This window comes from Mirounga angustirostris, unplaced genomic scaffold, assembly GCF_029215605.1.
Source record: "Mirounga angustirostris isolate CCGP_5_RB_7025 unplaced genomic scaffold, mMirAng1.0.hap1 SCAF_1, whole genome shotgun sequence".
Taxonomy (NCBI): domain Eukaryota; kingdom Metazoa; phylum Chordata; class Mammalia; order Carnivora; family Phocidae; genus Mirounga; species Mirounga angustirostris.
The window spans coordinates 21,914,966-22,059,144 of record NW_026991709.1 but is presented as its reverse complement, the minus strand read 5'-3'; the positions used below and the strand labels follow the sequence as shown (position 1 = coordinate 22,059,144).

The following is a 144,179-nucleotide window of genomic DNA, read 5'->3' as shown; positions in this document are numbered from 1 at the left end:
TCCCCTATGAAGTCAATGATTTGGTGGTACAGTTATAGAACAGAATGAATGCTGCTCTAAACGGTGACTTGGCTGAAAAAAACTAATCTTTGTAATTAAACTGAATTTTTTTCAAAGAGTTCTCTTCCTTAGACCAAGGCTTCCTACTGCTAAAAAGTAAATTACTTTGGAGACATTCTGGGGATCTGAAGCCTACTCTCAGACTCACTGGGACACATGGTTTTCCAGCACATGGCCCCAGGGACAGCTTCACTTCTGAACAGATGCTAATGTTTCATGCAATTTAGTGGTGGATATGGTAATGAAACAATCTTATTTAACTTCTGTCTAGAAGGGAGACACAACTTGCATGACTCTATAATGTTCAAATTGAAACTGCCTTGAGGCTATGGAAATTGACACCATCTAAAGTTGTTTAAAATTTACAAAGTACTTAAAATGTCTTTTTGTGAATAAAAATGTTCCTCACTTTTATCTGCATTTGCAGTGACGTTTTAATCATTCTAATCATATTGTAATTGGTGTGGCAAAGACTAGAAATACTGTTTCATTGACCTTCTGTCTGTCTAGATCAGATTTTTTTTTCATAGTAGTGATGTCTGCTAAAAAGAATGCATATTTTTAAATGATAAGATATCATAACTGAGGAACTACAAAGTATCACATGAAGTGACCATTTCTATACAATTCTTTCTAAACTGGTTAAAAAAAAAAAAAACTATCTTGATGCATTTCTTGTTTTAAATGACTGATGTTCATATTTCCTGGACCACGATATGCTTAATAAAACACTCATATTTATAACCAGGCATATCATTATGTTCTGCTAAATATTCAAATCTCTATTGTGTTTCTTAGTCATGGTGATGTCTAAATTTTTCACTGTTATATGAATAATAAGAGGATTTTGAGAGGACCTGGATGTTAGGATTTGATTATATTATAATGTAGACAACTGGGAACACACTGCCATTTTAATATAGTAACTGACCCCACCTCCCCCAAGCACTCTAACAGGCAATCTTGGAAAGTTTAAAGAAGTGATTATCTACCTGAGTGGTCAGGGTTAGAGCAAACTATGAGAGATGTTATTACCTATAGGAAAGAAGGGTCCAAGCGTTTTAAAATATGATTTAATGCAGAGAAAGAACTGGAGCCAGGACATTAGAAAGGGCAACAGGTAAGTGTTTAGACTTCTGTAGAGAAATGAAGCCCCTGGTCACCCTCACCTTATACCTGCCCTCCTATCTCCACCAGTGTTTCCCATCAGCCCCACACACTGAGTCCAGTGCTCTAGAAATCTTGTTGATTGAGTCCATAAATTAAGCCTCCTGGAATTTTCATCAGGATGGAGAAAAATATAGAATGGATCTGGTGGGGGAAATAAAAATTATTCCCCACAAGAGGAACGATATTTTACCACTATCACTGTTTCCTTCAACCTTCCTTTTTATCTATTCTGTCCCTTGTATGGTGGAAAGAAATATGTGATTTGGAAATTTGGAATGAATAACAGGGTTTTTTTTTGTTTTTTTTTTTTTCTCCCCTATGGATTGAACTTGCCCATGGAGAGTGTGTGTTTTCTGTTTTCTCTGCTGGTTTCTAAGCCTCACTGATCTGTACCAGTACTAACTTTCACAACCTGGTTATCTCCCTAGTTCTGCATTAGAGGGCCCATTTTGTTTTTATGCTAATCTGTGTCCTCCTACCTGGTTCTATCTATTATAAACACAATATTTTGACCTTGATATTTACTCCTTATTGCATATCTCAACTTGTTCAGGACTTGGGGAGAAAACAGATATGTTCTGTATTGGGGCACCCTTAGGAATCCTCAGCACTCAGCAGTTAGTCCATGTGGTACTTCACTGTCAGGAACAGAAAATAATATGGGACAACTCCTAACATATTTTTTAAAAAGTAAGAGAACGTATTCAGAAACATCTGGAAAATGCTATGGAGCCAGGTGATTTTTACTAATAAAGCAAGTGAAGGCTTATATATTCCTAATTTGCCTCATACAATGATTTCTCTATTGGGTTGAGATCACTATATCCTCAAGCCCAGTCCTCACCTTGCCCATCATAAAATCATCACTTTTAAAAATCACAATTATTTGTCTTAGTTAATCTTCAATATTGGGGATAGTCCTACTCTTGTCATTTATTGAGGTTTTTGTACAATACAGTGCACCCATTTTAAGGGTATATGTCAATGAATTTTGTCAAACGTATATAATACCACTACGATTAGAACACAGCATTTTCCATGACCCCAAATATGTCCTCACTCTTATTTCTAGTCAATACTCCCTACTCTGGGGCTTAGCAACCAGTGAGCACCTTTCCATCACTATAGATTGGTTTTGCCTGTTTTATAATTTCATATAAATAAAATTGTATGATTTTTTTGTCATCATCAGCAAAATACTTTTGATACTCATTCATATTGATGTATCAGTAGTTTGCATCACGTTATTGCTAAGAAGTATTTCCTTTAAAGAAACTCATTACAATTTATCTATTCTCTTACTGATGGACACTTGTGTTATTTCCAGTTTTTGATCATTATGGATAACATTTTTACGAACTTTCATGTACAAATCATTTTGTAGACATATATTTTCCTTTCATTGTGGTAAATGCCTATAAGTGGAATTGCATTATCATACAATAAGGGTAGATTTAAGTTTATAGAAACTGACAGGCAGTTTGCCAATGTGATTGCATCGTTTCACTATCCCGCCAGCAGTGTGTGAGTTCTGGTGGATTCACAAACTCTCTGACACTTGATATTGGCAATGGTTATAATTACGGTCCTCTTAATTGGTGATTACTGGTATCTCATTGACTCCCATTTATTTTAGTAACATTTAAGAAACTGTTCTAACATATTTATGCAAAACACTTTCTAAATTAATTTTTATTTGCTACCAATGAGTTCATGGTATCTTGATGATTTATGCAAATGTATTACTGTGTGTGAATTAATATTTCATTTTAATTATGGTAATTTTCAAAATTAAGCCCACCTTCTCATATTTCTTGATGTTAAACAATTGCTATCCCTGCTAAATTAGACTTACCACTTATTTAGCACTTACTATATCTCAGACACTCTTCTAAATGAACACATATTAACTAATTATGAAAACACACTGAGTCATGAAGAAGTTAAGAAAATTGGCTAAAATTTTTCAGCCGGAAGTGTTAGAGCTGAGATTCTCAGTCAGTCTGGTTTAAAAACCCATTCCTACACACATATGGTCTTCTTATTTTTAGGGTTCTTTTCTTTTTTCTTTTTTTTAAGTCCTCTTTATGCGTATGCCAAACTTTAAGTTGCATAAGTGAGGACAAGGAGAGGAAGGGTAAAAATGGAAGGAAGAGGCAAGGAGGAATACATACAAATGATGAAAAATAAAATTTAAGTGAGAAGCAGCTGATTTCCTTTTTACCATGTATACATTTATAATATCTGAAGGAATAAATCTTACATCAATTCATGCGTAGTTTGAATTACAATGGACTTTCTTATTGGGGAAATACAAATGGCTCAATGGACTATTTTAAACCACCAGAGACATAGAAATAACAAATCTGTAATATAAAAAAATAAGCAAATAAAAATTTATAGATAAGATCAAATTTATAATATTTTCCCAGTGTACTCTCAAATTAAAAAAAATAATATTTAAACACAAAGTATAGTGAAGGACACAAGTTGTGTCTTTAAATATTCAATATTTCTGCTTATCAATAAACTTTTTAAAAAAGATTTTATCTATTTATTTAACGGAGAGAGAGAGCAAGTGAGCACAAGCAGGGTGAACTGCAAAGGGAGAGGGAAAAGCAGGCTCCCCACTGAGCAGGAAGTCTGATGTGGGGCTCAAACGCAGTGCCCTGTGATCATGACCTGAACCTAAGACAGATGCTTAACCAACTGAGTCACCTAGGTACCCCTAAACTTTTTTTTTTTAACTAGGCAATTTATAAAGAAACAGATTTGATGAGCATTCTTGACAATTCAGAAAAATTATATGAGAGTAAAGAGCTATCTAAAGAAATTTTCTCCATATGGAAACATGAACTGTGATGAATATGTTCCCTTAACATTTATGATTTTATAATAATTACAAATTTGTGTATACCTTGTTATTATTGTCTCATAGTCAGAAGGGCCATCTAGAGTTTAAGCAAAATAGAAAATGTATTGGCACTTTAAATAAAAAGACAAAGGGGGAAGCTTCAGGTATCTATGGATAAAGACTTAAAGGTTTTTGGGATATAAGCCCAAGTTCCTCTCTGGAGAGTGAAAGAAATTTTGCTTTACTTAACCTTTTGCTTTGTGCTCCCTTAGCATCACAGCATCACCTGTGTTCAGCAGGAGCAGGTAGTTTAAGTGAATGTTGTCACTTCTTGGACACTAGAAACTCTTTAGAGACAACAGAGCACACAAGCTATTTAAATTTCCATTTCTACAATGGCTTCTGCTACTAAGCTTGGATAAAGGGACCTACTCTGACATGAAATTGTCCTTTACAAAATTTAGCTCTCTGGGTCTACCAAGAATGATCTGAACCGTAATTGACCAAACTTCTACAAAGTTATGAGAGCAGCTTTATGCGATCAGCATCAGTGTTCATGGTAGTATTTTCCCATTACTCCAATCCTGAGACAAATCCCTCCCACTAAGGTTTGTCTCCTCATTTCTCTCCTCTGACTTCAGACACACACATGACCAGGAAAAGAAGAAGGTAATCCTGTTAGCAGCAATGCCTTATCTGGAAACGGGAAATTAAAATGATTAAAAACATTTAGCCTACATTTGCTAACCACTTACTAAAAATCTCAGACATTCTGCAGAATACTTTATGCACCTTATTTGCTCTTCCCAATAACCACTTCCACGGAGAAGAAACTGATTCTAAGAAAGCAAGTTCATCTTTGACGATCACACAGATGACAAGTAGCAGAGGTAGAATCAGAATCCAAGTTTCCCTGACTTTAAAGCTTGTAATCTCCAAGTTCTGCTTTCAAGGTGTCAGAGGATCCTTACTTTATGCCTCAGTTGGGTTTATCTATAAGATGTAAATAAGGACACATTTGATCATACACTCTTTTTATCAAATGATCACAGTAAAGCAATGTGCATATAATATCTTAGAATTTGTGTAAAAACGCATATATATCACTGTTGCATATGTGTATATAAGATCTGTGATTTAATAACCCACCCTGACTTCTAGAGTGGAGTGTCTTATTAGTTCATGAGAACTTTTTTAATAAAACTAGGACATATCAAGTATATTCCATAGTTCTCTTGCATCAAATAATATAAGACCACTTATTAAAAATATAGTCCCTTATGCCCTATCCCCAATCCATAGAATAAGTATCTCTGAGTAAACATAAGGAATCCATTTATATGAGATCAGTGTCCCCAGTAGTAACTACATGTAGGCAACAACATAGGTAAATCTCAAGGCATTAACTATCTTAAGTGAAAAAAGCTCAACTCAAAAGGCCATGTCCTGTATAATTCCATTTACATGACATGTAGGAAAAGACAAAATTATACACAGAAAACAGATCAGTGTTTGCTAGGGACTGGGGTTTTAGGGGAGAGAGTGAATACAAGGGAGCATAAGGGAATGTTGGAGGAATAAGGGAGCTTAGGAACTATTCTGAATCTTGATTGAGCTGGTGGTTACATGACTATATGCATCTGTGAAAATTCACAGAACTATAAACACAAAAAGTCAATTTCACAGCATGTAAAATACATCTCAGTTTCAAAAATAAATTTAACTACTAGAATGTTTTTATTTTCTCCTATAACTTTTGAAATTAATGTTGCTTTTGTGTTCTATGACTCAGAGATAATATAAATTATTGTATTTTATTTAAGTTATTTCTGTTAACTTTACAAAGTGGCTTTCTTTTTTATGTTTAATGATTTGTCTTATTTCATGCTTTCACCTTACCTGATAACAAAATTATGATTCATATTTTAGTTCTGCTTAGACTTGCCTCCTATCACTGTGTCTATGACTTTATATACAACTTTACAGAATTACTTTTTTTTTTTATGCAAGTCTCTTGTATTTGACATTGAGTTGGGAATATTTACATACCCAACATGCAATTCTTATTCTTTTCACAGGTAAGCTTAATATCTTTCCCACACTGATTGTTACAAGATAAAACATATGGAATCATATTTCTTCTTTGTGGCATATTGAAGTGGGAAAATGATGGACATAGCACTTTAGGGCTTTCTCCACTACTAAAATAGCCTACAGTTTTTGTTTTTTTTTTTTTGGTTTTGTTTTTTTCTAGCAGTTAAAAATATAGACAAAACTCTTTATGTTGCAGAAATCGCCTGTGCCCATTTGACTGTCTTTCTAAATGCATTTGACAGTGTTGATGATCTGTGAGAGACGTAGCTGCAGCTGTAGCTTCAGAGATTTCTGAAAATAATACCCTGATAGTAAGGAAAGGCCCATATTTAGCTATGTAGTCCCCAAACATGCATTTCATTTTGTGCATGTGGAAGGAGCCATATGCTTCACTGAATGTAATGATGAATTATAAACCACCCATGAAAACAAGCACCAGTGAGGAGGCATGAGGAACAGGGAAGTTAATACAAATCAAAGTGCAAGGCAGAAATAAATTGAACCAACTGTGCTTTTGTTTAATTTTCCATGGGAGTCTATAGTTAAGGAACTCGTTGTTTTGTGTGTATGTGTTCTGTTTTTGACTTGGTTTTTAGAAGAGCATAGATGGTTTGTGCCCTTATTCTAAGTATTCTAATTAATCTTATATTGTGCTGTTCCTAGAATTTATATATTTCATACTACTTAAAAGCTACTGGTTTTTAAATGTGTGACAAATAATTATTTTCATTGCATTGTGAAATTTTTATCTGACGTGAAGTTACAAAGAAATTAAGGCTAGAAAGACTGACATTTTGGGTCTGCTATAATGAATTAGCTAATATTGTTCTCCTGAAGCTATGGTTAGGATATAGTAATTTTGCCAATTCACTGTATATACATGTTGTTTTACAAATAGTTAATAAGCAAAGTTTACATGACATTTGCATGGATTTCAGATCTATTTACTTAATAGTGGTAAAATTCCTAAAGTACAAGGACCAGAGCAAGAAGAAGTTAAGGAGCAGAGCACAGGAAATCTGTCACCAAAAAAAAAAAAAAAAAAAAAAAAAAAAGATGTATTGACCTATCCCATTTTATTTTACTATTTATGCCTTCTTTTTAGTACTCTGGGTACATTGTAGCTCATAATACCTCTTATAAATATTGTCTAGAATAAATTCAGTGATTAAATTGACAGTGGTAAAAATTCCATTTGAAAAAAACATGCTACTCTTATGAATATCCTGTAACCCACTATCAACTTTATAAATCATCACTGCATCTAACACTAATAAACTGTTCTAAACATTTCTAGTCCAAATATATCAAATATTTGCCATTATTGAATACAATCAGTTAAAAAAGAAAAGGGACATTAATGGCAAAATATGATATTTATAAAATATTAAGATCTGGGAAAACAAAAAACAGATTGGAAGGGGTTTAGTGGATCTGTATAGTAAAGGGAAACATCTAGAGGGCTGACTCTGCCTTGTGTAACCTCTTAGTAACTGCTCCTACATTGTATCTTACAAATGATAGTGCTAAAGTTAGTTTTTCTCACTGTTGGATGTTGACTGAAGCCTGTGTATATAGGTAAAGCAATATAACATTAAAATAGCATAAGCAGGGCACCTGGGTGTCTCAGTCAGTTAAGCAGCTGACTCTTGATTTCGGCTCAGGTCATGATCTCAGGGTTGTGGGATCGAGCCCCTGTCCAACTCTGCTCACAGCAGGGAGTCTGCTTGAGATTCTCTCCCTCTGCCCCTCCCCCTGTTCTCTTTCTCTAAAAATAAATAAATAAATCTTTAAAAAAAAAGACAGCATAAGCAAAATATCCAGTCATATAAAATATTGTTAGCAATAGCTGTAATGGAATAGGGCGAGCTACTCAGAAGGCAGAGAAGTTAATTTAGATTTTTTCTTCCTTTTTCTTTCTTTCTTTCTTTTTTTTTTTTTTTTAACATGGGTTGCTGTAGTGAGAAGATAATCTAAATTATTGGAGATGTTTTATGAAGAAATCTAATATTTATGATATGTATGAACACTTTCAGAGAAACTCCCTGCTCCTTAACTCCAGTTTGAGGTAGCATGTATCTTACTCCCATTAGGCCAGTAGACAATAGGAGTTTTTCACAAAAGTCTGAAGTTTTCGTGATTCAGAGTGATGAAAGCTCTGATTTCACTACTACTCCAAGACGCTGTGGCCTTTTGCCACCAATAAGAGAGTCCTGGAACGCAGTCCATGGCAGGCTCGGAGGCATATAAGCACACTTTTGCAGACTTATTCCTGTAAAAAGCAGAGCTGGCCAAGAGGCCTGGCTTATCCCTTGGAAATCACTGCAACGTCTGTGCGAAGGCCACAGCTCCCATACTGGAGTGCGGTGGAGATCCTTGAAGAATACCCACTCTGGGAGACTAAAGACTATGTTGTTAAATCAAATTTCTCTCAAGGATTTCCTAACTTTGAAGAATCTCTCCTAGAATAAAAGATATTCCACAACACATTTAAAAAATATTTATTTATTTGAGAGAAAGAGAGAGAGCATGAGTGGTAGTAGGCACTGTATATCAATCTTTAAGTAACTTGTCTTGGGTCTCACATTAGGAACTATCAGATTCTGTTAATTCACATTTCACAGCCTAAGGCTTGAACAGAGTCTTTGTGTGATGGTCTTGCCCCCTCTCTAAGAGCCTCATTTAACTTTTTTCTTTTTTAGATAATGCTCTTAAAACTCTTCATATCAAATGTACAGCCATTTTCCATCACTATTTGACTGGTCGTATCAACTTTCATTTAAATATATGTGGAAGTATAGATTGGTCCTTCAAATAAATTGTGTCCCTTCTTTGCTGAACTTGACCATGACATCAGCATGTTTATTAAGCAGCAAGCGCCGTTGTCATGCTTAAGTGAAAGCATGCATAAAGTGATTACAAAATAATGATCTATTTATCTTCCATTCTTGGAAACTCTTGAAATACACAGACAATATACTAATTCCTAAGATATCAATGTGTTTGTAAAGGTAAAAGTCATTTAGTGTTATACAATTCCCATTTTGAAAAAGTGTTAATATGACCTATAGCATTACTATAACTCAATAAGATAAAACTTACTTTTTTTTTTTTTTAAATGGTATGGGCAAACATGCCTTCACTTGGCTGTCAAAACACACTGTGAATATAACAGCTTGTCATTTTTTGAGTACTCTACTTTTTAATCAAATCATTTTCATTTTAATCTTGCTGTATATGGTGTTACTTAGACAGGAGACAGCAGCTGGGATCAGAAAGGTCCTTAATGACTACATGAATTCTTAGTCCACAGTTTAGTCTTTCCCAAACCCTATCATTTAATGTATTCGCTGGCCTATCTTAAAACCATGGACAGAAAAAAAAAACCAAAAAACAAAAAACTCTTTAAAGTGTGGATATCATGGACAGCCATAGAAGAACTGTTTATTCACAATATCGATCCTCAATTTTTAGACCTGTAGGTCACTCAACAAATGTTATACAACTAGACCACACATGGTATAAATAAAGCTTCCCAGGACTCTACAATGAATCTGCAAAGACGGATAAAATATAACAGGTAAAACCTAAACAGAACTCTGTGAGGCAGAAAATCCCCTTGCAGCTTTTGTTCAGTGGAAAGAGAGTTGGAAGAAAGATGTGTGGGAGTGTATGTGCATTGGGCAAAATTTCCAGAATAGAATTAATATGAGGCTTGTCACTGTGTGTGGTCTTTGACATGATGGGAAGTATGAACCCAACAAGCTCTGTGTGCCTTACTCCTGCCCATGAATCTTATGATTCATCAATGTTCTTATTGTGTAATCATTCAGACACAGGAGAACGTGCCATTTTATCTTTTTACCACATCTTAGAACCACTATATATAAATGGTTGCTTGGTTTTTATCTTCAAGCTATCCTCCCAGGTACAGATAGATAAATCATTTAAAAATAATAACATGGTGTGCCTGGGTGGTTCAGTCCATTAAGCATCTGACTCTTGGTTTTGGCTCAGGTCATGATCTCACTGGTCATGAGATTGAGCCCTAGTCTGGCTGTGTGCTCAGCGGGGAGTCTGCTTGAGGATTCTCTCCATCTGTCCTCAATTGGTGCATGTGTGTGCTCTCTCTCAAATAAATAAATAAATAAATCTTAAAAAAAGATAACATGAAGAAAAATACAAAATGAACAAAAAAGGAATTCTGCTAAGCTCTTTACAGACACCATCATATTCATTTCTTTATAACAAATTTATCAGGTAATTACATTAGCCCCATTTCACAGGCTCAGAACCTAAGACTGACGATACTTAGATAATTTCACTATAGATAGATATTAGTGAATGGTGAACCTAGAAATTATGGGATTCAAGAAAACATAACATAGGGAACATAGAATATTTATCATTCTTACTTTGATGTAAAATTAATGACATCAACAGACATGTTGTGATAACTTTAAGAAGCAGGTTTAGAATTGCAAAATCTTTCTTATGCAAGTTAGTCTAGATTTCCTCTTATCTCACATATTTCAAGACCTTCTCACTCTTTGGGCATAAATAATAATGCAATAATCATATTGATATATTCAAGATTCTCCTTATGTCTCCATTAGAAGCTCCTTTTATCACAAAGTCCACTATTTCTAGAAAATGCTACAGAAAATGCTTTTTGTTTTTGTATATGCTCTCTCTCATGTTATACCACCATATATTGCCTTTTTGCTTAAAATTCCTTAAAGTTTCAATGCCTAAGAAATCATATACTCAAAGCTAATAAGAGCCAACGTCCACACCAAAGGTATCAATCTCCCGAGAGTTTCATTCTTTAAATATCAACGCATTTCTCAATTCTATTTAGAATGTACTCTCTTCTCCTTAAAATGAAATTCAACCTGTATAGCATTTGCCCATGGTTTCATGACTCTTCCTTATTGTATGATAAGTTGCAAATACACACAATGATATCCCATTGGCAAGCTGAAATAATAATTTCTAATGTAGTATCATCAAAATCTGTGTGTATATATATGTATATATGTATATGTTTATATATCAATATGTATCTATTCCAAAAATGAATCATAATTTCAAGAGACGTGTCTCACATTTCAGCATGAAAAATTATCTTCAATCTCATGAAAGCAGTTTTTACTCCTACAGGCCTTAGCTTTATACAATAACTCCATTTCAGAAGAGAACATTTGCTTTATATTTGCATAGATAAAAAGCACATTTAGTGGCTTTACAAAGAGAAAAATTATCAAAGGTGATTTCAAGCCTTCACATCTTGAAAACAGAAAAAGGCTTACAGCCTTAACAGCAATGTTAAACATTTTCTCTGTCTCCTTTAGGTAAAGGAGTGAATTGTGCTAATGCTGATATTTATCAGAAAATAATGGGTCTCTACTTTTCTGAAGGATGAAAGTTAAGGAAACACAAATATGTATTAGAATCAAAGTGTCAAGTAGAATAGCAAGCACTTTGATCCTAAATATACATTTGTATTTCCCCCAGCGTAGATAAACTTGCAGTTGACAAAGTAAGTCTTCCAGTATTCTTAAAATGTTATTGATTTTTGTCTCATAGATTAGGAAAAAAACAAAAACAAAACTCTATTTTGATGCCTGTGGGAAAGCACTCTGTTTTGTCGTCTTCCTTGGATAAATAGAAATAAATGAGAGGTTATGTTGCTCTCTATGCAGCAGTATCTGGTTTTCCTTCCCTAATCTTCCAATTAAAATATTTCTAAAGAAGTGCACAAAATACTTAAGCAAACCTTTCTTGCATTTAGTTAAATTCAAAAATTAATGAATTGTGGGTGCCTGGGTGGCTCAGTTGGTTAAGCGACTGCCTTCGGCTCAGGTCATGATCCTGGAGTCACGGGATCGAGTCCCACGTCGGGCTCCCTGCTTGGCGGGGAGTCTGCCTTTCTCTCTGACCCTCCCCCCTCTCATGCTCTCTATCTCATTCTCTCTCTCAAATAGATAAATAAAATCTTAAAAAAATAATAATAATGAATTGTACTTAATGACATGCAAAACTAATGAATGAACTACAAGCCCACCATCCTGAACCAGTCATGGCAAGAGTAAGCAATCAGTCCCAACCTTGGAGCTTATTTCAATTCCTCAAAATGTGCTGTTGCATATATATCCTTATTTATATAAGGATAGATATTGGGGGAATCAATCATTAAATCTACTACATTGTTTTTATTGAATTTCAAGAAACTTGAAATTATGCATTAGATTATAAAATATTTGACTCTTAGGAAACAGATTGAGATGAAGGCGTCGTCTGAATATCAGAGGCATGTTTTGTAATTTAAAATGAGCTCTAAACAATCTTCTACCCTGTTTCTACATAACTATTGTGCATCTTAATTTTTGGGGTTGGTGTTTATGAATGTCCCAGATAATCCCTCCATATTCTAACTTCATGGAAGTCATCAGACACCATTAGTTTTTTACACTCTTTACCTTGTAATAAAAGTCTACTGGCCTTGTTTTAGGACAAGATTAGTTGCAGATAAATTGATGCAATCCTCTGCCAACTTCGTTTTAAGATGACACATAACCTTGATGGTCTCTAGCATTGTGCAATCTTTGCTGCTCACTAAATAGATGCAGCCTTCTTATCAAGGAAATTTAAATCCACTGAAATTCAATTACAAATCCCCTTCACACATTTCTTTTTTTTTTTTTTAATTTTAATTCCTTCATACATTTCTATCCATTATTTTAATATTTTAAATACTGGCTTGGAATTCATGCCTGCTTAGCTTTCCATACACCAAATAGACTTATTGGACATTTCATAAAAAAATTTGACATTATCTTATGTATTTATGGGTCCTATCATGTGACTAAAATAAATTACTAGGTGGGTTATACCATAATATGTCTCAATTTATCTGTGTAGTAAGACCTGATATCAGACTTGTAACTTATTCCATTCAGAAGAGATTGTCAAAAATCTGAAGATAAATACACTGGGGATAAATTTGGGGAAGGGAATAAAGATTTTGGGATGCTTTGAAAACAAGGAATCTCTTCACTTCGGCAGGAATCCCAAATAAAAATATCCAAAAGACTTAAGAACTCTAAAGTACACTAACATTTCCTAAGGAGATAACTATTATGAAGAAAAACCCCCATGGTATGTGTGAGACACGGAAGGAGAGGTAACAGAGAATATGGTAAATGCCCTACTTGAATGTTATGTCAAAAAAGCAACTCTCACTAAAATCCTGGCCCCTGGGCTACCCCAAACTGCATATTCTGAGGATTCAAAGAGGCCATGGAAAGCCATCAGAAAGTTCCAGAATATGAAAAAATAAAGTGGCAATATCTGGATATAAATTACCAAAGAATAATCTCTAACAATCTCAAGGTGGCCATATGATGGCACTAGAGGATCTCAGATTGAAATCTTTACCCACACATGAATTTATCCATCACAGCAAGGTTGAACTGACCAGTCAACTCTGGTGGGAAATTCTTAACAAAGTTGGTGAAGGTGTCTCTGGAGCATGCCTCATCTGTCATCAACACAATGCTGGTAAAACTATCAAGGCAATATCTGGACAAGAGCCCAAACAAGCCTCAAGGTTTTTTGAAGACTTTAAAGAGATTTTATACAAGTACAGCCCACAATGGTTTTAAATATGGCATGGTTAATACTTTTATCTCATTATGGGTTGAACTTCTTTCTTGCTAGAAGACTCTGGCATGGATAGTTTGAGAAATTTCTTGATTTTTATATGAGAAACTCTAACCTAACCATCCATCAACAGGAGCACACACTGTTGAGCTTCACTAGGACTTGAGATTCACTCAGAAACTTCTCCATCTTTATGTCCCCCAATCTGGGAAAGGCAACAAAAAACAAAACAAACAAAAAATAGAAACCTAAACTAAAATAAGTGAAATATCAGATAACTTCAAACCTCTTCTGGAATACAAAACATGTGAGAAAGACTGCCCTCAGATCTCACCGCAGGAGTCCTACCAGGTGGTATTAATAACCATCAAAACAGTGAATTCACAAGGTGCTGATTCTCAGCTCCATGTCTTTTAATTAAAGAGGTATAGGTCATCCTTAGGTCACAGGATACTCCCTCAGCCAGTAAATTCAAGCTCATATTCTTAGAAATCTCCGAGAATGTTATGTTGTGTGTATGTGTTTATGAAAGGGGACAGGCTTTCCTCAAGACCTTACGATCAAATATACAACTTTGTGAACTGTGGATCTGTCCAAGACCCAAAAAACAAGTTGCATGAGACTGAAACTATAGATGATCATGCTTTAATCTGCCTGTCCTTATTTTTCTGTATTCTTAGATATTTTATTTTCTGTGTGATTAAGATTCCAGATTGTTATTAAATCGCTACCTCTTTACTATCATACACATAATGTCCATATTCTAATTATTGATATTTACTTCTTTGGTCACACCAAATATATGGTTAAATTATCCATTTATCTGTTCAAAATGTATAGTTAAGCCGACTTTTAGGTTTGTTTGCTTTCCCTGGTGGTGTCACACTGCTCCCATTATTACCATTTGCTTGTAATGAAACAGTTTCATGGGTAAATGCTGTAAACTGCTTAGTTGTTTTTAAATGGAAAATATTGTGATAGATAACACAATCAAAAATCTAAAATTTCTCATCATATCACATGCAGAAATGGATGTTACTATGATCATAAATGCAACCAGTGTGAGCCTTTTACAGGAGTTAGCAAGTGTTATCATTTGGAAGCATTATCATTTTTACAAACCTCCCAGTGAAATCTCAGTGTGGATTTTTAGATTCAGAACTATTACTACAAGATGATCTCTCTACTCACAACTATCACTGCCTCACATCTAACTACACTTGCAAATTGGTGCCATACAATAAGACACAACAACTTCGGGGGCGCCTGGGTGGCTCAGTCATTAAGCGTCTGCCTTCGGCTCAGGTCATGGTCCCAGGGTCCTGGGATCGAGCCCCGCATCGGGCTCCCTGCTCCGCGGGTAGCCTGCTTCTCCCTCTCCCACTCCCCCTGCTTGTGTTCCCTCTCTCGCTGTGTCTCTCTCTGTCAAATAAATTAAAAAAAAAAAAAAAAAAAAAACAACACAACAACTTCGGAGCAGTATTTTGCCTAAAATTATTGGGTGGCCACCAAAGATTGTTTTTGGATTCGAGACACAAGTCCCTTTGGCAATATCTGGTTCTGAAAAGCTACCTCAAACTCAGAATATCTGGAGACTTACTGATGCATGGGACTGACATAAACTGCCATAGCAAAGCCATAAAGAAGTAAGCTGAGATTTGAACAACTTGTCATAAAAGCTAAGGCAAAATTTGCACTTTGAACTTAACTAGAAAGATCATCTGCTAAATTAAACAAAACAAAACAAAAAAACTCAATAATCCCCAGAGGATTATAACAAGATTTAGTGGTACATGAAATAACACTAATGTTTTTCTAGGATGAAATGCAAAATTATTCAACATCAAAAAACAGACAAACAGAAACTGTAACCAAGTTGCAAGAGAAAATACAATCAGGTGCCAACCCTGAGATGATGCAGATACTCAAATTATCAAAGACTTTAAAGATGTTCTTTACGATAACTCTGAGATAAAGTCAAATATACTTGAGATAAATATAAGGAGTTAAATTCAGAGAAATACAAACTATAAAAAGAAACACATGAGTATTTTGAAACTGAATACTATAATATCTGAAGTAAAATTTCACTGGATGAGCTCAGTAGTGGGATAGATGTGATAGAATAGTCAATGATATTAAAGACAGATCAATAAATATTGCCCAATATAAAGAATAGACAAGAAATTAAAAGGAAAAAGGACAAAGTTTCAAAGACATGTGAGAAAACATCAGAAAGTTTCACTGAACAGGTCATAGGAGTTTGGCAAAAAGAGGAGAAAGACTGAAGAAGAAAAAAATATTTAAAGCAATAATACGGCAATGATTTGTTGAAAGACATAAATTTATAGATTGAAGTTGCTCAATGACCACTAAATTGATAAATTCAAATGGTATTATACCTAGGGACATCATAGCCAAGCTAATGAAATCAAAAGTTAAGAAAATATCTTAGAGGGGCGCCTGGGTAGCTCAGTCGTTAGGCGTCTGCCTTCAGCTCAGGTCATGATCCCAGAGTTCTGGGAACCAGCCTCGCATCGGGCTCCCTGCTCAGCGGGAGGTCTGCTTCTCCCTCTCCCACTCCCCCTGCTTGTGTTCCCTCTCTTGCTCTGTCTCTCTCTGTCAAATAAATAAATAAAATCTTTAAAAAAAAAGAAAATATCTTAGAAGAAGCAAGTAAAAAGGCATGTTACATACAAGGGAACAACAATTTTAATTACCACAAATTCATTTTCAAAACCATGGAGGACAGAAAATAATGGAACAATATCTTAAAAGTGTAGACAGAAATGAACTGTATAAAAAATAAAAAAAAAAAGAAATGAACTATATGTCAAGAACTTTATATCCAGTGGCATATTATTTAGGAATTAAAGTGAAATAAAAAATATTCTCAAAGGAGGTATCTAAAGAGAAAAAATGATCAATAGAACTGCGCTACAAGAAATGTTAAAAGTGAATCTGCAGATTGAAAGGAGAGGACACAAGAAGGGAACTTGGATGATGAAGAATGGGAAAACATCAATAGAAATAGCAGAGATCTGTGTTACTGCAAAATGTATTACATTATTGTAGATCTTCTGGCTTTTATGTAAAGTGGTAAAATGTAAACTCAAAGTAGACTGTGAAAAGTTAGGATTGTATATTATAATCCCTAATGCAACTCCAAAAAAAAATAATAAATGGCATGGCTGAAAGTCAACTGGTAAACTCAGATTGGTATGTGTGGGTGTATGCACATATATGCACATATATGTATATATACAACATATGTTAATATATATTCAAATAATTTTTAAAAAGCAGGAAAGGGGAACAGAGGAACAAAAAACAACAGCAACAACAGCAACAAAACAGAGGTGAAAACAAAAACAAAATGATATACTCAAATCTAACCAATTAGTTTATATTGGTTAGTAAATCTAACCAAATAAGCCTATTAGGCTATTAAATGTAATAGCTTAGTTAGTCCAATTAAAATGCAGATGTCTACTGATGTGGGTTTTTTTTAAAGATTTATTTATTTATTTATTTGAGACTGAGAGAATGAGAGAGAGAGAGCACATGAGAGGGGGGAGGGTCAGAGGGAGAAGCAGGCTCCCCGCTGAGCAGGGAGCCCGATGCGGGACTCGATCCCGGGACTCCAGGATCATGACCTGAGCTGAAGGCAGTCGCTTAACCAACTGAGCCACCCAGGCGCCCTAGAAGGAACTTTTGATACATGAATTACCACGGATGGATGTCAAAATCATGCTGAGTCAAATAATTAATACATATGTATAACATATTATATTATAATGCATACATATATTATACACATGTGTATACGTATTGTATTCCATTTCTTATAAAGTTATAAAGAATGCAAACTACTTAGAAGAAAGCTGGTGAGTACCTGTGTTGCCTGGAGATTGGGCATAAATAGAGCCTCAGAGTAAAAGCCACATAAAGACAGTGCTAGTGGGACGCCTGGGTGGCTCAGTCGTTAAGCGTCTGCCTTCGGCTCAGGTCATGATCCCAGGGTCCTGGGATCGAGCCCTGCATCGGGCTCCCTGCTCCGCAAGAGGTCTGCTTCTCCAGCTCCCACTCCCCCTGCTTGTGTTCCTGCTCTCACTTCTCTCTCTCTGTCAAATAAATAAAATCTTAAAAAAAAAAAAAAGACAGTGCTACTGATTATCTTGATTATGGTGAAAATTTCAGGGATTTATATATACATATATAAATAAAAATATATATTTAAATACAGATATAAATATATAATTTATATATATATAAACTGATAAATTCTTCACTTTATGTGCAATTAATTGCAATTCAATTATTTCTCAATAGAGTTTAAAAAATCAAATTATTGTTTGATAGTTATATATATTATATACTGTTTGATAGGATATTTTCTCTTGCCAGAAAAATGAATGAGAATTTATTATCTTGCTAAAGTGATGCTTAAGTTCAATATAACCCCTCATAGCACACAGGGTTACATTTGGCCTATTAATTCTCCCTTTTGGAAGAAGTGATCACTTTAGATAAGTTAATTCAAATGAAGAATAAAACAAAATAGCTAGGTCTTGATTTTATTTTTTTTATTAAGATTTATTTATTTTTAGAGAGAGTGAAAGAAGGCGGGGAGAGGCAGAGGGAGAGAATCTCAAGCAGACTTCTCTACTGAGCATGGAGCACAATACTGGGCTTGATCTCACAATCCAGATTTAATAGGGAGCTCATGACCTGAGCCAAAACCAAGGGTCAGCCACTCAATCGACTGAGCCACCCAGGTGCCCCAGCTAGGCCTTGATATAAAGTACACCACCTTAATGATTGAAGGGGAATTCTGCACTAAATTTCCCTTTTTGTCCCCCCCCCCCCCCGCTCAAGCCTCTTTATTTCACAATGTACAAGAGACTCTGAAAGGTGGGAAAACCCTACAGGCTATGGTTCAGAGAAAAACAGGGGAGGTATCAATAGCCCCAAAGCCATAAATGCCCTTGATGATAAACTTCACTGGCATTGATAGGGTTAAAAATAGAGAAGCCCTGGATATTGTCCTCTCTAGATTGAATAAGCATCTGTGGGAAAATTCTCTCCCTTAATCATCATAGGCATTTTTGTGGTTTTTAATATTTCAAAAACCACCAAGAACACAAATAAGCAAATCATAAAAATTTGGCAATTTGGCAAATATCCCCATTTGGGGTGTTGTGTTCTTTTTGGATTAGGGATGGACCCTGTTCTCTTGGTTTAATTTGGGCACTCTGGACTAAAAATTCTGGTCACCATCATTCTCTAAGTATTAGTCTGTGTCAGGGTGTTCAAATGTACGATTTCCTGTCTTAAATGCTACTTTGTAATCTCTGTCTAAAAGGATCTTGCAACAAAAGAATGAGAAAACCAGACACAGAGAATGAATTACCACCAGCGGGGCATTGATATGCAGTCTCTACACCTCAGCTCACTACCCCAGATGGCAGTGTTTATTCTGCAAATTCTGATGATAAGGTACCCAAGAGGGGATGGATAAGAGGGACCACCTGAGTCAGCATAACTTAGCTATTTGCACCAGGATATTTTTGTCTAGCAAGTCACAACTGTGAAAGAATAAATATCTCATTTGCTTCAGAAAACTTATACAAACCGATTTTTCTGGGTAAATGATCTTCTCATTCGGGGATATGTTGTCTTCTAAGGACAATAGTTTACTTACCCAGACAAATAGCTAATCCATGAGGACAATTATTTGTTCCTGAAGCTTGGCTTCAGTAAGTGTTGAGTTTCTCTCTACTTTGTTAAATGCAATATTTATAAAAGAAAAACTGCATTGCTCCAATTATTTCATTTGGTAATCTATTTAAAGTCTCTTTGCCTCTTACCCCTTCAAAGCCACTGGATGAAAACTTGGGCAAGCTTTTTGATCAATTTTAGGTGATAGAATATACTTACAGTTAATTTAAGTTTCAAAATACACTCTCCAATAAATGAAAACGTCTCTCCAATGAGTTCATTATACGTTGGTTACTTTGATCAAAGGTGAGATTTCTCACTTATTCCACCTCCAGAAGCTTGAGGTTTCCAACTGCACTCAATATAGGGAATGGGGACCTTCTCTTTTTCTTGTCCATCTCTTCCTCTATTCACTAAAGTTGCTTCGTACCATGAGAGAGTTTAACGATGGTGGTGGTGGATGGGAAGAGAAAACATCTGGCCAAGTCTACATTTCACCTCTACTCTTTCTATTGGGCACTTCAGTGGCTCCTCACTCTGAAGTAGTGCCTCTCCTTCTCTGGCTTCTCCTGCTCCCCTCCCAGTGAGTCATTTTCTTACAGTCTACCTCACTCAGACCTGCTTTATGGTCCTGCCATCTTAGTCTAGCAGACAGTCTGAGGCAAGATCCCTTGTAAAATGATGCTGGTCCAACATAGTGAGATGAAGTTTCATAAACTAATCCTTAGGTTTCATGGTGCACTTACTAGTTACAGTTGTTAGAAGGAAGTGTGTCTAATTACCAAGTCATCAACACCCCCCAAAGCCTGCATTCTTTATTCTTCCTCATTTCTCTACCCAATATGCTGCCAAAGTCAGGCAACCACAGGTCGGTATCTTTAGATTCTCTGGGCAAGTGTCCAACATCATCATGGGTAAGCCCATTGATTGCAAGAGCACCCAGTTCCAATTTTCTCTGATCTCCTGGAAGGCCCTGTCATCCAGCTTGGGTCAGAAGTCACCTTCATCCTTTCTTCTTGGTGGGGTGGGGGACAATTGATTTGGAGCTTGGAGGGACTTTCGGAGTATGGCGATAATTTTCTCTCTCTGAGTCCATATCTTCAGAAACCCTCAGTTTTAAAATCCCTTCTTGATCCTTTTTTATAACTTTGATCTAAGTGAGAAAAACAAAATACTTAGCTGTTTCCTTGGAAATTTGCATTTTGGCCAGTCTCCCAACTCACTTTGGAATCTGATACCGATGCTATTTTAGACATTCACAGGAAATTTCCAAATTAACATCTTGTCACAAACGTCTCAATGGTATGTTCCAGAGAGAAGTGCAGGGAGAGGAGCTTAATGTCATTTTTTAGAAAATAATAATAATAATAAAAGGAAGTAGAAATTTTTTCCCCTGCACTCAAAGAAAAAAAGCATTTGATTTTTTTAATTGCTGCACTGTAGAAATATGGATTTTATAGTTTAGAAACCTATGTTTATTTTCTTACTCATAATCGGGAGGCAAAATGGATTTTTAAGAAAAGGAACTTAAAAGTAGAAAGCAGCATCCTGAATAAACAGTTTCAGGGCTTCTGCCTGTGTTTCTTCCACTTTCTGCTGGGTTATCACCTCAATTCTCACAAATCCCGCCAACCAGAGACTGGGGTGCATGCATGTATCATATGAGAAATTGCTACAATATTAAGTCTCTTTTGAAGTATGTTGACCCGAATCTAAAGTTAGAAATGCATATTTTGGTGTCACACTCTGCACTCTTTGGTCCTGTCACGAAAGTTTTAATGCCCTCAGAAGATAGCGATAGTTTTCTCTTTTTCTTCTTAACCTCATTTCACTTTCTGAAAGTCTAAATATGCCTAACTAACTACATTGGCTAAGGTTGGCATTTTAAAATGTCATCAAATCTTCACAGTGTAAAGGATCTTTCACAGTTTAAGAAAACCCACACACAGGATAGATTTGTTTATGACCAATTAGTAAGCTTAGATATCTTACAAAACACAGGATCCCTTCAAGGCAGCACACATCTAGTTAAGATTCATTCACAGTGACAGGGAAATGCCAGGCTGCTAATTTTATATATATATTATATATATAATATATATAATATATATATATATAAAATATATATATATATATAATATGGTACGCAAGCATCTTCAGAGATATTTATTTTAAAAATCAAATATTAGCATTATTTTAGTAATGTCCATGATTGACAATCACCTCGAGATATTTAATGACTAAACTTCTGCTGATTTCTCATCAGAAGGACTCCCATTGAGAAAGGGGTGGAAAATCAGTATAATTTACTTGATGCAACATTGAGCAAACAGTATGAGAACAGCTTGCAAACTTATGACATTGGCTTGAATTTAACTGATAAAAGAATGAAGAAAAACGCTATAGTTCTCCTATTTTATTATTTTTCCTCATAAATAAAATATTTTTTTATTGAACCTCTAAGTAGACTTCTGAACTCATTCCAAATGTCAGCTCCGTTGTTATATTTTGAAACACATGTCACTAATCCCAACAGTTGTTACATTTTCTCTTTCTGGGCGCCTGGGTGGCTCAGTCGGTTAAGTGGCTGCCTTCGGCTCAGGTCATGATCCCAGGGTCCTGGGATCGAGTCCCGCATCGGGCTCCCCACTCTGCGGGGAGCCTGCTTCTCCCTCTCCCTCTGCCTACTTGTGTTCTCTCTCTATCTCTCTGTCAAATAAATAAATAAAATCTTTTAAAAAAAAATTTCTCTTTCTTTTTATACATTTAAAAATATATATACAGGGGCCCCTGGGTGGCTCAGTCGTTAAGCGTCTGCCTTCAGCTCAGGTCATGATCCCAGAGTCCTGGGATCAAGCCCCACATCAGGCTCCCTGCTCGGCGGGAGGCCTGCTTCTCCTCTCCCACTCGCCCCTGCTTGTGTTCCCTCTCTCGCTGTGTCTCTCTCTGTCAAATAAATAAATAAAATCTTAAAAAAAAAAATATATATATATATATATATACAAACATTTACTTGTTATTTGTACATTGGTCTTATCCTTTTTACTAGACTATCTCATTGGTGATATTCAAATTTATATCACATTCAGATTTCCCATACTCCTTTGCATTCAATTATTCTTTTTCAAAAATTTTTTTTTTCATTTTGTTTTTTTTCATTGTCCATTTTGAAAATCAGAGTCTTAAAAGCAATATTTAAATTTGGTTAAAATTTTATCCTTAAGAATAATTGAATTTTGAATTTTGTGGGGTTTTTATTTTATTTTTTTTAAGATTTTATTTCTTTATCAGAGAGAGAGAGACAGAGGCAGGCAGAGGGAGAAGCAGGCTCCTTGCTCAGAAAGGAACCCGATGCGGGACTCGATCCCAGGACCCGGGGATCATGACCTGAGCTGAAGGCAGACGCTTAACCGACTGAGCCACCCAGGCATTCAAATTGTGGGGTTTTTATTTAAATTCCAGTTAGTTAACATACATTGAATATTAGTTTCAGGTGTATAATATAGTGATTCAACACTTCCATACACCACCCAGTGCTCATCACAACAGATACACTCCTTAATCCCTATCACCTCTTTAACCCCTCCTTCCATCCTCCTCCCCTCTGGTAACCATCAATTTGTTCTCTGTAAATAAGAGTCTGTTTCTTGGTTTGCCTCCCTCTCTCTTTTTTTTATACTCAGTCTTCATGAAGATAAATAAGTTATTTGTTGGGACGCCTGGGTGGCTCAGTTGGTTAAGTGACTGCCTTCGGCTCAGGTCATGATCCTGGAGTCCCGGGATCGAGTCCCGCATCAGGCTCCCTGCTCGGCAGGGAGTCTGCTTCTCCCTCTGACCCTCCTCCCTCTCATGCTCTCTGTCTCTCATTCTCTCTGTCTCAAATAAATAAATAAAATCTTTAAAAAAAAATAATAAGTTATTTGTTAATGTAAAAAAAAATCTATGTTGACTATTTATATTTGGAATAAGAATATGTGAATATGTAGTTATATAAACCTGGGGTTAGCAACTTTTTCCCTAAAAGGCTAGGCAGTAAAGATTTTAGGCTTTGTGGCCATACAGTCTTTGTTGTATCAATTTAATTCTGCCATTTTAACATGAACATCCAATGGGCATGGCTGTCTTCCAATAAAATATTAACAAAAGGCAAATAAGTTGTTTGGGCCCCTGGGTTATAGTTTCCTGACTATTAATCAAACACATTGCTTTAGAAAGAGACAAATTCTATTATTCAGTTTCTAATGTTAATTGTCCATTTCCTTTATATGATTAAATTGGTGAAAAGTCCTTAGCTGAAAGCAACAAGTCTTTTCTAGTCTGTTTTGAATTCTTCATTTGTTGTCTATTCCTATTTTTTTCATATTTAGTCTTATGAATGTATGGAATTCCTCATTGGGATGAGTTTGTCTTTATAATGTCATTTGAAAATCCTTGAATATTTTCTTGAGTTAAGTTTCTCAAGTATATCAATTGAATATCAGTGCTGTATCTAAAAGGAACCTTCCACACAATATTTTCTACAGAGTTCTTTTGACAGATTTGCTTCTCTGGAAAGTCTATATAATTCTGTGGTTATATGGCTTTTGTTATCTCTAAACTATAAATCTCTCTATGTTTGAATCGTTTTTCTATGTACTTGGCTCAGGTCATTGACAAAAAAATTAACAAGAAAGACAGAAGAGAGAGGGGGAAAAAAAGGAAGGACAAGGATAGGAAAAATGGGTGGGAACAAGGTAAGGAAGGATAAAAACATGCAATTTTGTTGTTTGGCAGAAAAAAAATGGCTTCCTAAATGAAAGTTGAGTTGGAAATATTCACTATGTATTGTTTTACTGAGAATTCACAGAAGACTGAAAGTATGTCCAGCAGTGGCACCTTCAATGGATGTCTGCTAGCTGATTATGTTATTGTTCCCAGTTATTGGCTGCCCTCCCTATAAGATAGTTACATCTCTCCACTAAATTTTATGTGGCCTGCATGGATCCTCTAGGGCATAAACTTGTCCCCTTGACATCAAGTCTGATCTTATACCTTGCTTTGGCCAAAGAAATGCAAGAGTAATGGATGTATGTTACTCTGAAGGGAACTTTAAAATTCTTTTTATGATTCTACCATAATTTTATCCACTCCATTACAGTAACAGTGTGGCATCATATGGGGCTTTTCTTTCGGGTCTAAATTAAAGGAGACAGATTGAGCAGAACTGAACAGGGCAAAGTTATTCTTCATGGAAGTGGAGCTTGGGTGAGCACTAAATAATCTGTGGTAAACCACTGAGATTTTAAGGTTATTCATTACTATAGCATCACCTAGTAAGAGTTTCAAAGTATGACAATCATATAAGGAGTAGAGTGCTGCAGTCACTAAAACCTAGAACAAGTGACACTGGTTTCAGGACTAGGCAGCAGATAGCAAGAAAGTTGGTACTGGAACTGGACAGAGTGAATCTGGACTTTGTATGCATAAGTACAAAGCATCCAGTAAAACTTTTGTGATAACTAGGGAGTCACATAGGGGCGACTAGGTGGCTCAATCTGTTAAGCATCTGCTTTTGGCTTGGGTCATGAACCCAAGGTCCTGAGATCGAGCCCCACTTCAGGCTCCGTGCTCAGCAGGGTGTCTGCTTCTCCCTCCCCTTCTCCCTCTGGGCTCTCATTCACTCAAATAAATAAATAAAATCTTAAAACAAAACAAAACAAAAAACTAGGGAGTCTTATAATTGAGCCTGTAGTTTATTAAAGAGGTTTAGGAACAGATTGTTTCAAGTATGCTTTAGTGTCCACAGGTTGGGTTTACTAAGAACCTAAAAGAAAAATGTTAGCTCAAATAAGATTTGGTTGCAGTGCAATAAAGGATAAAAGAGATATTCTCTAAATTATAGAATTTCCAGATTGAAAAGATTTGGCCATTTTTTTATCAGCTATCAAACGCAGATAAAATGAACAATACAAAACAAAAGCAAATATTACCACACCTTAAAAGTCATGCATGAAATATATGTTAAGGAAAAAAAAAGAAGAAGAAGAAGAAGAAGAAGGTAGCAGGAGGGGAAGAATGAAGGGGGGGACATCGGAGGGGTAGACGAACCATGAGAGTCGATGGACTCTGAAAAACAAACTGAGGGTTCTGGGAGGGGGGAGGATGGGTTAGCCTGGTGATGCGTATTGAGGAGGGCACATTCTGCATGGAGCACTGCATGGAGCACTTTGTTATGCACAAACAATGAATCATGGATTACTACATCTAAAACTAATGATGTAATGTATGGGGATTAACATAAGAATAAAAAAAATAAAAAAAAAAGTCATGCATGAGTTCAGGCATGCACATTACATCTTTTAGGTGGAAAAATAAAATGGTTCAAAGAAAATTTTAAGTGTTAGCTGATAGCTAAGTTTAAGTATGAGCAGCGAAGTCTAAATAAGGTCTTGTGTATTGAAAATAATTGTGAGTATACACATTAGTGAATGGAGTAAACTGAAATCAAATTTACTAAAAAGCTGATATATTTTTCAGAAAATTCACTGCCTAAAGGGTGACCACTTTGGATTTAAACAGCACTTTTAGCCAGCTTGCTTTGGTTGATAAAATGGGAACAGAAGTTACATATATTATGCCTGAGCAGCAGTTTAAAAGCAACTGTGCAGTTCTATTATTATTCTTTGCTTTTGCCAATGTGAATTATATACCTGAAAATAGGCTGTTTTTTAAACATGGATTCTCAAATGAAGAAGTTACTGGAATATTGTCACTCATTCCCCACAGCTAACGTAGGTAAAATGTAACCTAGGTGAGAGATACATACTTGTGGTCATAAATCCATTGACAATTTGCAAATGTGTGTTACTGCAGCATAACTTAGCAAATTTTAACTAAAATACCACAGAAGCTTTAAATTGAGTGAAAAATAGTCATTGTGTGTCAGGCGTTACAATTGACATATTGAGAACATCATTTCATGCAATTCTCATCAAATCTATAAAATAAATGCTTTCCTCATTAAGTAAAATTTAATAATGGGGAAATAAACAAAAATTTGGAAACAGATGACATTAAATTTCTTCATAGAAATGCAAAAAGTAAAGAGACAATAGAATAGTAAAGATAAAACATACAAATTCATAAGAATTAAGACTGGGAAATTTACCATGTACACAAAGGAATTTAGAACAGAATAAAAGATTTTTTGCTAAAATATTTACAAAATAATAGCAAATTCCAAATGAAAATTTTAAAGTATGTATCATTAGAATTAACTTCATAAGAGATAAGTCGGGTGGCTTAATAATCAGGCCCTACTGATGACGACCTCTGGGAGACAGTATAGAACCTGTCTCCAAGCTGTCCCTCTTGTAAACTGGAATGGCCATTTATTATATCCTCCTATTCTTGTCTGAAGGCCACTCTCAAGCATACATACTTTCTAGCACCTAGTCTGTGCCCAGCAAGGGGACAGAGTCTTCATCAGTCCAGGGAATGTCCTTTGGCAGAATGTGGCCAGTGCTTGTTGCAGAAGCCATTGGCCTTTAAGGGAATGATGAGTGCCAGGAGGGAATGGGCAAAGGCTCTGCCTCTAACAGTCTCTTCTATAGGCAGTAAAATAATATCAAAACATAAAGAAAAAAATAAAAAGTTACATGTACACAGACATAGCAAAACTCTCCCACCTACAGATAAATTTCATTTATGATGATCATTATAAAAGCCAGTAGTAAGTTAAGAAGAAAATATACCATATTTAATTGAGTTTTATGTCAGCAAGGGTGGCTAATATATTTCACTGTTTTATTGGCTAAAGTGAAAGAGAAGTGTATGATTATTTTAATACTTTCATAAAGTGATAAATTTCAGCATAATACATGCAGGAATGTCAAGGATATAATTATTATTGAGCCATAAGAAGTCTTCTTAAAGTTAGAAAGAAGAAAATAATATCTACAAACATAAGTAATTTACACTACTGTGAGCATGACAGGTCAATGATTAGAATAGCCCTGTTAATGCTTGAAATTATTAAATTCCCACACTTGGACAACCCCAGGAATGACCATGATTTTGAATTTTTTGAAAATCCAGTAGATTTGGATATATATATTTAAAAAATAAATATACTGATATTCATTGCATATTTGTCTTTGTCAATTAATACATTAAATTCTTAACAGACAAAATAACAGGAATTACAAGAGAAAATTACTTTTAAGCATAAAAGTGCTTAAAAGCAAACAATGTTGCAGGGTTACAGGGTTCTTGTTTCAGGGAGTTGAAGAATGAATCTCTCAGACAAAAAGGGTTAAGTGAAAGTTTATTAAATGAAGGCAAGAACAGAAAGGAAAGAAAAGGAGCCATCTAGAATGAGAGGGGTCCCAAATGGGTTGCCACTGAGGGCTTTTATGGTCAGTCTTTTATAGAAAACTGACAGGGGAACTTGGTAAATATCTTGTCTATAACATTTAAGACAAACAAGGTGGATTTGTAAATATTATGAAAATATCTCAACTATATTTAGAATAAACAAGGTGGATTTGTTACGTTTGCTTCTCTCTGGTTGATACCTTATCTATAACATTTCTCTACATCTGGGATTTCTGTGAGCCTGGTTGTGCAGCCCCCTCCATGAGCCTAGTCACATAACCGCTTACCTCTCTCTCCCTACCTAGCTTCACCTGTTCCTTACTTAATAATATGGCTTTGTTGAAAGTGAGTGGTTAAATTATGAGAGGGAAAAGATGATGAACCTTGAGGATCATGGGGAAGCAAGGGAGGATGGGATCATGTTCTACATTACAAACACAATAACTATTCTTAAAGCTAATCATTACTTCTTATAAGGGGTGTAGTAGGGCTCACTTCTTTCAAGTAAGATCTTCTACTTCTTTTCTGATCTTTTTTAAAGTATAAATAACCTTCACTGTAGTCTGCATGTCACAAGACATTTTGTGTCATCAAAGGATTTCAAGATTCTCCTTTCCTTCTAACCATAAAGCAGTTTTTGGAGGAAAATCTTAGATCAAAACAATATACAGAATTGCATTTCATATTTAATTTTGAATTGATAAGGAGCTATGGTCAGATAACTAAATGACTATGAAACATTTCATTTCCTTTCTGTCTGCAGATTCTCAGCAAAGAACAAAGCCTTATAAAGTGAAGAGATTGAAAAACACAATTGAAGAAAAAGGGACATTGACTCTCCCTTTACCAAAAGAGGAATTTTGAAGCTAACCTCACAGGTACAGTCATTTTTCACCCTAGCTTTAGCCTTCTCAGCATGGAAAGCATTATATTAGCAGTCTCAATGACATCCCAGGATCACAAACTTGGTCTTGAATCACCAACCCAAGGATATTTTGGGGGTTATTCTTAGTAAATCTTAATTTATATGGATATGTGAATCTGCCTTTGACTAAAAATATTTTTAAAAATCTAAACCTAAAAATAATTACAGATGAGGAGGGGAAGAGGGCAACAGAGTAGGAGGACTCTAAGCTCCTCTCATTTCACAAACACAACTAGATAACTATCCAAGCATCCTGTACACCCCAAAAATAGGCCTAAAGACTGACAGAACAATCTCCACAACTAAAGGCAAAAAAGAGGCCACATCCAAGAAGGTAAGTAGTGCAGGGACATGGTTTGGGGAGAAGTGGATCATGAGTGTGTGGAGGGGAAGGAGCTGCGGTCATGGGGGAGGGCAAGAGAGACAGGAACACACAGGGGAATGCACAGAATTTTTCCCAAAGCCATTGGCTTGGAAAATGAGGGGGGCTGAATTTTGTGAGTTCTTGCAAACAGTGGGGCTTAAAGCCTGAAGTTTTAAAGGTCAGCATACTTGGCTGGGATAGAGCTATGCCTGGAGAGAAGGCAGGCAAACAACCCAGGGGCAGAGGACTTGAAAACAGGATCTAAAAACTGCCTGGGTCACACTGGGGGAAGAGTATTAACTATCCTAGAAGAGCTTCTGTGAGAGGCAGTGTTCACTGCCCAGCCTCTCTTGGAACAAAGGAACTAACTGGCTGGTGCCATTTCCCTCTCCCACCCCTCAGCATAAACACAAAGCCACCTGTGGGAAACAGCTCCGTGGGAACACTGGCTGCCTAATTTGCTTATTCCAAGCCCCACCTGCCTGCACTCTGGTGGGACTGCCCTTCTCAGTCCTGCTTGCCTCAGTCCCAGTGTGGCAGGCCCCTCCCCTAGGAAACCAGCATGAATGTTCACCCACACCACCTCTCCCAGCCAGAGTTCTGCAGAGCCTCAGCTCTGGTGGAATTGGTGTCAGGCCTCATTTCACAAGCAGACCAGAGCACACCAAGTTAAAATTCACCACATTCAGGCTAAGACCAAACACTGTCTATAGCAAACCAGGAGAACCTCTGCAGATGACAGGCCTAAAGGCCTGAGCAGCTAAAACACAATAGCAGAGTGCACGCAGCACATATCAGAGACACTGCATGAAGTTCTAGGCCCTGGTCACTACATGACCTCTTCTTCATGAGGTCATTTTTTCAGAGCAGGAAACATACCTGGCTTTTCCAAGACAGAGAAGAAAGCAGAGACTCAGACAAAACGCCAACGTGGAGAAATTTATCCCAAATGAAAGAAAACAACAAAGCCATGGCTGCAGATCTAAGAGAAACAGATTTAAGTAACATACCTGATGAGGAATTTAAACAACAATCATAAAGATACTCCCTGAGCTTAAGAAAAAGAATAGAAGACATCAGGGAGACACTTACCACAGATAAAAGAGTTAAAAAAGAATCAATCAGAAATGAAGAATACAATAAATGAGATTGGAAACAGGTTTGATGCAAGATCAGCCAACTAGAAGAAGCAAAGGAGTGAATTAGTGACCTAGAAGACAAAGTGATAGAAAATAATGAAGCTAAACAAAAAAGAGAAAGAAGCATTATACAACACAAGAAGAGACTGAGAATTTAGTGACTCCTTCAAACATAATAATATTAGTATTATAGGAGTCCCAGAAGAAGAAAAGAGAGAAAAGGGGCAGAACATTTATTTCAAGAAATAAATCTGGGGAAGGAAAGAGACATCCAGATCAGCAGGCACAGAGAATTCCCATCAAAATCAACAAAAGAAGAGTGACACCAAGACATATTGTAAACAAATTAGCAAAATATAGTGGTAAAGGAAAAATCTTAAAAGCAGCAAGGCAAAAGAGGTCCTTAACTTACAAGGGAAAATCCATAAGGCTAGCTGGGGATTACTCAACAGAAACTTGGCAAGCCAGAAGGGAGTGTCATAATGTATTTAAAGTACTGAATGGAAAAAAATCTGCAGCCAAAAATACTCTATCCAACAGAGCTGTCATTTAGAATTGAAGGGGAGATAAAGAGTTTCCCAGACAAACACAAGATCAAGGAGTTTGTTATCACAAAACCAGCCCTGTAAGAAATATTAAAAGGGACTCTAAATGCAAAGGAGAGATAAAAGTGAAAAGACAAGAAAGGATCAGAGAAAATATCCAGAAACAATGACAAAACAAGTAATAAAATGGCAATACACACACACATAATAATTACTCTGAATGTAAATGGACTAAACACACCAATCCAAAGACATAGGGTGTCAGAATGGATAAAATGACAAGACCCATCTGTATGTTGCCTAAAGAGACTCATTTTAGAACTAAGGACACCTGCAGATTGAAAGTGAAGGTGGTGAAGAAACATTTATCATGTTAATGGATGTCAAAGTCTGAGTAGCAATATTTATATATGACAAACTAGACTTTTTTGTTCTTGTATTGTTTGTATCCTGTTTCAGAATTAGTGTACTGCCCTCATAGAATGGTTTTGAATGTGTTGCCTGTATTCCATTATTTGTAAGATTTTTTTATAAAGATTGACATTATTATTATTATTATTTTTAATGTTTGGTTGAATTCACCAGTGAGCCAAGTAGTCTTGGGTTTTACTGTGCTGAAAGATTTTTGATTCCTAATTCAACTTTCATTCTTGTTATTAAGCTAAGAAAATTTCCTATTTCTTGGATTCAAGATTCATGATTCAATCTTGCTAACTTGTGTGTTTTTAGGAATTACATTTTTTCCTTTTGAGTTATCAGATTTGTTATTATATAATTATTTACGGTAATGTTACACACTATGCATTTCTCTTGTTATCTGTTGTATTGTTTTCTCTTCCATTTCTCATTTTGGTTTAAGTCTTCTCACCTTTTATTCTCAATTAATATAATTAAAGCATTGCCAATTTTTTTTTGTTTTTGTTTCTGTTTTGAAAAACTAGTCATCACTTTCAGTGTTATGTTATTTCTTATTCTGGTCTTGATTTTATTTACTTATGATTTTTTTTTAATATTTCCTTCCTTGATAAAACTTTAGATAAGTTTCTTGTTTTTCTAGTTTCTTGTGGTGTCATGTTGCTTGCTTGAACTTTTTCTCTTAATACAAGCATTTATAACATAAATTTCACTCTAACATCTCCTTTTGCTGCATCCCATAGGTTTTGGAATATTGTATTTTTTTTTCTTTTTTTAAAGATATATTTTGATTTGCCATTTGATTTCTTATTTGGCTCATTGCTTGTGTAGTAGTGTGTTGTTTAATATTTATATATTAAATATTTAATATTTAAAAAAGGAATGTTGAGAATGAAACTAAAAGTAATACCTATGACCTATGCAAAGGAAAATTCAAAAGCTTTTAGATCAACACTTTTCAAAAATAAAAAAATATATATAAATACAGCTACATAAAATTTTAGAAATCGGTATTTACACCATAATGCATTATCTTCAAAGTTAGAGCCTATCCGTTTATCTTAATGCTCAAAGCAATGAAAAGATATCATGCTACTGTGTTTTGCCCAGCCCATCTCTTCATTCTACCATCTCAGTGTCTGGGGAAAGAAGAATATCACTGACAACTTATTATACTCAGTTACGGGGTCAGGATCTCATGTCTCCCTGACCACATTTCTTCCCTATACTTCCAAAACAAGGATGAGCAAAATGGATGTAATAGCATATTTTTTTCTTAAAGAAAAGTTCTTTTACATCACAATCAAAACCAAGGGTGAGAACTTTTGCTTTGCTGAGTTCCAAAGTCCCACTTGAAACCACTTACTATATGGAGCTAAACAACTGTCTTTCCATGATATCCTTCTATGGTGTCCCACAACGGTATTTTAAGTTAATATATTCTTATGCCTTTTTCTGGACCTGCCTCCTGTAGAAAATTTTTACCATGAAATGGGGAATAAGTCGAATGAATTGTAACTAATCTGTTTCCTATCATATAGTTCAACCATTAGTAATTCTGCAGTACATTTATTTAATTAACAATATTTAAAGCTAGCTTATTTGGGGCTACACATGGATGGAGGTTAGAAACTATCTTAATACCGCTCAGGGGGGAGGAGCAGGATGGCAGAGGAGTAGGAGACCTAAATTTCATCTGGTCCCAGGAATTCAGCTAGATAGGGATCAAACCATTCTGAACACCTACGAATTCAACAGGAGATTGAAGAAAAGAATAGCAGCAACACTCTGAACAGAAAAGCAACCACTTTCTGGAACATGGGACCTGTAGAGAAGTGAATCCGAGGCAATATTCGGGAAGATAGATGGCGGGGGAAGGGGCCTCTGTCAACTGCTACTGGCAAGTGATAAAGCAGCAGAGCACAAAATTGGAAATTTTAGAAGTCGGCTCTGCTGAGGGACGTTGCTCCAGTGGCTAAGTTGGTGGTGGAATGCTCACTGGGACAGTGTGGTCTCGGGACCCTCAGGGTCACAGAAAGACCAGGGGTCCTGGAGTGCAGCAGAGCTCCCAGGTATCAGAGCGGAGAAGCTGTGTGCAGAGATGGAGACAAGGAGCGGGCTCTCAGCTTGGGGTTGCCATAAACTGTGATCCGCAGCACAGTTGGGCCACTGCTCTTCCAGCAGGGACCCAATAAGCAGCAGATCCAGGGAGACTCCCCTTCCTCCCCCAAGGAGGAGCAGCATGGAAGTGCACCACAGGAATCTGCTGGGTTGGAGATTCCATATGAGGTCATGTGGAAGAGATAGAAATGCTCAGTGACAGGCTGGTGAGTGCAGAGTGCAGCAGGGGACCAGTGAGACGGGAGTGATTGATTGTTTTCTCTGGGGGCTCACGGAGGAGTGGGGCCCCGAGTTCTAGGCTCCTCCAGGGCAGAGATTGGGAGGCGCCATTGGCTCTCTCATCCTCCAAAGCTGTATGGAAAGCTTGCAGGGAACAAAAGCTCCTGAAAGCAAACCCGAGCAGATTACTTAGCCTGGCCCCAGCAAGGGCGGAGCAATTCTGCCCCCAGCAAAGACATTTGAGAACCATGGAAACAGACCCCTCCCCCAGAAGATCAGCAAGAACAGCCAGCCAAGACCAAGTTTACCAATCACTGAGAATGGCAGAACTCCAGCACTAGGGGAATACAGCACATAGAATTCATGGCTTATTTCCCATGATTCTTTAGTCTTTCAAAGTTATTTTTTTTAATTTTCTTTTTCCACCAACATCTTATCAATCTCTTTTTTAAAAACATTTTTTTATCTTTCATTTTTAGAGTCATATTCTATCCCTTCATAGTAGTTAACCTTATTTTTGGTATATATATATATATATATATATATATATATATATATATATATATATATATATATATATATATATATAAAAGTTGTTCTCTCTTTAAAATTTTGGGATACAGTTTCTTCTAACAGACCAAAATACACCCTAAATCTCTAGTGTATGGCTTTGTTCTAGTGTCCTGCCTGACCACATTCTCACGTTTTTTTTTTTTTTTAAATCCTCTTCTTTCTTTTATCAACCAACTTCTTATCAATTCATTTTATAAAATCTTCTATAATTTTCATCTTTACAGTCACATTTCATCCCTTCAGCATATTTACCCTAATTTTTGTAAATATATAAGCTTTACGTTCTTTAAAATTTTGGGAGGCACTTTCTTCTAACAGACCAAAATATGCCCAGAATCTAGTGTGTGGCACTGATCTATTCACCAGGCTGATCAGATTTGATCATATTCAGCTTTTTTGTTTGTTTGTTTTTTATTTTTTATTTTATTTTTTATTTTTTCATTCATTCCCTTTCTTTCCCCCCAGTTTCAGATCTCTTCTGATTTGTTTCGGGTATATTTTTCTGGGATTGTTGTTACCCTGTTAACATTTTGTTCTCTCATTCATATATTCTTCTCTGGACAAAATGACAAGACAGAAAAAATCACCTCAAAAAAAAAGAACAAGAGACAGAACCAACTGCCAGGGACCTAATCAATGTGGACATTAGTAAGATGTCAGAACTAGAGTTCAGAATGACAATTATAAAGATAGTAGCTGGACTTGAAAAAAGCATGGATGATATATTCAAGAAACCCTTTCTGGAAAAATAGAAGAACTAAAATCTAACCAACTCAAAATCAAAAAGGCTATTAATGAGGTGCAATAAAAAATGGAGGCTCTAACTGCTAGGATAAATGAGGTAGAAGAGAGAATTAGTGATATAGAAGACCAAATGATGGAAAATAAAGAAGCTAAGAAAAGGAGAAACAACTACTAGATCACATGGGCATAATTTGAGAGATAAGTGATACCATAAGATGAAACAACATTAGAATAATTAGGATCCCAGAAGAAGAAGAAAGAGAGAAAAGAAGAAAGAAAGAAGGTATATTGGAGCAAATTATAGCAGGGAACTTCCCTAATTTGGGGAAGGAAACAGGCATCAAAATCCAGAGGGCACAGAGAACTCCCCTCAAAATCAATAAAAATAGGTCAACACACCGACATCTTCTAGTAAAACTTACGAGTCTTAGAGACAAAGAGAAAATCCTGAAAGCAGCTCAGGATAAGAGATCTGTAAACTACAATGGTAGAAACATTAGATTGGCAACAGACCTATCCACAGAGACCTGGTAGACCAGAAAGGACTGGCATGATATATTCAGAGCACTAAATGAGAAAAAATATGTAGCCAAGAATACTATATCCAGCTAGGCTACCATTGAAAATAGAAGGAGAGATAAAAAACGCCCAGGACAAACAAAAACTAAAGGAATTTACAAACACTAAACCAGCCCTACAAGAAATCTTGAAAGGGGTCCTCTAAGCAAAGAGAGAGCCTAAAAGTAACATAGACCTGAAAGGAACAGAGACAATATAAGTAACAGTCACCTTACAGGCAATACAATGGCACTAAATTCATATCTTTCAATAGTTACTCTGAATGTAAATGGGCTAAATGCCCCAATCAAAAGACACAGGCTATCAGATTGGATTGAAAAACAAGACCCATCGATATGCTATCTGCAAGAGACTCATTTTAGACCCAAAGACACCCCCCAGATTGAAAGTGAGGGGTTGGACAACCATTTACCATGCTAATGGACACCAAAAGAAAGCTGGGATGGCAATCCTTATATCAGACAAATTAGATTTTAAACCAAAGACTGTAATAAGAGATGAGGAAGGACACTATATCCTACTTAAAGGGTCTATCCAACAAGATCTAACAACTGTATAAGTACCGCCGCTAACCGATTGCACCACTGGAGCTCCTAGATCTAACAACTGTAAATATCTATGCCCCTAATATGGGAGCAGCCAATTATATAAGCCAATTAATAACAAAAGAAAAGAAACACATTGACAACAATACAGTAATAGTGGGGGACTTTAACACCCCCCTCATTGAAATGGACAGATCATCTTAAGCAAAAGATCAACAAGGAAATAAAGGCTTTAAATGACACACTGGACCAAATGGACTTCACAGGTATATTCAGAACATTCCAGTCCAAAGCAACAGAATACACATTCTTCTCTAGTGCCCATGGAACATTCTCCAGAATCAATCACATCCTAGGTCATAAATAAGGTCTCAACTGGTACCAAAAGATTGGGATCATCCCCTGCATATTTTCAGACCACAATGCTTTGGAACTAGAACTCAATCACAAGAGGAAAGTTAGAAAGAACTCAAATACATGGAGGCTAAAGAGCATCCTACTGAAGAATGAATGGGTCAACCAGGAAATTAAAGAAGAATTAGAAAAAATTCATGGAAACCAATGAAAATGAAAACACATCTATTCAAAATCTTTGGGATGCAGCAAAGGCAGGCTTAAGAGGAAAGTTTATAGCAATATAAACCTTTCTCAAGAAATAAGAAAGGACTCAAATACACAACCTAACCCTACACCTAAAGGATCTGGAGAAAGAACAGCAATTAAAGCCTAAACCCAGAAGGAGAAGAGAAATAATAAAGATCAAAACAGAAATCAATGAAATAGAAGCCAAAAGAACAATAGAACAGATCAATGAAATTAGGAGCTGGTTCTTTGAAAAAATTAACAAGATTGATAAACCCCTGGCCAGACTTCTTAAAAAGAAAAATGACCCAAATAAATAAAATTATGAATGAAAGAGGAGACATCACAACCAACACCAAAGAAATACAAAAAGTATAAGAACATAGTATGAGTAAGTGTATGCCAGGAAATTAGATAATCTGGAAGAAATGGATGCATTCCTAGAGATGTATAAACTACCAAAACTGAAATAGAAAACCTGAACAGACCTATAACCACTAAGGAAATTGAAGCAATAATTAAAAATCTCCCAACAAACAAGAGTCCAGAGCCAGATGGCTTCTCAGGGGAATTCTACCAAACATTTCAAGAAGAATTAATACCTATTCTTCTGAAACTGTTGCAAAAAATAGAAATGGAAGGAAAACTTCCAAACTTGTTTTATGAGGCCACCATTACCTTGATCCCAAAACCAGACAAAGACCTCATCAAAAAGGAGAATTACAGACCAATATCCTTGATGAACACAGATGCAAAAATTCTCACCAAAATACTAGCCAAGAGGATCCAACAGTACTTTAAAAGGATTATTCACCACGACCAAGTGGGATTTATCCTTGGGCTGCAAGTTTGGTTCAACATCCGCAAATTAATCAATGTGATACAATACATTAATAAAAGAAAGAACAAGAACCATATGACCCTCTCAATAGATGCAGAAAAAACATTTGACAAAGTACAGCATCCTTTCTTGATCAAAATTCTTCAGAGTATAGAGAAAGAGGGCACATACCTCAATATCATAAAAGCCATCTATGAAAAACCCACAGCGAATATCATTCTCAATGGGGAAAAACTGAGAGCTTTCCCCCTAGTGTCAAGAACATGGCAGGGATGTCCACTATCACCACTGCTATTCAGCAGAGTATTAGACGTCCTAGCCACAGCAATCAGACAACAAACAGAAATAAAAGGCATCCGAATTGGCCAAGAAGCAGTCACAATCTCACTCCTTGCACATGACATGATACTTTATGTGGAAATCCCAAAAGACTCCATCCAAAAACTGTTAGAACTCATACAGGAATTCAATAAAGTGTCAGGATATAAAATCAATGCACAGAAATTAGTGGCATTCCTATATACCAACAACAAGACAGAAGAAAGAGAAATTAAGGAGTCAATCCCATATACAATTGCACCCAAAACCATAAGATAGCTAAGAATAAATCTAACCAAAGAAGCAAAGAATCTCTACTCAGAAAACTATAAAATACTCATGAAAGAAATTGAGGAAGACACAAAGAAATGGAAAAACGTTCCATGCTCATGGATTGGAATAACAAATATTGTGAAGATGTCAAGGCTACCTAGAGCAATCTACACATTCAATACAATCTCTATCAAAATACCATCAACTTTTTTCAAATAAATGGAACAAATAATCCTAAAATTTGTATGGAACAAGAAAATACCTCAAATAGCCAGAGGAATGTTGAAAAAGAACAGCAAAGCTGGCGCAGCACAATTCCAGACTTCAAGCTCTATTACAACACTGCCATCATCAAGACAGTATAGTACTGGCACAAAAACAGATACATAGATCAGTGGAACAGAATAGAGAGTCCAGAAATGGACCCTCAACTCTATGGTCAACTCATCTTCGACAAAGCAGAAAAGAATGTCCAATGGAACAAAGACAGTCTCTTCAACAAATGGTGTTGGGAAAATTGGACAGCCACATGCAGAAGAATGAAACTGGACTATTTCTTTACAGCACACACAAAAATAGACTCAAAATGGTTGAAAGACCTAAATGTGAGACAGGGGTCCATCAAAATCCTAAAGGATAACACAGGCAGCAACCTCTTCCACCTCAGCTGCAGCAACTTCTTCTTAGAAACATCGCCAAAGCAAGGGAAGCAAGGGCAAAAGTGAACTATTGGGACTTCATCAAGATAAAAAGCTTTTTCACAACAAAAGAAGCAGTCAACAAAACCAAAAGACAGCAGAGAGAATGGGAGAAGATATTTGCAAATGACATATCAGATAAAGGGCTAGTATCCAAAATCTATAAAGAACTTCTTAAACTCAACACCCAAAGAACAAATAATCCAATCAAGAAATGGGCAGAAGACATGAACAAACATTTTTGCGAAGAAGACATCCAAATGGCCAACAGACACATGAAAAAGTGCTCAACATCGCTCGGCATCAGGGAAATCCAAATCAAAACCTCAATGAGATACCACCTCACACCAGTCAGAATGGCTAAAATTAACAAGTCAGGAAATGACAGATGTTGGTGAGGATGCGGAGAAAGGGGAATCCTCCTACACTGTTGGTGGGAATGCAAGCTGGTGCAGCCACTCTGGAAAACAGTATGGAGGTTCTCAGAAAGTTGAAAATAGAGCTACCCTGTGACCCAGCAATTGCACTCCCTGGTATTTACCCCAAAGATACAAATGTAAGGATCCAAAGGGTTATGTATTCCCCTATTTTATAGCAGCAATGTCCACAATAGCCAAACTGTGGAAAGAGCCAAGATGTCCATCGACAGATGAATGGATAAAGAAGATGTGGTATATATATACAATGGAATATTATGCAGCCACCAAAGGAATGACATCTTGCCATTTGCAACGATGTGGATAGAACTGGAGGGTATTATGCTGAGCGAAATAAGTCAAGCAGAGAAAGACATGTATCATATGACCTCACTGATATGAGAAATTCTTAATCTCAGGAAACAAACTGAGGTTTGCTGGAGTACTGGCACATAGGAGGGATGGGGTGGCTGGGTGATAGACATTGGGGAGGGTATGCGTTATGGTGAGCGCTGTGAATTGTGGAAGACTGTTGAATCACAGACCTGTGCCTCTGAAACAAATAATACATTATGTGTTAAAAAAAAATAAAAGAAGATAGCAGGAAGGGAAAAATGAAAGAGGGGGAAATTGGAGGGGAAGACGAACCATGAAAGACCATGGTCTCTGAGAAACAAACTGAGGGTTCTAGAGGGGAAAGGGATCAAGTGATGGGTTAGTCTGGTGATGGGTATTAAAGAGGGCACGTACTGAATGGAGCACTGGGTGTTATACGCAAACAATGAATCATGGAACACTACATCAAAAACTAATGATGTAATATATGGTGATTAACATGACATAATAAGAAAAGAATTAAAAAAAAATACTGCTCGGGTACATCTTGAGTGTTAGAAAGTCGACCTTGGATGGCTTTACGACTCTAACACCAACTTCCATGTCCAAGTTAAGTTTGATTTGATATTTCTAACTATTGTTTTTTGCTATTCTTTGAGTGGTCAGTGTCATTCCCTTTCCCTCAGCTCTTTCTTTCCATTATTAAAACTTAAGCATAAGAATATTTTTCTTAATTTTTGAAGGATTTAGCTCCCCTAACCAGTTTTTCTTCAGAATCCAAAACCATAAACTAAATTGATTCTGATCATATCTAAAATTTAGGGGCTTTGTCTTTCAAATGGCATATCCCTAAAACCTTCATTTTGTTTGGGCTCACTATAGAACTGGAAACACCCTTACACATTTGAAAGGTCTAACACATAGTTTCCAAAATTGCCTGCCTTTCTACCTCAAAAATTGGCTAGTATTATAATAATTTTGACCAATTCATAATTCAAAATGTCCTCTCAAATTTCTTACAGTTCATTTATCCCCAAACAATCCCAGGTTCTCCTAGAATGTGGCATCCACTGAGATCTTTTTGGCAAAACTGCATTTTGACTTGCTCAATACTCATGGCAGTGGTTTCAAGGTTTACATTTAGGTAGGACCATCATTGCCACCCACTTACCCATATGAAATGTGGAGACTGAAGATATCAACATGAGGTTGTTGCTACATATGAGCCACCAATTGTGTGACAAGCATCATTATAAAATCATCTATTTTTCCTGAAGCAGCCGTGACAAAAGGTCTGGTGTCCATTTGATTCTGAGCCTGATCAATTCTGGACAACAAATAGTGGTAGTCCTGTTGTTCACCAGAACAGTCCACTGAGGCACACAATATTCTGTATGCAAACCAGCTTGAAAAGATTCTGTTAAGTACCTGTAAGAACAATCCCTAACATTTGTGTAAATTCTTATTCCACAATAGGAACAAAATAATCAACATTATTAATATTATCATTTTCTTAGACCAATTATTTAAATAACTTACTAGCCCAAACATTTCTTTCATGAATCTCCTATATCGTCAGTTCACTGAAGTTGCAGGAAACAAGATTATCAAGAATCTCCATTTCTTAAATTCAATGGAATTTTTTAAAAAATTTTAACCTTTACACATTTTCCTAGCTTCTGACATAATGGACCATTTTCTCCTCAATGAATATTACCCTTGTTTCAAGCAATATTTCATTCTCCTGTTTTTGTTTTTGTTTTTAATATCTCTGACCATCTTTTTTTTAACCTATTACATAAAGTCCTCACCTAATTTCAGTTGGTGGAGATCATTAGGATTTTGAACTTTGCCTTTCAATTCTCACTGCACTTTCTTTACCTAGTTGATTTGTATCAACTCCCATGGATTCAAATGCTACTTGGGTACCAATAATTTCCAAACTGTGTCTCTTCAAATTACGTATTTCTTCTGGGATCAAAATAGATATATCCACCTTCCAAATTAAAAACATTAAGTAATTGATCTAAATGTTTCTAAAATTGAACATGTACAGAGAGATGCACCAAAAGAATTCTGGATCTTCCACAGCTTTAAACTGTACCTCCTAAAATAATAACTGTCTCATAACTATCTGCCTACTGAGTCTACTTAGAAAGTTGGGAAGTTTAGCCCAACACTTCCTCTTCTTTTTCCAACACTTCCTCTTATATCCTTCATCCTCACCTCTCATTGCCACTCCACAGATGAATGATTAATTATACATTTTAATCAATCTCTAACTCACTCATTATCTCTGCTATCAAATTAGCTCAAGCCATCTCAACTGTTTTGATATTTTTGTCATAGGTACTTGTGTATTTGCTCTTGACATTTTCAAAGGCATTCTCAACTGGACAACTAGAATTATTTTAAGATTGCAAAGTTGATGATTAGATTACTGACTCTAAACAATTGATGGTTGCCTGTTAATTTTAGGATAAAGTTAAAACCCTGGCGGCTGGGCTGGAGCTCATCCCACTCTTGCCCTTATCAAAAACACTCCAAACACACTTCTCATGGTTCAATTCCTCATAGGCACCACATTCTATCTCTCCTAGTTTTTGCACATGTTTTCCCCTCTGCCACTTTTTAAAAAAATTTCTTCATTATTCTAGTCCTGGCTTTAGTATCCCTTCTTCAGGGTATCCATCACAATCCTTGAAGTCTAGATTGTACCTTGTCTCATAACAACTATCAAAATGTGTTTCTGCTTTTTATTTGCAAAATTTAATATTCTCAGCTGTTTCTCTCTTGACATAGAACTTAGCACATGGAAAGCAATGAATAATTATTGGTTAAATGAATGTTTGTATATAAAGATGGTTTTGGAATTTTGATGACTTTGTCACCTGAGCATTTGTATTTCTTTTATCAGATTAATCCTTTTTATTACTTTTATGACTGTTCCATAGCACCCTGTTTTAAATGTTGCTATTAAAATTATTCAGTACCTGAAGTAATTTGAAGAATGTGAATTCTTTGTTACTTTTATTTTTTAAAAAGATGACTTCTTAAGAGTGTCTATCTTCTTTCTCCTGAGCTCTTTTAATAGTTTTTAGAAAATATTAGAAAATCTAAAAGTGTGCAATTTATAGCAAAGCTTAACTTGAAATATAGAATAATTTCAAATTGAGAACTTATTAAGTATACCAACAACCAGGACTACTTTAACAGAAGAATATACCCATGGTTCAATTAAAGTTTTTATCCTCTGAATCATGTAATGAAAGACAACTGAAAAACTTGGCTAAAAATACCTTTTTCTAATGAAGATTGGGAAGGTGTATGTCAAAATGATGAAATTACCTCCACCAGTTTCTTTTCACTATGCTTCTTTCAGTACATGAAATTGAACAGATACTATGAATCATCTAAATTGCTATTTAAGTATTTTTATTGTATCATGACACATGATAAATTTATCAGCGATGTCAGAGTCCTATGCTTTGCTTTATGTGTTAACTTCAAATTAATTATTAGTCTGATCATATAAATAAAATCATTATGCCTACTTTGCTATCTCTTGAAATTTATACCTTTGGGATTCAAAAAACTAATGATTGATGAATAATGTATTGTAAACTTTTTGGAAAAGCTTTGTACCTTAGTGTTCCTTTCAGAGGTAAGTAGCTTTAATATAAACAATAATGATATAATAACAACACACTGGATTTTTTCTTAACCAGCCAAAATACTTCTAATAGGGCAGTAGTGGAAGTGTATGAAAATGTCATACACTTATTTTGGGTACTCTGTGATGAGGGGAGTGGGGTGCAGAAGTTTGAGAAGAAATTTAGAGCAAGGATTAAGGTAAATGAAAATGCATATGATGGTTATTTTATGTGTCAAATTAACTGGATCACAAGGTGCCCAGAAAAATGGCTAACCATTGTTTCTGGGTGTGTCTGGTGAAGTTGTTTCTGGATAAAAATAGGATCTGAATCAGTAGGCTGAGTAAAGGAGATGGCCCTCCCCAGGGTGTCCTCATTCAACCCATTGATAGGTTGAACAGAAGAAAAAGCCAGAAGAAGGAATAGTTTGTTCTCTCTCTCAATCAGATTGCATAAACTGAGACTTGATCTCTTGTCCTTCGACTGGGACACCATTGGTGCACTTAGTTCTCAGGCTTTCAAACTTAGACTGAAATTTACATTACCTATCTGGTTCTCATGTCTTTGGATTTGGGCTAGGATTTATACCACTGGTTCTCAGGCTTTTGTAGTAAGTTTGGAACTATACCACCAGTTTTGCTGGGTCTCCACTTGTAGACGGCAGATTGTAAGACTTTTCAGCCTTCATAATCAGGTGACCCAATCCCTTTTATATTGGTTCTGTTGCTCTAAAAGTCTTGACTAATAAAATGTATTTGAAGACAATTAAAGCTGTTCACTGAAGTCACATGTTCCCTGCTAAAATAGCATATGCTTCATTGAAAATTTATTTTTCCTTAATGGAAATATACTTAACCCAAATCTGTAATAAAATTCAATTAAGCACAACCTGCTTTCTTTCTTTCTTTCTTTCTTTCTTTTTTAAAGATTTTATTTATTCATTTGAGACACAGAGATACAGAGAGAGAGAGAGAAAGCATGAGCAGGGAGAGAGGCAGAGGGAGAGGGAGAAGCAGGCTCCTTCCTGGGCCAGGAGCCCGATGTGGGGCTCAATCCCAGGACGCTGGGATCATGACCTGAGCCGAATGCAGACGCTTAACCATCTGAGCCACCCAGTCGCCCAAGCACAACCTGTTTTCTTTCTTTCTTTCTTTCTTTCTTTCTTTCTTTCTTTCTTTCTTTCTTTCTTTCTTTCTTTCTTTCTTTCTTTCTTTCTTTCTTTCTCTTTCTTTCTTTCTTTCTTTCTTTCTTTCTTTCTTTCTTTCTTTCTTCTTTCTTTCTTTCTTTCTTTCTTTCTTTCTTTCTTTCTTTCTTTCAAGATTTTATTTATTTATTTGACAGAGAGAGACACAGCGAGAGAGGGAACACAAGCAGGGGGAGTGGGAGAGGGAGAAGCAAGCTTCCTGCGGAGCAGGGAGCCCAATGCGGGGCTCCATCCCAGGACCCTGGGATCATGACCTGAGCCAAAGGCAGACGCTTAACGACTGAGCCACCCAGGCGCCCCAGCACAACCTGTTTTCAATGCAGTATGTTAGGCAGGGTGAAAATTTAGATTTATGTAAGTAGGGTCCTTCTCCTCCAGGAACCTAGAAACAGAGGTAAGGAAAGGCAGTGAATAAATGACTATAAAAATGAAAAGGACTATATAGATGTACAAATATAATATTCAGGGAAGATTAATTATAGAGAGGAATTCAGTAAGAAGCAGATACTGTAAGGATCATACTGAATCCATGCAAATGAAGAAATCTGAGGTATGCAATTATAGCTAGGTTACTGAGGGGCTGAGAAGTATTTAAGAATACTCCAGGAAGTAAAGGACAAAGCCAAATTCAGACCCACAAGTGCAAGGTATAAATATAGAATAGGAAGCTATCAGGTTTGGCTACATATATTCTAAAAAATCAAATATAAGTATTTGATTTTCTGCTAATTATAATATATGCCAAAAATATATTATGTACCAAGCTCTATTCTTAACAATCACCATGGAAGATAAAGTCCCTGTTCTCGTGGAGTGCATTATGTAGAGGGAATGGGAAGTAGGGATCACAGAATATTAAATGAGAACTAATTTTTAAATGCAATAAATAAATAATAAGCCCTATTTTGAGAATTGAAGTAGTTTCTCTGGGTGGTTACTATTGATTGGTTGTGCAGGTGAGAGAAAATTGTCCCTATGTGAAGCATGTGATATTAGGTGTTAACTTTGCAATATACAGTGTCAGATACATTCTATTACAACCCTTGTCTCCTCTCTCACCTTCCCTCTAAAGTCATTATATATTATGTGTATACATGTCCACACACATACACAAATGCATTAATGACAAAAGCAGTATGGTGAGAATTACAGAAAGAAAACTGGAGACAGATCTTGGTGAATTCTTAAATTCTACCACTACCTATGAACCTATGAGCAAGATATTTACTTCTTGACCTATATTAATTGCATTGATGAGTGGAAAACAACAGACTCACAAGGAAGCTGCGAGAAAAAAATGAAATACATGTGGATAGAATTTGAAAATTAAACAGAGATGTAAAAACATAGGGATATATATGTCACCATCTTCATATCACCATGTGTACAAATATATAAAGCATGTAAAACTGAGGATAATATCAACATGAATTCCTAGTAATTTAAAATGATATTATCCGTAGCCATACTACCACAAAGATAGGGACTGATACACTGGCAGTGAAATATATGCATACAGGAAATTATGAATTAATGAGAAAATTCTTTCTGGCAGCATTTAACACAGAAGTTAAGTTTTCTCATGCAGTATAGATAATAATAATAATAATAATAATAATAATAATAATAATAATAATAAAGTGGTAGATAAAAACACTGAATATGTGTGTGTTTGTGTCCAACTAAATACAGATACATGTAACTAGATGATTGGTTTTAGCACACTGTGGGTATACGAGCAGAGTTATCAAATTGTTACTTACACTTACACTACCTTTGAAATGGCAGTTCTTGCTTCATTTTCACTGGATAATTCTGTAACTGAGAGACTAGCTCAGTCTCAGTAACTGAAATAGCCATCAAGGACAAGGTGAGAAGCTAGAAACATGACTACTTAGTACAAAAGCTATATTTCTCAGTCTCCTTTAGAGCTAGCAATGATCCTGTGATCAAGTGATGGGCCAATATAAGCAAAAGCATCTGGTGGAAGTTTGAGAAATTTTCTGTAAAGGAGTTTATGCTAACACTTTGATGCTTTTATTCATTATGCCTTCTTCCTGACAGCAACCTAGAATCCATATCGAGAGCTGGAGCTCTAGCTGCCGTTTTGGCTTACAGGATACACTGTGTGTAATAGGATGTAGAACAGCACTAACGTATCTATCAGTCCTGGGTTGTTTATTTCAGGGAATTTATAAGAGAGAAAAATACACTGATATCTTGTTTGGTTTGGGGTCTCTGTTTCTGAAAGCTGCATGTAAATACAATGGGACACATACATAAGAAACAACAAGAGACCTCTTAGGCAACTATTATGTAATTATGCACAACATTCATTTTGGGAAAATATATGTATTTTAAAAAACGGGGGAAATATTAAGAAATTTGTATATATTCAACCAATGATAACAAATAACTGGTAATTGTTCTGAAAAACAGTATAAAATAAGGAGAAGACTAATTTGGGACTGGTTCCTATTTTGATGGGAAGAAGTAAAGGACAAAAGTCAAGAAACTGCCAATTTAAACAAGAGCCATGTGTCATCTGACTACAACAGTTTTATAGGATTAAGTCTACCTTTGTTCTACTGTGCATTTGCCAAAAAAGTAACCGTGAAGATGCCTCAGAAATAAATCATCTGGAATCAATTAAGAAGAACAGTCCCAAAATATCCACATATCTGCACATAAATTTCCACACTTGTGGAGTAAGGCTAATCCTAATAAATAGCCCATCTTTTGGAAAATAGGATAGGAAAGAGGGAGGCTATGTCATGTTTTGAACAATGTCATATCACCCTGAGGAATAGGATTTGTGTTTGCTCATTTGCTCATTGTTTAATATACTGGGAATGAAGAATTCTTCATTTAACTGGTCCAGCCCAGACTAGTGAAGATGTTATTAATCAGCATACATCCTTGAAGCTAGTGAGTTTTCCTTATTACTTACCCTATTGAGGCCATCAGAACACAAATGAGAAGACAGAAAATATGTAGTTACTTAAACCAATTATTTCTAGAAAGTATAAACATGTCTATGAAAACAATACAAACTCAATTTAATCTCTCCAAATTACAAAAATGTTATATTTTATATGATCAGAATATATATTATATATTATACATACATATAGAGAGGCAATAATTGCAAAACATGAAAACATGTTTGACCTAATGCAGTTAATGTATACATGCCCTATTTCAATTTTTATGCAGACCCATCATTATGGACAGAATTAAATTTCCTCAACACAAAGAAATTTAGGTGCTGATGGATGGGTAATTTTGCGTACAGGAGAGCAAATTAATCCAATAATTTATCAAAACTCTCTCCAAAGGGAAGGGTTTACCTTTAAATTAGAAAAACACAATTTAGTGTTATATCTAGAAAAGGTAGCAGAGGAATTGGAATAGGAATCTGAAGAAAATGAAGACAATGTGGGTTCCTTGTGATTTGTTAAGTCAGAGAAAATAACTGATTTGTTGTTTTGAAGTTGAATTCCTGAATATTCAAGGCCATTTCCATATGCATCTCAGCTTCAAGGTTTTCATCAAGTCCTATTAACTTAAAAACCCTGTGTTTTCCTGTTCCACGTAGATCTCCAGTGAGAATTTACATTCAGCTAAAAGACCTAGCAGAAACTGTCCTATTTATGCAATTGAAAAAGAGAAAAAAAAAACAGATTAAAATTCTTTTTCCTAAGTATAATCAGATGAAAGAGGATCATCAAATTTATGGAGAGAGACAATAAAATCACATAAAATAATTAGAATATATAAGAGAAAAAGTAAAAGATATAGGCTAAAACCAAAAGATTCAACACAACACTAATAGGAGTTAAGAAATTCAGAACAGGGGCTCCTGGGTGGTTCAGTTTATTGATTGACCTCAGCTCAGGTCATGATCTCAGGGTCCTGGGATTGAGCCCCAGGTCGGACTCCCTGCTCAGTATGGAGCCTACTCAAGATTCCCTTCCTCTCCCCCTGTTCCTCCCCTCCCCTCCCCCACTTCTATTATCTTTCTCTCAAGTAAATCAATCAATCAGTCAATCAATCAATCAATCAATCAATCTTTAAAGAAATTCAGAACAGAAACCATGGTGCAAAAGATATAATCAATAGAATGATGCATTGATTGCAATTCCTGTCATCACACCCTAAAAATATGTTCATAAATTGGACTATTTTGAAGTAACTCTATTGCCACCAACATCTCTTGTCAGGATTATTGCATTAACCTTCCAGTTGTTCTTCGCTTATTGCAAACATTTCCTCTTTTCAGTCCGTTCTTCTTCAACAAGTAGCTATTTTCCGGTAAAACACAGAATAATCTAGATCTCCCGTTCCTCCTCTTCTCAAGATCACCCAGGAGCCTCTCTGCCCAATCAGAGTAAAATCAAACTCCTTTCAATATCCCACAAGGTCCTATCATCCATGCCCTTATTATCTGATACTTCCTTTTTTTCTCCCCCAGCTCTTTTTGCTCAGCCATATAGGCACTGGCATCAGGTTTTTGCGATGTTATTTCTTTTACAAAGATTTCCAAAAACTAAATGAATCACTTGTTTACCTTATTTAACTCTTAACTCTTCCAGAAGTTTTGCTGAGTCCTCATTTTTAAATTTGATGCAAATCTAATTGCACCCAGCCCTGACACTATACACCTTCTCTATTTTCTATCTGGCATTTACTGCCATCAAAAATCCTCTCAGTTGTTTTTCTTTGTTTATCATTATTTTTTTTTCTCTGCCAATAGGAGGTAAGATCCAACATGACAAGGTTTTTTTTTAATTGCTACATTCCCAACAGTGCCTGGCATACAGCAGATGCTAGATAATAAGTACATAAATACATATTTAATAAATTAACTCAAGAATAATGATTGAATGGGTAAATCAAGTTTAGAATTAAGAAGTCTCCCATTATTAGAAATGTTTTTGCAACATTTCAGAACACAGTTTTTCTTAAGACAATAAACATCATCAGACACTAAGAAAGGAGTGCTTATTAGCCAAAGAACAAAATTCAGACTGACTTCTAATCTTTCATCAGCAAAATGTGACGATAATGAACATCATGAAAAACTTTCAATGTTTGTAGGAAACATTATGAAAATTATACAGAGGGAAAATAACTAATATCGTTTAAGAGAAAAAAAAAGGCAAGAATTTAGAAAAAATAAAATTACCTATTAACCACTTCATTTTTTTTCATATTAACAACTTTAAAAGCCATGTATTTATTGGCATGCCAAGTACAGAAAAGATAAAGTATTGTTGAAACAATGGTCAGTATTTTTAACCTCTAAAACTTCTGTGACCCTTGCAGAGAAAGTTTTATGCTTTTGCCATTTTTGCTCAGGTTAGCTCTGGATGACCCTTAGTATTATAAAAACCCATATTTAACAATAAGTAGACTGGTCTGTCTTGCTGTTTTATCATTGGTGTCTTTTTTTTTTTTTTTAAGATTTCGTTTATTTGAGAGAGAGAGGGAGAGAGAACAGGAGCAAGGGAAGGAGTAGAAGGAGGGGCAGAGGGAGAGGGACCAGCAGACTCTGTGCTGAGTGAACAGAGCCCCATACAGGGCTCTATCCCAGGAACTGGAGATCTGACCTGAGCCCAAATCAAGAGTCTTTGCTTAAACAACTGACCCACGTAGGTGTCCCTGTCATTGGTGTCTTCTTAGAGGGAGAGTTAGTCATGTGACTCGAGTTATTATATGAGACCCTCACCTCCATTAACCCCACCTCTTATAGAGCTTTCCCTATTATATAGCCCTGCACACAGCCCTAGGCTCCTCTTCTGTATTCGTATCATTTCATCTCTTACTCAGTTCTCCAGAGGAAAGACCCCAACTTTCCTGCTGGTCTCAATCAAGAGAACAAGATACTAATCAACATTGCCTCCATTCCTTTATTTTATCTAAGGGAACAGACAAACTAATGTTGGATTTCATATTTTTACTGGTCAGTACATGGAGATGAGTGTAGTTACCTCTGATGTATGGCATTTTTTTAAGATTTTATTTTATTTATTTGAGAGACAGCAAGAGTGAGAGAGATCACAGAAGGAGAGGGAGGGAAAAACAGATTTACCTCTGAGCAGGGAGCCTGATGCGGGGCTTGATCCCAGGACCCCGAGCATGACTTGAGAGAAAGGCAGACACTTAGCCCACTGAGCCACCCATTTTTTAAAATATGACTTGTGTGTCACTTAACATGGCTAATACAAGTTTTCTTTAATTATAAAGGGAAAGCTTTCTCTAGAAAAACAAAATTGGGCTCCAACTTATTTTATCTTCTTTATAAAAATCCTCAGTTTAGATAATAATGATAAGACTTAGAGAAATTTCCTTTTCAGGTATTTTAGTCAGCATCAAACATATTATGAGCTTATTTCATTGCAAGCCATAGATCAATGCTAACATTGTAAAAGGAAGTATGTTTTAAGTGGTGAAGGTAAGCAATATCCTTTTATATGCAAACAGTATAAATCTGAATAATGTTGCACTATAAATATTTTTCTTATTTAGAGTCTTAACCTTTTCTCTCCAGTATTCAGAATAATTCAATTGCTATCATTATTCTTAATGTAGGAGACCTAACTTCCTACCTCCTCATCTTTTGAGATTTCACAGTATAAATAATATCCTTGAATAAATTCCTTTTGATTTGAATAAATGCACAAAATAAATTGCCATGTATAATTTTCTCTCTCTATATATGTCTATATAAACATTTTATAATAGTGCACATTCTTTCTACTGAATTTATGGAATTAAGAGATTTTTAAGGACCTTTGAGACATATTTTCATCAATTAAAAAATATGACATAGTAAAATCAGAAGAAAAAATGTAATTAAGTATTTGAGTACCAGGATAATATATGTTTCATTCCAGACACTTTGCCTATCAAAAATGAATGTATTTAAAAATAAAAATAACAAACTTATATCTGTGGTATTTATTATTCCTTACCCTAAATTATACATTTCTAAAATATGTAATGTCTTAATAATAAATCAATAAAATTGCATGTGTTCTTCAAAATAGAAAGTGTTGTGGTCGTTAAAATATGAACTCTGGGTCTCACTCAGATGTTAATACATACCAGCCAATAAAAACTAGGTTCTGCTAACCCAATATTTAACTCCCTTATCAATATAATGGGCAGGGTAAGGTACCTAATTCAAGGATTTTTATAATAACTGGGTGAGATACTACTTGGAAAACACTATTATGCTAACACATTCCATAGGTTAAGTTTACATTACCTAATTCTAACAATAATAAATTTTAGAAGTATTGTTTTTAAAAAAAATTCTGGTTCATAATCCTAGGTAAACACTTTTCATTGCATAATGTTTTATGTTTTTCTCTGTTACTACATTAAAAAAGAGTAAAATGAAATCACACTCAGAATAATCTGTTTAACACTAGCAGTTATTTATGTTAGAAGTTTATATTGTTTAAGTGAAAACAAGAATAACAAAAAAAAAAAAAAAACAGAAAAATAGGTGATACAAATAGAAAAAATCCTGCACAGTTAATTGGAAATGGAATTTTTTTCCAAATATTTTTTCCTGATATTTTTATCATTACCAATTAAAATACAAATGTATTTATTTTGAAGTCCACAATTCCAATTAAACTTCAGCACATAAACAATAATAGAATACTGCACATGCACTATTGAACTAAGACTGCCAATTTTAAATTCTACTTTACCAAACTACTGAAAAACAACATTTAAAATCTTTTTAGATCCAAATGTATTACACTAGTGTAAAATATATTAGAAAACCTACCCTAATGTGTAGATAATATGTAGTCCTATAAAGCTAATGCATTGATATAATTGTATGAAAATTAAAATTTTAGGCTACTTGGATATTTATAAAAATAAAATCACAGCAAATTCTATTATATGATTCAAGCTCTTCTTGAGAAAGAGTCCATAACCTCAATTCACAATGCTTATGAGCTAGAAAAAATCAACACTTTAAAAAGACATTTATTTCAAATAACTGAAGAAATAATTTAATAAAGAATAATACGTAATGAATTATGTAATAAGGAAAATACAGCATTGGTTCCCCTGAGTTTCCAGATGTCAGACTTGGTTCCTTGAACTAATGGAGCTTAATTGGGGAGATATATAGTAAATAGAAGAAGAATTACAGATTGATATCAGAGCTCTAAAGGAAAGTAATATGTTTTTCTATGAGAAGTTACATGTAATCGACTTAAACCAGGCACTATGGGTTCTGTATAGAAGTAATTTCTCAAGTGCACTGGATGATCTTTTCACTAGGTAGAGTAAAATAAGGCTCCAAAGATCACATGTCCATGGATTAACAGGTTTAAAAATATAGAATGTTGTATATTACATATATTTATGAGCCATTCAAGGACACTGGAATGAGCTGTACCTCTTTTGATTTTTTGAATTTTCACAATGAATTTCCCCTTTTGCACTTGCCTCTTTGTCATTCATAGACTTTTGAAAACTTGTTTTCATTTCAAAAAGTTATGTCAATAATCTGAATTTTTCTGACATATTGAAATTACACTTAATAATACATGTTTTTTTTTATTTAAAGATTTTATTTATTTATTTGACAGAGAGAGACAGCGAGAGAGGGAACACAAGCAGGGGGAGTGGGGGAGGGAGAAGCAGGCTTCCCACCGAGCAGGGAGCCCGATGCGGGGCTGGATCCCAGGACCCTGGGATCATGACCTGAGCCGAAGGCAGATGCTTAACGACTGAGCCACCCAGGCGCCCCAATAATACATATGTTTTAAGGTGACAGAAGTTGCATCAGATGCTTTTATTTTGAACTTACCAAGAAAAAATGATAATTAAATTACTTACTATCCAAGCATATCTTAGATATAACGAACCTTAGTTAGTCATTTACATCTGAAAATAATATTATAAGACATAAACCTAATATGATCAAACCAGTACAATGTTCATAAAGAATATTTTTCAAATATGTACTCTTGCAAATATATAACATTAATTTAAGCCAGTCACATATATTGCTATGACACACTAATAAGTAGAAATAGCCATATATATTTGAGGGAATTGTGTTCTTAACACTGGAAGAAAAAGCAACAGAAAAAATATACAGGAAGGAATATACAGAGTTCAAGAGAGGTGTGTGTGTGTGTTTGGGGGGGAGAGAATATAAGTATATGTGTAATTTTATATGTACTTTTATATATAGTTATATGTTTTATATAATCATGATTATTTGTATATTAAAATATTTCAGCATAGCCTTTGGGATGGAGAAGCTTTTTAAAGTTTTTCATAAAATAGCCCTTAATTGATAATAAAGGAAAGATGATGTACACTTTCTTGTAGCTATTGAGAGCAATTGCAAGATCAGAGTATGTAGTTTAAAACCTGAAATGTTTAATGGTAAGAGTAACTTGATATTTTCTTGTATAAAATATGTAGAGGATATAAATGTTAAAAAAAGACAAAGCTTTGAAACACCATTTAATAGATATAATCAAGTAAATAGGAAGTTCTTAATTTTTGGTATCATCCCAGACACTTATCAATCATCCAAAACACATGCACATAATTTAAAATTTTATAAAATTTTCCAGAAAAGTCTAAAATTAGATTGCCTAGTAGTCATTATGTGTCTCCCCAAATTTCTAATATTATGGTATCTGTTCCTCAAAAATATTTTTCCTACTTTTTCATCAAAAATTTCTTATTTTCCAATTTATGTTCAGTCTCTCATTGCTTTCCCTTAACTTCTCCCCTGCTTCATATCCCATTCCTTAAATCCCTATAACCAACCCATCATAGACTTGTATAATATTCTTCTGTAACGTACTCTTTGTCCTTTTAAAATAATCAGCTTAGTCATTTATTTCATTTAATTAAAAAAAATCCAACTCTATTTTTCCAATAAAGATGAGATATTTTGAGTATTCAAGCAAGAATGAAATAAAAGAGAGAAAAACATGGGGGGAATTACTTATACATGAGAATTCAGTGTTTCCCTTTTACTTTCTGGCTGCAAACAGAATGTACTAAGTGAAATTTATTTAGATGTACTCAAATGTAAATTTGAAAATTCATGATTGCACTTTTTAATTAAAGAAAAAATATAAACACATCAAAGAGGTTCTCAATTTCCAAATAAGATGAAATCAGTTGTCAACTGTTGGGAAACTGTATGGAATTACCTATTAACTTTGAGCAGCAGGGTAACTATTTCATGAAAAGAGGCAAACAAAACCAATTAACAGGAACATACAGCTCAGGACAAGGTGCCTAAAATTTTAAAATTAAATCAATCAGTAAGTCTGTCAGTCAATCTGTCTGTCTCTTTCTCTCTCTCAACCTTAACTTTATCAAAGTTTTAACAAGAAAATACTTGACAGTTAAGGACATCAAACCTCAGGGCCTCAGAAGCAATTTGCTCCAAATGCATTTGTGTTTAGATTTTAGGCTGAAGCTTGTTTTCTGCTGATGAATTGTCATCTCCTACATAGTAGACATTACTAGGATTTATTCCACAGAAAGTCTTATTCACATTTTCTGGCCTCCTGGAAGGAGACCAAAGTACAAGAGTAATAAGTGCTCTCATGTAGAACGGTTACTGGTACCTTAATGCATACACCAAAATTTGACCCATTGTGTATAGAGCTTTAGTAGGTGGTTTAATCTGAAACGCAGCATGGGCCTTCTGGAAACCAAGATTTTCTCACCAGAGGTGGCCTAGACTATTTGTGCTATTGAAGACATGGAAAATTTTGTATTTAGTGGGAACATCATGCTCATAGGAAAATTCGGTATATTTATATTGAAAATTGAACTCATATTCCCTCAGTCTGGAAAGACCTATAAAAGGTGCTGGTACATGTGAGAGGATACAAAATGACCTACTGTTTATAGTGGAAGAAACTACTCCTTCCGATTCTTCTTGGTGGAAATGCTTCTCATTCAGTGGTTGCATAAGGCATGTGTGACTATAGCTACATTCACACACCAGAAGAGACCCATGGGCAGAATGAGAGAATCGAGGGAGGGAGGATAAATACAGGATAATGGGAAAGTGGAGAGAAGCATATGTGACTTCATAGATTCTAACTGACTTGTTCAAATTTCCCCAGAACTTTTAGAAAGCAAACATTTAAAAGAAAGTATGAAGTAATAAAAGAATCACCAGATTGTTAAAAAAAATATGTATCTATGAATACATATATAAATATATAAATGTACATTTAGATAGATATATAGATATAACATGCATAATTCAATAGCCTAATCCTAAACACATTTAATTGAATTTCAGAAATCAACAAAACAAAACTCTATGAATAAACCAATTGTTGTTATTTAACACATGTAAGTTAAGGTGTTTCTATAGCTCTGAAATTTGGCACTAACTAACACATTTTAATTATCTTTGTATTTTATCTCATAATGACATTTAAAATGTTAGAATAATTACATTAAATAACTAACTATATGTAATGCTGCCAAATTAACAACTTGGGCTCTCGTCTTTTTTTTTTTTTAAGATTTTATTTATTTATTTGACAGAGAGAGAGATAGCGAGAGCAGGAACACAAGCAGGGGGAGTGGGAGAGTGAACACAAACAGGGAGCCCGATGTGGGACTCGATCCCGGGACTCCAGGATCATGACCTGAGCCGAAGGCAGACGCTTAACGACTGAGCCACTCAGGCGCCCCTCTCGTCTTGTTTTGACTAGACTTTGGCCATATATTTTCTTTTATTTACTTGGCTTTTACAATATATTTTAAATTAATCTTCCTGTCATTCACTTAGGCTACTATAACCTAGCCAACCTTTTCACCATGGATGGATCATTATTAAAGACAAATCAGATTATAGCATTTTCACGTAATATGGTCAGTGATGCCCTATTACCTTCAAGCTGAAATCGGAACTATTTAGCATGGCATATAAACCCCCTTGTCACCTGACTTCTGTCTCCACATCCTTATGTTTACATATGCTTTCAGTTCTACTAATCCTTCTTCTGTACTGAAAATTTCCTAAAAGTACAATGTAATGTATACTGTTCTATGATATGGATGGATTTTTTAGTTCTAGATTTTTGCCATATAGTCATCTTCCTTCTCAAGACTCAGTTCAATATGTGTAAAATGGCAACAGGATTGTCATTTGTGCGAGGTTCCATTCCCAACTACATTTTTGAAATAAAATCCTATTGATTTTTTTAAATCATAATATATTTTACAAAACTCAAAATGCACAAAACACTATGAAGTGAAAAGTTTCCCTTCCTGCCTTTTCATCTGACCACAGGTTCTCTCTTCTTGGCAACAGCTGTTTGATAAAATTATTTTTGTGTGCACTTCTAGAGTCAAGGCATGCAGATACCCATACCTTGAGCTTCACTCACAATTTTTGAAACACCATGTTAGATACTCAGTATATAAAGTGAACAAAAGAGTCTCAAAATAAAAACCTGTTCTTAAGAGAGCACATTTATAAAAGAAATTGAAATACAGTGTTCAACAAGAATGTGACAATTTAATAGCTTATGAACTTTGCATTTGACCAGTGGATGTGCTTCGTTTAGTCTACAGAGTGTTTAAAATATGAGCCATAATTATTTATCAACAGGTAAAAAAAAATAATTTGCAGCTTTTTCTTGAAAAATAGGAAATTTGGACACAAAAACATCCTTTATTTCTCTGTACGTGTGCGTATGTATGTGCTTATCATAAATTCACTCTTTCTTATATGCATGTGTGTGTAATTCTATGAGTTTTGATAGAAGTACTGAGTCATGTCACCATATACCCAATAAAAATAGAGAAAGTTCCATCAATCCCTCAAAAAATCTCTCTCGTACTCACCCTTTTTAATCAAACCTTTTCCCCACTTTGGACCACTGGCAACCAGTGATCTGTTTCTTCTCCCAGTAATTTTGTCTATTGTAGAATTAGATAAAAAAGTGGCATCATATAGTATGTACGCACAGAAGGCTTCCCTGAATTAGGACACATAAAATGCACCTTGTTGAATATTCAATGGTTTGTTCCTCTCATTATTAAGTAATATTCCACTGCAAGGATGCACGGCAGTTTATTTGTGCATTTACCAATGAAAGGGCATTTGGGTGGCCTTCTGGTTTTGTAATTGTGAACAAAGTTTCTAAAATCATTCATAGAGAGATGTTGTATGAACGTAAGTTTTCATTTCTTTGGGGAAATGCCCTAAAAATCACCTGTGCTTTGCCTATTCATCTATCCCTACTCCATAACTACTAGAAACCCCTGCTCTTTTTGCTGTTTCAGTGGTTTTGTCTCCAGAATGTCATATAGTTGGAATTATATCATATAGATCCTTTCCAGATTTGCTTCTTTATTTAGTAATATGCCCTTACGTCTCCTCCATGTCTTTTTACAGCTTGATAGATCATTTCTTTTGAGCACTAAATAATAGTCCACTGAAGTACCAAAGTTCTCTATCCATTAACCAACTGAAGGGCATCTTGGATGCTTCTAAGTTCTAGCAATTGTGAATAAAGCTGTTATAAATATTTGTGTTCAAGTTTTTGTCTTGACATAAATTTTAATTCATTAGGGTAAATGGCAAAGAGTGTGATTATTGGTGCTCGCTTTGGCAGCACATATACTAAAAAAAGAGTGTGATTATTGGATTGTATGGTAAAAGTATTTTTAGTTTTCTTAAGAAACCTACGAACTGTCTTCCAAAATGGCAATGTCATTTCATATTCCCATCAACAGTGAATGAGAGAGAGTTCCTGCTGTTTAACATCTTCATCAATGTCTGATGTTTGCCAGCGTTTTGGATTTTGGCCATCTTAGTGGGTGTGTAGTGGTATCTCATTGTTCTTTTAATCTGCATCTCTTTCTTGATATATGATGTTGAGCGTATTTTCAAATGTTATTTGTCATCTGCATATCTTCTTTATGTATTTTAATAAGCATTAAGCTCGAATGTGATGTGAATGTAAGCTCTCTTCTAAGAGATTGCAAAGACAAAAGAAATCTCACCCCTTTAAATAATCAAATAGATACAACCCATTGCATTCAAGTTCTCATGATAAACAATAATAGTCGTCTAAATAAGACAAATTGACAGTACCATTTGTTATATGCAGTTTATCCTAGATTCATCTGGTATGTTTGCTAATTTGCTTCTCCGTGGGAAAAATATTTTTTTTCATATCTTTATAACAGGTGGTGATTTTTATAGCTTGAAGCACCTTAGCACTTAGTTTCCCACAGAAACTGGAGATAGGAAGCCTATATTTTTTAATGATTTCAAAGAGATGGTATTCAGATCCTGAAGAGAGACTACAGTGTCTTAAACTCAAGAGGTTTATTTAAAAAAAAAAAAAAAAAGATTTAATGTATTTCAGAGACAAAGAAAGAATTCAACAATTTACTTAGATTAAAATTACTGAGAACTTATAGTTAATTAAATTAATGCTCTAAGAAAAAAGAAAGGCAGGGAAGTCTCTGCTTATTTTCAACAGGAAAAGTTTAGACTCTTGTTTTTAATTTATATTAGTCCTCACATCCGCTCTGGTCTTTTTACAACATGCAACTAAGATTTGCAACATCCTGCTAAGGTTTAAGTATAATTAAGTCATCCCTTTGTCCATAAGCCTTCCATCTCACCACAGAGTAAAAGCCACACCATTAACAATGGACTTCAATTGTCCCTTCTACTGGAATCACATTATTCACCTAGATCATTCCCTCAAATACTTTAGGTTTTTGCAGAAATCTCAATATCTCAGATTTTTCCTAACTGTGCTATTTAAATTTGCAAACACTCTCCAATCCTTGTGTCCTCTGACCCACATTCTCTGTTATTACTCCAAGGCATTTACCAATATGTAGGCCAAAAGCAGTGCAATAGTTGTTATCCAATAAATGTTTATTTCCTGGCATACAGTTTAAATTAAATATTTTTGAAGTAATTAACAGAAGGGAAAAATTACAAGAAAGGAGAAAGAAGATTCAATAGGAAGCTATTGTAAAAACATACTAAAGAGCTGGGATTTTATTGAAAGCAAAAGGGTGGTTAAATATGAATGGATCTAAGAGCTTGTTAAGATAATAGAATCAATCAGACTTAGCAGTTGGTTGGAGATGGGCCCAGAAAATAGAGAAAGAAGTCAAATGTAAAATCCATGATTTCAGAATGAGCAAAAGAACAATTAGTGATACCATTCACTAAAATATAAAATGCAGGAAGATCATTTTGGGCTAGGTAATATTGATTTCTATTTTAGTCATGAGATAGACACTTTTTCTGCCACTTCAGATTTGGAATTTTTTTTAAGACCTCCTAGTCCCTCAATTTCCTTATCAATAACAAGAACACCTATTTCAAAATACGTATAAAGTACTAAAAAGAGCATCTAGCATACAATAACAACTAAATGTATACTAAATGTATACTCAGGATTTTGAAGCTATAATTTGTTTTCATCATTAGTATCTCACCCAGCAGCAAATGGATTTATGGGTAGGAGTTTATATTTATGGATTTTCATGGTGTTATGTATACATCAGTCCATCAGTCCTTTGACCAATTTATTTATAAATTAGATAATATTCCTGTTCTTCTGTGAGCTACCAGGTTTATAAGAAATGCTAATATGTTAGCTTCATGAGGTAATAGTCTACAAAAATTATTACCTATATAAGTATAATTTGAAATTTAAAGATAATTTTGATATACAATGCATGTATCTTAATTATTAACAAGATTCAAGGGTCATAAACTTTACAATATTCTGTGTATATTTTCTGTATCTAATTATTTATGATCTTGAATTTTATAGGAAGGTCAAAATAAAGCAAATTTCAGTTTGTACAGTAATGCAACTTTTAAAATAAATGTTCTAGAAATATTGCTCAAATATTTTAGGTTGCAAATAAAAATACTAAAAATATGTGAATAAGACAATAATTTTTTGTAAGAAACTACATTTTCATCTTATTTTAGTTGTCCTATGTAATCGATTATTGGGATGTGTCCTTTCTATCCAAGTTAAAAAAAAAAAAAGTAGCAGTTATAATTAAACAAGATGGCCTTAATACCCCCCTCAACTTGACTAAAGTTTAGACTGGTTTCCTCCTCATGGGTAGGCATCCTACTCCCTTTCCTTGAAACATTTATTTTCAAAAACTTGCAATAGCAATTCTTTCTCAGCTCCTTTGAGATATAAATCTTCTTTCTGCCTCATGTCAGTTTTACAACCCAGAAGTGTCCCCCTGAAGGACCTGGGAGCCATCTTTGAAATCTAATCCTCAAAAAAAAGCCTTTATTTTCTTGTCTTTATGGAGGGTCTGAGCCTAACTTCAAAAAGTACCAATTATAAACAGTGATGGCCTAATCACATTGGCCAACTTCCCTGCTTACAGTCTAGTACTTTTCTACTAGCTCACCCCAGTGCTTAAAATCCTTTCACCTTTTGTTTTAGTAGAGCTGAGTTCAATCTCTCTCCCCTATTGCAACAGACTTGAATAAAGTCTACCTTGCCTGTTTAAGTTACCTACTGCATCTGTTCCATAATATAATATAAAAATAAATTTAAGAGTTTATTAGTGTTTGTTTTGCTTTGATTCTTTGTTTTTGTTTCTAGGAATATGTTCACTCAAGGTATATGAGAATAGCTGGCCATTTAACTATGACATATCAGAGTTAAAATCATTCATGGTTATGTAATGTGGCTGGGACTTCTTCACAGTGTACTATCTACATATAGACCATACGGGATTGTTAGCTATGCTGAGATTATAAAATATTGCAATATAAGAAGAAGTAGGTTAGGATAGGAGGTGTTTTTCTAAGCTCTTTACCCAGCCTTGTGTTCCAGAAGAAACCAAAACCAATGCTTTCACAAAAAATTATTAAGAGGAAAATAACCCAATGGTTCACAAACTCCTAGACAGGTGGCACATAAGGATGATACACGACTCTAAAATGATTCTTTTATTTTTAAAAAATAAATCCTGGATAGCATTTATCCCATTCCTTTTTACTTCACAAAAAGATGTAGTCTCTGATACAATTTTTCAGACACTATTGTCTGAACATAATAACAATTTCAAAATATTCATGAAGCCAAAAACACGTTCTCATTTTTTGGGCAGGGATTTCCGAGGCTGGAAGCTCAAATTGTACACAGACTCCTGTGGCCTTAATCTTTTCTCATGCTGTAACCTGTGGAGATCCTTCGAGTTACTGATTCTGTCACATCTCTAGGTGAGCAAAGAAAGCATGTCAAAGGCTAAATCAGTTTGTGTTTTGGTAAATAGGGTGTTGAAAGCTCAAGTGCACAAGTCATATCTAGCCTGATTTCTGCTTGACCACAACTATTACATGGAATTAGTAGCAAATGTACAGAGTCAAGAGCCTTGCCCTTGACAAGAAAATAAGAACAATGGAAAGGTAGTAATGACTCTATCCTGTTACCAAAAAAAAAAAAAAAAAAAAAGATAAAAAAGCCAATTGCCCATTCAACACCAAGTTGTAGGAAAACAAACAGCAGCCTGGTCCTCTGGTACTGAAAAATACATTACAAACCCAAGCCATTTAGTTACTCATTATTCCTTCATTAAAGAGAACTGTGACCATTATTCCATGACCACCATATGCTTGCTAATGAGCAAACATTTCTTTTTAGGAAAATAAAAGTTGCTTTCAAGTTTCAATAGAAAAATTGGGTTTAAAGTACTCAATTTGCCTTTTCTTTCAACATTTATTGGAAATGAATATATTTAGTGCTACTATATTTTGCATGGTACAGGGAACAATGATGATCATACATGGCTATGGTTATCTCTTAATAATTAAGTTCCTGAAAAATGTCATGTTCTTTGCATTTTAATAAAAAGACATTATAGTTAAAATTGTGAAATAATGTAAATATTTCAAAAGTACAGTTTCATTTTCTAAGTCAGTCAGAGAAAGACAAACACCACATGATTTCACTCATATGTGGAATTTAAGAAACAAAACAAAAAAGCAAAGGGAAAAAAGAGAGAGAGGGAAGCAAACTAAGAAACAGACTCTTAACTATAGAAAACAAACTGATGGTTACTAGAGAGGAGGCAGGTGAGGGGATGGGTGAAACAGGTGATGGAGATTAAGGAGTGTACCCATTATGATGAGCACCAGGTGATGTATGGAAGTATTGAATTATTATTGTACACCTGAAATTATTATTACACTGTATGTTAACTAACTGGATTTTATATAAAAACTTTAAAAAATGGGTAATTTATACTAGAAAAATCAGAAATAGATCAGCATAGAGAGAGCACAAAAAATATAATTGTCAGACAACGGTAAGCACTTCTGTAAACATAAGGACAATTTATTGGGTCAGAATGTTAAATATTACTGGTTTATTACAATTTATGTATAAAAACTTTTACTGATTTTCATACATTTAGGTTGTTTACAACTGCACTGGTAAAAATAATTCCATGAAAATCATCCTTGCAAATGTAAATGAGATTATTTTTGATAGAAATTAAAGCCTAAATGTTCTTAATAATACTCTACTAGTACCAACCATCACCCTCTGACCTCTATTAGGAAGATTTTCATGATTTTTTTTTGTCTTTTTCAGGAAACATTAGAGAAATGTCATTATTATAGAGAACTGGCAAATACTTTGTTAGCATATATTTTCAGGGTGCATATTCTGAGAAATAAAGCTTGTGTATTTAATTGAAATAGGAAATTACTACAAATTCCTCCTCTCACTTTGGTATGGGATTTTTCTACTGCCCTTCTCAGCAAGAGATGAAGGTTATTTTTCCACCTCATGGAATAAGTATTGGTCTTTAAATTGGGTAGACTGACAAAATGTAGTGGACATGCATTGTGGGAATTTAGATGCTAACCTGAAGAGGACTGGAAGTTTCCACTCTCACCCCCTGGCAATTTGTTCTCAAACTGCCATGCAAATAATCCCTATTCACTCTATTGAAGGATTATAGATCACACGAAGGACTATTTTAGCTGAGTTTCTCTAAAACTGTTATCTGGCTACCAACGGACAGCCAACAACCAACACCAGACATCTAAGTCCATCTTAGAATGTCTAGTAATAGTAGTCGCAAGATGGCTAGGGCTTACCAGTGACCCCAGGCAGAACTCACAGGAGAACTGCCCATTTAAGCTCATTCCACATTGCTGACATACAAGATTATGAGTAAATAAACTGATTGTTTAAAGCCTTAGGGTTTTATGGTAATTTGTTATACTGATAAATCTTCAAGACATCTAGTTTCTGAAATAAAATTAAATCTGTTCAGGAGACCCTGATAAAGACCTTTTGAATAACAGCTAAAAATAAAAAGTAAGTAATATTTCTTGGTAAGCAATGTGTTCAATATTTTACATTTATTGCCTCTAATAATCCTCAAAGTAATACACTTAGTACTTTAGTATCTCTACTTTGTAGATTGAAACATAAAGAGATATTTAAAATGTTGTCCAAGTTTCCACAACAAGAAAAATGGACAAATGAATTCAAACCTAGGTCTAATTTTTAAGGCAATATTCTTAACTAGTACACATATCTTGTATGTATCTTGTATCTTGTTCTTCCCTATTTTTCATAATTTCCAATAATAGTGCTTACAACAAGAAGTAAAAATATTGAAACCTGCAATAACACCATACCTTAAGGTGAGAAACCAAACAACAATGGTATAAAATAACTTTTTGTAATTTTTTCTGCATCTGTTCATAGAATAGAATGCCTTCTTGACAGAAGCTCAATAATTATGACTGTATACAGTTTTATGTGGCTAACAGAATACATCACTACATAAAGAACAACAGTTTATGTTCAACTAGTCAGGAAATAGCAATGGCACTAACTGGGGCATTCTCAGAAATGTAAGATTTTATAGCGATGAGCTACAATCACAGAGAGTCATCAAGAGGCTCTCAGAAAAATAAGTAAAAATTATACAAGGGTCAGGTTAGGATTTAGACAAATTAAAATACAAGCCAATATGCTTTCTTGATCTGATGATAATACAAGTGGAAATGAATCAAAGATCAAATATACACTATTAACATTTTCAGATAAATATGACAGGTATATTGAAAAATACATAAAAGATAGCATACCCTCTTTTGTTTTTGAATGATAACAGAAGAACAGGCTTGCATTTTATGCATTTTTCAAGTATACATACTGACCAAAAAAATGAAATGTTGCTTCTCAAGAGGAAGATCTGGTCTTTATGAATATTTCTGTTTCCAATATTAAATGACAAAATTTATTAAAAGAATATTCAAAGACTTAACCGAGAAAGGATTGTGATCTATGAATTTATAACTTTAGTAAATGGTATTTTAATTTACTTTTGAAATATCCTCTCTTAATGCTGTATGATAGCATATAATTATGGTAAAACATGACCCCTTTCTTTATCCTTGCATGTGTACACACACAAATAAATGCACGTATATTGTCTACACATTATACATATATAACTCTGTACATGTATAGTTATATATAAAATTACATTTTCTTTCTATATAGTATCAACAAAATGGCAATACTTAAAGATAAATTATATATGTATTCAAAGACTACAAAAATACTAATCTGAAGGGATACATGCACCCCAATAATCATAGCCAAATTATGGAAAGAGCCTAAATGTCCATCAACTGACGAATGGATAAAGAAGAGGTGGTGTATATATACAATGGAATATTACTCAACCATAAAAATAATGAAATCTTGCCATTTGCAATGATGTGGATGGAGCTAGAGTGTATTATGCTGAGCGAAATGAGTCAGTCAGAGAAAGACAAATACTATATAATTTCACTCATATGTGGAATTTAAGAAACAAAACAGATGAACATAGAGGGTATATAGAGAGGCAAACCATAAAACAGACTCTTAACTACAGAGAACAAACTGGGTTGCTGGAGGGGAAGTGGGGAGGGGCATAGGCTAAATGGGTGATGGGCATTAAGGAGGGCACTTGTGATGAGCACTGGGTGTTCTTTGCAAGCGATGAATCACTAAATTGTAATCCTGACACTATATGCTAATTAACTGGAATTTAAATAAGATATAAGTGTTTATAAAGTTATCTCTAGAAGTGTAAAAAATAAAAATAAATAAATAAATAATATATGCAAAAATAGACTTGTAAAAACAAAATATACCAAAAAAATAAGGTAAAGATGACAAATGGAGATATATACCATGTTCATGGGTTAGAAAACAATATTACTGAAATGTCAGTTTTCCCCAAATTTATCTATAGATTAAAACCAAACCGAAAAAACATTCCAGTAAGCCTTTTCAAAATAAATGAGAAAATTTGTTTTTGTTTTTTTTTTTAAAGGTTTTATTTATTTGGCAGAGAGAGAGTACAAGCAAGGGGAGTGGGAGAGGGAGAAGCAGGCTTTCAGCTGAGCAGAGAGCCTGATGCAGGGCTTGATCCCAGGACTCTGGGATCATGACCTGAGCCGAAGGCAGCCGCTTAATGACTGAGCCACCCAGGTGCCCCAGAAAAATTGCTTCTTAACTTTAGATGAGTATACAATGAAAACAGAATAGCTTAGGGGCGCCTGGGTGGCTCAGTTGGTTAAGCGACTGCCTTCGGCTCAGGTCATGATCCTGGAGTCCAGGGATCGAGTCCCGCATCGGGCTCCCTGCTCGGCAGGGAGCCTGCTGCTCCCTCTGACCCTCCCCCCCTCTCATGTGCTCTCTGTCTCTCTCATTCTCTCTGTCTCAAATAGATAAATAAAATCTTAAAAAAAAAAAAAAAGAAAACAGAATAGCTTAATTTAAAAAAATTAAAACACTGAAAGACAAGACAACAAAAGATACATCAATAGAATGGATAATGAAAAAAGACTGATACACTAAATATTAAGGAGAGAGTAGAGTGTCAGAACTCTTATGCATTGCTAATTGGGATGTAAAATATTACAAATACCTTGGAAATAAATTTTCAGTTGAATGAAATATATGCTTATCTTAGATAGTTTAGTTGTTTTCCTCCTAGGAAAAAGACATAAAAGAAGACTGATTACAGTTTTGTTTTGTTTTTTTTTTAAGAGACCAAATCTAGAAACAAAAGAAATGTTGAACAGTGCAATGTGTATAGCAAAAAAAAAAAAAAAGGAAAAGTACTGTTTTAAATGGTCCTGGAAATATCGGATTTTCCCTTTTATTCCATCAAAATATTAAATGACACATTGGAGTATGATTTGTAAGCCGTTACAAATGTTTTTAGGTCGAGCTATCATATAAAAATTAATGAGTCCTTGCATAAGACAATATTGGAAAGCATAATAGGAGTTATTCTGAGTGCCACCCTGAGGTTTTATTTTACTAGTCAGGCCACAGAAGTATAAGAGTTTACTTACTGCTATGCTTATGATTTTTTGCTTTCAAAAGATATTGCATTTTAACTTTAGGTCACTGACCCTTTTATTGTACCTTTCATTTTTATTTCCATTGAAGAATAAAGTAAGAAACATTAACTTGCAGTTTTCTCTAAAGTGATTTTGTTTTTCATGTGCATGCAGTATCTTTTTAAAGTGGAATACTGAAAGCTCCAACAATGTATAAACTAATTTTACCTGGGTAATTAAATTATTTACACTTCTTCACAATTTAAAAAAATATCTTAAACATTACATTTCTTGAGGTGTTTTACAGAACAATTCAATTTGTAGAAACTTAAATATTCACTTATATAAACACTGCTTTAAGTAAACCTGTGTGTTCACAGCAGTAATATAATTATTCTAAACACTTTCTAGCAGGGAAATAAAGAAACACTTGAATATACATTTAATGAAATAAGGAAATGCTAGGCAGCCATAAAATAATGAAAGCATGAATATGTTAGTAACACATTATGAACATTAGTAAATGTCTCTATTAATTTTATCTGTTATAATAACATGAATAGGATAATTTGTTTCAGAATTCTCCAATGTTAAATGTGAATGTCCATTTATATGTCAAATTAAGTTTTGAGAAATATGTTCATTTGAATTTGAAATTATTTTCAAGCTACTTTTTATTATTTTTATTTTACTCAATATTCATTAATATCTCTAAGACTATACAAATTGATCATGTTTAACTGTTTCTTTCAAATCTTGAAATAATTTATTGTTTTCTATCAATACTGAAAATAAAAATAATATTACTGATTAAAATTAATAGTTAATATACTGTGTGACAGATTTCTGCTCCTTGTTTAGGAAACAATAGTTTGCGGGTCCTTTTTATATTATCTACAAAGGCTTATAACAGTCAATTGCAAAAGATTTGAAGGGTGATCTAAATAGTTATTAGAGATAATATTTAGGTTAACTGAGTGAGTGAAAATTTAGAGAGAGAACAGAATTATCTCAATTTTCTCATGTCAAATTTCAGAATTAATACAGTATGTGAAAAAATAACTTTATTAGTATTTTTAAATAGAACATAAATAAAACACTAACATGTAACATTCAATGAAGCATGTACATATGTATTCAAACAAATATCTCTTCACAGTCAGTGTTTTTTTTTTTTTTTAACACAACATGATTGTCGGTTTTATTGGTATTACAGTGTAGTTTTAATAAAAGCTACATATAAACACAATTGTTAGATATTCAGTCACTTACCCTGTGGAATAATATGCCAAGATCAAGCTTAAATCACCTATGAAAATGAAAATACATAAAACACATTCCTCAATTAATTCTAAGAACAACATATACAAATGCAAAAATTTGAACTTGCCAATAATCACATCAAATGTTGAGGGGTTGACTTAGCAGTGAAAAATGATTCTAAGTTTAAAATTAGCTCCAGGTGAAAGCATTTCCCACGTCCACTATCTTTGTATTCTTCACAGAGTTCCAAGACAAAAGACTACTTCCCACTCTGAACCACCAGAAACAATGAGCTCCTTGCCTGACTTATCACAGGCCTTTTAGTCTTCTTTCCTCATAGGTCCTTAGCTTCTTTGGAAGGGGACATATGGATGGATTTCCATGGAACTGGAATATGAGAGGCTGATTTTCAATCATAATTTCCACTGTAGAATTCTGTGTTTTCCACTGGCATAACCATAGATCTCTGCAGCCAGACAAGGTTTATTTTTTGAATTTTCCAACCACTCCTTAAACCTTTTTTACCCTGTAATCCACATTGCCATTGTTTTGCTTTTTCCTTTTCTTCTTATCACATTTTTCAGCCTTGTTTTCTTTCACCATTCTTGATATTTTTTTTTTGCCTTTTCTTACAAATGTTCCTTCTCCAGTTCCTCTGCTGCATTTTCCTCCATTTCTTTAACACAATTTTCTTCCCTTTTTCTTTTCTGTTCATTCTTTTTCTGAACCCATTCCTTATGCTTTTCTTCAGCAATTACCTTTTTCACATTCTTCCTTTTCTTTTCTTTTTTCCTGCTGTTGTTTTAATTCCTGCAGAGCTTTCTGTTGCAGACAGTCACATTCTTTTTCTTTGCCAACAAACCACACTTCCCATGGGGTCAGGTGGCTTCCTGGGTAGGTCCACCCGTTTCTGTTCTTCTTGGTTATCTCCTGATTCAACCACACTGGAGCAATTTTGTACCTCTACTGCTCTCAGGCTCGCCACCTTAACCTCTGAATCATGAGCATCTTCATCCACATCTTCCTCATCCTCCCCTGGCCATTGTTGTAGTCAAACAGGTGAGCTTTGGTGGCTGAGGGAATAGAGCAGACACATGGTGGGTTTGCTGCAGCTCAGCAGCAGTGACCACAAGCAAACTGTCACCGTTGCCAACCCCTGCCTCTGGGCGCCTGCCATGAGGACCTGGACCAGCAGGCAGTCAAGGACAGCGTGAAGGATGGAGGTGAACCAGCCTCCCATGGCCCAGCAGGCCACACCAGGCCAAATTCAAACCCATGGAGAGGCAGTGGGGCAGTGGTTTCTTAATTAGAGTAGTAAGTAGATTTTTCACAATCATGGCTAAATGGAATTGTCACCGTAGGTCAACTAAATGAATAGTTTTACCTTGAAGTTGTTATTTTGATGTCTACTTTCCCTTTCAGTTTTTTCCAAAAACCTGTTATAAGTTGGACAACATCTTCTCATGGAAAAAAGAATTAATATTGGAAATTTTCTTTTGTCTCTATAAGTTATCAAATATACTACAAATGTCACAAGAACATCTCATTGAATCAAGTGCATTATAACTAAAATCATTTATAGTCTCTCTGTATACTATGATTGAGGTCTCGAGACCTATGGATAAGAAAGCCTAATTTTATAAGCACTGCTTTGATATTGACTTGTCTCTTGTATAACAATGGAAAGATATAAACACTGTACATCTGTTTTTTAAAATCTGTGTTTCTGGTATTTTATTGATAAATTGCATACATGGCTTTGTTCTTTTATTTTCTACTGCTTTTTTTTTCCTGTATAATGTAATTAATTCTACCACTGCCTTTTTAAATTATTTTATTATTAAATTATTTTATTATGTTTGGACATACACTTTATATTTTATTTTTGGCCCTTATGCTTCTCTTTTTCATTTGAATATCTAAAATTCATATTTCACAAAACTTCTGAATTCCAACTGTAATTTTGTTGCCAAACAAAATCAGGTTTTATTTCTCTCTATTTTCCCCATTGCTTAGTTCTCACTTTCAGTATAGATTATCTAGAATTTACAATAATATCTCAGTATCAACTTTTGACAGTAATTATTATTTACATTTAATAAAAATTGATTAAAACATATTTCAATATTGTGTCTTACATTCTAACACTACCTTTCTGGATTTGTTTTCATTCTTGTTTTCCTTGTTGCTGCTTAATTGTTTAGTTGTGTAAGGGTCAGTTATAATCTAACTTCTTGTGTTATAAAAATTATATGGTTTTCTTCTGATATGAATGAACATTTGATTACATGTCTAGTACTACATTCAAAATTACTTCCCTCAGCACTGAAATAATTGCTATGTTGTCTTCTATAACTCTTATTGTTGATGGAATGCCCAATGAACTGTATTATATGAACTTCTTTTCCTTTCTAGATGTCCTTAAGATTTTCTATCTTCCCTTTAAGTCTTGAGATTTTGCCACTATCTTCTTACTTGTACTAGGTGGTTATTTTAGTGTAGTGAACACTCTTGAAACTTCACATTTTTATATTTACTTCCTTAAATTCCTCTCAGCTCAACATCAGGTACAATTTAGAAGGTGGAAAATTCTCAGAAATGGATGCAAGACATTCTAGAAAGGAAAAGAAATACTGGCATTATTTGATTTGATGATGTTGAGAGAAGCCATAGTTAAATTTAAGGATATCTGTATAAGATTTATTTTGTATAGAGACAATATTTTTTATGCCATCCTTCTTCCTTTTGTTATTTCTCTATGTTCCCTGAAGTTCCAGAACAAAAATCATTGCATTATGTAGTAAAGCTAATAATATAACTAAAATATTGTATCATGTATAAAATTTTTTTCAAATAAAATTTCCAGGTAGAAAGACTAAACTAAGTCACCAAAACCACAAATGAGCTAAAATCTCAGAAGAAATTCTAAAATATTGCCAAATAAAAGATAAATAGACTCTATAATAGAAGCAATTTGGTTTACAATGTATAACAGATTATTTATTATTATTATTATTATTATTATTATTATCATTATTATTAATTTTATGGAAACTAAATAACCCACAAGTAACATCTGGTTTTGATCTTTCTTTCATTGTTACTATCTGGTAATAATAACAAGAATCAATATAAATTTCAGCTGCATTTAAATTGAAAACTTTTTCTATATGTTAGAATTACATAGTAAATTAATATTATATATATATATATTAATCACTCACGATGTGATAGTGCTATACTTAGAAATCTGATATAAATGAAATGAAAACCTTTCTATGATATGCTTATTATTTAAAATAAGAGTCTTCAAATGTGACCCAGGGGGTCCTGAATATACTTTCAGTATGTCCATGAAGTTAAAACTACTTTTATATAAATACTAAAACATTATTTGCACTATCCACTCTTTGTTATCATGTGTGCATGCTGAAAATTTTCAGAGGCTATAATGAACAGCAGATTGAATACAAATGGAGAGAATGCAAAAGTAGATAGGAGAATCCCAGTCTTTCTTTAAGCTAGACATTAAAGTGGTTTCTAAAAACTATGTAACCATGAGGGGCACCTGGGTGGCTCATTGGTTGTGTCTGCCTTCGGCTCAGGTCATGATCCCAGAGTCCTGGGATTGAGCCCCACATCAGGCTGCCTGCTCAGCAGGAAGCCTGCTTCTCCCTCTCCCACTCCCCCTGCTTGTATTCCCTCTCTCGCTGTGTCTCTCTCTGTCAAATAAATAGATAAAATCTTTAAAAATAAATAAATAAAAATAAAATAAAATAGAAACTATGTAACGATGCTATATTCTCCTTAATTTTTTTGCTTTGGAAAATGATCATTTTCATAAATTTATGTTGTTTATGTTATACAATGAAGGTATTGTTACTTTTAAAAAACACATAATTTAAAATAACTTCGGTATAATTTCTAACATGATATATATAGATGGACTTTAAATTATGAAAGAAACTCTTTGGTGGGCCTCAATAATTTTTGAGTCTGTAAGATTTCTCAAAACAAAATGTTTCAGAATTGCTGGACTACAGGGAAATATAATTAATTACAAATTCATTTATGTAAAAATACCTTACTCTCCAGTGACTATTCTAGTTACTAAGTAATATTACACACACACACACACACACACACAGGTGCATCTAACTTATTGAAGTTTTTTATCTAGTTGGGAAGAACAAATTTTGGTTAGGAAAAGAATGAGTAGTATTAGGGTTAAGAAAGAATTGTTGCATATTCAGAAAAATAAATCCTATAAATTAATTTTTAAGTAATTAAATAGGAAAATAGCATTGCTTTAAGAATTATTTTAACATTGGAATTGAAGAAATGAGAGCAAAGGGTATAGAATTTAAGTGAAGACTAGTTTAAGGTCTCATTGATAAGGCCTTTATAAAATCTAAGTAAACCTTTGGCGGAAAGCCTTTTAAAAACAGAATAAATATTGGCATAAAAGAAGTTCATTCAAAGTATTCTCATCATTTATGAAGACTAAAAAACACTGTTGGAATTTGACTTAACTTACAAGTGAGACAATGAGTTCAGTTGGAACCTATGTACATAAGGAGTCAAACAGTATGTAGGGTGTTTAGCTCTTTTTATCAAGGTCGTTTGGCAAATTAGTATGGAAGGACTTAAACTGAGATTCTCGTATTGCCTAATTTAAGGTTTATTCTACAAAAATGCATCATTTTAGTATTCTTTCACTGTTACATTGGTTTGCTATGGATGTTGACAATCACAAGTAATACTCTAGAAAAATTTACACATTTGGAATATGTAGTTCTAAAATTGCACATGAATTTCAATGAAAAAAGAGAAATTACATTGAGGATTATAATCACATATATAGTAAAAAAAAAAAAAAGAAGCAAATTGACATTTGGGAGCTGCTAGAATACTGAGTAATTTAATCATGCCATGAAAACTGTCAACAATTCACTTCTCACTTATGTAATCATTGAAAGTAATACATATACTAATTTACAAGAAAAGTGAAAAAATATTTAATGTATTTATTGGAGCCTAGGTTGGTTTATGACTGTTGGCAAGGGACTTCTGGTTTCAGCTCTGACATTTGAAATGCCTGGAAGTCTGCAGAGATTCCAAGGGTGTAAGAAAATCCTTACAAGTAAAAGCAAAACAAACTAAATTCATCAACTTTACTTGGACCCATCAAAGAACTGAGATCAAAAGGCAAACTCCCACCCTAAATTCTGGAGAGATGGACCAATCCTGAGATTCATAGCCAATAACTGTATATAAGCAGGTAGGAATTGTTAAATGATAATTTTGATGAACTGCTAGAAGTTGAGAATAGAATAGATTGAGATTGAGATTCACCAGGGGACTGCAACATCAGAGGGTGCCTCAAAATTTTGTGGAATTTTACCTCCAGGAACCTTATTCAGATTCTCTTTATGAAGATTTGAGAAAGATCCCTGTGTGCTTCTGGCAGGAAGAGGGAAAGATCAACCCTTGTGAATATGTCCAATGCCTTTTGATTATAAAAGTCTCCCACCCAGGGAGCAAAACATTACTGGTGCATTGTCCCAGAGACTTAGGCATTCCTTCCTTTCCAGTTCTCTTCAGTCTTGCCTCACTAAAGAGAGGAAAAAGTTATACTAGAGACAACACTGGTAAATTTGGTCACAACCAGAGATACAGGCCTACTAAAAGACTGAAACTTAACTGGAAAATCATATAACACACCCGTCCTCACACATTACCCCAATATCAACAGGGCTACCATATAATAATAGTGAATCATACCTGGAAAAGCTGCAAGACTAAGATTCTTGGAGAACCAATAAGGAAAGTCAGAAGTCAAGAGAGAAACAAAAATGAGGCTCCAGAGGAATCTGAAGCCGCCTATGGCTAGTGCAAGTCTCAAGCAGAAGCCAACATAAATCCTTACATCAGAGATCTATTTATTCAGTTCATATTGCTAATAAATGAAGACTGGTTTTCAACAAAAAAATAGAAGACATGCCAAAGGCAAAAAAATAAATTAAAAAAGACATTGCATGAAGAGAGAAAGCATTAGGACCAAACTCAGGCATGGCATAGACATTTGCTTTATTAGTACAGAATTTAAAATAACTATGTATAATATATTAAGGACTCTAATGGGAAAAAATGCACAATATACAAAACAGATTGGTATCATAAGAAGATTGAAACTTTAAGACAGAATTTTAAAAACATGCAAAAAATCAAAAATACAGTGTATCAATCTGACTAGGTTATGATGCTCAGTTGTTTGTTCAAACACTAATACAGATGGTGCCGCAAAGTTATTTTGCAGTTATAATTAAAATCTGCAATCAATTGACTGTGCCTAAAGGAGATCATTCTTGATGATGTTAAGGGCCTCATCCTAGTAAACCTTAAAGCAAAAACTAAGTTTCTGACAGAAGGAATTCTGATACAAGACTGACCACTGAGGGGTATCTGGGTGGCTCAGTAGGTTGTGTCTGCCTTTGGCTCAGGTTACAATCACAGGATCCTGGGATTGAGCTGTGTGGGGCTCCTTGATCAGCGGGGAGTCTGTTTCTGCCTTGCCCTCTGCCCCTCCCCCACCCCCACTTGTGCATGAGCTCTCTCTCACTCTCTCAAATAAATAAATAAAAAACACTGTACCACTGAAATTCTGCTTGAGTTTCCCCCTGACCAATCTGCCTTACATATTCTGCACTTAAGACTACACTATTGATTCCTGTAGGAGTTTCCAACCTGTCCCTGTTCTACAGAGATTAGACCCACCAAATCCCCACAATTGTGTAACCCAATTCTTAAAACTCCAATCTCTCTTTCTTTCTGCCTAGATAGAAAGATTGATCCCACTGGTTCTGTTTCTCTGGGAAATACTACTGCCACAGTCCCCAAACTGAAATGTAAAGAGAAAAAATAAGAGAAAAAAATAGAAAAGACCTTCTTAGAAATGTAGGACAATTTCAAAATGTGTAAAATACATAATATTAGAATACCAGAAGGAGACAAAATAAAAAAAAAATGGAGCAGAATAAATATTTAGCTGAGAACTTTCCAAAAGTAATGACAAAAACCACAGATCCTGGAAGTGCAGAGAATGCCAAGCCAATTAAATACCAAAAACAAAACAAAACAAAACAACAACAAACAACAAAAACTGACATCTAGGCATACATATCGGAAGTGTAGAGACCACAGACAAAGATAAAATCCTGAAGCAAGCCAGATAGTTTTCTTCCATCTTTAGAAGAGCAAGGGTAAGAATTACAGTAGACTTCATCAACCTAGAAATCTATATCCAGAGAAACTGTCCTTCAAAAATGGAGAAATATATTCTCAGACAAATAAAATTTGAAGGAATAGATTGTTACACCTGCCCATTAAGACAAAGCGAAATTCAGAACGAGGAAAATTATCAGGGACAAAGGGCAGCATTACCTAATGACAAAAGAATCAATTCTCCAAGCCAATCCTAAATGTGTAAGCATTTAACGAAAGAACATCAAAATGACTAAGAGTAGAGTGGGGGTGGGGGAGCAGTGATGGGAGGTGGGGGACACTATAGAATTCCAAGCAGAAATATACAAATCCAATCTTACAGATTTTTCTTAAATATCACTATTTCAGTAATTGGTAGTTCAAGCAGACAAAATATTAGTAAATATATAGTTGACTTGAAAAGCGCTTCAAACAATTGATGTAATAGGCATTTATGGAATAATAAATCATTGAATAATTAAATGAATGACTAGGAATAAAATAAACAAATCACCTATGAAGATTTCCAAATAATTAAGTAGACAATTTGTCTTAAAAGGAAGTAGAACTTTATTCCTCAGTTGTTGTTGTTGTTTTGTTTTGTTTTTGTTTTTGTTTTAAGTAAACTCCCTAGCATGGAGTGCAATGTGGGGCTTTAACTCAAAACCCTGAGATCAAGACCTGAGCTGAGATTAAGAGTTGGAAGCTTAAATGACTGAGCCACCGAGGCACCCCTATTCCTTATTTCTTAATTGCGAGCTGAAAATAGTGACTTTCTTTTAACAAGTACAGTGTAGAAAAGGCAGGGGAGGGTATAAATTGGCAGTTGAGAAACTTATTTATTGCTGTTATTATTTTACTATTATTAAATTTTAATATATGTTTTTGTCTTTTCCTGTCTTTTTTTCCTAATCTATTCTTGTATGTTATTTTCTAGGAGTATTATAGTTTTATATTTTAAAGTTAGGTCAATGATTAATTTTTATTTAACTTTTGTGAACAATGTAAGGTCTGCATCTAAAATCATTATTTTTTTGCATATGACTACCCAATTGTGCCAGTACCATTTATTAAAGAAACTCTCTCTGCTCCATTGTATTGCCCCTTTTTTTGATGTTAAAAATTAATGAAGTGGTTTCCTATGTTATTTATACTATTTCTTATCAGGTTAGCATATATCGTTTTCTAATTTAAAAATACTTTCAATTACAAACATATATTAGACTGCTTTGAGATTATAGATTATATAATTTTATCACATTTTAGTTGATTCATGTACTGAAATGCATAAGAATATGCATTTTTTTTTAGATTTAGGTCATGCTTTCAGTCTATGAACTGAACCTTACTTTGTGATAACCCAGTATTTTTAAAAACATGTTGTATATATTAAGCAAACCCTTCAGAGAAGATGTTCTATCTGCATCTATGTAAAAATACAGACATTTTTGTAACAATTTCCTAATAATTATAGGAATTTAATCCTGTAGTTCCCAAAAAGTATTCCAAAGCCTCATAGCAAACTCACAGGGACACCAAATAATATTTTAAATTTTTAGTGAAACACAGTGTGATCTTTGGATTCTGTGCATTCTAATTTTTTTTTTTTTATAACTACTTCACACATGGAGCTATCCTCTGTTTTGGTCTGGGGTATCAAAGAAAAACAATTACTGAGAGACTAAGGCAGCTATAAACCATGAAATACTGGTACCTCTGGTTTAGTAGTTTTAATGAATGGTAGAACTTGATAGGAACACATGGTTGAATTGCTTTGAACTTTTCGTAGCATCATCATGATTCTGTAATATAACAATATTTCTTTCAGACAATAGATATATTTTATTTAAAAACCAAATATAAAAAATTTTCTACTTGGGATGCTTGGGGTGGCTCAGTAGTTAAACGTCTGCTTTTGGCTCAGGTCATGATCCCAGAGTCCTGGGATCGAGTCCCACATAGGGCTCTTTGCTCAGCGGGGAGTCTGCTTCTCCATCTACCTACCACTCCTCCTGCTTGTGCTCTCTCTCTCTATCTCTGACAAATGAATAAATAAAATCTTAATTTTTTTTTCTACAGTGGAAAAGTTGTAATTGTGTGTGTGTGAGAGATTGTTTATGAAAAGATCATAAGAGAGAAGGAATGGCTCAATACAGTCAAATCAATGTTTTCAAATTTTCTAAGAGCCTGTCCAAACTACTCTAATTGTAACCACTGATATGGGTAATTGAGGGAAGAAGAATCTAACTGACCCATGGAGGAGCAAGTTATACGGAGACATGATGTTTACATAACAGGAAATAAATTGAGATTAAGGATGGGAGTGTGATACTTAGGTCCTGTTAATAGACACAACTAGAAAGAATATTAAATTATAAACAGAGTACAATATGTGACATAATACTGAAGTTGAATTATTTGACCATCATCGTATTTGACTATAAATTTAATTTTGATTTTAATGCTGTTAAGCAGCATTTTCCTTAGTGTGTAAGATGCATCCCAATTTAGTCTAATATTACTTTAATGTCACCTTAAAATGCTTTTCAGTTTAATTTTACTTTTACTTTCATTAAGATTTTTAATGTTTAATAGTGGGTCAATGGCATTTTAGGCTGATACATTAAACGTAATAAATTGGTGATATATGGTTTTCTGTGATCATCCAAAACTAGAGCATAACATACAGTCATCTTTCTTAATTCAATTAAATAAGTAATTCAATTAAATAATAATTATTAGTAGAATTAATTATTTCTAAGTAATTTTAGAAATAAACTTACATATCTCTTACATACCTTCCTAGCATCACTTCTCTCACATTTGTATATGTTTTTAGACTTATTTCAAATTAGGAGTATCTAGATATTAAAAACTAAAATTTTCCTTAAAACTATTTAAATATATAAATTAATATTTACACTATGTATTGTACATTCCTGTCATGTTAAATCAATGACTATCAGATATTTCAAATAAAGAACCAAGACAGAAAACAGGTTGTATGATCTCATTTGCATAAATTCCTCTATAAAGTTCCAAATGCATAATCAGGAAATGTTATTTCCTAAAGTGGAGCTTGGCCCCAGTGCACAACCTTCTTTGAATTTCCTTTGGCAACACTTCTCTGCGTGAATATAAGAGATGGATAGATTAAATATAACTTTATAGAGGGTTCATTTTCTCCTACTTCCAACTAAGATGATTACATGTAGAGTTACTCTAGCCTCACTTTTAGAGAAAACCTGTACTTTAATAAATAACAAAATTTTAAAAAGCTTTTAGCTCTAGAGGGAAAGCAATCTATCTTCCAATATGAAAAAATAGAGAATAATTTCATCATTTATGAAACACTCTTGTTCATATTAATATCCGACCTTTAATTGGTTCCTCTGGACATTCAATCAACTCAACATATTCAATTTTACTGAGAATACAACTGTGAATATATTCAGAAGTTTCAAAGAGTATAACTGTTAAAAGTGCAGACAGGAAATTATGGTCATTAAGTCTCATACAGCCTCAACTACTTTTGAAAGTATTTTGACATTCTGTAAATATATTAAAGAGCCATTGACATAAAAATTGTATGTTAAGTTAAACTGTATTATTTATTTTTTTTAGAAAAACATTCATTTTTAACAGGGAATAGTTTCAAAGGAAACTTGTTGATGTGATTTAGGATACTTTTAAGTGTATGTGTACTATACTATTTTTCTGGAGTTTTAGGAAAAAATATTCAATCACAAGATTTTATTTTCAGCCCTTTAAAAATCTGAAGCCTTTGGGGCACCTGGGTGGCTCAGTTGTTAAGCGTCTGCTTTTGGCTCAGCTCATGATCCCAGGGTCCTGAGATCAAGCCCCACATTGGGCTCCCTGCTTGGCGGGAAGCCTGCTTCTCCCTCTCCCACTCCCCCTGCTTGTGTTCCTGCTCTCGCTGTCTCTCTCTGTCAAATAAATAAATAAAATCTTTTTTAAAAAATCTGAAGCCCTTGAATATCTCAGACAACAATCTTTATTGTCACCTTTATAATTTGACCAAATACATTTCAATATGTAATAAACAGGGATATAACATTACTTAGATTTAAAGAACAAAATTGTTTCCACTTGGAATAAATATTTCTATGAGATATTCTATTTTAGAATAAATACTAGAAATTCTAGTCATATGTCAACATAACTACGTGAATATAATCAAACTGCATGGAAAACTACAATATTCTTTAACTCCATCACATCCGTTCTTTTACAAGTCTCAGCCTTGTAACATTGCCCACTGAGATCACTCTACCAATGCAAGAATGGGTCTGGATTTGGGTACATTTGCTTCTCTGTTCATATCATGTTACACTGAGAATTAACAGACTGTAATGCATATATATATATAGCCTTAATTTTTTCATCATTTTATAATTTCCCAATCTATATTTCCTAAATTTGAAGTACTACTAATGTGATTTAAAATGTACTTGAAAACAAGTTCAAGTAACTATTTTTTTTTTAATTTTGAAATAAGAGAATTAGAAATATAACAAAAGTGGTATGTTGTTTATTTCCTAATTAGAAATCCATACATGAATTACCAGTGTAAAGAAAATTACCATGCAAAGCACTTGAAATAATCCAGGTTATTTTTAAAACCCATCTAATACAGTGACTAGAGGGCAAACCCAAAGTTTAGCAAGATAAGTCATTACTCCACAGGAATTTTTTGGGTGTTTTCCTATTAATATAAGTAATAGAATGTGTTTCTGCTAGTTCTGTACCAACTATAAAGTTATTTTCCACACTTTTTAATTCTTTTCCAAGTAAAATCCTGACTATACACACAGTCACACATATACAATTTCAATATGAAAGTGACTTGTTTCAAAATATCCCCATTTAAAAGTGATGGGACTCTGTTGTTTTTGAAATTGTACAAAAGTAGTATTTTCTCTACTTAATATTCCAGTCTACTAATATTGACTAGGGTTCTATGGTTTCAAATATATTACTAAATAAACTAAAATAATGAAAAATCTCGTGAAAATTTGGCTTGCTCTTCCTATTTTTGTTTTGTTTTGTTTTAGTATAAATTCCTATATCTATCTATCTATATATATGTATATAGAGATATATATATGTTTGCTCTTCAGGAAAATGTTTCTAACAGTCTTGATTGATATTTACAAATTTTATTCCAGAAAGAATTTTTAAATCAACTTATTTTTATAGCAGTATCATTTTACTGGTATTTGATTCGTTTTTGAATGATTGCTTTGTTTTAATTCATGTTATTTTATAAAGCATCTTGTTGGATTTAGCTCTTTTGAAATGAGAATTTTTGTTACTATATAAAACCAGATTACTGTGGTAAACATGATTTGTAAGGTGTGTATGTTGCATTATTTTTGTAATGCTTGAATATAAGATCTTCAGTATCATTTTCATCTTATGTTACAAGATAAAAGTTGAGTGTGACGATAGCTACTTCCAGGGACAATGTAGTAGACACAGCAGACCAATACTTCTGCTGAAAGAATTAGAGAAAATAAATATATTTTTTGAATTACAGTGTAAAGATATTTGAGAGATAGGTACATCAGAGTCTACCTTCAAATGATCTTAGATAAGTTTCCAATTGCCATGTAGGAACTTTAAATCATGTGGTCCTAATTCCTCTCTTCTACTTTTTATGTCATTTTACATCTACATTATATAAAATTCCATAATGCATCAAAAATAATTCTTTATAGGACCACCTAACTTTTAGAGTGATACATAATAATAATAAATTCATTCACATTTAAATCTATTTCACCCATTTCCTAAACTATATTTTTATTTCTTTAAAGATTTTATTTTTTATTTTTTATTTATTTGACAGGGAGTGAGACACAGCAAGAGAGGGAACACAAGCAGGGGGAACACAAGCAGAGAGGCCCATGCGGGGCTGGATCCCAAGACCCTGGGATCATGACCTGAGCCGAAGGCCGATGCTTACGACTAAGCCACTCAGGCGACCCCTAAACTATTTAGTTTTAATAGATACAAGTTTCTATATGTATCATATTTTTTTCCTGCTAGAAGAACATCCTTTAATATTCCATGAATGCTGGTAATAAATCCTTTGAGTTTTTGTTTATCTGAAAGTTATTTATCTTCTTCATTTAAAAAGAAAAAAATACTTTTATTTTGTATAAAATTCTCACAAAAAGGGAGAAACCATTTGTAAAATATATGTAATATGTCTTGTATCTAGAATATATATTTAAAAATCCTACAACTCAACAAGTCATAACACTATATCCAAACGGGGAAGTTTCCCCCCCCCAGGGGAAATTTTTTGAATAGCCATTTCATCAAAGAAGATATATGTATGGCTAGTAATCAAGTGAGAAATTGTTCAATGAAATCAGTTTCTAGGATTATGTAAAATAAAATCACAATAGTATACCACTACAATTCTTCTAAAATGGTAAAAATGTAAAATTGCCTGTTATAACTGTTGGCAAGAATGTGGAACAATTATAAAACTCACATACTGTGGAGATAACTGCATAAATACTTTGGAAGACAATTTTACAATTACTTAGAAATTTATATATTCACCTACCAAGTCACTTAGCTATTACACTCTACATATTTACTCCAAAGAAATAAATACATCAATTTAAATACTTGATTCATTACAGCTTTATGTAAAAGCAAAACACTCGAACCAACCTAACAGATTTTTGCTTATCCATACAAAGGAATACTCTTCAGCAATGAAAAAGAATAAAGTAATGCTATACACAAGGATAAATCTCAAAACACTTATGTTGAGTTTTTCAAATGCTAAAATAGCATGTACTGTTTAAAAAAATTGTATAAAATTCTTGAAATTCTGATCTAAATCTATAGTGACATAAAATAGATCAGTAGTTGCCTGTAGTCAGAGAGAGAGATGGAATATAAAGAGGTATTAGTCACAAGAAAACTTCTTGTAGTTATGTACATGTTCACTATCTATGTATGTCAAAATTCATCAGGCTGTATTTTTAAAATGTGTATATCATTGTAAAAATAAAGGTTAAAAACAAACCCTAGGAAATAAGAAGACATAGCTCACTAGTGTTTCTTTGAAAAAAAAAAATCATGAAGCTTTTAAAAATGTCAAAACAAAAAGGAAAACCAGAATGATTAAAACAATTTTGATTTTAAAAAGTAGTAGAGCCCATACTATGTAATCATCAAGATTGTCATATTGACAAAAGCACAGATAGATGGACACCAGAAATGGAACAGATGGTTTCACCAGTGTACTTTAACAAACATTAAAAGTAAAAATTCTCCACAATCTATTCCAGAAAATAGGAGAAGAGGAAATATTTCTACATGGATACATGAGGAAAGCATTACCCTGACATTAACACTAGGCAAAAATTTAAAACTGCACCAAAAATAAGAAGGCACCTGAGAATAAACCTAACCAAAGAGGTGAAAAATTTGTACTTGGAAAATAATATAAAACACTGATGAAAGAAGTTGAAGACAACAAAAAGAAATAGAAAGATATCCCATGCTCATGGATTAGAAGAACAAATATTGTTAAAATGTCTGTACTACCCAAACCAATCTACACATTTAAGGCAATCCCTATGAAAATACCATCTAACATTTTTTCACAGAACTAGAACAAATAATCCTAAAGTTTGTATGGAATCACAAAGACCCTAAATAGCCAAAGAAATCTTGAAAAAGAAAAGCAAAACTGGAAGCATTACAATTCCAGATTTCAAGTTATACTACAGAGCTGTAGTGATCAAAATACTATGGTACTGGCACAAAAATAGATGCACATATCAATAGAACAGAATAGAAAATCTAGAAATAACCCCACAATTATATGGTCAATTAATCTTCAACAAAGCAGGAAAAAAAATATACAATAGGAAAAAGTCTCTTCAACAAATGATGCTGGGAAAACTGGACAGCTACACGCAATACAGTGAAACTGGACCTCTTTCTTACACCACACACACACACAGACACACAGACACACACACACACACTTCAAAATGGATTAAAGACCTGAATATGAAACCTGAAGCCATTAAAAACCTAGAAGAGAACACAGGCAGCAACTTCTATGACATCGGCCATAGCAATATTTTTCTAGGTAGGTCTCCTGAGACAAGAGAAACAAAAGCAAAAATAAACTATTGGGACTACATCAAAATAAAAAGCTTTCACACACTGAAGGAAAAAAAAAAAAGCAACTAAAAGGCAACCTATGGAATGGGAGAAGATATTTACAGATGACATATCCAATAAAAGGTTGGTTCCCAAAATATATAAAGAACGTATACAACTCAACACCCCAAACACAAGTTATCCAATTAAAAATGGGCAGAACACATGAACATTTTTTTCAAAGAAGACATACAGATGGCTAACAGACACATGAAGAGATGCTCAACATCACTCATCATCAGGGCAATGCAAATCAAAACCACAATGAGATATCATCTCACACCTGTCAGAGTGGCTAAAATGAACAACACATGTTGCCAAGAAGGAGAAGGAAAAGGAAAACTCATGGACTGTTGATGGGAATGCAAACTGATGCAGTCATTGTAGAAAACAGTATGCAGCTTCCTCAAAAATTTAAAAATAAAACTATCCTATGATCCAACAATTGCACTATTTACCCAAACATACAAAAACACTAATTTAAAGGGATACATGCACTTCTATGTTTATTACAGCATTATTCATAATAGACAAACTATGGAAGCAACAACCAAAGTGTCCATCAATAGATGGTCGAAGAAGAAGTGACATTTGCCATGACTTGGATGCAGCTAGATAATATTATGCTAAATGAAATAAGTAAGTCAGAGAAAGACAAATACCATATGATTTCACTCATAGGTAGAATTTAAGAAACAAAACAAATGAGCAAAGAGAAAAAAGAGAGTGAAGGAAATCAAGAAACAGACTCTTAATCATGGAGAACCAACTGATGGTTACTGGAAAGGAGGTGAGGGGGGGAAGGGTGAAAGAAATGATAAGAACTAAGAAGTGAACTTGTCGTGATGAGCACTGGGTAAGGTATAGAATTGTTGAATCACTATATTGTTCACCTAAAACCAGTATTACACTGTACATTAACTAATTAGAATTAAAAACTTAAAAAAAATCACAATCTTAAGGAGGAACAAACACAACAAACTAGACATATTACTGAAAAGAAAAACAACAAAGCAATATCTACTATAAACAGAGAGGCAAAAATCCTCAACAACAATAACAAAATAATGGCAACTTGAATCCAACAATGTATAAAATGACCATGCACTACCACCAAGTTTGTAAGGTCAATTAAACTTTCAGTTATTGGGCGCCTGGGTGGCTCAGTCGTTAAGCGTCTGCCTTCGGCTCAGGTCATGGTCCCAGGGTCCTGGGATTGAGTCCCGCATCAGGCTCCCTGCTCCACGGGAAGCCTGCTTCTCCCTCTCCCACTCCCCCTGCTTCTGTTCCTGCTCTCGCTATCTCTCTCTGTCAAATAAATAAATAAAATCTTAAAAAAATATATTAAAAACTTAAAAAAAACCTTTCAGTTATTAATCAGTGTATTTCACGTATCTGTAGACAAGCAAAAATGTCCTTATTCACTACTATGCTTCAACATCATACTGGAAATTGTAACTAGTGTAATAACACAATAAAAAGAAAGAAAAGGTACAATTAGAAAAGGAAGAATTATCTCTACTTGCAGATTACATCATTGTCTCAGGAGAAAATCACAAAGAACTAGCAATAAAACAAACTTGGAAATAATAAATAAGCACAGCAAAGTTGCATGTTATGAGGTTAATATGCAAAAACAAATTGCCTTCCTGAAAACTAGAAATGGACTATTGGAATTTGAAATTAAAGGGGAAAACTACCATTTGCAAAAATACAGCCCCAAAATTAAATAATTAAATATAAATCTAACACAAATATATAAAATTTTATTCATAAATCTACAAAATATTGGAAAACATCAAAGATCTAAATTAATGGAAATATATTTTGTGTTCATCAATTGGAAGACATACAATTATTATGATGTCAATTCTTCTCAACTTAATTTATAAGTTAAATGCAATCCTAGTGAAAATTCCAGTGATTATTAACTTACTGATTCTAAATTTATATGAGAAGGCAAAGACCTATGATAGTCATAACATAATACCAAGGAAGAAAAACAAATTTGAATTCACACTACCTGATTTCAAGATTTTAATGCTATAGTAATCATTAATAATAACACTATACTGGCAAAGAAGAGACATATATATCAAAAAGACCTACACATTAGTCAACGGATCTTTGTAAAGGAGTAAAGGCAAGTCAGCAATAAAGGATTGCCATTTAAATCAATGGTGCAGGAACAATTGGACATCCATATGGAAAAGAAAAAAAGAAAGAAAGAAAGAAAGAAAGAAAGAAAGAAAGGAAGGAAGGAAGGAAGGAAGGAAGGAAGGAAGGAAGGAAGGAAGGAAGGAAGGAAGGAAGAAAGGAAGAAGAGAAAGAGAGAGAAAGGAAGAGAAGAGAAGAGAAGAGAAGAGAGAAGAAAAGAGAAGAGAAGAGAAGAGAAGAGAAGAGAAGAGAAGAGAAGAGAAGAGAAGAGAAGAGAAGAAAGAATCTAGATACAGGCCTTACAGTTTTCACACAACTTAATTCAAAATGGCTCTTAGACCTAAATGTAAAATTACAAAATTTCTTGAGTGAACATAAAGGAAATATATATGACCTTTATTTCAGTGATTAGTTTTTAAATATAACATCAATAACATGATCCTTCAAAGAAAAATACTGATGTTTGACTTTATTAAAATTTAAAACTTCTTTACAAAAGACACTCTTAAGGGAATGAAAAAGAGAACCAACACACTAAAAGAAAATATTTGCAGGAGCACCTGGGTGGCTCAGTCAGTTAAGCTTCTGACTCTTGATTTCGGATCATGGTCGCAGGGTAGTGAGATCCAGCCCTGAGTTGGGCTCCAAACTCAGTGGGGCATCTGCTTGAGATTTTCTCTCCCTCTCCCTCTGCCCCCCATATGCACACACTCTCTCTCTTTCTCAAATAAAAAAAAAATAAATATTTAAAATAAGTAATTTAACACGAGTCTATACTAATATAAATAAATCACGGAATACATACATACATAGAAGAGATTAGACATATCTTCTGTGCAGGGAAATTCCAAATATTAATTGTAGATACTTTCTCCTTAAGGCGGTAAAGCATAACTCCTTAGTTCCTTAAGTATGGCCCATACATTGTGACTTCCATACAAAGAGTATTGTATGGAAAGAGGATTGGGTAACTTAAATAGGGTGGAACTAGACAAACACTACCTCAGGCAAGTGATCAAAGTCACCATCAAAAGTGAAAGTAATACAGTATGTACCGGATATGATAAAAAAATTACACTTTACTTCCATGGTCTTTTTTTTTTTTTAAGACTTATTCATTTTAGAGAGAGAGGGAAAGAGAGAGAGAGCACAAGTGACAGGAGGACCAGAGGGAAAGGGAGAGAAGCAGACTCCCCGCTGAGCTGAGAGTCCCATGAGGGGCTCAATCTCAAGTCCCTGAGATCATGACCTGAGCCAAAACCAAGAGTCGGATGCTTAACTGAATGAGAAACCTAGGTGCCCTTCATGGTCTTTCTGTCAATGATAAAAAATTGCTGCAGTCTAATCAGGAGAAAAACATCAGACAAATCCCAGTTGAGAGGCATTGTGCAAAATACCTGACCAGGACTCTTCAAAACCGTCAATGTCATAAAAAACAAAGAATGTCTGAGAAATTGTCACAGCCAAAAGGAGCCTAAGTTGACCTAACAACTAAATGTAACATGATATCCTGGATGGGCTCCTAGAACAAAAATAGTACATTAAGGAACAATACAGAAATCTCGATGAAGTATAGTCTTTAATTAAAAATAATACATCAGGGGCGCCTGGGTGGCTCAGTCATTAAGCATCTGCCTTTGGCTCAGGTCATGATCCCAGAGCCCTGGGATCAAGACCCACATCAGGTTCCCTTTCCCACTCTCCCTGCTTGTGTTCCCTCTCTCACTGTGTCTCTCTCTGTCAAATAAATAAATAAAGTCTTCAAAAAAGAAGTACATCAATATTGGTTTGTTATTTGTGACAAATATGCCATGGTAATGTAAGATATTAAAATAGAGGAAACAAATAAAAAAAAAAAAAAGTAGGGGCACCTAGATGGCTCAGTTGGTTAAGCAACTGCCTTCAGTTCAGGTCATGATCCCAGGGTCCTGGGATTGAGCCTGCATGGGGCTCCCTATTCAACAGGGACCCTGCTTCTCCCTCTCCCTCTGCTGCTCCCCCTGCTTGGGCTCTCTCTCTCTCTCTGTCAAATAAATAAATAAAATCTTTAAAAAAATAAAATAATATAGAAGAAACAAAATATGGGTTATAGAGGAACTCTTTGTATTATATTCTCAGTAATTCTGTAAATCCAAATTGTTCTAAAATATTTCTTTCTTCTCTTTCTTCTTTTTATTAATATATAATGTGTTATTTGTTTCAGGGGTCCAAGTCTGTGATTCTTCAGTCTTAACACAATTCACAGCACTCACCATAGCACATACTCTCCCCAATGTCCATCACCTATTTCTTACTAATACATAGTTTGATTATTCTTATTAATAAAATGATTTGATTCATTAATGCTTGTATAAAAACATGACCTTATTTTGTCAGTAACCTATCTGTCATTTCAGCATTTAATGTCACTCAAATATTGTCCCCTTATAGTCTCCCTTAACCTTGAATTGTTGCTGGTTTTTCTCTTTGTTTCTATTGCTTACTAAACCTTCTTGACCTCTCTTTACTATATCTAATATATCCACAAAAATGTTGTTTTTCAGTTGTTAGTCATCCTCATCAATTTCTCCAAGAGGTAGAAAAAACACTACGTGAAAAGAGATTTAATAAGGATAGATAGTGACTCACAGTGTTCCAAAGATGCCATTAAGATAACAAATAATGCATGTCTCTTTGAATAGATGAAAAGGAGATTACTAAAAAACCAAATAAAACTCTACATATTTGGCTTTGAACATAGTTTACAGAGTTTGCTTTATTTTTCCTAAAAGCTTCATATTTCTCACATAACTGTTTCTTTTAATCAATTATGTTGCATCTTCCTTCCAAGTGATTAATACAGTTGTTACTTCCATATGATTACATACAATTTAATTAATGAAAAGTAATTAAATTTTCATACCGAAGGTGAGATATTTTACATAGGTATGCATGTAGAGATCTATTTACTAATTATAGAGATACATAAGGAAATTGACAACATGATTGGGATAGTGGACACATGAAAAGTGAATGAGATAAAAATCACTTATGAAACATATTGTAGGTCCATAATGCAGAAGGGTACTTAAAATATTTAAATTATTTTTGAGTAATTTTTCTGAGGTTTTAGGCCTATTGCATGTATAATCATTGATTTATAAATTATATCAGTAACCCTCTGAAAGTGATAAAAAATGAAAAACAAACTGAAAAACATACAAACTTTAAATAGATGAAAGTAAAAACAAATGGGCAGAAGTTCCTGAACAGTCCAGTTTTATGGGGAGAGAAAGAATACAGAGTGTACTAGTGGGCAGTAAGCAAAGTGTGTGCACATGCGCGCGCGCACACACACGCAAACCCCTTATGCTCCTTATTTGTACGTCACATTTTCTGCTCAATTTCCCTCTACTGTACAGAGTTTTATAAATGCTGGAGATATGATTGTCCTGACTCATTTGTTGACCCACGCACAATTATTTAACAAATGTTATCTACAAGTCCTCCATTTACCAGCGCTGGTTCTTGGCACACATAGTCCTTTCCCTCGTATGAGTTTCAGTGCCGGCTGCTTAGAAGGATCATTTTCCCTCTTCTGTAAGAATTTTGAGGAGGAACTTGATGTCATTACTGAACCTCTTGGATTTGGGCTAGAATATATTTCCTGGTTTGAGTAATAATAGAAGAGCACCCCAATAGCCTACATGATCTCTATTCATTGGTTATCTGCCTTTTCACTGGTCACTGCTCACCTTAGCAGACATAGTAGCAACCCCCAAAAAGCCTGGAGTTTTTACAACATATGTTTATGTACATTAGACATTATAGATCATATTTTGCACCATGTAATCATAAACAGTAATGTATTAATTGTAAAAAATAAAACTGCTTAAAAACATACATATCAAAGGACTGAGATATTAACCTTTTGACAATGAAGAATGGAAAGTGAGAAGATTATTATGAATGGGCAAAACTAAAAATTTATGCTTTATTAACCCAAATTGTATTGGATATTATATCCAGACATTGAAAATAATTATAGTAAGGTAATTTATATAGATGACACTATTTGCGTCCTTCTGTTGTATAAATATGAGATGAGGTCCTTCTTTCCTTCTCTGTTACCTAAAAAAAAGTGGCTAAGCATAGGTGTTTGGGTACTAAGACATAGATTTAGAAGTTGCTAATTGCTTTTGTGTTGCATAAAGGAAAATTGAAAATTTATAAATTAGGAAAGTCTTCCAACCTCCTAGTTTCATTTTGAATCTGCACTTCATTGAGAAGACTCTTGTGATAGCTCCTACATTAGGAAAGCTTTCAGTGTCCAATATTTCTCATAAAACTGCCATGAAAAGCAAAACTGATCACTGTAAAGTCCCAGGAAATTCTCAAATTCTCTAGTTTCTCTTATCCACATCTCTAAGAAAAGACTCAAAATAAAATGACTGGGATTGAGTTTCTCACTATCAAGTGAATGAAACTTGAACTTAATTATATTTTTAAACACAAAAAATGGAGTACCACTTGAATATAGATGCTATGAAGAAAATTTATGCCAGAGAATGGTTTATCTGATTTTGTGTACTTACTTCTGAATTGGATAGTTGCTCATAACTGGATAAACTTAAATCTTTCATTTGTGAGCTCAGTATAGACCCAGTTAGAATAATAGCATATGTAGCTTGAATACTGAGTATGTCCTGTTTATTTATTCAGTTAATGTCTACAGTGTACTAAGTATGTACTGTGTCTGTGTTTTTTCAAAGTATTTTGAGATACAACTATGTACAAAATAGAAAAATTACTCTCCTCTTGGATATTATTGTCTAGTTAGCAGAGACAGTCAAAATGCAAATTAAATAATTGGGTAAGCAAGAAAACATGTTTTTATAATTGCTATGATAAATGGAATCAAATAGATATAAACAGAAAGGAACACCAGTCTATATTGGATGTCACCAATTGGAGAAGGAGACATTTAATTGTTAGAAGGAGCTAGTTATTTAAATAGAATAACTTCTTGGGCAGGAGAAATGGGATGAAGACCCTAAAGTGATAACAAATTCAATACAATTGAGGACCAGAAAGAAAACCAATGTGGCTGAATAGTTTATTAAACTATTTTAGTGAGTCATGAAGTGAAGCTCAGAGAGATTTTCAGAGATGAAGTTCTGGGCCAACCATATTGGATCCAATAGACTAAAATAGAGAGTTTGAATTTTATTATCAATGAATTTAAATATATGGTAATGGATAGTTTTGATTTGATAAATAAAACAATATGACTCATGGTTTTGAACATTCCTCTGACTTCTGGGTAAATAATGTGAAAGGCAGGAGGATGGTTAAGAGGCTACTATGTAGCCCAGATGGTTGTTAGTGGTAGCTTCTCCGAGAGCAAGTATAAGAGGAGAGAAAACATTAACATGTTCATGATATATTTTAGTAGAGAGTGTTGTAGGTATTGCTGATACAGTTGATGGAGGGAATAAGAGACAGAGAAAAAGGAATGAGTACTAACTCCTATCTCTGTGATTTAACACTGAGAAAAATCTGCCAAATTCCAAAATAAGGAATTTTGCAATAAGGAAGTTTATTGGTAGTCATAATTTTATTATGGGCTTGCTTATGTGAAGTCATGTGGAATATAGATGAAATGTTGAATAGAGGATCTATGAATCTCATGTTCAGTAAACGTTAGAGGTATTAAGTAGGGACACACTGACCTAGAGATTGTATGCAAAATCATATCTACATGTTTGTTTAAAAAGAAGAGTAAATATAGGAAACTTGACGATTGATGGCCAAATCTTTGTACATTTCACAATCAAGATTTCATAATGGAGTAGAAGGTAGTAAAGATGATTTAAAATATGTGGCTAGTGATACGCATGGAACCCCCCCCCCCCACAAGATATAAGATATTATGGTATCCTAGAGAAGAAAGCTGTTCAAAAAGGAAGGGTATCTCATACTATTTTTAAGTCGGGTAAGTCGAACACACAGAAGTAGCGCAGTATTATGGAAGTCATCAGTGACAATGACCAGGAAATGCATCGGAATAAGGGAAGACCAATTTATTTTGGCTTGATGGTGTAAAATGGTGAAAGAAAGGAGAAAATATAAACATTAATTTTAGACACCTTCCTGAAGAAGTTTTGCTGTGAAAAGAAGGAAAGCAATAGAGATACTAGTTGGAAAGAATGTGGTGTCTATTTCTAAGTCTGTGAAAAAGGCAAGAGACAAACAACTGTGGTAAGATGATCTCTGAGAAGCAACGGGTGGGTGGAGTCCACAGCACCTGGGAAGAGCTTGGGCTTAACTAGCAGCAGAGATATTCCATTCACAGTAAGAATACAAAAAACAAACAAACCCCAAACAAAACAAACCAAAAGAGGCACTCAAGTGTGGATTCAGATTAAGACATTTGGGTAAATTGGGTGATAATGAGATGAGGGGAATTCTTTGTGTAGGCATGTTGTGCAGACTGAAACTCGTGTGTTATAACTTCAAGGGCCTGCCCATCTATTCTCAGTGTCTCAGGAGTGGGATGGGTTCTTATTCCAGATATTTCCACCCAACCCCAAGATTCTCTGCACGGGTCATTAGCTCTGTGAAATTAATACAGTTAAGTGTTGTTTGTAATAATTGTTCATTTTCTTTTCAAACCATATTAATTGAAAAGGGGATTAAGAACATTTTTTTGAGAATTTATTTGAAACCTTTACAGAAAAATATTTAAAATGATGAACAACTGTGCTTAAATTTATTGCTTAAAGTACAGTTGAAATTGATAAACTCAAAGTAGAGGAAGAAAGCAGCTGTGATAGAGGTTAGTGACCATTTTATTATTAAAAAATACTTTTCTGAACATAATAGGGAACTGTGTACTTTCTGAAGTGTATTCACTGGAAAATTATTACTTTATTCTTCAGAAGAAGAATAAAGTCTGTGTTTTCAAACTTCACTTTCTTCACAATGTCAAATCAGCTCCTCTATTTCTAAGAATGTTCAGATGGAGAAAATGCACCTGGATGAATTATACTCCTGTGGGGAAGGGATGGATCACTGATCTCCCCTAACATTTCATCTGTGAGGATTTGCTTTTTCTATTGAGGGTTAGGGAGGAGAGAAGGAAACTTAGCATTTTGTCCATTTACATTCCAGTCACTGAAATAATAACAGCTATATGGCATCTAGAGTAGAAAAGGTGCTTTAAAATAAGGGCATTGTCTCAAATTTTAATAGTTTCCACTATAAAGACTGAGGATAGTTCTTCCCAGATTCACTGTTTCAGAGAACTGTTATTAGTTGAGTCAAAACTTTAAATGGCTTTTGTTGTAAAATAAACAATTGGTATATGGCACTCGATGACAGAGATGGTCTGAGAATGGTTTATTGTGACAATGCAATCACTTTCAGGTATTAAATTTCAAGATGAAAACTATAAATCATTCACCTTGCCGGAGTGAAGCTTGACTTATTCCTGTGGTCAACATGGGTATGGACATCAAGGGCAAATGAGTCAGAGTAACTTGATGAAAAAAACCCTAAAGCAAGAACCACATATTTTTCACCTCTTACATGAGCAAATATGTTAAATTTCTCTACTGTCAATTCTTTAATTATATACTGGTCATGCTCATTTTTCTGTTATATGACTTACATTGTATTACATTATATTATATCATATTTGTATACATATATGAATAAATTAGGGCCAGGGAAACATACCAAGACTATAATCAGTTATAAAAAATATGTGTTTAATTTTTATCATTAAAATGATTTCAATTTCAAATTGGTAACTATTTCTAATAACATGGCACTAATATAATTTGGTTTGGTTTTATAGGTATAAAGTATAGTTTAATCCACATTATAAAAATAATGGTATAAATAACCACTGAGTTGATTTTAGAGTTAAATTTTATATTTATTCAATTATAGGAACTTCATGGCCCCCCAGAAAGTGTTTCAAATTTTCATGTGTCTATGAATCACAGGGGATCCTGTAAAAAGCAAATTCTGATTCAGCACATAGGGGGAGGAAGTTAAGATTCTTCATTTCAAATTCCATGGTGATACCAATGATTCCATTCTGGTGATCACACGTTAAATTGCAAATAACAAAAGTATGCATGCTTTTGTATATCAGTACATAAATAAACTACTTTCAGCACTAAAAACGGTTAAATCCCAACATGATTTTTGCTTGAATGACGAGGTTATTACAAGTACACAGTTCCCTTTTATCTATTCCTTTTTTCTCCTACATTTCTAATTTCCATTTAAAATAAATATTCCAACTACAAACACTTTCTTTCTTTTTTTCTTTTTTAAGATTTTATTTATTTATTTGACAGAGAGAGACACAGCGAGAGAGGGAACACAAGCAGGGGGAGTGGGAGAGGGAGAAGCAGGTTCCTCGCAGAGCAGGGAGCCCAATGCGGGACTCGATCCCAGGACCCTGGGATCATGACCTGAGCTGAACGCAGTCGCTTAACCAACTGAGCCACCCAGGTGCCCCTACAAACACTTTCATTAAGGACCCTGCTGACTTTGAAGTCAAAATAATAATTTTGGGCTCAAAAATAAGAGGACCTTTTACAAAAATGTGTTTCTGAAAAACGATAACTTTTGTTGCCATTTTCTCTGTCTTTCTCTTCTCCTTCCTTCTGTACAGAGATCTGACATTGCATCCTCAACTTTGTTTGTTCGAAACAGGAGTGGTAGCAAAGGTGAGGGCTGAAGACCAGAAGACAAAGACCATATATGATCTCTTTACTATTTCCTTTATTTTTTTAAAATATTAGACTATCAATATTTACCATCATTCAAAACTTTCAATCATGTTGAGGCATACGAAAACAATGAATCATGAATCACTACATCAAAAACTAATGATGTGTTGTATGGTGACTAATATAATAAAATTAAATTAAATTAAACAAAATAAAAAATAAATAAAAGGTTGATTCAAAACTAACAGCTGAAAAGCTGAAGAGCCTCCATTTGAGGGCTCTCAACAGAAAATTTGGGAATGCTGATTATGCTTTTTACTCAGTTTATTGCTAGGCAGAGAGGTTAAAAGTTCCTTAAAAAATGATATATATGTATAAATATTTATAAAAATATTTATATAAAATGTATAAGATATAAGTATGTTTTATATTTCACAGAAGTATATTTTATATGTGATTTAAAATATGTTTTATGTTATACAACTGTATTTATACAAATTTATGTAAATATTTTGTACAAATATATTTATATAAAATATTTTATTTACATTTTATGTTACAATATATTTATATAAAATTACATGTAAGTTGTATTTATATAAATTTTTAAAAATGTAAATGCTACACATGATATAAAATATTTTTCTGTAATTTTTTTCCCTTGAATTAACGTTTGCAGAATAACAACTACCATTTGCAGATCTCACAGCAATGCACTTCTAGGTTGGTAGTTGTAAAGGCAAAAGCAGCTGTAACCTGGTTTTCTGAGGAACTGGATTTATCTCACACATTTCCAGTTGGTATAAATACAAAGATTGCCCTAGTCAGGTTTCAACTTTTGTACAGTAGTTATAAAGTTATTAATATTACAAAGAGTTATACTTATTAAATTTGAAAGCTCGTTCTCTTTGCTCTGTCAATATCTTTGAATACATTTTTTAAAAGATTTTATTCATTTATTACAGAGAGAGAGAGAGAGAGAGAGAGAGAGAGCATGGGGCGGGGAAGTTCAGAGGGAGAAGCAGACTCCCCACTGAGCAGGAAGCCCGACGTGGGACTCAATCCCAGGACCCTGGGATCATGACCTGAGCTGAAGGCAGACGCTTAACCGACTGAGCCACCCAAGCACCCTACCTTCGAATACATTACATAGTCTTGATTAAATTTATGAAAACAACTATCGCTTTTGGAAAACTAAAATTTGAGGTCTAGGAAGGTGTACACTTACGTTATGCTTACATTAATAAGGTATATTTTTAAACAGAATAATTTTAATATATTTGGATGGATTATAAATAATTTATTATAAGTGACAAAGTTAATCGTAGTGTGTCATCCTTTGCCCTTGAAGTGATACCTGAAGACGTACCCCCTGGGCAGCTGCTTTTACTTTCAGCTTTCCGTGCTTCTTGTAACACATTCACAACTAACTTTCACATGCAGAGAAACCTGTTCTCAGAAGTCTTCAGACAGGTAATTCCTGATCCAATTCTTTGCAACTATGGTAAGTGGACTTTTCAAAGCAATAAAAAAAATAGACTCAGAAAACACTGTTTTCATGACAATAGCACAGGAGCAAAATGAATGTAAGAACAATAGATTATTCATTCAATCTACCATAATTACTGCAAATAACAAAAAAGCTTACAAATGAGCAAATCTCTAAATAAATTCATGAAGTCTACTTAGTTACTGTCTCTCTTGTCTCGTTTTAAGTCCAAGAACTACCAAAATTTTTTTTCTCCCCATTTTTCATTTTAATAACCATTTTTTGTTTCAGTCTTAAGTATGATTACTGAATAAAATGCATTAAAACGAATTTCAACATATGAAATTGTGTTTGACCTATACGCAACTTGCAATAACATACATTATTTTGGTTAGTAGTTGACTATAGAACTAATTGACATCTTTGACATGAGTCACTATCTTTCTCAGTCATGTTCATTGGTTCACAGGTAACTTACGTGTACTTCACACACATTTGTTGAACTGAAGAGTAGATGAGTGAATGACTATCTATTAATAAGTGAAGCTGGTCAGGGGCACCTGGGTGGTGCAGTTGGGTTAGGACTCTTGGTTTCAGCTCAGGTCCTGATCTCAGGGTGGTGAGATAAAACCCTACATTGAGCTCTGTTCTGGGCGTGGAGCCTGCTTAAGACTCTCAACCTCTCCCTCTTTCCCTCCCCAGTTTCCAAAATAAATAAATCTTTAAAAAAAAATAAGTGAAGCTGGTTATTTGCTTATTTTGGCTAGCATGATAACATTTATCATGCAATGAATATAATTTTCTGTTATCTCAGTCTTAATGTTCATGGTTCATTTGTTGTAGAATATCTTCAGAAATACGGCATTTTCAGCTTTCTTAGATGTAATGTGCTTTTTTAGGCTAAAGATGAAAGAATGCTAACTGATTGGATATATAAGATTCTAGTCCAGTCAGGTTAATAAACTATAAAGTATTTATGAAAACTGTTTCAATATTTTAAACAATTTTTCTTTATTCTATTCATCACTTCAAATTTAATTGCAAATATATCTGTCATAATAATGGATTAGACATAATCACCTACAATAATATTTTTAAAATATGTCATTTGCAAATCAGTTAATATCTTCAGTTCTTCTCAGGGAGAATTTTGCTTTTGGTGTATTTCATGAGTCATTACATACTCTACATTACATACTCTACAAAGTAATGCAGAAACTAAGACCCCCACTTCAACCATGGAATTTAGGATTTTTATAACAAATCCTGAAATTATAACAAATCAAAAAGCTAGTGGACTCTTAGTGGCCATAAGAAGTTAGGTACCTTCTTGAATATGGAGACAATACATCACAGTGTTTAAAGGGCAAAGGCCTTAAAGTTAGTCATGTCTTTAAAATTTATTTATGAATCACCAATTCTGTGATTTTGAAGTTTATGTATAATATATCCATTTCATTTCCTCATACATTTATTATATAACACTTAGCAGTTTACTGTTCCAGCATTGAAGAGGGAATACTAGTACCAAACCAAGGGTGAGAAAGCTGATATCCACAGGGCAAAATTTAAAACACATTACTTAATTAGCATTTATTTCTGTTTTATAAATTTCCCAGCTTTATCGAGTTATGATTGACCTATAAGGTTATGTTAGTTTAAGGTGAACAACATGTTGATTAGATACATATATATTACAAAACAATTACCAGAGTTAGCTCATACTTGCATAATTATTGATTTTTGTAGTGAAAGCATTTAAGACATAAGATTTAAACTTTCAAGCATATAACATAGTATTATTAATTACAATGTCATCATGCTCTATACTAGATTCTCAGAACTTATTCATCTAATTCTCCTTCTAATGATTCCCCAGATGACTTCAGGAACAAGGATAATTTGGCAGGTTTCTGTTATAGTCTAGAAAGTTCAGAATAGACACTTTGCAAGGTGGTGACCAAATTGCAAAATAAGGAAAATATAAGAATCATCAGAACGATGTTTTTATTTTTCCACAAAAAATGTTGGGTTTAAAGATAGTTTTCTTTCAATTAATAAATTTATAAAATTTATTTTAAAATATGGAAAATCATTAAAATAAAAAATCCCTAGAATTTTGCTCATCAGTTTAATTTTTCTAACTGAACTATTTCCTCACTAATTTCTTCCCTGTGACCTACAATTCATTTTTTAAGTTAATATATTTTTTGCAATTGTTTCCCAGACAGAATCCCACGTTTTCTGTATCCACAAAGTAATTAGTTTGTAGGCTCTTACCTTCTTTAAGTGGTATAGCCTATAATGAAGAAAAAAAGGAAAACATTTGCAAGAAGTGTCACAATTCCCAAAGAAAACATTCAAATAGCAAATGATTACTATAAAGTGCTTATTTCATGAAAATATGAATATATGGATATGAAAGTTTTAGTATGAGGAATTAAATGTGTGTTAAATGTTTCCACGAATTAATTACATTGATGAAATTAACAATTAAACCTGGGAGTTTTTAAATTCTTTCCTGCAAAATAGGTTTCACAGATATATAAGAGATTTTAGTTTTCTTTTTTTTTTTTAAGATTTTATTTATTTATTGACAGAGAGACACAGTGAGAGAGGGAACACAAGCAAGGGGGAGTGGGAGAGGGAGAAGCAGGCCTTCCGCAGAGCAGAGAGCCCGATATGGGACTTGATCCCAGGACCCTGGGACCATGACCTGAGCCGAAGGCAGTTGCTCAACAACTGAGCCACCCAGGCGCCCGAGATTTTAGTTTTCTTAACTATATAGTCTAACATTATTTCTTATATATTGGTTTTGCAATTTCAATATATTTTTGCTTCATAGTTTATTTTGCTTGCTACTTGTTATGTGAGAAACAGTAATTCTTTACATGACAAATGAAACCAATATATATCAAATAAAGCACGACTTGAATGTCTTTTTATAAATCTTAATTGCATTTCAGAAAAAGTTAACTTTTTTTCCCTATGTAATTTGAATCTATAAAAATTGGTACTACAGGATAATCACATAGTTCCATGTCCTCAACCATACTAAACAGAAGCAAATATACAGGGCATGTAACAATTAAATCTATTTTTATGTTTTGGAGCGTAGCAATTTTCTTAATGCTATTTAACCATGGCATAATGTGGAAACTGTACTAATAAATTAGAAGGCAGAGAAATGTACTTCAGGTGTTAGTCTAGAATTTATGCTGGGGATAGACATTATTTTCTGCATTATCATGCAGCATTTATCTTGCATCACATATCACCACAATATTCTAAAATTTTACTTCCATCTGAAATGGCTTCTAGTCATCATGAGAGCTGCAAGTATGCTAAATTGCATGGCATATTGCATTTGTTAAGGAAACAGAAGTTGATCACTCCATTAATCCAGAATTAGATGAGTCTACACAGATAGTTTTTGTGCTGGAAATACAAGGTACAGATGTATTTGTATATTTATGTAACCATGTTAAAAACCATGCCATATTATTTATATTCCTCTTCTAAAAATAAAATAGCCACTGAAACTACATTTTGACTTCGTTGATTACCGTTAATGCTGGCATGGAACCTTATATTTCAACTTAATGTTTAAAATATTATCACATTTGGGCGCCTGGGTGGCTCAGTCGTTAAGGGTCTGCCTTCGGCTCAGGTCATGATCCCAGGGTCCTGGGATCGAGCCCCGCATCTGGCTCCCCACTCTGCGGGAAGCCTGCTTCTCCCTCTCCCACTTCCCCTGCTTGTGTTCTCTATCTTGCTGTCTCTCTCTGTCAAATAAATAAATAAGTCTTTAAAAAAAATATATTATCACATTTGGGCACCTGGGTGGCTCAGTCGTTAAGCAAATGCCTTCAGCTCGTGTCATGATCCCAGGGTCCTGGGATCGAGCCCCACATCAGGCTCCCTGCTCTGCGGGAAGCCTGCTTCTCCCTCTCCTACTCCCCCTGCTTGTGTTCCCTCTGTCGCTGTGTCTCTCTCTGTCAAATAAATAAAATCTTTAAAAAATAAATAAATAAATAAATAAAAAAAATATTATCACATTTAATTACCTTTAAGTTGGACCTTCTTGACAATAAAACAATACTTATGTAATGTTATTAAAATGATATTTTAGTGTCTTTAATAGAATATATCTTTACTACCTATAAATAATATTTGGTATCAACTATGATTTATGTTTTACTTGATATATATATATATATATATATATATATATATATATATACCTTTTCTTTCTATCGCCTCCATAGCTATCTATCTACCTATTATCTATGACTAAGAGAACTTGATAAACTGAACATGAGCGAAAGAAATGGAGAAGCCAACAATGGCTTCTGGTTGTCTGACTTGAGTAACTATGTAGATGACCTTTTAGAGAAATATTGTAATTTGGGGTAAGGTCCATTCAGGGGAGACTCAAATGTTCATTTTTTAGATATGTTAAAATATTGAGATAACAGTCAGACAGCTAAACATGCCAACTGATCAGTAGGATCTGTGACTCTAAATATCAGGCAAGGAATAGAAGTCAATAGTCAGCTTCAAAGAGGCTATTTTTTTTTAAAGATTTATTTATTTATTTATTTGACAGAGAAAGAGACAGCAAGAAAGGGAACACAAGTGGGGGGAGTGGGAGAGGGAGAAGCAGGCTTCCCACAGAGCAGGGAGCCTGATGCGGGGCTTGATCCCAGGACTCTGGGATCATGACCCGAGCCCAAGGAAAACACTTAATGACTGAGCCACCCAGGTGCCCCAAGAGGTTATTTTTAAAGCCATAAAAATAGATGAGATAATCTAAATAGAATGTAGAGATTAAAGGAAGTGCAATAATGATAATAAGGACAAATTTTGAAAGAGAAGGAAAAGCAAAAAGTAACCAGAAATGGAAAAGTGGGATAGAGTTCTGCTATCAGACCACCTAAAGTAGAAGGACCTGAAGAAAACTGATGAAGTGTCAAGTGAAATGAAAACCTGACAATATGAGATTATCGACTGTGACTTCTGGTAAAATGTTAATGGGTGGAGTGAGAGCAGACATCCTTGTTTCCTGCTTAAATGTATGAGAAAGTTTGAAGTTTCATTCTAAAGTATAATAATGGCTACGGTTTTTTTTAGACATCTCTTGTTCATATAGAGAATGGTCTCCTCTGTTCCTGGTTTGTTAAGAGTATTTAATATAAATGGATTCCATATTTGTCCTTTTTCCCTCCTGCTTCTCAGGATAATTATACAACTCTTCTACAAATTTTCCTTGATGTATTTCTTTTATTCTTTTATTTTTTTTATTAAACTAAACTTGAAAGAATGAAATAAAATTCACATAGTCATGGTGTATTATCCTCTTTCTATGTTGAATGGGCAGAAATGGGTTTCTATCCAGAAAATTTCAGTTGTTTAGAGAATTCTACACAGAAGGTAAAAAATATATATATTCTTTTGCAAGATGAAGGTTTTCCAGGCTGCTATGAATGAGTTGCAATAACATGAAACATTAGCCTCAGTGGCTAAGATGACCTGAATACAAATGTCACTATATTTAAGGAAGTAAAAAGAAAAGCAGGTGGCTCCTGGGTGGCTCAGTCAGTTGAGCGTCTGACTTTTGATTTTGGCTCAGGTCATGATCTCAGGATTGTGGAATTGAGCGCCTCCTCTGGCTCTGTCCTCAGCATGGAGTCTGCTTGAGATTCTCTCCCTCTCCCACTTCCCCTTCCCCCACTCATATTCTCTCTAAAATAAAATAAATAAAATCTTTAAAAAATTGAGATATCGTGTTGCTTGGTGGTGTTCGTTTTTTTTTAAATGACAATGTGAATATAAATTCTTTGAGGAAAAAATAACAAGAATTATTAAGACACCAAAGAACCACTACTTTTCTCACTTTACTAAAAAAAAAAAAAACAAGAAAAAAACAAAAAAAAAACAGTTTCTGGAGTGTTCTTGCAAAGGTGAATATATTTAACACAGAGCCCATATTATAAGTTTTTAATATGTATTGTTTTTTTAATTATTTTTATAATTTTTAAAAGGTATGATGCTGCTGATGATCATGGTCCAGTAGTAAGATTATGAGCCCCTAAATAAGACCTTTAGCTAAAAATTTGAATTACCACTTACAAGCTTGGGAAAATAACTTTATTTTTTTAACCTTAAGTCATTAGAAATGGGGATAATAATAGTGTCAACTGCTTAGGTATTTTGCTAGGATGAAATGAGTTCATGCAAATATAATGCTGAGAACACTGTCTAGTCCTGAGTAAGAGAATATAAATATTGACTATGGCTATTAATCATTAATTATTACTATTATTGATGATACTTGGGTTACCAGAGAACTGTTTTTGAGGTAGTGGGGATTGTGCTGAGATATAGAGAATAGAATTTAACTAGAAAAAGAGAACTGTTCAAACACAAGAGAAATGTAGGTTGCAAAGCACATGAGAAAAACTAAAAGGGGCGCCTGGGTGGCTCAGTCATTTGGGCGACCAACTCTTGATCTCAGCTCAGGTTTTGATCTCAGTGTGGTGAGTTTAAACCGTGGGTTGGGTTCTACACTGGGCATGGAGCCTACTTAAAAAAAAAAAAAAAAAAAAAAAAAAAAAAAAAGAGGGGCGCCTGGGTGGCTCAGTCCGTTAAGTATCAGACTCTTGATTTTGGCTCAGGTCATGATCTCATGGGTCATGGGATGGAGCCCTGCATGGGGCTCTGCGCTCAGTGGGGAGTCTGTTTGAAATTCTCTCTCCTCCTCCTTCTGTTCCTCCCACCACCCCCCTCAAAAAAAAAATCTTAAAAAAAAAAGAAAAAGAAAAACTAATTCCAGTGTGGCAGGAACACAGAAAGTGGACAGAAACCTAAGACACTTTGGAATGGAAGAAAGCAGATGAGGAGGAAACAAACTGGATGTATGGTTTTACCCAGAGAAAAATAGAAAAGCATTAAGCTGTTTCAAGCAAAGAATTATTGCCCATTTATACCAGGGACTGCAAAGGCAAATGGCTACTTAAAACAGGTAGCTCGCACAAATATGTGAAGCATTGGGAATAAGACACTAAAGGGTAGTAAGAGTAGATACACCATCTAAATAATTTACACTCAAAGAGGCACTTAAAGTTGTCACTTTTCAGATTTTAATTTAAGGCAAAATATATAACTTTAAATGAATAATTTATTTAATGGACTTATTCTGTAAAATAAATGTTCTAAGAAAAACATTAATCCTAAATTTAAGTAAAATAATGATGATATACATATATGTATATATAAATACATACATATTATTTTATAAAATAAAAATAATTTGTGATGATAAGGGGGCTATTAATATTCCTTTATTGCTTACAACTGAGGTAACCAGAGATGAAGAGGAAGGGTATGTTTTTTTACACAGGTCAGCAAATTATAGATTGCATTTTGTGAACTAGTATTGTATGGCCCGAGAGCTAAGAATGGATTTATATTAGCAAAGAATTACAGATTATAAAACAAAACAAAAACAAAGAAAAACATGTGACAGAGACCATATGGTGTACATATCTGAAAATATTGACTCCCTGACGCTTTGAACAAAAAGCTTGCCAACTCCTCTTTTAGATAATAATAAACATGATACTATTTAAACTTAAAAGTGAGAAAACAGTTAAAAGATTTGATGAACATAAACTTTAGTTTTATAGTAGATATAATATTGGGATTTTGACAGTGAAGATATGGTAAGTTATCCAGCAATTTTGATCCTTAAGATGATAGGTTTGTCATATATATGTATTTGTTATTGTGTCATTTAAAATCCAGGTGGGTACATGTGGAAATATGCTCCAGGCAGTGGGGCATTTGACAAGTGTGAAACTTTGTTTCAGCCTACATCAGTATGGAGTTTATAGCCTGCCAATACACCTGTGATTGTAGGCACAACGGTTAAACTCTTTTATTGAAAGGTTGCCTGAAAGAGATTGTATTGATTCCACTGACATGTATAGCTCTATAATAATCAATGACACATACTTTTAACTTTCTGTTTTCTGAAATTGTTCAAACCCATTCTGAATCGTATGATTTTCCAAGTTGAGAATATTTTCCACTAATAGGCCTTTATGATCAATTGATTGCTGACAGGCATGGGACAATTTAATCAACACAGTGTTGTCTCTTAGATTCAAATAATAGTTATTAGCAGAAGCATATATAAATGTACAGGGCCACATACACTGTGGTAAATATTTGTACTGTGTACAATATGTTTAATGAATGTTTGAGGCTATCCAAATTGTTATAAATGCAATATCTCAGCATGGCTATAGTTGCCTGGAAATGGTTCAGTGATTAAGATGGTTGGCATTTTAAAATGGGTAGCAAGTAATGTGAACTATCATAATTATTTTAAGTATTCTGATTGCTGTTGTTTTTAAATTTAGAAAGGAATATAGCTTGACCAAAAACAAATTAATTGGGATTCTTGCCACAAAATATGTTTCCTTGTTTGTGTTAGACTATGCCATTAAAACAAAGGCTTTACATGCCTACTGAGCTGATAAATCCCATCAACGACTTTTTTCACTGTGGCATTTTTTTTTTTATGGATGCTATGTTGACACTGTTAATAACTTACATATAATAATCATACACATTTTTTCACATCTCTATTGGGCTAAACCTTCTCTTCTTTGCAAGACAGCCAACAACAACAACAACAAAAAACACTGAAAGGGGGTCTAACTTTAATAGCAACTTGGATCTTGCTTTTCAGAATTTGCACTTGACAGAAATGCATAATGTTAGCATGGCTCTTGGATTAAAATGTAGGTTTAAAGTTCTGAATAATATTATTTTAAACTCAAAAGTAGGTCTTGGAACACTACTGAAAAAAAAGTGTGCTTAGAATAATGTTTGTGACATGAAAATAAATGAAAGCATAGAACATGTTATTGAGCTCCCCATCACAAAGTCATACACTTGTAAAAGTAAAAGCCTATGAAACTGCTAAGTTAATTTTTAAAAATAGTCCTGGTTCTTTATTGTATCATCTGGAATAGATATAAGAACTTAATGAACTTGTTAAAACTAATCATTCAAAAAAAGTAACCTACAACTCTACGATTAAAAAAATGACCATTTTGTCTTAGTGTATGCCTGTGTATTATTCTAGTGTTGGCCAAAATTAAGCAAAACCTTACTCATGTGGCAAGAATTACATTAAATAAGATAATGAGCATTAGTTACTATAATACTTACTACATTATCTGATGTAGTTATTGTAATCTTCATTTTACATGTTACATTTTAAAGAAACTGAGGTTCAAACAATAAGTGATTTATTTGCTAATGATGCAAATTTATTAACTGGCAGAGCTAGTTTTTGATATGGCCTCTTGATATATACTGTACTTCATTGCCTGTTTGATCTTAAATTAGTTGACCTTCTAGCAATAATTATGTTTTTCTCACCCAACCTGTATTTATTTATTTATTTTAAGATTTTATTTATTTGAGAGAGAGAGAATGAGAGAGAAAGAACACATGAGAGGGGGGCGGGTCAGAGGGAGAAGCAGACTCCCTGCCGAGCAGGGAGCCAGATGCAGGACTCCATCCAGGGACTCCAGGATCATGACCTGAGCCGAAGGCAGTCGCTTAACCAACTGAGCCACCCAGGCGCCCCTGAGCTGATTCTTGAATGGAGAGTCAGACATGAGGAGACAGTTAGGATTACAGAGGCTTAATATACATGCAATTGGATTTCCAGTAAGAAACAAAATAGAAAATGTGGTGGAAGTAATTTAATAAGAGATAACAGCTTAAAGTTTTCAAAAACTGTAGAAAGATATCAACAAAATTAAGCACTCAATGGCCCCCATATATAAAGGAATAAGTAACTTTTTTAAAAAGGATTTTATTTATTTATTTGATGGAGAGAAACACAGCGAGAGAAGAAACACAAGCAGGCGGAGGGGAGAAGGAGATGCAGGCTTCCTGCGGAGCAGGGAGCCCGATGCAGGGCTTGATTCCAGGACCCTGGGATCATGACCTGAGCCGAAGGCAGCCGCTTAATGACTGAGCCACCCAGGCGCCAGGAATAAGTAAATTTTAAAGAGATTTTTAGTCCAAATACGTAGAAATAACACCTTAGAGAAATTGCCACTGGAATACAGATATATGTAAAATATATATAATTTATATAATTTCTATTATAAATAGAAATTGTGTGAATATATCTGTAAATCACTATGATAGTGTAAATAGTTAGAAGATGACTACAATTTAAGTGGGACTTAAGTTATTTAATTAAAATACAGGACAGTAATAGAATATTCCCAATGATGAGGATAGTAAAATAAGGTATCCAAAGTTTAATGCAGTGCTTGAGACTGTAGGTAATGTATTGATTTGGGCAAATGGGTGGCTCAGTTGGTTAAGTGACTACCTTCAGCTCAGGTCATGATCCTGGAGTCCCTGGATCAAGTCCCGTGTTGGGCTCCCTGCTGAGCAGGAGTCTGCTTCTCCCTCTGACCCTATCCCCTCTCATGCTGTTTCTCTCTCATTCTTTCTCAAATAAATAAAATCTTTTTCTAAAAAAAGTACTGATTAACATGCAGATTCATTAAATCTAAGATATTTAGGGATGATATAATTTCTATCAAAACCATACTGATAATAGTACAACAAGATACAATACTCTAAATTTGGATATGCATATTAATATGGCTTTAAAAGTTTGAAGCAAAAACTACATGAAGATTCATGGAGATGTAGACTCAGTCTCACCAGATTTATATTCTTTTGAAAAATATACAGAACATTTGCAAAAAGAGTGACCATATACTGTCCAGAAAACAAATTGCAACACATACAGTATATCTTTTGGTATACAAAATAATTAGTTTGAAATTAGCATCCAATATGTAACTAGAAAATCCAATATACAAAGTAGAAATAGTTTGGTGAATTAACAAAATTTTCTATTGAATCAATCAAAATTTAATTAACCAAATATCAAATTAGTTAATCAAAGAAACCTAATTGAAAATATAAAATGTTTAATTGAATGATAAGAAAAAGAATACATGTGAATACTTGTGCAATGTTGCTAAAAGAAATCATATAACCTTAGAGGCAAATATTAGTAAGAAAAAATAGTTTTAAGTTCATGAGCTAATATCCATATTAAAATGTTAGCAAAACTTGTGGAAGGAGGAAAATAAAAAGATTAAAAACAAAAAATATGAAGAACTACATTAGAGCAAATACAATCAAATGCTTGTTTTTTAAAAAGACTAAAATAATACATATCAAGATAAAAAAACAAAGATACCAATTGCAATCACTTTGATTCAATATTGACTATTCTATGCAGTGTAGTAATGCAAGAAAAAGAATAAAAATAGGAACGGAAGAAATAAAGCTCCCATTTTTCACTTGAAACACTTAAAAAAATGAATGATAGATTTAAGGAACTAAGACTGAGTTTAGAAGTCTTATAGGATTCAAGATCAAAATAGAAACTTCTTTTAAGTTTCTATAAAACTACACAAACATGGAACTATAAATTCATACAAATTCTAATTTCAAAAAAATATATAAAACATCCAGAAAAATCTTCAACAAAATGTACAAGATGTGATGTTAATTGTTACCACATTAACCTAAGATTCAACTAAATTATAACAAAAACAAGTAGATTCTAAAGCATAAATTGGGGGAAAAAAGGAACAGGGACCAACAAAATATTCTTAAAAAATGGAAACTAGAAAAGAATTGCTCTTCCACATATCAGGAATTATTATTAATTTAAAGTAATTAAGATAGGGTAGATTGGGACATGGATAAATGAAAAAAAGATAGTTGAATAGAGCAGTAGACAGGATATTTTTCAATCGATGGTAGTTGGGCCACTGAATATTCATATATAAAAACTGACTGGCTCTTATCTTCTGCTTGTACAAAATTCTAAGTGAACTGTTTATCTAAATTCAAATGTAAATTGCACATCTAAGTTGTATGTCATAATATATGAAATTGTCTTCTTGACCTATAGATGTTTTTAAAGGAATACACCAAAATAATCACTTATCACAAATGAAATGACTAATGAGCTGAATATTGAAAACATCATAAAAAGATCAAGAAGTGAAAATAAATTTGTAACATATTTAACTAAAATATTATCAACAAAAGACAGATACATAACAATATGTGGAAAATATAAAACTATAAAATAGACCAGAGACCTCATCAGCCACTGTTTAAAAGAAAATATTGTAAAGTCTAATATGAAAAGGTTCTCAACATAATTACTTATCAGGAAATTTAAAAATTTTAAAAATCCTATGAACCTACCCTGATGATTGAAATTTCACAGTCTGAAAAAATAAAGAATCCACAAGGATATAGATCAATGGATCTTTTGGTGAAACAGTAAATTGGTATAACTACTTGTAATAATATCTACTTAAGTTTAGGAATATTCTACTTTAGTTGAACATCTGTATGCCCATTTGTACCAAGAAATATGTAGAAGAAAGTTCTGCAAAACTAAAATGCAATAGCTAAAACTTGGAATCAATACAAATGTCAGTCAATAGTATAATGAAAAATTAATTGGGATATATTCATATAATGGAATTCTATTTAGCAATAAAATAATAAAGTCCTTCAAGCTGTTTACAAAGATTAAGTCTCACAGATACAATATAATCAATGAAACCAGGCACAAAGAAATACACTTCATGCTTTCCTTGCTGTACAGTTTGTCAACAAGAAAAGCTAACCTGTAATTTTAAATGTAAACACGTAAGTGAGAACACTCTCAAGAAAACCAACAGAGTAATTACACAAAAGTCAGAGTAGATCAAAGGAAGAGTAAGATTGGGAAGAAATTTGAGGAATGCTCTGGGTTACTGAGAATGTTTTATTTATTTTTTCATGTGGTAACTAGATAAGTGGTTAATTAGTAATAAATACAGTAAGTTGTACTTTAATATTTTATGTTCTTTAACCATTAGAAGAGAAAAATCATATATACTTAAGACAAAGAGAGAGAATGGAAGTGAGAAACTGGAGATACTGAGTATGCAAAATATATTGGAGGAATATACTGTTCACAAAAAGAGAGAAATGGCAGGGGTAGGGGATATGATTAAAGGTTTTTTTTTTTTTTTTTTTTTTGTCAAAATAGTGGGAGGCACTACAACATGGGTATATAATAGTCAACATGTTAATATATGTAAATTCTTATAAATTAATAAACTGATGCTAATTATTTATAATTATATACAAAGGAAGCAGAAAGCTTACAAATTTACATAATTGAATAGAAAGCCATAGGAAGCATTTAATATCACTATAGTGAAAAAGATCTACCACAGTAATGAAATGTCAAAGATATGCTTGACCTCCTAGCTTTACAAAAAGAAAAAAATATATATGTAGTATGTATAGTGGGGGGAAAGTGAATATTTTGAGAGGAAATAAACATTAAAATATACCATTTATAGTAAAATATTGTTCAGCATTCCAAAAGAGTATTTGATAAAAGTCACCTAAAATTTTAAAATATGCCTTCTCACAAAAATTCTAGTTCTAAATTTTTAATAAAAAAAACTCACGTCTTTGTCCATAATAATTTGAAAAATATTTTTTAAGATTGATTTATTTGAGAGAGAAATCAAGAGCGAGCAAGTGAGCAGGGCGGGGAAGGGGCAGAGGCGGAGGGAAAGAGAATCTCCAGCAGATTCCCTGATGAGCAGGGAACTCTATGCGGGGCTCCATCTCAGGACTCTGAAATCATGACCTGAGCAGAAATCAAGAGTCAGAAGCTTGACCGACTGAGCCACCCAGACACCTCAATATATATATCAAAATTGTTACAATTGCTGATACAGAAATTAATCGGTTATTATCTGGGGGAAGGGACAAAAATTATATTTATGAATATATGAAAAGACATTAAGAATATAGTATTTTTAATTATAAAAGCAGTTTTCAAAGAAGCGTGTTCGGAATTCTATTTTTTGAGTGGGGTACCTAATCTAATACACTTTCTGGTTACCCATCAACTTTCAAAAAGAATTAAAAATAATAATAATAAAGGACAATGTTTATGTACTGCTGCATTCAGGCCAAACAGTTTTGAATTCTTAACATTTATGATCTTATTTAACCTTTACACATACCCTGTAATAAAGATATTATTCCAATATCTGTATTTTTTCAGATTCAAAAATGTAAGACACAAAATGTTAATTAACCTGCCCCTAACAATCCCAAGGTGGTAGAGTTTGAATTTTATTTCTTTTTATTTTTTATTTTTTTTAAGATTGTATTTATTTATTTATTTGAGAGAGAGAGCTTGAGATGGGGGAGGGTCAGAGGGAGAAGCAGACTCCCCGCTGAGCAGGGAGCCCAATGCGGGACTCGATCCCGGGACTCCAGGATCATGACCTGAGCCAAAGGCAGTCGCTTAACCAACTGAGCCACCCAGGTGCCCCAAGTTTGAATTTTAATTCAGTCATGTGTTTCAAGCACTTATACTCTTAAACACTACACCGAACCTTTATCACTACAAAGTGTTGTATTAAAGAATAAAGAAACAAACCATAATCTCAACAGTTTATTTTGTCTCATCCTGTCAGCTGCTGCATCGCATAGATGTACCTTCTCCAGAGAATCGTTCTCTGCTGAATGGAAGAGCTACCTCACCAGGGAAGTTGCCTCCCATCAGCAGCCCTCAGTCAATGGCTGCTTGATGTGTGGTTATAAAGCCTGGACCGGACCCTCAATGGGGATAGCTCTGTGGGGAAGTTGATGCTCCAGAGGAGTCAGTCACTCTGTGGATAAGGCCAAAGATAGACTTTAAGACCAAATCCTTGCTCAGCTCTCTCCCACTTTCCTGCTCTGCCTCATTTTCTCCCCTGTCAGTGTTCCTGAAGAATACTCTCCTGACAAAGCCAATGCACTTGGATCCTTGTCTCAGGTTCTGCGTTTGTGGAACTAGACCTAAAACACTGAACATTCTAACACCGCATTTTTAAAATACAGATTCACAGAAAGTTGAGACAATCGTGAAAATACGTGAAGTTGATTGCAGAGAATGGATTAGAGACCTGAGGCCCTCTTAGAGAAACTGTCCTTCCAGAAAAATGTGGCCAGGTGTGAATTTGGCAACCAGGTTCAATTTTCCCAGATTTCTATTTTTTTGAGAGATTTAGAAAATACTTAATTTTTGTGAAAAATATTATTAAATTTGACAAATCCTGTGACTAAAATGGTATAGTATTATTTGAGATAAAGTATGTCTACAAGCTCATAAAAGCACACAGACTCCACTGTTAATTTCTGTATTTATAAGTTTCTGTAGTTCCTTTTTATAATCAGAAAATAAATTATAAAATCCAGACATTTTATATTTAAAATTTTATCTGGTCAGGTTGGGTTGTTATCTAACAACTAATGTTTATTAAAGCTGCTAAGCATTTTATATCTACTCTTAGAATCATTATAACATATGTATTAATAATACTTTTTACTAATAATTAGTGAAATCATTATCTTTTAGACAAGAGAGCTGAAATTTCAACATACATTAACTTTACTCTCTGTGTGACAATGGTAAGTGGTGGATCAGTGTCAAATTTTATATTTTAAACATCATACCATATTGCCTCCAATCAATGAAGTTGATCAGTTTGTTTTATTCCATCTTGAAATGAAATAATTTATTAAAGAAAATATCAATAGAAAAACTCCTTAGAGGATGTTGAAATGCCACAGGACAAATTATACATTCAGAGAATTAATAAGTTTTTCACAGGACAACCTAATCAACTTTATTGACTGTTAAATTGAACTGACGAATTTACATAGTTGATTTGACTTCAAGGAAATACATCTTTGAAGAACAATCACAAAGCCCAGATTTAAGGAGAGGGGTGTCAAAGAATATTAGGACAGGTTTGAAAAGTGAAACACACACACACACACACACACACAGAAGGGCACATACACATGATTTCCAAACTTTTCCTGTTTTGTTCATTATGCTTGATTTTTCCATCATGGATTATTTTAACTTGAGAGTTCATAGTTTTGAATGCCCACAAAGCTGTTCTATTAATATAACTAGTTATAATGAAAAGACTTAAATCAGAGACTGTTAGGGTTGGGCAAGTGAGCTAGTGGAGGAGACCTTCAGGAATTGGTGATAGCTAGTAGTCTGAATTCGAAAAGAAAAAGAAAGTATAAGGTCTAAAAAAAACAAGTAAAATAATCCATTATATATTTATTTGAAAAAGAGGACAAACCATTGGAGTATTAAAGTATAGAGGGAACAATGTTTCTCAAACATGGTCCATGAACCAGTAGCATTGACATTACCTGGGAATTTATTAGAAATCCAAATTCTGCACCCCAGTCTAAACCTATGGAAGCTGAATCTGAGAGTGAGGCCCAGAAATCTATTCTAATGAGTCTTACAAGTGATTCTGATCTACTTCACAGCTTGAAAATCAATGACATAAAGAGTAAAATAGAGATTTTTGTGCATGGAGTTCAACATGCCATTCAGCAAAATTTCCAAGTTAGATTCATTTATTTATTACCTGGCTTTTTGTTTATTTTCATTTAGATAACCATCTTTTTTTTAAATTTTATTATGTTATGTTAGTCACCATACAATACATCATTGGTTTTTGATGTAGTGATCCATGATCCATTGTTTTCATATAACAACCAGGGCTCCATGCAGTACGTGCCCTACACCCCCAAATAACTAGAACTCATACAGCAATTCAGTAATGTGGCAGGATACAAAAATCAATGCACAGAAATCAGTTGCTTTCTTATACACTAACAATGCAACTGTAGAAAGTAAAATTAGAGAAATGATTCCATTTACAATAGCACCAAAAACCATAAGATACCTCGGAATAAACCTAACCAAAGAGGTAAAGTATCTATACTCTAGGAACTACAAAACACTCATGAAAGAAATTGAAGAAGACACAAAAAGATGGAAAAATATTCCATGCTCATGGATTGGAAGAATAAACATTGTTAAAATGTCTATGCTACCCAGAGCAATCTATACCTTCAATGCCATCCCGATCAAAATTCCAATGACATTTTTCAAAGTGCTGGAACAAACGATCCTAAAATTTGTATGGAATCAGAAAAGACCCCGAATCGCCAAGGAAATGTTGAAAAAGAAAAACAAAGCTGGGGGCATCATGTTGCCCGATTTCAAGCTATATTACAAAGCTATGATCGCCAAGACAGCATGGTACTGGCACAAAAACAGACATATAGACCAATGGAACAGAATAGAGAACCCAGATATGGACCCTCAACTCTATGGTCAAATAATCTTTGACAAAGCAGGAAAAAACATGCAATGGAAAAAAGACAGTCCCTTCAATAAATGGTGCTGGGAAAATTGGACAGCCACATGCAGAAGAATGAAACTCGACCATTCTCTAACACCATTCACAAAGATAAACTCAAAGTGGATGAAAGACCTCAACGTGAGACAGGAATCCATCAAAATCCTAGGGGAGAACATAGGCAGTAACCTCTTTGACATCACCCACAGCAACTTCTTTCTAGATAACTATCTTATCTTATATCACTTTTACGGATATTAGTCCCTGTTAAGCAACCTAAAAATAACTGATACATATATCAAAACTATTGATTTCCTAACACAGATGTAACTGATACATATATCATAGTTTTGTTATGAAAGAAGAAAACACTCCAGGCATTTTATTAAGATGGGATTTAGAGAGGAAATTTGTTGCCTTCAAAATTACTGCAAAAAGATAGGGAACAGGTATCATAGGGAAGCAGGAGAAAATCTGGAAGTGTAGGGGTCATGGGAAGCTACTTGCAGTGGTCCAGCTGCCTGGGGGATTCAGAGATGTCCAGGAAGCCACGGTAAACATAATTTCTTCCATGTGCCCAAACACTTAACTATCTCTACTTCTGCTTTTCTTCCAATTTCCAAACCTCACACATATGGCTTTTAATTTGGAATCTTTCAGTCAAAGAGGTCTGGGAAATGCAGTTTCTAGGTTTCCAGCCCTTGCTACACAGCAAGATATTAGATGGGTAATGGTGGCTTTTACTAAAAAAGAAAGCATCCCACACAATTAGCAAATCCCTTTGGATGCTCTGCTTTCAAACACCCTTCTACACGTATTAAAGTACGGAAACACTCAAAAACATGTTTCCATTTTATATGGTACTAGTATCATTGTACAAATGAATAGACAATCACCCTTTTCCTCAAAAAGAAAGGAACAGAATTCATGAATCACTACAGCTATCTCTGGGTGCCCCAGAGAATCTTGTCTTCCAAACATGCATCCTTTATCCCATAGCATTCTTCTTGTTTCATGATAATCAGGATGCATCACCAAAGCCATTGGTTATGTTTCAGTGGCATCAGGAACTCCAAATGGCCAGATAACATGAAGAAATCAAAATAGGAAGGAAATAATACCACCCTCTACTTCAGCGGAATCATTGTTGTGTTTCATGATGGAAGCACTACTATCTCGAAGGAAACAAGACCTCTACATCATAAGAAGGTAAAATTGGGGGAATAAGAAGAAGGATAATTAAGATTGTAATTAGGAGAATTAGTGAAAGAGCATTCTGCTTACATCTCTCGGTTCTTACATCTGTGTTCTGGCATGACAACAAGTACTATATTTTAGAGGCAAGCTCCAGATGCACAGTCTTCTTTTATAGATAAGTATCTAAACATGTAAATATTATTACTTGGTTGACAGTATAACTGGTATTTCAATATTCTGTTACAACTCTTTCTAGGTGACACAAATATACTAAGACAACTGATGGCCATCGCCTCTTTTGTTATAAAAATGATTGACGTGTCAAAAGTGATGGCGTGTGTGGTAACAGGACTGTGAATAAGATATCACTAAATCCAGTTATAATGTGGAGAGAAGCATCAGAACCAAGAAAAGGGAGATTAATCCACTTACTAGTAAGATTAATCCACTTTTCCAGGAAAAAATTACTGTACTGTCAATTTTGGAAGACGCTCAATGTAATGAACTTGCCACTAGCTAGCCAGCTTATTTTTATATGGAAAAGTGGCACATAAGTGGATCAGCATTGGTCTCGACCATTAACAGATGGGGTACTCAGAAATGGTGATATATATTATGGTTAGTTATGACTTAATGAACAAGTACAGTATGGCTGAGAAAACAAGGCAGCAATCACATAACCAGATATTTGGTATTCCTGATTATCAAGATACTCCTTTATAGTGGGTTAATTTGGTGTACATTCAAACAGGACACAAAATATACTCTGAGTATCTTATTACTATTGACATAAAACTGTCACAGAGTTCCAAGTCAACAAGTTCATGACCATACATCAAACAATTACTATCATGCATATTTTAACCTCTGGACATAGTCTATTCCAAGGAAGGTGAGCAGCAAGATCCACTATGACATTCTAATCATTGGAAGGGTTTTCCGTCCAATTTTCTTACCCAACCACATAAGTATGGGGTTATAATGCAGCATCAAATCTCTTCAACTAGTACCAGAGTTTTCTACAAACCAAGACTGAGAGGTGTGGCTTTTTTCCTTTCTCACATTTCATTATAAGGCCAGAAGAGAAGTCTGATGGAGAATTCTAAATAATCCGTAAGTATCTGTCCCGCAGTTGAAGTCATTGTCAAGCACTGTAAAAGTTCTGTGATTTTAAAATACTTTCAAGCTAACAAGTTAGTCTGGCATGATTTCATAGTTGCTGGTAGCTGACAGGAGGTTCCTGAGTCAGAAGTGAAGTTTACTAACAGAAATAGCAGTAGCCAGAGTATCAGCATTTCTCACCAACTTGCAAATCCCATATTTCTATAGGTCAATGTAAAAAGAGTCAGATGACCCTAGCACTTGCATTATAAGGGAGGAATCCGGAACTTAGGATATCCAGATCTTTTGAAATGGCTCTGAATATGTCTCTGTTCTCGAGGAATATATCATATTTATTACACTAGACAAGAAACATACCTGCCATTTATTTGCTATGAGGAGAGTAACTGACATACAGAGAGATGACAAATAATTTGTATATAGAATATATAGAAAACACTATGACTCAATAATAAGTAGACAATTCCATTACTATATGAACAAGTGTTTTGAAGAGACATTTCACTAAATGTCTACAGGTACCTTACAAGCACATAAAAGTATGCTCATTACCATTAATCATGAGGAAAATGTCAATTAAATTGCACTAAGTTTCTACTATATCCAACAAGATATATAATATTTAAAAGACTAATAGTATCTGCTTTTGGCAAGGATATGGAACAATTATTTTTTCCTTATCCGTTGCTGGTGGAATTGAGAAAATACACAACTATTTTGGGAACTATATATGGGAGTCCCTTACATATGTAATTTTTTAATATACAAATTACCAATGCCATTCTCAGGTATTTATGTTATACCTTACTTATTTATTGCCTTCATTCTATTACCAGAACATAAGCACAGTCACAAAGATTCGAATGAAACCTCTAAATTAGTGGTTCCCAATCCTGGCTGCATTAATATCTGGATATTTAACTATTTAACTATATAATTAAACTATATTATTGACTGTGTTATAATATATATTACATATATAATATGAATAGTATATATATATTACTATGTAATGGACTATCTGGATATTGTTTTTTAAATACCTTCACCATTGATCATCACACACACACACACACACATACACACAATTCCCTAAGCCTCCCTCCACACAAATTGAATCAGAATCTCAAGGGATAAGCCTGGGCATCACTGCCCTAAATGAAACAAAGCCCATAGGAGATCAAAACTATGTCAGCCACTATTATGGGAGGCAGTATTCCCACTTGCTTCAGTTGTCTGAAGGAACAATTAAATAGCAATAGGAACTCTTTTGTAAGTAAATCTTAAAATCACTGTTACCAAATACATAATGACCAAAGTCAGAAATGATTTCCATCAACAAAATATTAGAAGTATCATAAATTTTAAAAACCCATAATATTATAATTGGGCTTAAAACTGAGTTCCATCACTGACCAGCTGTCTGTCCTTGAAAAAGTTAAATAAAAACTCTATTCCACATGTAAACAAGAAAAAATAAAAAACTTCCTCCTAAGGATATTCTGGGGATTGCCACACAATACGCAGAAGCCATTCAGAAAAGCACTTGGCATCTAGGCACTGTTCAATGTGTTAGTTATACTAATATTAACACCCATTAAGAGTATCAGTAGTACTATTTTTTAAAGATTTTATTTATTTATTAGAGACACAGAGAGAGAGCACAGAGGAAGAGGGGGAAGCAGACTCCCCACTGAGTAGGGAGCTCAATGCATGGCTTGATCCCAGGACCCTAAGATCATGATCTAAGCCAAAGGCAGAGGCTTAACCGACTGAGCCACCCAAGTGCCCCTCAATAGTACTCTTTCTTTTGGTTTTGTTGACTGTTTAACCGACAGAATGGGAGAAGATATTTGCAAATGACATATCAGATAACGGGCTAGTATCCAAAATCTATAAAGAACTCATCAAACTCAACACCCAAAAAACAAAGAATCCAATCAAGAAATGGGCAGAAGACATGAACAGACATTTTTCCAAAGAAGACATCCAAATGGCCAACAGACACATGAAAAAGTGCTCAATATCGCTCAGCATCAGGGAAATCCAAATCAAAACCTCAATGAGATACCACCTCACACCAGTCAGAATGGCTAAAATTAACAAGTCAGGAAACGACAGATGTTGGCGGGGATGCGGAGAAAGGGGAACCCTCCTACACTGTTGGTGGGAATGCAAGCTGGTACAGCCGCTCTGGAAAACAGTATGGAAGTTCCTCAAAAAGGCTAAATGCTTTCTTAAATGTAAGCCTGTGTGTGTGTCTGTGTGTGTGTGTGTGCACGCTCCCCAAATTAGTTATTATGGGCAATTATACCTAGCAATTGTGCTTTAGTGAAGATGAAAAGGTATTAGATTTTTAATTTAAAAGCTATAGACAAAACAACTCTCCAACTGTTATTAGAATCATGGACCTGATAATGTTTCTCTTGATACTGTGTTTTTCTTTTGTGTGTGTGTGTGGTGTGTTAAGCTGTTCACTCATGTGGTTAGAACAATAAGAAAAATTAGTCATGTTGGGTAAAATGTTTTTCAGACTGTACATATTACCAACTTCCATTTGCCCCTGCTGAAATTTAGATTATGAGCAGCAATTAAATTTCCAAGTTGATGTTTGCAATCTAAGTTAGAATGATCCTTGAAAATACATATGAGAAAATGTTTTCTCCCTCTTACAGACTCCACATCAGATAATGGTTACACAAGCCACCAAATTTCCAAAAGCTGGTTTTATTTTTTACTGTAGCCCCTTCTTTTTGACCAATGTCTCATCTTCCACCAAATTATAAAGCTCTGATTATCTTCCTTCATTAATAGTTTTCATATTAATCACCTCCTCTACAACACCATAGCTCTACAGAGATTTAAATCCTCATTATATCTAAGCTGAATTCCTCCAATAGGTTGCTATCTCTTTCCTCGGCATCAGCCTTGAATCTTTCAACTTATCTCACTGACCAGCTGACAAACTGATCTTCATAAAATGTATCGCTCTTCTGATTTCAATACGTTTTTATAACTGTAGCATCACATGCAAAGATTTACAATCTTTTTCTTCCCAGTTATAAATCTCCTAAATGTCCTTGCTTCATGATGATAACTGATATTTTTGTGGCCTTTGCAGTAATTAACTCGGCCTTGGTTATCATGGACAATACATAGAATGCCATACACTTGTTAGAAATAGGGTTGAGACCTTGCACTAGTATCTTCAATATTACTTATTATGTGTCTGTAGGAAATGTCTATTCAGAAGCAAGGTGAAACTCACGTCCACCAGAATCTTTAAGAGTGAAAGAATCCACACTTCTTGCTTCTATCCATCCCTCCTAAGCCAACATTTATCATCTAATACAACACAGGCATCCAATTCTTACATCCCTAAAATCTTTTCCTGTGACTCCTACAAATGTTTCCTTAGGAGAACAGGGCTAATTTCAGGTATAGGCTTCTAGGCTATGGTATGGATGCTAGTTAAAATGAGATGAAAACTCATTAGAGAGGTTTGCTCAGATGTATGATGTATTCAAAACAAATATATCAGTTAGAAGTCCATTGCAATGTTCTAAGTAAGAAGTAATATGGTTAAGGTAATGACAATGGGAAGGAAACAGTATTTGGCTAAATATTATAAATATTACAAGGTTTAGCCAAAAGAATTTGATTATGCCAAATATAGGATGAGAGCACAAGAGGAGTCAAGGCTGACTTAAAGTTTTTAGACTAAACTGCATACAGAAAAAAAAAAAAAAAGAGGGAATATTGTGGGAACAATTGATTTTTTGGAACAAAACTAAAAATCAAGAATTAAATTTTGGTTATTTCAATTTGCAGATACTAATTAGAATTCCAAGAACAGAATTTCAGATGGTAGTTAGATATGTGAGTGTCAACATACAGAGGCAGGTATGAGGCTTGACATATATTTAGAAACTTAATTAACTTCCAAATTTGTGTCTTAACAACAAAATATTTATTATTTATCTATTTATTTGTTTAAGATTTTATTTATTTGGCAGAGAGAGACACAGTGAGAGAGGGAACACAAGCAGGGGGAGTGGGAGAAGGAGAAGCAGGCTTCCCGCCAAGCAGAGAGCCCAATGCGGGGCTCAATCCCAGGACCCTGGGATCATGACCTGAGCTGAAGGCAGATACTTAATGACTGAGCCACCCAGACACCCCAAAATATTTATTTTTTAAATCACAGTTCAGTATATGTTGTATGGCTCTCCAAGAAATGGCAATGTACTCCTGTCTCCTTTCATTTTATGTTGCCATCTTTAATTTTTTTAATTTGAATATAGTTGACACACAACATTATGTTCATTGCACATGTACAACATAGTGATTCAACAACTCTAGACATTATGTTATGCTCAGAAGTGTAGCTAGAGAAGGGGCACCTTGTGGCTCAGTCGTTAAGCGTCTGACTTCGGCTCAGGTCATGATCCCAGGGTCCTGGGATCAAGCCCCGCATCGGGTTCCCTGCTCGGCGGGAAGCCTGCTTATCCCTCTCCCACTCCCCCTGCTTGTGTTCCCTCTCTCACTGTGTCTCTCTCTGTCAAATAAATAAAATCTTAAAAAAAAAGTAATTCTTCAACTAAAATTAAAATGGGAATACTATATGATCCGATAATTCCACTCCTGGGTATTTACCTAAAGAAAATGAAAATAATAGAGAATATAAAAAAGCATGTGGGGATCATTATGCCAAGGCCTGAAGGATTAAATATACTTCTTTCTGTGTAATATTGATCAGAACACAGTCATCAGGCACTAAACTAATTGCAGAAGAAAACTGAGAAGTGTTTTCAGCCTATCAGTTCATGGATAGCTAATGAATCAATAAATACTGGGCAGTCTTTGACACACACTTATGTAGAATTAATGAAGGCTCTCTTTACAAGATTACACTACATTGTGGTTAAATGGTTCTTATTTATTCTGTGGGGAGGGGTTTCTTTTGACACAGATGCACTTGTGGGCACAGATATCTTGTACCATAGAAAATAACTAGGCAGGGCTCTCTCAAGCTATAAGACTTAAAAGGGAATTTAGGAAAGGTATCTTGTAAAGGGATAAATGGGCAGGAATATCTTGTGCCACAAGGGGGCTTTAGACTGAGGCATTTTGTTAAAATGGTTAAGTTCTCTTAACTGGGAGAATCAGTTGTATCAAATGTGCAGAATAACAAGACTTCTGAGAAATTATAGTCAGATTCAACATTTAGAGGTTAATTGCTGCTTGAGAGAAATGATGACGACAAGGACCCTGTTCAGAGTCAATTAAAAGAATAGAAATATTATAGCTGTAAAAATGAGCAGAGATATGGGCCAATAGCTGGAAGAGATGTAGAGTTGTAAGAGAGATCTACTATTTTTTTTTCCTTTTGTGTGTGTGTGTACTTTTCATCTCTGTGACTTATTTTAAAACTGAAAGTTTGTGCCTCTTCATCTCCTTTACCTATTTTTCCTATCCCTTCATCTGCCTCCCGTGTGGCAATCACTAGTTTGTTTTCTATGAGTCTTTTTCTCTTTTTTGGTTGTCCCTTGTTTGTTCATTTGTTTTGTTTTTTAGATTTGACATATAAGGGAAATCATGGTATTTGTCTTTCTTGGACATATTTCATTTAGCATGATACCCTCTATGTCTATCTATGTCATCACAAATGGCAAGATCTCATTATTGTTTTCATGAATGAGTAATATTCAGTTGTATATGTATTCCACATCTTCATCCATTCATCATCAACGGATGGGGATTTGCTTTTTCTTCTTCTCTTGTTTTTTCATGTGCTGGCTTGTACAATGACGAGACTAATTCACTAAAGATAAAACCATCATGAAGATTTGAACAAGACAGGAATAACTGCATATGTAATGTGATCAAATAATCAAACACCCATTGGATTCAGGACACAAGAACACCTGGCATTACTCAGGACAACAAATGATTCATCATTCAGTCAAGAGGCAAGGAAGCTAAGAATTCTGGTAGTTTTGTGTGTTTGAGTTTGGCTTCATTTTTATACAAAGCCCTCTGGAACTGAAATACTAGATTAGAAGGGAAGTACTAAAAAGTCATGCATGTAGGCTAGAATGTGGGTTGCTTGGGCACCATGGAAGTGTTAGAACTGATATGGACAAGATCTAGGATTTCACCATGGAATGATGGGTTAGTAGACAAGAGGAAAAGATATTTGGGATGAATTCAAGGATTTGAGGATGCATAATCTGTGTAACAATATCAAATATAGGTTTATTTACTTTTATTTTACTCAGAGTAAATTTCCTCCCAGAAGATTCCTGAATCTCTCATCAAAATAGAACAAAATGATCATCTTGGGCCCCTGAAGTGTAAACATCTCCTGAGGTATTGCAAAATCCTGCTTAATGACACTAAAGAAAATATGCCTGCTGTTCTGTCTCATAATAAAGATAGAAAACCAGAATCTAGCTAACTTAAAACTAAAATTTACTTTAATAAGCTTGACATCCTAATTCTTTCTGTCAATTTATCCTTGGTAATTATATCAGAATTAAACATAAAAATTAATTCATTATTCTTGTTCTCAATGCATGAATATCAATCAATCAGAAAGGAAAAAGTAGAAGCAATAAGAATGTTCTAAGATGAAAATTTTAAATTGAATAGAATTAAAGAATAATATAAGTATGCCATTCTAAAACAGAGTTTAATTTAAAGCAAATTTTCTTTTTTAAGGACTATTAATTTGACCCCAAACCTCACATTTCATTAAGTTATTAAGTTATTAAATTCCATTTTTTCTTAATTTTGACTGCAAATATCTAGATGTTTTAGTTTATAATAGAAGACTCAGTATCATTTTAAAACACACTTGATCAAGAAATAAATGTAATTGTTAATACCAATTTATAAACTAATATGTATATTAAAATACTGCTCAGGAAATATTAAGATATGAGCGAACAGAAGTCCAAAATTATATATAACTGGGTCTTTTCTACACTGCACTTTCAAATATATCAGAAAGGAGGAGGAAGGAAAGAGGGTGGAAGGAGGGTAGAAATTTATATATATATATGAATAATTTTCTTAGTTGCAGGAGAAATGATGTTACATTGCAACATAGATTTAAAATCAAAGGAAAAAAAAGCTCAATTCACTACTTTCCTGCTACTCTTCTTTCCGGAGTCCTGCCAAATGTCATTATTAAGGGTGGCTATTTACCTACAGTGCCATAATATGATAAGCTTAAAGGTCAAAGTCTATAGCAAAAAGAACTTCATTAAAAGGCCACATTTTAGAAATAAGAAGGCCTTTTTACAAGTAATGTTAAATGTGGAATTAAGGTAATGACCCAAATAATTAAAGTAAAACAAACCCTATGAATCTGAGAGAAAAATAGAAGTTCGAGGCTTAAATCATCACAAATTACTGTCTACATTCATCAAATTAATGGGGTAATCACTCGGCTTGCCCTTTAAACAGGCTACATATCTTCCAACTGAAGTCATATCTATATGCAGACACTGATTTATTGACTTTTGCTTTATTCTTTCCAAATGTCTTAGTGATTGATTTCTTTTAATAAAATGAACTAATTTTGATATTAAGACACTAAAGACTTTGTAATTGGTCTATCTTAAGTGATCGTGTTTATTTTCATTTTTGGAAATCCATATGTTATAAGGGTCATACAAATATTAAAATTGTATTGTAGCAAAGGTCGAAACAATAAAATTTTATCCATTTACTATCTAAAAAGTGGAAATTAGAAGCACATGACTCCTACAGGTCTGCATAGCTATTATTTCCTAAAATCCTTTTAAAACCAATGCTGCCAATGTCCATGATCTCATATATGTCACAGTCATCAAAGGGCCCTGTCAACTGATGTCAAATGATGGACATTTTTCTGTTTCAACTGTTTCTTTGGGTTCCTTTCCTCTCTTCCTCTATCCCTTTCCCCCACCCTCATCCCTTTCCTCTAGTTCTTTCTTTCTTTGCCACAGGAGAACAATGGAAAACAGGATATAGTAAAGAATATAGGAAACATTTACTAAAAATGGGATACCATCTTGGAGTTTTGAGTGTTTATGCCCAGACTAAGTTAAACTATTTTTTAAAAAAAAAATAAAGTTCACATTTTAAATTGGATGGTAATTTTAAAGCAAAAGAACTAAAATAAGAGGAATTCTACAAGAAATAAACCACTGTAAAAGAAACCAAAAATATTTTTAATTATGAGAATGAGTCTGGTTGTTGCCTGGGTATGAGGTGGGAGCACAGATAAAAACCAGAATGGCACACCTAGAAAGTGTTATCAAAACATTCTGCGGTAGAGGTTGTTACACTTGTGAGACTGATTGAATATGTCTGGGAGATAAAATTCTTCCCATCCCCCAAACTCTCCAAGGAAGCTTGAGCAGCTGATAGTCACATTCCTCTTAAGGCATACAAAGTAGTAGTGAGGGAAAGGCATAAATTTTAGGACAGAGATAGCTAAATGTATCCTCTCTACCAGACAGGTTGACTCAGAGAGAATTAGAGTCATAGAAATACAAGACACCTTAACTGTGGATTTAGCAACATGCTAAATATTAGCATTATGTAAGGCGTATTGGTGACCAGTAGTGAAGTGAGATGGTTAAGTATGGAAATCTAAGAGGGAGAAGTCAATTCCAAGTACAATTTGTAATTTGCCCATCCTCGAATACTTGCCAAATGACACTGGAAAGGCTTTTATTTAAATCCCACTGCAGGGCACCTGGGTGGCTCAGTTGGTTAAGCGACTGCCTTCGGCTCAGTTCATGATCCCGGAGTCCCGGGATCGAGTCCCGCATCGGGCTCCCTGCTCAGCAGGGAGTCTGCTTCTCCCTCTGACCCTCCCCCCTCTCATGCTCTCTCTCTCTATCTCATTCTCTCTCTTAAATAAATAAATAAAATCTTTAAAAAATAAGTAAATAAATCCCACTGCAGGCTATAAGAGCATATGATACACCTGTTGTTCTCAATAAAAGATGTCATCTGGACACTGCAGGTAAGGATATCTCAGAGGAAGATAACAAAGATGAAAAATTAGTCAGTACCCTTTAAGTCTGAAATTAAAACATGGGGAGAAAACATTCAAGTAAAAATTAAAATAGCACTTGTGTGAAAACAGATCAGAGACAAATCTACCAATGAGATGCGTATAAGCATAAGTTTTTGAGTTAGAGATGAATCACTGGAAATCACATGAGAATTGCCAAATTTGCTAAATAATGTCGCATCCAGTCCTGAAATGTTATTGGAGAAAATTAAATCCTTATGATTTGGCAAGGAACAGTAGCATATGTACAGCTCAAAGGGAAGATTACTGATTGACTTTTTTTTCCACTTTTAAGGTGCAATTTAACCCCACCCACCTAAAGATTTCTACTTTCCTATTTTATATTCTTTCTGTAGCTCGTTGTTGAGAGAAGTGTATGTGGAACGGTCACACTGGTAGGCATTTTCACACTGAGGGACATTGTTCCTATAGTTCAGGGGGAGCTTAAGGAATATACATAAGACAGCCCTGGACTTCTCTGCAGTCATTGTTATAGATCTGTGGAGTGTGGTCTAGAGTGCCTGCTTTATGGGGGACTGTTAGATTGGGGAAGTTTGGGGAATTCCTTCATTCTCATCTTTTATACCCCAGACTTTGAATATTGTGAACCTTAAATTTGATGCGAATTTCATAAGAAAAAATTCGACAATAATAGATGTTCAAAGTTCATGCAAACATATTCAATTTTACTATACAGAAAACTTATCCCAAATTGTGAAAAGATACTAATTTTGATATTGAAGGATAGTTTATCAAATAGGTAGGTAATATGAAAGTTACTTAACCAGAATTAAGGTAACTGTCTGGATTTTTGTATGCTTTTAAATTCACAGACTTAATAAAGGGGTGAATTTGAACTCTTGAAATAATGTGTTTTTTAAATACCTCTGAAGTTATTAATATTTACACTATATAGAGTGAAATGGTGGTTTAACAAATAGTTATTCTTCCAAAAAACTGAGTCATGAAAACACTCATTTTATAATACCTGTTACATTTTACTACTAAATAACTGCTACTAAATGCATCAAGGAAAAAAGCAGACAAAACTTTTATTCCCCCAGGATTCAGGGTTTAGTGGCTTATTGCATGTGATGAAAGGAGAAAGAAACCAGGCTAGCTACATTTAATTCAAATAATGATCATAGTCTCACTAATCCAAGGGAAGCATAAGATTTTCAAGTTTTTTGTTGTTGTTGTTTCTCAATTCATATGTGGCATTTACACGAGTATTCAAATCTTAGGTGTATGGTTTGATGTTGGATATATATACTCATGTAACCCCTCACAGACTTCCATCAAATAATAGAACATCTTCGTAGTTCAGAATCCTATCCGATGCCCTGTCATTGGTACTATCAATTCCCCTAGTGAGGATAATGACTATTTTTATTTCTGTCAGCACAGATTAGTTTTTCCTGATCTGGAATTTCTTTCTTTCTTTCTTTCTTTCATTTACTTATTTTTAAAGATTTTATTTATTTGAGAGAGAGAGAATGAGAGAGAGCACATGAAGGGGGGGGGTCAGGGGGAGAAGCAGACTCCCTGCCGAGCAGGGAGCCCGATGCGGGACTCAATCCCGGGACTCCAGGATCATGACCTGAGCCGAAGGCAGTCGCTCAACCAACTGAGCCACCCAGGCACCCTGATCTGGAATTTCTTACATTTTCCATTTGACATTGTATCTGTGTTCTGTGTGTAGCTATTTTTCTACTTATTGCTATGTTGTATTTAAATGTATAAATATACAAACATTTATTTATTCAACTGATAAAGGTATTTGGAATCAGGTTTAATTTTGTAGTACTGTATATAAAGTTTTCAAGAAATAGGTGTATGGGGCACCTGGGTGGCTCAGTTGGTTAAGGGTCTGCCTTTGGCTCAGGTCGTGATCCCAGGGTCCTGGGATCCAGCCCCACATCAGGGTTCCTCCTAAGCGGGGAGTCTGCTTCTCCCTCTGCCCGTCCCCCTACTCATGCTTGTGCTCTCTCTCTCTCTCAAATCAATAGTTAAATCTTAAAAAAAAAAAAATAAAAGAAAGAAATAGGTGTGTATGTCTTTCAGTGGGCATATGTGCTGCGCTCATATCTGTTAGATGTTCTATTATGAAAAATTCAGGGTCATAGGTCATGAATATACTTAATGCTAAAGTGTTTTCTGACATGATTGCACTAATTTACAATCTTACCAGCATTGTCTGAAAGCTCAGTTATCAAGTTTTTCCATACTCTCATCAAAAGTTAGAATTTCCTGTCTTTTGAATTCTAATTAATCTGGTATTCATGTAGCAGTATCTCATGTTGGTTTTAATCTGCATTTACTAAAGAAAAGTTACACTGAAACAAAGTCTACTGAAAGAAAAAGTTATACAGAAAACAAATTTATATGTTTATTGACTATTGAAATAGTATTTTCCTGAATGCCTTTTTCTCTCTCATTTTATTATCTTTGCTTTTTTTCTCATGTACATTAGGGTTTTTAAAATACGTTTTTACACAGCAACAGATATATGTTTAGAAAAAATGCATGTATTTTCAGAAAGGGTAATACTCCTCATGACTGGTTTTCATTATTTTAATTGGATATTTTCATGAAGAGAAGTTCTTGACTGTATTTGGTTAATTTTGATTTTTTTTCACAGGTAATGCTTTTGACATTCTATTTAAGAAAACCTTATCTGAAGTTACTACAAGTTTATAAAGATATTCTTTATATTTATTCTGTAAGCTTTATTGTTATACATTTCTGTTTTAAGTTTACCAAACGTCTGAAATTAATTTTTGTGTGCAGTATGAGTCAAAAATTAAGGTTCATAGTTTTCAAACAAGGATAGCCAATATATCCAGTGCAAACTACTGAAACTGAAATGAAATGGTAACTGTTGTAAATTAGGTGACCATATTTTCAGGCTTCTGTTTCTGTATTCTCTATTCTGTTCCATTTGTTTGTCTATCCTTACATCCATAACTACATTGTTTTAGTTATTATAGCTTCATTATATGTCAGCAAACCTGATCCTATAAATTCCCCAATTTTTTTCATATTTAAGCTTACCCTTTACATTTTAGAATCAGTTGCTCAAATCTCAGATTTTTACAAAATCTTTATTGGGATTATTTTCCCCCAATAGACACAATATAGATTGAACTCTGTTCAGAGTGGGTTTTAAGCACTGTTCAGACTTGCATGTCTGTATTTCCTCTTACAGCTGAGAGATAGTCCATACAAGATGTACCCATTTTGTGTCTCTATTGAATATCCGAGATATTTCCCAGGTTCCCTATAGCTTCATGTGCTCTGGATCTCATCCTCTGTCTTAAAACTAGCTCATGGCTGCTAAATATTTTGTCTCGCCCTTAGCTTCCCCACTACTACCTTCTGTTGGAATTCTTGGTTCTCTTATAGCAGAGCCTCATCTATTACTCTACCCTGCCTTGCCTTGGCTATCACCGTCGCCTCATGTTGGAGCTGATAAAAAATGACTGGAAAGAACACCCCTTAGTCAAATGATGAAAACTTGCTACACATTTTAATGAGTGGCTGGTCTGTGGACTTTGCTTCCCTATATAATCCATTTGTCCCTATTTCTGTTTATGTCTATCTGTTTCTGGGCATCAGGAATAGCAGGAAATGATGCAATCATGGCTCCCATGTCCCCTAAAACTAGAAGTGTAAGAGAAGCTATAAAAAAATGGAAGTATTGAATTTTCTGTTTTTAATAAAAGAAAAGGGGCATAAGAAGCATACAGCATCCAGAACAAGCTTGGGATAGGGAGGAGCAAGCAATCAGTGATGAGGATGAAAAAAAGATTTTCCTGGCTGAAAGAGATAAATGTGCAAGAGAAAATAAAACAACAACAAAAAAAACAAAACAAACAAACAAACAAAAACACACTCTCTACCAAGCAGTATAAAGAGAAACATGAAATGCAAATGGATCACAGACCTGGGTCTATTGTGTTGGTGAAAGGAATCAACATTTTTACTTTGTTAATTTTTTTGACATACAGGTAGAATCTCCTTGCTACCTCTGGTTCACAGGCTGGGCTTCTACCAACCGTCTTATCCCTTGCAGCTTCCTGAGGTATCAGATGCTTAAAGCATGACATATGCATGTGAAGACCCAACCCCTTTCTGTATACAAACCAATTTAGTTTGGAGGTTACAAACCCTGTCATGCCTCATTCTCTGCATTCTCTGACCCTGCTACTCAAATCTTCACAGAGTGCATCATTTTCTGCAAGACTGTAGACACATGAGCCAACCACTGTGTTTAATATCTGCCCACCAGTGAATAAAGTCCTTGATAAGGAGACTGCATATGGGGAGCTTACTAACTGTATACTGTACCTGAAGACTACAAACCAACTTAGTCAAAGACCATTACTGGAGAAATCCTCTTGACAGCATGTGGAAGTGAGTGACTATGTTTAAAATTGGAGATCCTGGGACACTTGGGTGGCTTGGTTAGTGAAGTGTCTGACTCTTGGTTTTGGCTCAGGTCATGATCTCATGGTGGTAAGACTGAACCCCACGTGGGGCTCTGCACTCAGAGAGGAGTCGGCTTCAGATTCTCTTTCCCTCTGCTTCTCTTCCCACTTGCACTCTCTCTCTCTCCCCATCTCTAAAAGAAGTAAGCAAATGAAATCTAAAATCAGAGACCCTAAACCCCAAAGAAAGACTAAAAGGAATCTTTGAGGAAAAAAGGCTTCTAGCAAGGAAATTCAAGATTCTTATACCCTTGGCTTTAAAGTTCATTTTGGAAGTTAAAAGAAATATAATTTTTTATAGAATTATTCTTTTTTTATTATGTTATGTTAATCACCATACATTACATCATTAGTTTTAATATTCAAATGTTATTGATAAATATTAACTTTTTACGTTAGCTTTTATTGCATGCATTAAGCAGTAGGATTAAGGTTTTAAATAAATATTTTGTTTTTATTATTTTCAGATTAGATATTCAGATATGAAGATAACTCAAAACTTTTTTTAAAGCACCTCAGATAACTTGAATGAGAATTTTAGATCCCTACAACCTAATTAAAAACTGAGGATACAATTGAATTAACATGTTTCCTTCCAAATGGGAAATTAAGGCTAACTTAATAGCAATTATCTCCTGGTATTGTGACCAATGGCATTAGGCAAAACTATATTACTTTAACAATTTAAGATTATTAGCAGGCTCTAGTTTTATAAAGGTAGAAAACAAATGTAGACAATATCTCCTGAGCTGATTGTTTTTGCTTCTACTCTAGCTTCTTTCCCACTGATTTACAATTCCTCTATTCTCCAATATATTAAGTTTGTTTTTTAATGCACGTTAATTCAGATAAGGGTAATTTGTATTCTTTTTTTTTTTTTTTTTTAAGATTTTATTTATTTTTTTGACAGAGAGAGACACAGCGAGAGGGAACACAAGCAGGGGGAGTGGGAGAGGGAGAGAGAGAAGCAGGCTTCCCGCTGAGCAGGGAGCCAGATGCGGGGCTCGATGCGGGGCTCAATTCCAGGACACTGGGATCATGACCTGAGCCGAAGGCAGACGCTTAACGACTGAGCCACCCAGGTGCCCCAAGGGTAATTTGTATTCTATACAGAGTAATGTTAAGGGCTGTAAAGTATGCTCAGCTGTCATAGCAAAGTAATATTAATGTGCTTGTAGATATTTGTGTGTTTGTGTGTATGTATATATACATATATATTTCAAATTTTCTTAAAAGAAAATAAACATTGAGAAAGATAGCAAGGGAAGGCACAATTTTGGTATCTCAGAAGTAGATAAAATATTTCAAGAACATATGAACTATTTTCTGCATCAATAATAGTGGAAGGTTGACTAATATTGTATCAGAAACAAGGCCACTGGGATTTGTCAACATGGAAGCTACTGGTGATCAAAAAACAATAATCTTGGTGACAAGGGGAAGATGAAACTCAAAGTGCAGTGGTTTGAGAAGAGAATGAAAGCTTAAAAAAAAAAAAAGTAATTAACTCCTCAGAGAAGAGAAAATTGTTTTCCTTTTTTTCTCTGACACTTTAAAAACCTAAGACACAATGAGAGACAGTTTGGAGTAGTACAACTTTAGAAATGAAGAAGTAGATTTATTAATGAAGCAGAATTTTAAGATAGACTGAGTAATTGGAGACCTTCAGTGTGTATCTACTAGTACTAAGCAAGGAGAAACATTTTATAAAACTTGTTTCTTTGTGGGGACAGGAAATTGACTTAGTAAAGGTCTTCTCTGGTTCTGTTTTTACCTGACCTACATTATGTAACTTTTAAAATAGCTGCCTGTCTTCCCTAAAATAGGCTTTAGGATTAATTTGTTCATGATTTTTCTCTAATTCATCTCCCAGGCTTTTCCAGGGTTGTGGGGAGAGGGAGGTGAAAGCAAAATTGATTCTGAATAAAAAAGAAACAATGATTCTGACAAAGAAATGTATCAAAAAAGTATATGATTTCTTTGACACTCCATGTTTCTTATGCCCCTAAGGCAGAGAGATATTAACCACACTCCTAGAAGACAATGAGCTCAGCTGTTGACCCTATTGGGGTTACTTAAGAAGAAAAAAATATATATATATCAACCAATCTGCCAGTCACTTGGTGAGGATACGGTTTAGCTTACACTTAAAGGTTCCTATTTTATTTCTCACCTATTGTATCACTCAGCATTAATAATGGGTCAGCATCGGGGCGCCTGGGTGGCTCAGTCGTTAAGCTTTCTGCCTTCAGCTCAGGTCGTGATCCCAGGGTCCTGGGATCCAGCCCCACATCGGGCTCCCTGCTCTGCGGGAAGCCTGCTTCTCCCTCTCCCACTCCCCCTGCTTGTGTTCCCTCTCTCGCTGTGTCTCTCTCTGTCAAATAAATAAAATCTTTAAAAAAAAAAAAAATAATGGGTCAGCATCTATGCATTTTTCTCTGCCTTGATTTAGGTATTTTCTCTTTCTAAAGTGAATTTTTTCAGTGAGGTTGAGTTGAAGGCACGTGGTATGTACTCACATTATCCTAAGGCTGTTTGTATGTTATATGTATTAAGGATTTGTTGCCTTTCCAGTGATGGGTTTCGACCCACATTTTAAGTTTGTGGGTTTGGGATAGATGAAGGCAAAACCGCCTACTGATGTTAATACTGCCTGCAAAACACGAGGCCACTCCACACACCATCACAGCCCAGTCACACTCTATACTGAATTTAGGAGTGAAATATTGAGACAGAATTAAAGTATCATCCTGTCATGCTTCACCATCTATTCATAAATGTCCTACTTAGATTTTGAGGGGAGGGGTGTCTGGCTAAGAGTAGAATCCAGTTTGGAGAATCTGATACCACAGATGTCTGTCTTCATCTGCATCCATTACTGATATGACTAAGGATTTCTGCCCACTTAATTGTAAACAATGACAAAATCTCATTTCATTTCTAGTTTTTCATATTTAAAGTGATGTCTCAGGAGTCTTATTTTTTAAATATGAAAAATCTTCCTATTTAAGGGAAAATCAATGTTCCCTAGAGCTCAGGAATGAGCTGATTATTTGTCATAATTCTAAACAAAAAGGTAGGATCATTTAAATGGGATTTCAAATGTCTGAGAGGAATATTAGCATTTAAGCTATAACCACAGCCTTTTACTGTTATCAGATCTGATCAGTTAACAGAAGGGTTCATTAGACCCATAGCTAGGACTTTCATCAATGCACAAATAAACCAAAATAATATTAATATTTCCACACTTGCCTAATATGCACATAGAAGTGATGTTTACATCAATATGTGTTCAAGCACTGATTTCTTTTTTCTACATTACTAAATTTTCCTAATCACATGTTGCGCTTTCATGTATTAATATAAACACACTGGGAAAAGAAAATATAAGAGGCAAAAACTGAATTCACAGTTGGTCGCTGAGTGGATCCGGGGACATCAGCTCTTACATAGTCAGATGGATATTTTCCAGGTCTTTTCTAATTTCATTTTTCAGCACACATCTTACCCCTTCTTACCAGGTGGCATAGTCCCTACATTCTCCTGACTGTCCTCCTGTCTCTTTGGCTGCTCCTTCTTCCCACCCTCTTTGTCTTCATCCCTGCTCAACTAGAAACTGTGAGCCAACCTTAATGTCACACCCAACTTGCAATAAACACAGATCCTGTGGATTCCATTTTCTCATAATCTAGAGTTTCACCTATTCTTTATTTCACTATTTTGGCCCAAATCACCAAAATCTGTTGTCTGACCACATAATTGCTGTTTTTTATTGACTTCTCCCCAAGGAACTCACACTTTTCATAGCTGCACATTGTCAATGTTGTTCGTTGTTTTTTTGTTTTACTGTCAATGTTTATTGAGTAATATTTTTATCATCCTTGTGCTTATTATAGTGAAAGAGCTTCATATTTGAAAAAAATCTTTAAATTATCATATCTGTTATTAATATAATAATCTATTTTATGGCTATCATTCCATACCATAATTTTCACAGCATACCTTTCCAGCATGTTTTCACCCTTGTCGTGCATTTGTATTCATGATCTAGTCTTATAGGCGTTCCTTGGGGGAAAATATGGTATGTTCTTTCTGGACTCAAGGATTGCTTTACTTACTATCTTAAGTAGCGTTTCCGTACTTTTATATTGACTAACTCTGATTTGACATTTAAGTATCTGCTTAAATGTTACTTTATAATTAAGCATTTATTGATCTCTAAAATCGATTGAAGGCCAGAGTCTATGATGGACTCACGGCAAGCTGCATTTTACATATTCTAAAACTTATAACACGCTTCATAATTTATTTGACTGTCTAGCACACTACAGTGCAAGCTCTACAAAGGAAGTGGTGATATGTCTGGTGCACAAGTGTGTTTCCAGCATTGCTCCATGCTGCACAGGAAAGGATCAACTGATGAATTAATACGCCTTGCCTTAGAATTCACTAGACTTTAGGAAAGCATGAAAATGCAATTGAAGTTAATTCTCCCAATGAATTAATAACTGTTCTTTATGGTAAGAAGTATCTTTTATCTCACAAAAATCTCCTTTTGCTGTATGTCGGTATTATCTCAGAATAAGGTAGTTTATTAGTTTTAAAGTCAGGAAAACATAAGAATATGTGTAAGGGCATGAAACATTCTGGAATGAACACACCAGTCTACGGATGCTTTTTAAAATGACCTTACATGAAAATAGTGGGTTTAAACAATAAAAATAAACTTAAATGACCAATACAGTAAGAAGTGAAAACAGAAATTGGAAACAGAAAAGCAAAGGGATGAAAGAAAGAAAATAAATAAATAAATTGACATTATGGGAAACTCTGAATAAGGCTGAGATTCTCAGAATGCCTCAGGAATTAGATGAGCCCATTTCCTCTGAAGTTGTGGGGTACCTATGAAGCTAACAATAGGAGAAATCATATATCTGTAAAAACAGAAAGTAGATCCATGAGAGTTTTCATTATACCTTCACACTGGTAAATTGCGCCCTCTCCCTTTGACAGCAGACTGTGAATTTTCTCTGGAGAAATGAACTCAACCAGATAGATTCAAAAGAGGTCTGAGATTAAAGCTGAGATTAACCTAAGATTAAAGCTACTATACTTTAAACATGGAAATAATTATAAAGTTTATCTTCAGAATAAAAGTGAAAACTCCTCCCAGGACACTATCTGCCACTAGCTTTAAGAACCTATAAGAACATGATAGCCAGGCTTAAAAATGTCACATATGAGACTAAAGACTCCCTCTCAGGAACACTTACCAGCCTAAGGAAACACAACAAAACAAAACAAAACCTTAAAGACATTCACTTTTATTTTTTTTAAAGATTGATTTATTTATTGGGCGCCTGGGTGGCTCAGTTGGTTAAGTGACTGCCTTCGGCTCAGGTCATCATCCTGGAGTCCCGGGATCGAGTCCCGCATCAGGCTCCCTGCTCAGCAGGGAGTCTGCTTCTCCCTCTGATCCTCCCCCATCTCGTGCTCTCTCTCTCTGTCTCATTCTCTTTCTCAAATAAATAAATAAAAGATTTTATTTATTTATTTGAGAGAGAGGGTGTAAAAGTGGGAAGAAGGGCAGAAGGAGAGGGAGAATCCCAAGCACACTCCCCACTGAGAGCTTAGCCTGCTGCCCTGGGACTTGATTCTAGGGCTCAGAGATCATGACCTGATTTGAAATCAAGACTTCTGAAACAATAATACATTATATGTAAAAAAAAAAAAAAAAAAAAAAAAAAAAAAAAAAAGATAGCAGGAAGGGAAGAATGAAGGGGGGGAAATCGGAGGGGGAGATGAACCATGAGAGACTATGGACTCTGAGAAACAAACTGAGGGTTCTAGAGGGGGAGGGGCTGTGGGGGGATGGGTTAGCCTGGTAATGGGTATTAAAGAGGACACATTCTGCATGGAGCACTGGGTGTTATACGCAAACAATGAATCATGGAACACTACATCAAAAAGTAGTGATGTAATGTATGGTGATTAACATAACATAATAAAAACAATAAATAACAAAAAAGAGCCTGCCACTTAACCAACTGAGCCACTCAGGTGCCCCGCCCCACCCCTTTTTAGATATCCTTTTTGTAATGGACTGGAAAGATCACTCCAAAAGACCAAAACCAAACCAAAACAAAACAAAACAAAAACCAGCAAATCCCATCAACCTACAAGAACTTCCAATGAACTTAGATACAGTCTTACTCTTAAATATGAGGAAAGAGCCAAAGACTTACCTGACATTTGCAAGAAAACTCTAACACGAAACACAGATACCAAAGCAAGCAGACCCATAAAAGGAAACCAAGGAAAGAGAGAATCCAGGGAACGGAAAAAAGCAAAAGAATAGGTAATTAGATAATATTAACATCCTGAAGAAAAGAATATTTATTAGATAGGTAATCCATGCAAAACACTAGTAGACTCTACAAAGGGACAGTAATAAATTCTTGCATGAGACTTTCTCCAAGTAATAAACAAAATTGCTAAGCTAGCTGAAAGTACTGAGAGCAGTTATGCTTCTTGTGGAAAGTTAAGATACTTTTTATTGCAGAGGCATGAAAAATCAAGCAAACAGAAAACAATTCTTTTATTAATTCTAGGGAAAACACAAACTGTACATGTAAGGGAATAAAATCATAACATGGTAGATTTGCATCTATAAGTAGTAATTAATTACCAGATCTTTATAATGTTAACATGTAATACTGAAGTAGCAAAAAATTATAATACAATTATAATATAAAATATATGAGGGTGTACATGTGAGGACAGATACAGGGGAGTTAGTTGTATTTTTCCTAAGTAGGAATACTTAGTTACATAAGGCTATTTCAAAAGAGGTAAGCCAAAAAATGTAAACATACTATTTTTGAGAAATGGAGACAAATTCAAAAAGAATAACTAGAGATGATCAACCCTTTGCTTCTGGATAATGGGGATCAGAATGGTGAGAGATGGAATGCCCTGAGTTTTTCATTATCTGTTAGGTGGAACTCTATTTTAACTATAAAAATTTATACCTCTGATACAAATGTTTATAAACAAAATAAAACACTTCATGCCCAGGTATTCTAAAAACCCTTGCATGCAGAAGCATATCATGACAAGCTTTACTCTAATCCTAAGTAAATGCATGATTACTCAGGACTCAGGTAAGGAAATTAATAAGATTTCTCTTTGAATATATGGGTTGGAAATTTTGTATATTTATTTCCCTGAAATTATTTTCAATAATTAATAAGTGACAATTAAAATTTTAAAATAGCTGATTTTATTAAGATATATTTTATACCCAGATACATATAAAAAGGTGATGAAGTGAATCAAAATGAGGTATGATTTTCCTAATACAATAAATGTATTTTTTTTTTTTTAATTCTGATGCTATTGCCATGGAATCAGGCATAACCTGGTGCTTTGAGTATAAATGAAGACATTCTAAACAAGATAACTTATTTCCTTTGTTCTATAAGAACTTGTGGATATATCAATATGCAAGAAAAAAAAAGTTTGGTGGTCTTTTTTAGATTTATTTATTTATTTTGAAAGAGAGATAGAAAGCTCAAGCAGGGGTAGGGGCAGAGGGAGAGAATTTCAAGCAGACTCTAATTCTTTCAAGACATATGAAGTATTTCAAATTTCCTATATTTGCTAACCAGTTCCACTGGATGCAAAACACAATTTTTTAGAGTTATTCTTTTAGATACTGCATCTTTTGTCTCTCAGATGACTTGTTCAAGACTCAAACTTAGTAAACTATATGATTATCATTTTGTGATTTTTAATGCCTTTTGCCATTATTCACTTTATTATACAACTCTATTATACAACTTTGTTTTGCCCATTAGAATTGTGTTTTCTAATTTTTTCACAATAGTGTTTAGTTACATAAAGTTATTGACTGACCACATGTATTTATCAATTCTCAAGACACTACCAAAGTGATATTAATTTTAATAGTAAAAAGGAATGAAATGCCAATGGCCATAATTCATTTAAAGACTCAGATTATCAAGTGAGAGATATGCCTCTATATGAAATAAAACACCAAGTAAAAGAAAGGTAAGAAAAGATTTAGAAACCTGGGAAATCCAGTATCTGTCTATTATAATATTCAGAGAGAGAGAACAAAGAAATCAAAATAAAAGGCATTATCATAAAATGGTAGGCATTAAGTGATGAGAGCTGAAATTTAAAAACATATATAGGGGTGCCTGGGTGGCTCAGTCGTTAAGCAACTGCCTTCAGCTCAGGTCATGATCCCCGGGGTCCTGGGATCGAGCCCTGCATCGGGCTCGCTGCTCGGGGGGAAGCCTGCTTCTCCCTCTCCCCCTCCCCCTGCTTGTGTTCCCTCTCTTGCTGTGTCTCTCTCTGTCAAATAAATAAATAAAATCTTTAAAAAAATTAAAAAAAAATAAAAACATATATATACCTGTTCATTTTTTATTTTAAATTTTATATGTATATATATATATATATACACACACGTGTGTGTGTGTGTGTGTGTGTGTGTGTGTGATACCGATGTTCAGATACAAACTTTTTTTAAAATCAAGTAAGACACAATCTGAAGGAAAAAATCTGGCACCAAGCAATGTATAAAGAGTGGGGAGAAAGATAATTTGATTTAATACAATGTTACAAAGTGAAAGTCTAATTCTTGATCACAAAAGCCAAATGGAATTGAACCATAAAGTTATCTCTAATGTAAGGACTGAACAGATGCAGAAGACATTTTTCAAGAAGACCAAACTATTTCCCTTCCCCTTATTATAAGGATCCTTTGATAAAAGGATGTGGATACACAAAGCTAATATGGTCCAGATATAAGTAGCACGCAGCCCCTATTGCCCCCCCCCCCCAGAGCAATAGGGAAAGGGGAAATCTTAGCTAAAGTCAGAGAAAGGACAAAAAAGTCTTTATAAGATTTGTATAAATACATAAATACAGACCAGAGTTTTTAAGATCTGCCATGATATTCCAGACTTGAAGCTTCTGTCATTGAATTCAGACAAGTTATTTTTTCTAACAAGTCATACAATTATATATTTTTTTTGTTTGATCTTCTTAAGAATCCATCTACATTAACATATAGCAATATGTGGTGGAAATCATCAACTAGGAAAAAACAGACCTATAGAAGAGCTACACATGGATTCAGGATGAGTACTGTTTTGTCTTAGTTGTCTGGTCCCAGAGCAGATGGAATATACTCAGCTCTTCCTGCATCCAATCATTAGTACAACTAAATACCCTGGAAATAATTCAAAAAGAAACCATAAAGACATTGAGATGTGAAAAGAGAAAGGCAAATGGCTAGCAAGCTCCGGTCTTGAAGTATGATACTGTGGTGATTTTCCTGTTTTTTTTCTGCTTTGTTTTTGTTTTTGTTTTTGTTTAATCTCCCATTTTTTCTTCCACATTCACAAAATTAAGCCTGAGAGTATTCCAATCCAGAAAAACCATCATAAAAGCAAAATTCAAAAAATAATAATAATAAGACCTGGTGCCATGAAACTTCTAAGAGGACACAGTCCAACAAGTTCTGGGCAATGCTTTTTTGGATTTGACATAAAAAACACAAACAACAAGGCAAAAATCAATGAGTTGAGACTACATCAAATTAAAAAGCTTCTGCACAGCAAAAGAAACAATCAACAAAATGAAAAAACCAACAGAATGGGAAACCATTTTTTTGTAAGCCATATATCCAACAAGGGTTAATATACAAAATATATAATGAACTTACACAACGCAGTAACATACACACACAATCTGATTAAAAAATGAACAGAGGACCTAAACAGACTTTTTTTTCCCAAAGAAGATATCCAAAAGCCAAACAGACACATGAAAAGATGCTCAACATCACTAATCATCAGGGAAATGGAAATCAAAACCATAATGAAATATTGCCTCACACCTTTTAGAATGGTTATCAAGTCTTGTTCAGATAAGGGAATACTTGTGCCTGGTTGGTGGAATTATAAATTGGTACAGCCCCTATGGAAAATAGTATGAAATTTCCTGAAAACATTAAAACAGAATATTGAAATGATATATGCATTCCCATGTTCAATATAGCATTATTCACAATAGCCAAGATATAGAAACTTAAGTGTTCATCAATGGATGAATGGATAAAGATATGTGTGTGTGTGTGTGTATACACACACATATACATATATATGATGGAATGATATTCAGCCCTGAGAAAGAAGGAAATCTTGCCATTTCTAAAACATGGATGAACATTGAAGACACTATGCTAAGTGAGTTAAGTACGACAGAGAAAGACAAATACTGCATGATATCACACATATGTGGAATCTAAAATGATGAACTCATAAAAACAGAGTAGAAAGGTAGTTACCATGGCCTGGGGGTGTGGAAAATGGGAATATGTTGTTTAAGGGTACAAACTAGAAACTAGTAGATAAACACGGAGTGGGGATCTAATGTATAATAGAGTAGTTATAATCAACAATAGTGTATTATAAAAATCAAAGTTGTTAAGAGCTTAGATCTTATTTGTTCCCACCACACACACAAAAGTAATAATTATTATGTGAGGTGATAGAGAGGTTAGCTAACGCTATGGTGACAACCCTACTACAATACATAAAAATGTATCAAATGAACATGCTGTACACTTTAAACTTACATAATACTATATGTCAATTATATTGAAATAAAAATAAATTTAAAGAAGAAACAAAAACAAACATAACAAAAACAAGAAAAAAACAAGTCTCTTTGGTCTAAGCACCAGGATAAAGAAAGCCCAGTGGGAATCTAGAAAAGAGATGCATCTTATGATCATATGCAGTAATAACTGTGAACCTGAACTTCCCCTAGACATTGGGGCCACCAGAGCCTGGCTAGGCTGATCTACTCTATGTGTCACAGCCACCAGCAGAGGTGACTAATCTACTGTCAAATACAACATCAGCTTCATCAAGTTAAGTCAATGCCTTACTTATACTACACTCACTAGCAGCTCTAGACTCCATCAATCTGCAGCTATGGGATCAGTGTAGTCCAAGCGGGCTTACCCATTCTCTGCTCCATGTAAGAAGGCCATGGCAGTATCCTAAGGACAAGAAGCAACCTGTTCTCCATCCAATATTTGGTGAATGTGGTAGGCCTGATCCCTGCCCACCACAGAGTCACTAAATCCAGTTGGGAGAACCATACCTTATCTTACAACAGGCAGAAATAGGCAGGCATCTTAAACTCAACATGAATTAACATAGGTCTCATTTTCTCTGACCCACCATACCATGGCACAGAGACAAGTAAGATCCAGCATCTCCCACATCTCTACCCAGGAGTAAAAGGTGAACCCAGCCCCATGTCCCATGGCTGTCCACCTAATGATATAAATATTTCGATCTAGCTACTCATGGTCATCCACCCAACAGCAGAAGATCATCCAAGCCAGGCATTTCTATACCCCCTACCCCACCCATGTCAGGAGGCAACAGGAGTAGTTGCTTCCTTCTTCTGAGGGCACTGACAGAGCTATAATGAGAAGTTACAGGAACCCAGTGGCTGGAGAACAGGCCAGGAGACATGCTCTCTGTTCTGCAAGTCCATCTCCTTCCCCACTTACCAATACCAGGTGGCCAAGGAAAGCACTTTGCTACCAACATAGATGGAACTAGCATGGAGCCAGTAGGTGCTCCAGTGAAGCCCTAAGAGCAAAGCTGACTAGAATAACATTGCCAGCATCAGAATGCTGAATTAGAATTACAGTCTACAAAAGTATTCCAAAACCTACCCATGAAACCATGGTAAATGAATGCAATGAAACCCATTACATAGCCATGTAATACCAAGAACCATTAAAATACAAATGGAATGAGGAATGACAGTCAACTGATACTCATACTGAAAGGAATCACATTAGTCAGGTAATGGAACTATGTGACAAATTTCAAAGCAGCCACAAAAGAGTTACTTACAAATTCTATTAAAACAAATTGAACATAATAAACAAAAAAAGAGAAAAAGAAGGGAAAAAAAAAAACAAAGGTAAAAACAAGGAGACAATACCCACAAAGAAATTAAAATTATATATATAATATTATATATAAAACTGAAAATAAAGTAATTTTAAAAAGGCTCATTGGATGGGCTCCATAGCAGAGTGGAGATGACAGGACTGAATCAATTAACTTTTGAGGAAAAATCAACAGAATTTACTCAATCTGAACAACAGAGAAAATAGAGAAAAGAGGAAGGAAGGAAAGAAAGAACAAATCTTCAGGAATCTATGGGACTGAGACAGTAAATCTAACATTTTACTGTTCGTATTATTGGCATCATAGGATAGTAAGAGAAAAAGAGTGAGGCTGAAAAGTTATTGAGCGAAGAGCTGAAAACTTGCCATATTTGGCAAATGACATAAACCTAAAGACTCATGAACTTGAGAAAATCCACATAAAATAAGCCCAAATAAATCCATGCCATGCCATGTTATCATTAAACTTGTGAAATATAGAGACAAAGATAAAATCGTGGAAATGGCAAGAGAATAATGACCTTACCTATAAGAGAAAGACCAAAAAAAAAAAAAAAAAAAAGTAGTAAAATGTTTTTCAGGGACTGGAAGTAAAGGAATCATCAACCCAAAATTCTATACCCAGATAAAATATTGTTCAGGAATAAAACAGAAATCAAGCATTCTCAATCAGAGTTGTGGAGGGGGGGAGAGAATTATTGCAAAGAGATTTATCTATCATCATTAATGGCAAAAGGAATATCTCAAAACAGAAAGGAAGTAACAGAAGAGGCTCCGAATGTCAAAAAAGAAAGAAAGAAAGAAATAGAGGTAAAGAGAATTAAATTTTTCTTCTCCTTAAATTTTCTTAAATTTTATGAGATTTTGAAGCAAAAATTCTACAATTTAGTGTGGTACCCAGTGAAAGTAAAGGAACTATTTAGGGCAATTACATGTTTTCTTTTTTTTTTTTTTTTTTTAAGATTTTATTTATTTATTTATTTGACAGAGAGAGACACAGTGAGAGAAGGAACACAATCAGGGGGGGAGTGGGAGGGGGAGAAGCAGGCTTCCTGCTGAGCAGGGAGCCCGATGTGGGGCTCAATCCCAGGACTCTGGGATCATGACCCAAGCCAAAGGCAGACACCTAATAACGGAGCCACCCAGGTGCCCCAATTATATGTTTTCAATGAGGAGGGTAAAGAGACCTAAATGAAAGTAGGCATTTAATATTTCATTTGAAGAAATAAAACAATATGCCATACAGTATAGTATAAGATGTGATATTGCACACATATATTGTAATACGTAGAGCAACAAATAAAAATACTTGAACATATTATAAATAAATCAAGACAGAATCTTAAAAGTGTCTAAGTAACCTAAAGGAAGGCAAAAAAAAAAAAAAAAAGAGAGAGAGAGAGATAGTGAGAGAAAATACTGAGAAACAGATGACAAAATTCAAAATTGAGAATAAAGAACTCTTGATACTCAACATTTTTTTAAAAAAATCCAGTTAGAAAATGGGCAAAAGACATGAGAAGTTGTTTCACTGAAGATAATCTATAGATGGTAAATAAGCACAGGAAAAGGCATTCAGCAGCATTAATCACTAGATAAATGCTAATTAAAATCAAGTATCAACACACACCTACCAAACTGGCTTAGAACTGTGATAATATCAAATGAGGATGTGGTGAAACTGGATCACTTATACATTTCTGGCAGGACTGGAAAATGGTACAGCCACTCTAGAAAACTATTTGGCAGTTTCTTCTAAAATAAAAATTCATCTGCCGTATTACCCAGCAATTGCAAACTTGGGCACTTATCCCAGAAAAATAAAAATGTCTGCCCACACAAAAATTGTAGGCAAGTATTCATAGAGCTTCGTTTGTAATAGGCAAACACTGGAAGCAATCCACATATCTTTCAATGGGTGAATTAAACTGTGGCGCATCCACACCATGCAGTACTACTCAGCACCAAAAATGCATAAATAATCCATACTTGCAACCTGGATGGTTATCAACAACATTTTGCTGAATGGGGAAAAAAACACCAACATTAAAATATTACATACTGTGTGATTCCATTTATATAATATTCTTGAAATGACAAAACTATGGAGATAAAACAGATTAGTGGTTTCCAGGGGTTCTGGATGGGGGTGGGCAGGAAGGAGAAAGTGTTAACTGTGGTTATAAAAGGGTAGCGTGAGGGAGCCTCAAAGTGTGGGAAAAGTTCTGTATCTTGATGTCTAGATGATTCTATGAAGCTACACATGTGATAAGAAAGCATAGAATTACACACACACACACACACATAACATATACATAAATGAGTGTGTACATAAATGGTGAAATCTAAGTAAACTTACTGGTTTCTACTAACTTAATTTTCCTGGGTTTGTCAATGTGCTATAGTTGTGGAATTTATCAACAGAGGGGGAGGAATAGTGGAAGGTACATCGAACCTCCCTGTACATTTCTCTGCAACCTTCTATGAATCTATATCAAAATTTAAAAATAATTAAAACAATATAAGGACGGGCTACATAATTTTTAATAATTATGAAAATATGTTAAGTTGAGGAAGGTATAAAACTGAAGCATATAGGTAGGTCAGTATCAGGACAGACTGAGCACTATGACAAATGACGAAAAATTCTCAAAATAGGGCGCCTGGGTGGCTCAGTTGGTTAAGCGACTGCCTTCGGCTCAGGTCAGGATCCTGGAGTCCCTGGACCTAGTCCCGCATCAGGCTCCCTGCTCGGCAGGGAGTCTGCTTCTCCCTCTGACCCTCCCCACTCTCATGTGCTCTCTCTCATTCTCTCTCTCTCAAATAAATAAATAAAATCTTTTAAAAAAATTCTCAAAATACAGGACTTTTTCAGAAAAACAGAGCTCAGAGAATTTATTACAAGCAGACCC

At 34.5% G+C, this 144,179-nt stretch overlaps 2 pseudogenes; one reads left to right on the top strand and one right to left on the bottom strand.

The window, feature by feature from the left end:
* Window positions 1–68,362: 68,362 nt before the first annotated feature.
* Window positions 68,363–89,356, bottom strand: LOC123834520 (coiled-coil domain-containing protein 34-like; annotated as a pseudogene).
* A 10,925-nt stretch (window positions 89,357–100,281) lies between these two features.
* LOC123834516 (protein downstream neighbor of Son-like) lies at window positions 100,282–133,690 on the top strand (annotated as a pseudogene).
* The last annotated feature ends 10,489 nt before the right edge of the window (window positions 133,691–144,179 follow it).